Raw genomic sequence first — 134,238 nt, 5'->3', positions numbered from 1 at the left:
ATTTCCACTTCACGGATCTCGGACTTAAAGGATTTATGTGCTTAGATGAGGCCCTAGAAAATCCAGGACCATCGCCCCATTTATACTTCTTATACCTCGATCACCTCTGTTGAAGCCCCTTTGGTCCTGTGGCATGACAAACTCTAAGGTTCTGGGGGTGAGGGTGGGGCCATCATTTCATTCACTTCGTTTGTTGAGTGGATATTAGTGCCGAAAGAGAACCAAGCGCGTGATGGATTATCCCATTTAAATCTGTTCTTATCACTGACCCCCCTCACCCCACACTCCAGGCAGATAGTCTTCTTATCCTCACTGGGCAAAAGAGAAGTCAAGGCTGCTAGCCATCGTTTGGAAATCATAGCTAGCCTGGAAAACAGGAGTCAGCCCTATGAAGCCCTCTTACCTTACTTTCTTTCCCTAAAAGCGACGCTTAAAAATGGTGTAGAACAGCGTAGATCCGGAACCTTTGAGATCATTGCTATTTATAAATACGGAGTGGGCCAGCTTCCTTTTGAATCATCAGTGTATGCCATGTGGCCTGAAACCCTTAGGTGAGAAGCTGTCCTAGTGAGCCAGGCATAGTCATCCTTGGCTGCTGGAATGGGGCTCAGTGGCCATTTTGCCAAGACTGGCACACTTTTCATGGACCTAGATGTGGCTTTGTGTGACTTTCAAGTTCCAAATGGTGCTTAGGTCCTCTTCAAAGCCTATTCATAAAATAAATTTTAAGTGGCTGAAAGTGGTTTGCTCCAACTTGCTGGAGTGAACTATCAGGCGGTGTTCAGACCCACAGTTTCTCAGCAGCTCCCCTCAACGGATTTGAAAGTCTGGTGGGTGCATTGTCTAGCCACCGTGCGACAGGATGGTACCTCCAGAAAGGGCCGTACATTCTGAAGTTATCATCTGGCTGAGTTATCACCCAGAAGGTGACAAAGGAAATATAAAAATATCAAGTCCCAGAGTCCCCCTGCTATTACTGAGGCAGGTGGAAGGTCCTTCCTCAGAAACAATGTAGCATTATTGAAATGATGGATGACACATTACTGAAACAATGTGACATTAGAGTTTCCAAGGCGCAGGTCTGCTGGGGTTACATGGGAGAAACCAGGGTGGACAACTTGACTTAGGTTGTACTTCAGATCAACAATGAACAGTTTTTAGCATATGTTTCCCGAAAATGCGCAGTCTCAAACCCACATATAACATTATTTGTTGTTTGTCTGACGTTCAGATTTAACCAGGCATCCTGTATTTTCTCTGGCAGGCCTCCTCAATAGAGAAGAGGCCCCTTTCTAATTCAGGCACCCAATGTGAAGAGTTCCAGTCCTGTGGTTTAACCTCTGTGAGTCAAAGGAAACAGAGAGGTGTCCTCAGGGTCTCCCCTGCCTGAAGCTCCTTTGCTCCTTTGCTGCTGGTCTGAAATTCTTGAAGGCCACACACATCTTGTTACCTCCAGATTTCACTTCATCCATCACCTCAGGACAGAGGAAAGTCTCCAGTATCCCCAAGACCGAGCAACCATCATGGACTTACAGACTGACGAGGGATGAGGAGAGGAAAACAGAACCCTTCAAAGAATGTGGAAATGTTTAGAGATGCAGAGGAGATAGGAAGGGCAGGGTATGGTACTTTATTTACAGTTACACAGTATACACGTATACCATGTAATTCAAAACATTGCTTGGTAGCCTCTCAATACATTGCTAAGTTTCAAATCCAGGACAAAACTACTGAGGTGTCTGATTAACATATCAAAGCAGACCTGGCTTCCAGATACTCCCATCATCCCTCAGTCCCTACCTGTTATAGGGTGTGACTGGCATACCCTGCTCCTTACCCTGAACTCTCCAGCCCAGGAGGATGGGGTGTTCTTCCCTATAGAATCCCTATAGAACCCAACCATTTTGATTACCCACCCGTCTTTGTACTTTTGGCCTCCTGCCTGCTGCACCAGATTCCTCTCTCCCTTCCCCTCCCCATCTCTTCACATAGTTTAAGGTCATGCCCACTCTGGACTCTCCCAGATGTCTCTGACTCAGGCTACATCCTCCTTTTTATCTATAATAATCTTTCTTCTCCCTGTCTGTGTGTGGGTAATGTACATGTGAGTGCAGGTGCCATGGAAGCCTGGGCCATTGGATCTCCGGGGCTGGAATTAACATGCAGTTACAAGCTACTTGATGTGGGTGCTGGGAATTGAACTCAGATCCTCTAGAAAAACTGTACATGCTGTGAAGCACTAAGCCATTGTTTTGGCCCTGTGAGCATGATTTTAAAAAGATTGCTTCACCAATTCCCATGAAGAGTGTTGGCATGGGTGCATCAGCATGCACCTCCCAATGACTATGGTGGCTGGGGGAGAGGGGGAAACAAGATGGCCACTCCTTGCTCACCGTGTTCTGCATACAGAAGCAGCTTGGCGGCTCCCGGTAGTGAAACAGGTTTACATGGGAATTTTCAAACATATGAGTCTCGCACTCATTTTGAGGCCTCTCCTGCTCTCTAGCTGGGTAAGTGACACTGTTGGAGTGTCCTTATGGAAAATCCTTTATAAAACCTTGATATGTGACTTGCAGGGCAGGCCCCCTGACTCTAGCATCTATGTCTTGAGCAGTGACGCTTTGGGAGACATTGGTCCTTTAGGGGTCTGGCCTTTGGGGTTTATGACAATGAATTTCTTGAAACTATATCAGAGAAGGCATTAATATTGGGCAGAACTGGTGCGTGTGTGTGTGTGTGTGTGTGTGTGTGTGTGTATGTGTGTGTGTATGTATGTGTGTATGTGTGTCTGTGTGTGTATGTATGTGTGTATGTGTGTGTGTCTGTGTGTGTGTGTATGTATGTGTGTGTGTGTGTGTGTGTGTGTGTGTGTGTGTCACAGAGTCTTGGTTTTGGCAGGTTCTTTCTGCTCAGCAGTGTCTTTAACACGCAAATTACTGCTCTTCCCTGGCTGCACATTGAGACAGGAAAGCCTACTTCTCCAGATCACACTCTGGTGACACTCAAGAGAAATCTTCTGAGGGAATATCTTTCAACAGGTTCACCAAGGTCAGGCCACTGCCAACTGTCTTGGCTGAGCCCTTAACACCAAGGACAGGAGCAGCAGAACACATCCCACATCACTAAACAACACAAGGAACTAAAAGAACACAAGGAACTAGCTACAGGAAAGCCACTGTCAGGCTTGCGGACAAGTCTAAACTGGTTCTTGCAACCCCTAACCCAGTGAAACCAGCCAGTCAGCAGTAGAGGATGCTGAGAGGCCTGAGCTCACTGGAGAACAGTTAGAGGTCTGACCCAACCCCCACCCTCCTACTCCCTGAAGGGCTGAGAGTTGTGCCTAAAACCAAGTGTCCTGAGGATGTGAGGACATCATTAGACCTCCACTGCCTGCAGAAAGACAGAGGGGGACATGGGATTCCCTGAGATGTCTCCCTGCAGTGCATTGAATTAGTAGTTCCTGCTGAAAATTCTCAGCTGCAATTTGCCAGTGGAAATGGTTAGAACAGTGTGGTGTGGTGCCCACTTCTCCCTTAGAAACACCCCAGGAAGGGCCAGGAAGGAGACCAGCGACCAGATGGCCTACGTTCTAGTCATCCGGTGTGTGTGTGTGTGGGGGGGGTGGTGGGAGAGGCAGCTTGAAAGAACTCAAAGGTTCACTGTGCGATGCTTAATAATGTCAACGCGACACAGTCTAAAACCAGCTAGGAGACAAGCCCCTGGACGTGCCTGTGTGGGAGTTTCTAGATTAAGTTAATTGAGGTGGGAAGAGCTTGGTTGTAGCTGGCACCATTTTCTAGCCTGAGGTCTTAGATGTAAAAAGCAAGCTCCGAGCCAGCACTTTATTCTTTCAGCTTCCGGCCTGTGGAAGCAAAGTGAGCGGCTCCATGTCCCACACTTTGTCACCGTGACTCACCCGCCACTGTGGACCTGAACTACAAGGCAGAGCAAGCCCTTCCTAAAGCTGAGGCTGCCAGGCGTTTTGTTTCAGCAGTGCAGAAAGTGACTAATGCATCCTATCATGAGGGGCTTTGCTAGGATTGGGGTAGGGAGGGCGACTCCTGCAGAAGTCTCAGAGCAATGAGAGGAAGGTGTCAGTCAAGGTCCTAGAAATCTACCCTGGAGGAGATGCTTTTGAAGAGTTAATATATTGAGGTAAATATTGTATTAAGTGAAATCCATCCTTTTAGGTGTTGTGTTTAACGAGCCCCGAGATTTGCACAGCTCAGAGACACTCATGTGAGATGCCTTAGGGTTGGTTCCTGGGCACCAGGAGAACAAAAGGTATTTCCACTTAGTGAGTTTTGCACAGTCCTTTAACCGCTACCACAACCCAGATACAGAACACTGATGTCACCCGCCCCTAACTTGACCTATCCTCCTGCAGCTACGCCCTGTCCTCGGCTACCAAGATAACCTCTGTCCTTACAGTCTTGCCTTCTCTGGAGTCTTGTGTAAATGGAATCACGAGGAACATGGGCTTCGGTTCCGACATCTTCCAATCAGAGTAACCCTTTTCATGTTCTTCCTTGCTGCTGCCTGCCCCAGTGGCTTGCAGCTGAGCGCTCCGTGTTATGGCAGTGTTGTGCTGTAAGGATGTGCCGCTCACTGGCTGTCATCCATCCCCCGGTTGAAGGACATTCCGATGATCTTCCCTGGAGGGGGCAGTGATTAAATAAAGTAGCCACATGTATTCATACAGGTATCTGTGGATACACGTCTTTGTTTTTCTTTAAAGTGTCCATGCTGAATCACAGAGTAAGTAGGTATGTGTTCGACGTTGTGAAGTCTTCCCATAGAGCCTGAGCATTTTGCATTGCACCATGGGATTCTGATTCCTTTATGTTCTCGCTGACAACATAGCCCCAGATGTTAGCCACTCTCATACCTGAGTAGTGGCACCTCGTGAGGGTTTCATTTACAGTTCTCTAGTGTTGGCTCTCTTCTTGTCGATGTACAGATTCCATGTCATCTTCATCAAAATCACAAGGCAACTCTTCAGACAAACAGAAAAAAAAAGTTATTTTAAAATTCACAGCACAACACAAAGACCAAAGACAATGAAAACAAAACAAAACAAAAACAAAAACAAAATAAACAAAAAACCTGCCAGCGATGTCCCTGTCCCTAACATCCAGTGGTGCTACAGAGTTTGATAGTAGAAGATGGACATGGCACTGGCATAAAAATGAACACGTCAATCCATGGAGCAGAGGTGGTGGCCAACATACGAAAGGCACTCCTGCAGACACGGGGCTGCTGAGAAGAGGCCAACAGAACAGACTGGAGAAAAGAGCTCCCAGCCAGGCTTCACGCTCACAGCTTCAATCAGTGGCCTCTCGGGCCCTCTTGTCTTCTCAGAGCCTTCACAAAGTGACTCCCTGCCATACACTGCCTGGCTTCAGCAGCTTCCTGAAGCCACAAAGGAAGATTTCCCAACCTGATTACTCCCCTGTCCTCTGAAACTTTAAAACCAGCACTACATATACAGCACTGCCATGTGTGGCTTCTGCTTGATTGACATATACCCTGTTCCCCTGGAGTAGTATTTGATTGAATTGTTCTCAGGGGCAGGAAAAAAGGCCTTCTGCTCCCTTTGACAAGTTGGGAGATCAGCAAATGGGAGTCTTGCCTAGAGAGAACCCTCAGCTTTATCCTGTTGCTGAGCTGGAGGTCTCTCTTAATGACACTAATCTTCTTATCTCTTTCAGCACAGACCTTGGCTGCAACATTACGTTTGCCAGAGTGCTCTTCCTCTCCAAAGTGAGCGTTTTGTATTTCTTCCTGCCCTGTTTGCCCTTTTTATTGTAAACTTGCCTAACAGTGATGAGGAATTATGTGGCAGAGTCAGTATTAGTTTTCCTGTGTACCTCTGGCTGTCCTGGGACTTGTTCTGGAGATCAGGCTGGCCTTGAACTCACAGAGAACTACCTGCCTCTGTGTCCGTAGTACTGAGATTAAAGGTGTGCACCACCACCATGCATCTGGGTATCAAGTAATCTTGAAATTATCTGTGCCAAAGAAATGAATCGTTGCTTTTAAATTTAGCCTCAGGCAAGTTCTTAGGGCAAGGACAGAAGGCAGCTTTTTGTTTGTGTTTTTTTAACCCAAATATCACAGTCTCTAGCCTAGTTACTAATAATGTTCCCCTCTGAAATTTCTTAAGATGAGCCTCCCCAAACCAGATAGCTACTGTACTCCAAGCTCCCACTACGATGACAGGCCCACTAGGCTCCATTTGCAATGCTCAGTCACATTTCCAGTCCAGAGTCCCAATGTCTTCCACATTCCTACAAAAGCCGTCATGATCAGATCTGTTAATAGCCTACTCTTTGGTAACAACTTGCACATTAGTTACTTTTGTATTGTGTCAAAACAACATGACCAAGGGCTTATAGAATTAAAGGTTATTTGGCTTACAGTTCCAGGGACAAAGGAGTTCATCATGGCTGGTAGGTGTGGCAGCAGATGGCAGACATGGTGGCTAGAACAGAATCTGAGGGAGCACAGCTTGAACTGTTAGTAGGATGCAGAGAGAGAGAGAGAGAGAGAGAGAGAGAGAGAGAGAGAGAGAGAGAGAGAGAGAGAGAGAGAGAACTGGGAAATACACATGGCCTTAAAACCTCAAATCCACCGCCAATGACACATTCTCCAGAAAGGCCATACTCCTGAACTTTTCCAAAGGATGTGACCACTAAGGACTAAGTATTTACATATCTGAGTCTATGGGGTGCATTCCCGTGTAAATGACCACAATTATATAATGGGTAAAACTGGAACTATGGAAGCTGTGTTCCACATGGTTGTAGCCATCCAGAGAGAAACAAGAAACACAATGAAATAAAATATTATCTATCCCCTACACCTTGCAGCAGTATACAGTGAACCTGAGGCCATATTTATGCCGCTATAAAATTCTGAAGGCTCTAACCCAATGCTTCTCTTTCCCTATGGACAGATACCCTCACAATTCACCCAGATAACTTCTGCCCTAGAAGTGAGAGAATGGAAGGCTCAAGTGTGCATTCCCCAGACTCCCTTGACACAAAGGTCTTATTGGTGACCCAGACCTACCAGTGTGTGCGTGCATGCATGTGTGTGTGTGTGTGTGTGTGTGTGTGTGTGAGAGAGAGAGAGAGAGAGAGAGAGAGAGAGAGAGAGAGAGCATGTGTGTGTGTGTGAGTTTGTGAGCATGTATATATGAGTATGCATGTGGGCGAGAGAATGTGTGTGAATGTGCATATGTGTACGTGTGTGTGTGTGTGTGTGTGTGTGTGTGTGTGTGTGCTCGCGTATGTGTGTCTGCCCCCCTTGTGTGAGACTGTCTACAGAGTGGACTATGGACTTCGCTTTTGTAGTGGTGGACACTCCTGTGGTTGATGGTAAGCCATGAACAAGGAGTTTTAAGAAGAGCCCAGGGACTAGATAGGTGTTTTCCTGGCTGTCCAATCTCAGGTTGGGTCCATAAGAAGTTCAGAGATGTACAAACTGCCAATGTCTAGTAGATTTGCTTCTCCTAAGTAGATGAGATTTATGAAAGCCCATAATAAATAAGTCCCTCTTATTGACAGCTGTACTTGAGTAAACATCACTCACAATATAGTCCTAATCAATGTATGATGGCAGCCAAACTGTGTATTTAAAAATAAAACAACTTTGAAACAATATTCTACTCAGACAATAGCGGTCTTTCTTGTAGGCAGCTGTGGATTAAGATATCGAACCATCCAGAGTTTAATTTCTACGGAAAGGGAAATGTGTGAATGTTTCAAGTTAATAGACTCATAATGAATATGACACAGTCGGAGTTCCATCAGACAAGAGATTTAAAATAAAATGTCCTGTACATGCAGGGAACATTATATGGACCGAGCAGGTATACTTAGGAATCTATGTGTGTGTACACATATGCATACACTGACAATTAATGAAACCAGGATTTGGAAGACAGCAAGGAGGGATATATGAAAGGACTTAGAGCAGGAAAGAAAATGGAAAAAATTGTAATTATGTCATTGCTGTTGTCGTCATCATCATCATCATCATCATCATCATCATCATCATCATCATCATCGTCGTCGTCGCCATCATCATCTAAGCCAGGCATGGGGGTGTATGCCTTTAGTCCCAGCACTTGGGAAGGAGAGGCAGGTGGATTATTGAGTTTAAGAACAGACTGTTCTGTAAAGCAAGTTCAGGGCAACCAGGGCTACACAGAGAAGCCCTGTCTTAAAAAATCAAAACCAACCAAACAGATAATAAAAAGTAGTTCCATTTAAAAGGAAACTAAACCAAAGAAAATATTTAAAAAATTACTTTTCATGAGTCAGAAAAAAAATGTTCAAATGCCCTGACTTCCGTTCTAAAGACACTGAGGCTCAGAACACTGTCTCACAGGGAATTAGGAGCAAAATTAGAGCTAGAAGCCCCACCCTCAGCCCAGGCTCTCCCTGTTAGGTAGCAGTGTTTGCAGAGGCAAGGATTTTAGAGCTGTGAATTGGTCAGAAAGAGTGGAGGAAGAAGAGCAGACTGGAACCCATTGCGTGTATTGTGTTTATGGCCAAAATAGCAAAAGTAGAAACCAGAGGAGTGACACAGTGAAAGATGTATTTTGCAGAATCCGTGTTTGTTATTCCTCTCTACAGGGAGCCATCAATTGGGATGGGAGAGCCCTAGCTCACAGAACAGTGTACCTTCTCCCTACACCACACACACTGCGCCCTCCTCCTTCCACACACAGCTCTCCTCCACACAGTTCAGAGACCGCTCTGTCTAGGGGAGGTTTTATTTTTCCAAGGCCACTCACCCCATCACAGGGAAGCTGAAGAACTGGAGAGTGAGCAGCCTGTCTTTTTTTTTTTTTTTTATCCTGAACACTTTAGCCTTTAATTAAGCACATAAAACTGTACTACTTAATATATTTCTTCATGAACTTTTTGTGAAATTCAGATTGCAGTGCATCGTTTACAAATTTTTGTCTGTCTTTTGATCATCTATCTCCTTTGCACAGTTCTTAAAAATAACACCATCGTCCCACCTTCTTTTAACCTTGAAGTTGGCCTGAGGCTGGGATGGGCCAGTGAGATTCAGGAAGTTTCCACTCAGAATGTTTTCCATGCGAATTCTCTCTTCCTCTGCTTTTTGTTCTTGTTCCTTCCTGGCCTGCTCTTCAGCTCTCTCCTTCTTGATCTTTTCTAGCTCTGCTAGAAGAGCTGCAGTATCATCGTCATCACTCTCCGCTTCAAAATCCTCATCTTCCTCATCTGTGAGAGGATCGTCAGCGTCAAGGTTGGCAGCAGGGATCTGGTCTAAGCGGGGCTTCTTGGACACTGAGGAGGAAGTTGTGTGTTTTCGGGTTGGACGGTCCCTATTTTTCTCCCTTGCAGCAGCTCTCTCCCTCTCTTCCAACTCTCTCCTGAAGTCACAGTTGCAAACCTCTTCAGGGCCATCCTGTGTGGTTTGTCTGTACTTTATCTTTGTATGAGGTCTCTGCTTGAATACTGCTTGGAGAGCTGACTCAAATTGCCTTCTCCTTTTCCTCTCCCACCTCTTGCAGGTTCAAAAGTTGGCCTGGCTGCTGTTGTCATCTTTGTGGTGGGGGTTCGACGCAGTGCCTTCAGAAGCTCACTCACGAACCATTGCGCCCCTTAACTCCCCTGTAGTGCCTGTCTTAAATACAAGCATCCTCAATGGTGGAGAAGCTGGTCCTGGAAATGGGCTGACTGAAGACTATCCAGCATCAGCCTTTAGGGGTGTCTCTGAGAAGTAGTGCAGGCCTAGAAGAGAGAAGCTGGCTGTAGGGAATCTGCCAACAGCCTGACAGGAGCTTGTGTGTAAGTGAGGTCAATGGCCACCTTAGCATAAAGACCCCCTTGAGCCGAGGGGTTGACTGTCTAAGGGTTTGGGTCCTTTCTAAAGGTGAGCAAAGAACTGGATGTTCAGGAAAAGGCGGAGTGAAAGTTGGGAGAAAGTGTTTATTGAAGCAAGCAGAAATCATGGGTTGGGGCTCTAGGGTTCATAAACTTGTGAGTGATCTCTAGGCTGGTCTTTGTAGATGGTCCCTGGGATTTCCCTTCTCTTGGTCCCTTTTCTTCTTCCAATTCTCTCCTCCCATCTCTCATCCTGATGGTTCTTGGTCTGGGGAGGAAGCAGAGGTGAGCGAGGCAGCCTCCCAACTGCTCTACACATTCCAGTTGCTTCTGTGGGAATGTTATCTCCATTCCTCTCACCTCTGTCCTGGCAGCCTAGTCCCCGCTGCCTCCTCACCTTAGGAAACTAACTCATCATTTGTACAAATGCTTCGACAGCTCGCTAAGATGAGAGGGAACATTTTTATTACAAGAAAAAAAAAGTAAAAAATGATCATTCGATCATGGATGACTCATTGGAAATGTAAGTATCTGTTTCATAATCAATATGTCTTCTACAAATAGATGATATTTTATGGAGTCAATCAAACTGGACATGAATCAGTTTTGGATCAAACAGTAGCTACAAAACTGTATTCTTAATTCTCCCCAGACTGAGAACAGTAACAGTGTCAGCATCCAGGAGAAGACGCTCTCTACTGTGTATTGAAGAATAACACTGAGTCCAGTAGCCTACCAGAGAGTGCTCAGAACTGGATGCTTGAAAGCAACAGATCTCAAGTTCCAGTGTGTGCTGTAACCTATTTATCTCTGTCAGGAAGATCCAAGCCTTTGAAAAGTGAGAGCTCTGTTTTGAGTGTCCTTCTTGAATAGATGCTGATACCAGCATAGGGTCATTTTTCAACAATGAAAGAACAGGAAATCATAGTGCCTGGCTCACAGCTCTTTCTTTCAGAAGCACAGGGCTGGACCGTATCACTTAGGGCTCACATATCCAGCCAGGACAGGAGTCTGGGAGCATGAAGGAGAAACACTCAGAGGAAAAGCTACCAGACAGTAGTACTATGGTCTGGAAATGAAGCACACTTCCCTAAAGTTTCATGTACCAAACACTTGGTCTTCAATGCAAGCACTGTTTAGAGGTGAGGTCTTATGGGAAACTGTAGGAATTTTGGGAGGTGGGGCCTGAATAGAGAAGCATATTTGTGCAGTCATGCCTTGGAAGGATAGATACATCTTGTCCCTGTCCTCCCCTCTTCTCTCCCTCCCTTCTTCCCCCTTTTCCTCTGTCCTGGCTGCCAGGGAGTGGAAACGTTTGCTATGGCTCATGCTCCTGCCACCATAATATGTTGCTTCACTATGGGACCACAATAACAGGGTAGACAGTAACAGGAAAAGGTCTCATGGCAAAACTGCAAGCCGGCTGTATAAACACAGCACCAAAGGGGTCATAGTTTAATTAAGAGCCAGAAAATGGCAGCCAAGCCATACAACCAGTAGCATATTCATAGTTAGCATCCAAATGAAGCATATGGACAGAGGGGCTTCAGTATGTGACCACCATCCCAGTGGGTGTGTAGGGAATTATCACCTCTCTTGTTGAGTTAAGGGGATGTGTCAAGGGTGATAGACCTCCACTGACATATATACTGAAAGATTTAATCAGAACTAATAGAAATTACCCTAGTCTTTGGTACAAAGGAAGGATCTAGTCAAAGCTGGAATCTCAGTTCTACTAAAGCAAAACAAAAAACCAAAAAGTAATACAGTCACAGACACACACACACACACACACACACACACACACACACACACACACAGATACAGACAGATGCACACACACATACACACATTCACACACACTCACACACAGATACAGACAGATGCACACACATATACATACATCCACACACATTCACACACACACATACACACACACACATACACACACACACACACACACACACACACACACACACACACACACACACTCCCAGCACTTTGGAGATAGAGTTCAAGATTGGCCTAAGGTACAAAGCGAATTTGAGGTCAATCTGTTATGTAAAGCAAGACTGTACTCCCTCTCACCAAACAAACAAACATGAAACTATCAATATAATCACAGAAACAATATTTTGAGCTTTAAAGATTAAGTTGAACAATATCAAAAAGAAAGCATTGAAAGCTGCAAGAGAAACTATTGCAACCAATACACACCTTTCAATAATTATTCAATAACTCAATTTCATTCAATAATAAGAATGACTTCGATTCTCCAGTCAAAAGATACAGTCTAGTTGAGTAGATTAAGAATAAAGTAAACCCAGGTTGGGCATGGTGGCACATACCTTTAATGCCAGCATTTGAGAGGCAGAAGCAGGCGAACCTCTGAGTTTCAGGCCAGCTTGGTCTACACAGCAAGTTCCAGGACACAGAGAAATCCTGTCTCAGAAAAGAAGAATAAAAACATCCATCTTTCTGTTTTCTGTAAGAAACTCGGCTTTACAGATAAGCACATCCTTAAAGTGAAATCTGAAGAGAACTGCAACAAAGCCCCGAGGGCTGCTCTAGAGAACAGACAGAGGCTGACCAAAACAAGGAAGGAGAACCAGGATTTGAGAACTGAATTCAACAAAGGGATGGGAACATCGAAGAGAACAAATTGAAGATGGAATTGAAAAACAATAACCCAATTAGAAACACTCATCAGGGGAAGTCTTACAGGTAGAAAGGGTCAAGTAACAGAACATCAGAACAGGAAGATAAGTAAATGAATTACAACACAAAGAAATATGAAAAAAAACATGCAGGAAGTATGGGACACAGTGGAAAGATGAAGTCTTCTAATTGTAATAAAGAGAAAGAATTCCAAGTCACTGGTGTAGACCAGATCTTCAACAGGATCACAGAAGGAAAAATTATCATATTAATGAAATGTCCTACAGACACAGGCTACCTATACAAGGAGGACACAGAACAGAACAGCCAAAGGACAGGACCAGAATGTCAGCTCCTCATACACATATATGTACAGCATAGCTAACATGCTAAATATACAGAACAAAGAAAGATATTTAAAAATACAAGAGAAGAAAAAAACACCAAGTCATGTACAAAGAAAAGCCCATCAAAAGAGCAGTTGTTCTCTCAGTGGAAACTTGAAAAGTCAGAAGAGCCTGGAGGGAGGTACTCCAAGTTCTAAAGGATGACGGACGGCGACATGGATTACTATGTACAACGAAAGTATCTGCCATGTGTCTTATAGGATTTCATGGCTGTGAACGGACACCATAACCAAGGCAACTCTTATAAGGAACAACATTTAATTGGGGCTGGCTTACAGATTCTGAGGTTCAGTCCGTTATCCTCATGGCGGGAAGCATGGTGGCATCTAGGCAGGCATGGCACTGGAGGAGCTGAGAGTTCTACATCTTATTCCAAAGGCAAGCAGAAGACTCTCTTGCAAACAGCTAGGAGGAGGGTCTCAAAACCAGTCCCTTACAGTGACGCATTTCCTTCAACGAGGCCACACCTCCCAACTGTGCCACTCCCTATGGGTCAGACCTATTCAAACATCACACCACAGATGATAGAGAAAGAATTCCCATGATATAAACAAGCTAAAGGAATTCATGTCCTCCAAGCATCCATACGTAGATTGCTGCAAGCAATACTCTATACTGAAGAGATGAGAAGCATACCCAAAACCATAGAGCTATTTTTTCATAGAAGTAAAAACAGAACTTATAAAATTCATATGGAAATACAGAAAGCCCCCAGTAGCTGAAGCAATCCTTGGCAGAGAGCAGTGCTCAATACCTTGTCTCAAATTATATTACAGAGCCATAGTAGCAAACACACTGTGGTGGCACAAAAACAGGCAGGTAGGCTAATGAGGTAGACCAGAAAACCCAAAAGCAACCCCATAGTTACAGTCCCTTAGTTTTTGACAAACATTGGTGGAAAGACACCATCTTCAACCAATGGCACCAGGAAACTAGGTTTTTCACTTGGAGAATAATGAAACTCACAGTAGTTCATTCTGCACAAAAGCCCATTCAAAATGGTTGAAACTCTGAAAGTGATAGAGTAAAATAAAAGATCTGAGAATAGACGGGGAGTTTCTCAACAGACAAATTACATTAAACTACAAAGCTGCTGCACAAGAGAGAACAGCCAAGTGAAGAGACAGCCTATAGAATGGGGGAGAATCTTTGCCAGCTAAACATCAGACAAGGGGTTGCTATGGAGGCCATAGAGTGAGCTGCAAAAATTAAACAGGAGAAAGCCTGGAGAGATGGGGCTGGAGACGTGCTCAGCAGTGACGAGAGCACTTCCCGTTCTCTCAGGGGACTTGAGTTCAGTTCCTAACAGCAGGTGGAACTTGTTCCTGTGGCTTCCTGTAACTCCTGACACTCTCTTCTGGTCTCCACAGACACCTGCGCGCATGTGGCATGCTGTCACATGGACGTGCATGCCTATACATAAGTAGAAATAAATAATAAACATAATCATTTGGTAATAAACGAGCAAATAAACTAATAACACAGCTCTTAAAAGGAGAACACGAGGGACCGGTATGTACTTGGAATTATTAAACATCCTTAGCTATGGAGGAAATGCAAGTTGACCCTGCTTTGAGAAGCCCTCTCGCCCTTTCAGAGTAGCTTCTATAAGGAAACAATGACAAACGCTGCTGAGGCTCATGAAGGAAGGGGAGTCAGGATTCACTGCTGGGAGTGCAAATGCCGTGGCTCTGTGGAAATCGGGTGGTTTCTCAAAAAACTAAAAGTACCATACAACCCAGCGTACCAGTCCTAGATACATACCCAAAGGACTATTAGTCAAAATACAACAGAGATATTAAATGAAGCCATAACTTCTGCAGGAAAATGCCTGCAACCAGACAATCATTAAAATAAGCCGGATTCAGAAGAACAAATGCCATATCACTCATATTTGGAATCTAGGTTTAGAATCTATATGTTATGTATAAAAATATGGATAGTGCACCCCAATGGTCCATATATTAAAAGATTGGTCTCTAGGGTGGTTGTATTGGGAGATGCTGTGGCCCTTTATGGTAGGGCCTAGTAAGAGGTTCTTAGGTCACTGTATAGTCTGCCCTTAATGGATGGGAATGAGATTCTCTCTCTCTCTCTTTCTCTCTCTCTCTCTCTCTCTCTCTCTCTCCCCCTCCTTCCCTCCATCCCCCCCTCTGTTTTCTGGCTTGTGTTGTATGCACTTTCTCTATGAGCATGGTGTATCACTCTTGGCAAAGCCCCAAGCCAAGGCACCCCATAGAGTCTTAGACTTCAGCTGCCAGGGTCATGAGCCACAATAAGTCTCTCTCCATTCTGAGGTATCCAGTGTCAGGTATATCATTCTAGAAACACAAAGCTGAATTCTACAGTGCACATATCTAAAATGGAAAATTCAAGATCTGACAGTACAATCAAAGTATGTGGAGATATGGAAATAAGTGGAGAAAACCCTCTTTACAGAGCCCAGAAGTTCCTTTAGATGAGTGAAAATTAGCAATTTAATGGGAGAAGCACAAAAAGACTTTATCAAGGGTTTAAGTGATGTCTTAGACTTCAGAAATACAAACGTGATGTTATTAGTAATTTCAAAATGGTTCCTTGGTCACACAAAGGAATGTTTAACTGTTATTCAGAGTCGAAGGCCGTTTTCAATAAGGTTCATATGTCTAATTTTCAGAGCACACTGCAAGACAATATCCTCGAAGCAGAGCAGGGAAGGTTGAAAGGGAATATGGTGGAACAACTTCAAATCTCAGCTTAGCAAAACTTAAAGGCATAAAGGAATTGTTTTCTTCCTGCAGGTCCCCCACCATCCAACTTGTTCCAACTGAAGCATTTTACTGCAGGCGACAAAGAGAAGAAAGCTGCTCCTTTAACCTTAAGGTGTCTGCACTGCTGGGCTTTCTTTACCCCAGTCAGGGCGCCAGCAGGCATGGACATATTACCTGGGGATGGATCTCAGTTTGCCATTTCAGTTTTCAGCATCCCTCCTCCAGGGTACACTGTGAGAAGTCCTACCCCAGGGAGACTTAAACAACGTCTGTCCCCTCTGTATAAGGTTCCAGCGACAAACCAAAGTATAACTCCACCAGAAGTTCAGCAGTGAGCTTATGGCCCTTACTCACAGAGCAAGAGTGAAAGGCTATAGGAGTATGGGTGACTCCAACGCAGATACATTGGGAAGTCTTCACACAGTATGACTGAAGGCTTCTCCACAGCCCCACAGATGGAGCCCTTCCCCTAGCCGTCTCCAACAGATGTAATCAGTCACCTCCTGAGATTCCCATGTGCCATAAAAATGGAATTGCATCCAGGTGACTGGGAGGTGTGGTAAGGAGCAACCAGAATCTTGGTGACAGTGCAGTGACCCTCTCCACTCCCTCTTCTATGAGGCAGAGGTGACCAGATGAAAATGGAGGCTATTTTGATATTTATTCACTTTACATCCATATCACAGCCCCTCCTCCTCTCCTGCCAGTCTCACCCTTACAAGCCCCTCCCTTCATTGCCCTCTCCCCCTCTGCTCAGAGAAAGGGAGTCCCTCTTGGGTACCACTCCACCCTGGGGCATCTAGTCCCAACAGGACTTGGCACATCCTCTCCCACTGAGTCCAACAGGCAATCCAGTTAGGAGGAAGGGGATCCAATGGCAGGGATCAGAGACTGAGACAGCCCTCAACCTCCTCTCCCCGCTCCACTTGTTATGGGACCTATATGAAGACCAAGATGTGCAATGCTACAAATGGGTAGGGAGTCTAGGACCAGCTCCTGCATGCTCCCTGGTTAGTGGCCCAGACTCTGTGAGCCCCCATGGTCCCAGATTGGTTGACTCTGTGGGTCTTCTTGGCGTGACCTTGACCCATCTCAATTGCTCACCTCTGTCCCCCGCTCTTCCACAAGACTCCCCTGACCTGCCTGATGTTCGGCTGTGGGTTTCTGCCCCTGCTTCCATCTGCTGCCAGAGGAAGCCTCTCAGGAGACAGCTATGCTCGTGTCTGCAAGCACAGCAGAGCATCATTAACAATGTCAGGGGTTGGCTCTGACACGTGGCATGGGTCTCAAGTTGAGGCAGTCATTGGTTGGCTGTTCCCTCAATCTCAGCCCCATCTTTATCCCGCACATCTTTTGTAGGCAAGACAAGTTTTGGATTGAAGGTTTTGTGGGAGGACGGATGTCTTCCTTCCTCTTCTGGCTACAGGGGGCAGCCATTTCAGTCTCCATAACCACCTCTGGTAGGAATCTCAGCTAGGGTCACCCCCATAGACTGTTTCCTCTCAAGACTGTCCCAGGCCTCCAGCTAGTCACCGGAGATGTCCCCACAACTGATTTCCATTCCCTCTCCCAGGCCTCTTCCCCACCTCCCCACACCTGTTGCCTATCCCCGTTCCCCTCCTCACCCCTCTTCCATCCAATTTCCTCTCTCCACCCACCTCTGATAACCAGCTTCCCCTCTCGAGTGAGATTCACACTTCCTCCCTTGGGACCTTATTGCCCAGTGTCTTTAGGTGTGTGGTTGTCCTGCACTTTATGGCTAAAGTCCACTTATAAGTGACTACATACTATGCATGTCTCTCTGGCTCTGGGTTACCTCAGACTGCTATTCCATCCATCTGCCTAAAAAATTCACAAAGTCTTTGTTTTCAATAGCCGAGTCATACTCCATGTGTAGATGTACCACGTTTTCTTTATCCAATCTTCAGTCAAGGGACATCTAGGTTGTTCCCAGTTTTTCTGGCTATTGCAAATAAAGCTGCTGTGAACATGGGTGAGACATGTCCTTGTGGTATGGTGGGGCATCTTTTGGGAATATACTCAGGAGTGGTATACCTGGGTCTTCAGGTAGAACTAGTCCCAGTTTTCTGAGAAACCACTAAATTGATTTCCAAAGTGGTTGTACACATTTACATTCCCAGCAGCAATGAAGTGTTCCCCTTGCTGTCTCTTGAAGTTTTGGTCTTAGCCATTCTGACGGGTGTAAGAGGAAATCTCAGGGTCATTTTGATGTGCATTTCCCTGATGACTAAGGATGCTGAATATTTCTTTAAGTGCTTCTTGGCCATTCGCTATTCCTCTGTTGAGAAATCTCTGTTTAGCTCTGTACCCCATTTTTTAATTGGGTTATTTGAATTGTTGGTATCTAACTTCTTGTGGTCTTTATAAATTTTTAGATATTAGTCCTCTGCGGATGTTGGGTCAGTGAAGATCTCTCCCAATCTGTAGGCTGGATGGCAGGCTGTAAGCTGGATATTTTAATCAGGGGATGGCGCTCTCCAACCATCCTTAGGGAGGGAGGGTTAGAGTCTGAACAGAATGGAAGGAAATCCCTAGAAGCAAGCCTCGGTATTGTGATCATGTGTTTTTTTTTAAGACTTGTGGGTATGATGTAGACATTTATTTTCTGTGTGTTCTGAAAACAGAGAATTTTATTTAATGAGAAAACAACATTCTTTTCTAAATAAGAGAAGAGAGGTTGTCGGGAGATATTAAGATGGTTAGATGTAGTCATGAACTGGTTCCAATTTCTAATCAAATGTCTGTCTCTATATCCTTATCTCCAAGAGAGCCAAGTCTGTCGATCACACCATTGTTAAACTGAGTGAACTAAGAAGACATACTTCTAGACATTTAGAACTGTTTGGCACAGTCTTAAAATGATTTTGACTCTTTATGTTTGACAACATGAAAGAAACAAGGAAGCATTTAGACAGGAAGTAGACTCAACAGACATCTTCTCTCCTCCCTCGTCACAACCTTGACTTTACTTCACAATTGTCTGTGCAGCCCAAAGACGGGGTGGGGCCTGTGCTGATCTAATAACGCTGTGGCAAATCCGGCCACAAACATGGAAGAGGTGTGAGGGCCAATTCTAGATGACGAGATATCAGTCTTCCCAGGAGGACTCTAAAATGGATTTCTAAGTTCTTAAAACAAGACACAAGGAAAAGATCGCTTCCTCTTCTGCTCTGGACTTTAGAAGGCCCCAGTGTCTGGGGAGCAAGGGCCTGGAGCACTGAGGGATGGCTAGCTGAGGTTAGGAAAGGGTTGGCAGAGGAAAGGCTGCAGAGATGGTGGGGTTTGACTGCAAGGCTGAAGCAGCCTGTGTTGCACTGCTCTGGACCTTGGTAGTATATGAGCCGATCCATCTCCTTATCTTTTAAGTTGCCACATGGTGGGTGTTCAATTACTTGCAGCTGAAAGCATTCCGGATGACATGGTGATCCCCATCTCAACACACGATGGATGGATTTTCAGAATAGCCAGGATAAATCTCACAAAGAAAAGAAAATCCTAAAAAGCTGCCAGCAGGGAAAAAGACAGATAGCCCTCAAAGGAATGAGAGTCAGACAAGCAGAAGAGTTACGGCTTCACCAGGAGCTAGAAACTGTGGAGCAGAAACTTCAAAGACTGAAGGAAGATGGTGTCAACTAACGGCAAAGCCAAGGTGACAGCCAAGTGTGGGGATGCACTAAAGGAATGTTGGGATACCTCTGAATTAAAATATTAACCTAGACTTGGGAGGTGGCTCATCAGAAAAGGGCCTGCTGCAGAGGCGTGAGGATCTGAGGTTGGAGCCCTGGTATTTACAAATGTAGTGGTGCACATCTGTAATCCAGTACTGTGGAGGTAACAACAGATGCTTCCTAGGGGCTTACTGGCTAGACAGCAAGTCTAGCCTAATGGCTAAGTCATGTTCAGTGAGAGACCTTTCTTCAAAAACCAGGGTGTAAAGAGGAACACACATACACACACACACACACACACACACACACACATACATAAACATAACCATTAAACAATCATGCATTTTCCTCTTCATGAGAAAGAATATTCTAGTAAAGCAAGACAAAAAACCATGAAAGGGAAACCGATAACTCCAAATCCAGATGAGCAGACAGGAAGTCCCAGAACTACATCTGAACAGCAGCTATGAAGCACTTTATACTACAGCCAAGTCTTGGAGAACTTGAGGAGGGAGGACCCATAACAAAGATGAACCACATGCTGAAGACCTAGCTGAACAGGAAGCTGTGATGAAGGCATAGCATGTCAGAAGGCTGGGGAAAGGCTTAAGTGCTCCATGAACCACTGAAGGATGCAGGCTCGTGAGTTATGTGTGAAGCCCCTGGCCCAAACTGGTACAGTGTCTGGATAGGTATGGAGAATAAGAATGAAACGGGTGCTAAGCACTGGAATCCCAGAGAACTAGCAAGCTCAAGCCATTCATGTTATGAAGGCCTACATTTCTTCACTCTCCAGACAGAATAGACAAGATATGATTTACATACCAAGAAGCCCAAGAGGTGTCACAGGTTTGAGTACAGTAGAAGACCCAGAGAGTTCGAAACGATTTCTTAGAATGTGCCAAGAACACTGGCAGAAGACAGATAAAGGAGGTCACATTGGCTGGGTGGGATGGCACACACCTTTACTCCCAGCACTTTTGAGTTAGGAGCAGACAGGTCTCTCAGCTTGAAGCCAGCTAGATCTTCATAGCAAGTCCCAGGACAGCTAGAGATGCGCAATGAAACCCTGTATCACAACCAAACCAAACCAACGGGATAGGAGAAGAGGCAGAGGAGGAGGAGGACGAGAAGGAGGATGAGGAGGAGGAGGAGGAGGAGGAGGAGGAGGAGGAGGAGGAGGCCATATTGTCAATCTATGTGACAGATGAGAGTAAGACATCCTGGTGAGACACTGCACAGTAAGGTGGTGACAGACGGCAAGCATGCACTGTATTTTAAAAAGCCAAAGGAGTTTGGAAAGGTTTTATCAGAAATGTGTCACAGACATTTGAGGAGATGACTATGTTTATCCTGAACCAGACACAGCAGGACTTGTCTGTAATCCCAGTGCTCAGAAGGTGAAAGTGGGAGGATCAGAGGTTCAAGCTCAGACTCGGATACATAACAAATCTGAGCACATCCTGAGCTACATAAGACCCTGCTTGAAAACATAATGTCGATAATGATGACGGTGATGATGGTGGTGATGATGGTGGTAGTGGTGATGTTGGTTTTGGTGATGGTGATGGTGATGATGGTGGTAGTGGTGATGTTGGTTTTGGTGATGGTGGTGGTGATGATGGTGGTAGTGGTGATGTTGGTTTTGGTGATGATGGTGGTGATGATGGTGGTAGTGGTGATGTTGGTTTTGGTGATGATGGTGGTGATGATGGTGGTAGTGGTGATGTTGGTTTTGGTGATGATGGTGGTGATGATGGTGGTGATGATGGTGGTAGTGGTGATGTTGGTTTTGGTGATGGTGATGATGGTGGTAGTGGTGATGTTGGTTTTGGTGATGGTGATGGTGATGATGGTGGTAGTGGTGATGTTGGTTTTGGTGATGGTGATGATGGTGGTGATGATGGTGGTAGTGGTGATGTTGGTTTTGGTGATGGTGATGATGGTGGTGATGATGGTGGTAGTGGTGATGTTGGATTTGGTGGTGGTGATGGTGATAATGGTGGTGATGATGGTGATGATGATGACAGAACTAAGGCCAGGTTCCAGAACATGACTTGGCTCCTCAGAGAACAGGACTTATCTGGCCAAAAGGCAGTAACTTTATATAAGTTTATCTTTATCTATCTCATCTATCAGTTTTCTGTCTTGAGCCTCAGGCTCAGATCCAGTCCCAGGTACCCATCACAACAGTGGAGGGCAGAGTTGAGTGTCTGGGAAGCAAAAGGTAGGATGAATAGAGAATGAAGGCTCATTCTGGGCAGGGGCGGTAGATGTTGAAGACAGGCGAATATCTCCTTCTGACTTGAACGCACATGTGTGTGATGCTTCTTTGTTGATGCTGGTTTGCTGTGGCCCATTTGTTTATGTCTGTCCTTTGAAAAAGAACTAATCAAAAAGTTCCTACAAAGCCCTCACTTACCACCATTTTCCCATTTTTAACATTTTACATCAATGTGGAACATTTGTGACCGTGAATGGGACCTTGTTGACTCAGTGTCTTACTTATTTTGACTGAGAAAGTGTCTTTATATTTTTGTTCATTGAGTATTTGTTTAATCGGGCTGAATGGGAGGTTTTTTAATGTAAGCAGATGAGAACAAATATTTTTCCTCTTAATGTATTAGTAATACATTAAGTAACTTAAGACAATGATAAACATGATTTATGAAGTGTTAGGTGATTTGGGGGTAAAAAGAGAAAGCAGCACCTTAGATCCTTACCTCACAGACCACACACACAAAAGCAAATGCCAGGCATACTAAAGATCTCAATGTAAAACTCTGCCATGAAAGAATCAGGGGGAAATATGAGCATATATTACTATACCCCTGAAGTTGGGGAGGCCTTTCCAACCGAGAGCCAGAACCCAGTTTCTACCAAAGGAACCCATAGAATTGATTACACAGAAGTTAAAACCTATGTTCTACTCCCCTACTCCTTCCCATCAAATACCCTCCCCAGTGGAAAATTCCTACTCATAAAAAGCAACTGAGATAAGGAGATGACTGGGGGCCAGTGGTTAGGGGAGGGGTAGTAGACAGGCAGAGCACAGAAGCCAGTCAGGGCTGTGGTTCTGTTGCTATAAGGTCATGATGCTATAAGGTGGATATATAATATTACACATTCACTCAAGCCCACAGATGGTGCAATGCCACAAGTGTACACCATGTAAACGATGGATGTTGGAGGATAACAGTGTGTCAACATCATTGTAATGGTGTGTCCGTTCATCAACTGTTAGAAATGTCCCACTTGTGGGGATGTTGACCGTGCAACAAATGAGTGGGGGGGAGAGGGGCACGGGGTAGATCTCTGTACCACCTCATCGGGCCTTCCTAAACAGAACTACGTGCAACAGACAAACCAAGAAGAATGCTGAGAGACAATGCTTGCTTTGTACAGGGAGTGGATCAAGGGTTAATGTGCATCACGTGGAGAAAGGCTCTTTGTACCAGCAGGAGTGGGAACAGCTCAAACTCAGTCCTGGGGTGGATGAGGAAGGAGGGCGCTGAGGTTGAAGCCAGCCTGAACTGCAAAGCAAGACATCAAAACAAGACAGGGACAAAAAAGAGAAAAAGGAGAAAGGGCCTTCGAGAAAGTGGATGAAGGTTAGAAGCAGGCAATTTGCCAAAGAATTTCAAGTGCCTACGAACATGTGCAAGGACACTCACTATCAGGATGCGACTCTGAGCAAAGATTAAAGTGGGTAGTGGGTTTGGAGGCTGGTGGCAAGGTGACCAGGGAGATCTCCTAGGAAATGGAGAGAAGGCAAGGGCTATAGCCCTGGCTGAGAAGAGCTGGCTGCAGAGAGACAAAGACAGTCCTGTGGTTGAGACTTCCCAGCAAGGAAGACTGGGGAGGGCTGGTGAGGAAGTCCACAGCAGTGGGACCTGCCATGAGCCAAGTGTGGTAGCTCGTGATAGTCTGGTCTTGGTCATGGTTGGGTGGATCCGTCAACCTAAACCACAACCAGAGGCTTTGTGGAGAGAAGCAAATCTGTTCAGGAATGAGCACGATCTAAGAGACCCACACTAGGACGGATCACATCCTAGGGGGTTGAGGCAAGTGGAAACTTAAAGGAGAGAAAGAGAAGTCCATGTGAGCTGTTTTGAAATAAAGATCAATGGCATAGAAACATATCGTTTATTGGGGTCATGGCTATTACTAGTTCGGCCCAGCAACTCACTGTTGCCAGGGAGATATCGCCATAGGAAAAACCCTGGCTTCACAGTTGTGAAGGTTACAGTTCAGATGGGCTGTGATTAGACAGACATCCTCATAGGCATGGCCGTGATTGACAGGTTATATCCAGCAGTCTTTCTCAATAGTTCTCATCTGCAAACTATGCATAAGGTTCCCCACTGCATGGCCTCCCAGATTTATTGAGTCTGATTTTGGTATGACTCCATTTAAGCATTTTAGCAATGTCCACAGATAGCATCCATCCACCAGAGGGATGAGTAACAGGGTTGGTAATAATGATCCAGTCCTTCCAAACAGCCATTCTCACAGGCTGATCTTCCTGCCTTTCAGCCCTCCCCAAATGGCCCTTACCACTCCCTGTATTCCACTCATGACAGAATATTTCACTCTAGCTCTCTCCTAGTTTTCAGCCCCTGCCCCAAACCCATCCCTGTCAGAGAAGCAATAATTGAACACAAAGGATGAGACAGTCTGTTCTTTCCACACATTTTGTGCCATTTAGGAGTTTCTAAACACAAACAACCCAGCCAGTATCAATTTACCAGGAAAATAAAATAGTTTGGGGCAAGATGGTGTTTGTCTGAAACCCCAACCTTCAGGAGACTGAGGCAGGAGGATCATCAGTTTGAGGCTAACTTAGGCTACATAGCAAGATACTGGCTTTTAAAAAGAAAGAAAGAAGGAAAGGAAGGAAAAGAAATTCACAAACAAATTAAACGTAAATGCATCAATTTACAATATGTAATTAGCAAAGAAGCACTAAAGAAAAAGCACTCCAGCCCCTTGCTTTTGTGAGCCAATTTAACCCACAATTTAGCCCACGATTTACAGGTACTGGTATTTATTCTCAGCCCCAGAGCTAACTTGTTGCCCAGCAATGAGCACGGAGGTGTTGGGGTCTGGGAATTGCTGCACAAACCACTGAGACAGTGATCTTAGTCGAACAGGGCTGGTTTGTCGAAAGCAAACTGATCTATTAGGGCCACAGACTAGACTCAGGCTGACTGTGACCAGGAACGTTTCTCAGGGCCAGTTTAAAAAGGCAAAAACCGCAAAGAGCCCATGTGCAGGTACAGAAAGTATGAGCTGCTCGGTGATGGCCCTGACTCAGCTAGCTAGGCAGAACAGTTCTAACTAACTTTTATTCTGATTGGTTCTAAGTAGAGCTTATGATTGTCGAATTTCTTAGGATTAACAAACCTCGGAGTATACAGAAAATAACAGGGTGTGTGGTCAGAATGAGTCAAGCTATTATTCTGTGTCAGTAACATTATGAAATGACTGGCAAGGATGGGACAAAATGCCCACAGCTACACTCGGGGAGCAGACTTCAAGAGGAAGAATCTTTGGGATTCCAGACCCTCTCCTCTTCACTTCCATCTCCTGTCCAGGTCCTTCCACAAGCCCTTCCTGTTGGCCTAAAAATATCTCAATTGTTGTTAAGTCATCTCTCTCCCTCCCTCCCTCCCTCCTCCCCACCTTCCTTCCCTCCCTCCTACTCTCTATCCCTTCCCCTCATCTACCCCTCTTTCTTTTCCTCCCATCTCTTTCTTTCTTTTCCCCTTCCTTTTTTTTTTTTTTTGTATGTATACATGTACCATGAAGCTATTTCCCTTTTGTCTTTAATCTCTTTCCTAAGTCTTGGTGATTTCCAACACTGCAGACGTGTGATACAGGCCTGTGATTCCCAACACCCTGCCAGTGGAGACAGGAAGATCAAGAGCTCAAGGTCATCCACAGCAGCTACACATACAGCTTAGGGCCAGCCTGGGCTACAGGAAACCCTGTCTCAAGAAAATCCTCTCTAGCATGCACATGTGCACATGCCCTTCTCTGTACTTCTGCTTTCTGTCATGGGATGAGGCAGCACAGAGCTTCTCTACATGTGCACCCCATGGGCTTAGACTACACAGCACCCAAGACCTATAAGACATTTCTGTTCTTTGTTAATTATTCGGTTTCCAGTGTTATAGTACAGAGGTCGAAACAGATCAAGATCATGAGCTAATCATAGCACTGACTATGAGGTAAGTCATTTAGAGGTACAGGCTTTCCACATGGCCTTAGGACTGATTGACACTGTAGGAGTTGAGCTCCTGTCTCTAGCATGATCAGGAAGTGGGAAGGGCAGAGGTCAGCTATACACAGCCCTGACTGAGAAACCCACCCCCTCTCACCTCTAGGACATCCGTTCCTCTGTTACAGTCCATACCAGCCACACACTGCCTCTCTGGACTCTTGAAAACACAGGTCCATCAATTTCATTTCAAAACATCTCCATCATCCCCCATCCCCACCAGCGAACTGAGTGTAAGCAGCAGAAGGCTGGGGTTAATCAAGAGAAATGCTCATAGACATACCCACAGGCTAATGGGATGGAGGCAATTAATCAATTTATATTCCCTCTTTCTAGATATGTCTAGGTAATATCTGTAATATTATACCCCTTGAGGGTTGACCCCACCCCTCGACAGCTGCAGCACTCAGGGCAGTGGGGCTCTGCACCTCGACTGGGACAACAGGAGAGATGATTCTAGTGGCATGGACTAGGGTAAGCTGGACCTGAGTATGTGAGAGCCGCAGAGCTTGCCTTGGTGGCGCGGGTGTGGAGGTGCTTCTAGGCTACCAACTCAGCTCCACCCAGGCTCAGATCCAGGACTTTGAGTTGGCCCTTCCCAATCTGCTGGAGTGTGTGAAAAGGCTGGTCCTTGAGATCCAAAGCTGTAGGATCTCCATGACACAGGCCATAACCTGTGAAGATCCAGTATTGATGGTGTAGCAGAAGCCAGAGTCCTCAAACCAGACCACGGATTCATTGTAATGAACATTTATTTGCAAGTGAAGATGTGGGCCACACTATGACACTCTACAGCTTCCACAAAGAGATTTTTTTTGTGTGTTCTTTTTTTTAATACTTTTGTTTTCTTGGGGGAGAGGTTGCAAGGGCAGAGGGAAGGTACAGAGGGATGGGGAGATGAGTGGGATTGGGGTACATGATGAGAAATTCAAAAAGAGCCAATAAAAAGTTAAATAAAATATTTCACCCCTTGTCAGCTTTGACACGCAAATGCACACTCTTCAGTCATAACCTTCCCTTTCTTGTTTATTCCCTCCAAATCCCATACTAATATCACAATATAATACACAGTCCAATGTTAAAAATCCCAGTTTTATGTTTTCAAAGTCCAAGTTATCTTAAAAAATCTAAAGTCACTTAACTGTAGGATCTTGTAAAATTAAAAACAAGTTTATGCTTTTCTGGAGAAAAGAATAAAGATCTTTTGGACTTTGAGGGGCTTGGGAGGTCCGCTTCTCTGCTATGCTATCCACAACAGTATGCAAGTCCTTTTAGAGGGCAGCATACAGGCTGGGGTATGGAGGACAGTCCTTGGATGGTCTTGGCAGGTGTGTAGTACTAAGGGTGGAAGGCAGCAACTGTTCAAACTGTTCAAACACTCTTCCATGGAAGAACAGGGAGGACAGTGGTGATGCCCCAGACACACTGGGCGCACACCTAGTGGATTTGGAACTCCAAAGGACCCAAGTGTCATCCATAACTTTTGGTTGCAAATGATGAAACTCCAACTCAAAGTGCTTGTCAGTGGAGAAGATGGGAGCCTGGGGGACTTTCTGGCTAGTGTAACAGGAACTTCCAAGGGAATATTGGGCTTCAGGCATAGCGGGACCAGTGGGATGGACAGCCTATTGCCCAGTGGCTCTAGCATAGGCTATGATTGGCCCAGCTTCAGAGGTATCTTCTCACCCCAAAGAAAGCGAGTTCTCTAGTGGCTTCTTCTGGCTCAAAATGTCAAACCCTGCAGCTAGAGTAGAATGACATTGGATAGAGGGGATGAAGGAGGAGTCTTCTGAAGAAGGGGGACAGAATAGATATACGAACCTTCAACAGGACACCATACCATATACTGTCTGAACTCCAACGAGGCTCAAAGTCCTTAGAGATCAAGAGAGACTCTTTGTTGGGTTTAAATTCTTTCATGTGGCAGAGGATTCTTCTCTAGACCCATTATCTCCCCAGCTTGAGCATTGGGCTCAGCAAGTCTGCAGGGACATATTAAAGTATAAAAGGCACAGAAACAAAATTGAAAACAAAATTTATGACTCCCTTTTAGACCAATATCCTAAAGCTGACCAAGACAACCAATCAGACAGAGCTCCCTAAATTGCAGAGGAAATTTAACGGACACTTATATTAAACTGCACACATGCAGGGGAATCTGGTCATTTTCTAGTTCCCCAGGGAAGGGATGAAAAATGTCTCAAAGACTTCACTTGAGATAGAGAGATGAGATGTACTTGCCAACAGCCAGCTCATCTCTTCCTTATTTCTGCTAATATCACTGATGCTCATCTGTCATGGGGTCCTCAGGCCACCTTAACAGGCCAGTATTGCTGCAGAAAAAAAAATTTGATGAAGCCAAAGAACTTATGTTCCTCTAGTTTAGAGGTATAGATGGTAGGACATATAACTTGCCCACGGTGTCCCACTGTTGTGTGATATGACAATGTGTCTTCAGCTTATGAAATGGGGGCAGTTGTCAGGGCTGTCTCCTAATCCTGCAATATATGCACACACATACTCATGCACCCATATAAACGCATGTGTACATGATCACACCATGTAAATCCTCTCAAAGAGGGCTGGGGAAAGACTCCAAACTGTAGACCTTTCACCCAGAAAGCTCAAGACACTCTACAGGGCTGGTGCGACTCTCTTTGATGGCAAGTCCCATCCTTGCTTTACCCAATTTTCTGATTTCCCCTGCCGAGAGGACTCTGGTTGCCTCTGGATAATAATGTGTTCAGTGTGATGGTTCACCTTCATCATTGTCTTTCTTAGGGTTGCTATTGTTATGATGAAATGCTATATCCAAAAGCAAGTTGGGAAGGTATGGTGGTTTGAATAGGTATGGTCCCCATAGATTCATGTGTTTGAATGCTTGGCCCATAGGCAGTGGCAGTATTAGGAGGTGTGGCCTCATTGGACCAGTGGCTGTGGCCTTGTTGGAGGAAGTGTGTCACTATGGAGGCAGGCTTTGAGGTCTTATATATGCTCAAGCTATACCCAGTGTTGTATACGGTCTCCTTCTTGCTGCCTATAGGTCAAGATACAGAATTCTCTGTTCCTTCTCCAACACCAAATCTGCCTGGGTACTGTTGTGCTTCCCTCCATGATAATAATGGACTAAACCTCTGAAACTTTAAGCTAGATCCAATGAAATTTTTACTTTTATGAGTTGCTGTGGTCATGGTGCCTCTTCACAACAGTGAAACACAAACTAAGACAGGAGGAAAGCATTCATTTGGCTTACACTTCCACATAACTGTTCATCATTGAAGAAAATCAGAATCAGAAATGGAACTCAAATAGGGCAGGAATCTGGAGGCAGGAACTGATGTAAAAGCTGTGGAGGGGTGGGGTGCCTCTTACCAGTTTGCACCCCATGACTTGCTCAGTCTTCTTTCTTGTAGAACCCAGGACCACTAGCCCAGGAATGGCACCACCAACAGTGGGGGTGGGTGAAAATGTCTTACAGGCCTGCTTACTACTGCATCTATTGGAGGCATTTTCTTAATTGAGGTCCCCTCCTGTCGAGACGACTTTAACTTGTGTCAAACTGACACAAAAGGATCCAGCACACTCATCAACCTGACCAGATTTAGAGTCACCATTAAAGCACATCTGTATATGTTGTGTGGTGTTTTCAAGGAGGTTCAAGTCGGGGGAGAAGACAGTCCCTGAATGGGAGCATCAGCAGTCCATGGACCGGGCTCCCAGGGAGAGTAAAAAGTATGAAGAACAAGAACTTTATCTTGATTGCAGAGCCCATGTGACCGGTGACTTCATGCTCCAGCTTGTCAGCCTTCCTGCCATCATGGGCTGAGACCCGAACTCTGAGCCAAAAACAAGCTCCTCCTTCTTTAAGTTACTTTTGTCACAGCAAGAAGGAAACTAAATCATACAATTTAGCAGCCAGGAAAAAAAAATCACCAGTGATTGGGTTTAGAAATAAACATGTGGCCAGTTCCAGCCAATGAAATATAGGGGCATATCTTCTAGGAAACTGTCTTCATTTTCCTTTGTGATTGGAGAGAACGTGTTTGACCCTGTCCCCTTTCCTCCAGCTGTGTGTGCGTGCTGTGACGCAGGGCAGGAAACAAAACAAAGGAAGAGAACACAAGAATATGAACACGTACAATAAACATGTCACGATGAAATTAATTATTCTGTATACTAAAATTTTTAATGTAAGTTTCAAAAGTGCTGCAAGGCCCTGGTGGGCAGTACTCTCCACATGGTCTCTTCTTGCTACAAACTGAGCCCCTACGACCGAGGGTCCCACTCCGAGACTTGCCCTTCCTGGTAGAAATGGCTCCAGTCATTGGATGTCACTGGCAGGAGGGATGAGTAAGATATCCAGACAGACCCAGAAGTGGGTGGCCACACGATGGAACTCTTCTCTGCCTCCCCCTGCCTCTCCCCTGCAGTGAGAAGTCCTGTGGTAATCAGAGCACCTCCCAGAGCAGGCTCATAAATACTCATGCCCCGGGCCCAGCCTGGAGTTAAGACTCATAAATACAATGTCATCTTTCTTACCTCTAAGGTTCGATGATTGCAGTCTTCAGACCCAGTGTGTCTTCCTGAGATCTGGTAAGTGGACTTTAGGGACGAACTGACGAGAGTGATTGAAAAATCAGAATGGCTCAGAAACACTGAGCTCCATCATTTTCAAGCATCAGACGGGACACACCTAGCTCCTATCATAAATAAAAGATGCTATTTCCTCGAAACCTTTTGAAAGTAGGCATCAAATCACAGAGGCGAGCATTCCAAACGCCCGGCTGAGTTAACAGCGCCTGCCTACCTGCTTCTGCTATCTCTTTGCATTTGAAATCATCATTGTTATTGTCTGCTGCCAGGATACCTTCCAACCCCACACTACATTACAGAGTCAGTGTTTCTGACAAATGATCCACATGTTGTCTACTGAGGGCTACATTTTGAAATGTTACCTGTGCTTTCCTTTTTTTTTTTTTTTTTTTTTTTTGACATTGTAGATACATATAAATTTAGAAACCAAAAGAACACTTTCATTTATATTCTGTGACTTCTGTGGGGGAGGCAGGAAGAATCTTTTTGAAATATTTTGCGCTTTTGAGGTGCAGCCCCCCCCTTCTTCTTTGCAAATACGATGGAATGTAATATTTACTGGCTGCAACATATTCTTTAGGTTGGAGATACCTGTTCAGGGGCCAATAAGGCCAGCCCTCAGTTCTTTCCCTCCTCAAAAAGAGCCAATTAGAAATTATCAAAGCCAGTGGTCTTCCCTTCCAAGACTATCAGTCAAAATTGTTAAGGGTGCCTGTAGTGAGTCGGTTATGTCCTCCCGGGGTTCCGATGTCTGTCCCATGCTCCTGACGGTCCTGAAAATTAGAACCCAGCCTTATTTATCTGTGTGTACCCCCAAAACAGAAAATGTCTATATTTATATATTTTTATATAGTGTGGTAAGTGTGGTGGACAGCGGACAACCCCAAGTGTGATGGATATTCTGGAATGACGGCTTGATTGAACTGAAGGATGCCCAGGGAGCTGGAAAAGTACACTTCAGCATGTGACACAGAATGTTTCCAAGGAAGACTGGCCTGTGGATTTTGGTCTACAAGATCACAGGTCACACTGAGTGGAGAATATGCCTCCTGAATTTGGGTGGGGCACCATTCAGTTTGCAGGGTTGGGGAAGGGCTGGCTTGACAGACCAGAACAATGGAACAAGAGTCTCTGTCCCTTTCTTTACAGCCCCTTCCTTCCTTCCTTCCTCCTTCCTTCCCTGTCCCCTCCCTCTGTTCCTTCTTCACTTTGGCTCTTCCTTCAAGACCAGGCATGGTTCTCATGTGCTGCCTTTACACCAGGTTCCTGAGCCTTTGGCCTTGCTCTTGGGCCTCTGGCCTTACACTGGGGACCACATCTCTGTGGTTTTGAGGTCCTACTGCTTCAGAGAATTAGCAGCTGCCAAATGCCTTCGCCCTTCCGCCTGTAGAAGATGGCTCTGCATGGGCCTTCTCAGCATTTGCCAGGGGTCAAATCTAATACCCTCCCCCATATAATACACATATATCTTCTACTGGTTATGCTTCTCTGGAGAACCCTGACTCCTGCTGAGGGCTCTGCATATTTTTTTAAATACTCTCTATGCATTTTACCCAACTTCTACTTTCTGAATTTTGCCTTCTAAGCAATTACTTTCCCCGTTGTGGTTTGCCCTGAAGTTATCTGTATTTTGATGCTAATTCCACTATCCCAAGGACAGCTACCTAGCATGCTGGTGGTCTCCTGCCAGGTACTGCATGAGTTTGTGACAGGTCATGTAAGTCAAGTGTCTGAGTGGACAATGTCTGGATCTCTGCAGTACGACGACTCCGGAAACTCAACCTCCCAAGTCCCAGTCTTTAATAATTTTTTTTTTGTTTTGTTTTTTGTTTTTTCCGGAGCTGGGGACCGAACCCAGGGCCTTGCGCTTGCTAGGCAAATGCTCTACCACTGAGCTAAATCCCCAACCCCTATAATTTTTTATTTATTTATCTTTATTTTACGTGCATTGGTGTTTTGCCAGAATACATGTCTAGGTGAGAGAGTCAGATCCTGGAGTTATAGACAGCTGTGAGCTGCCGTGTAGGTGCTAAGATTTGAACTGGGGTCCTCTGGAAGAGCAGCCAGTGCTCTTAACTACTGAGCCATCTCTCCAGCCCTAAGCTCTTTCTTGGTAAAATTTCAAGGTTTTGGAGTGAATAAATTTGTGCTTTCCTTAGCGGGGTCCAAGAACGACTAGAAGTTCATCTTACGGCAATTGTGCATAAGTGAGTGCCTCCATTTTAAAGTAATCTCAAGAGCGTAAAAGTGGACTCTGAGCTCATCAGGGATGAGGAACGCATCCACAAAGAAATGATCTTCACTGACACAGTTTCCTCTTTCTCTGCGACCCTGGGGAACTCCAGGCGAGGCAGCCAGCAGCTTTTGCTTTATTGGCCAATGAATCTGACTTCTAACCTCACTGAAGGTCTTCTAGGGACTGTGGAAGGCGTAGGCCTGACCTCAGCAGGCAGCCACAGGAAAGCACCTGCTTCTCACCTATTACAGGAGCATGGTACGGCCAACTGCCAGATAAACCGGACCCAGCTAGAGTAGTTTTTGCATTTCAAGCTTCCAATTGTGTCCAAGAGTCAGGAAGAGAAAGCCTTTCACTAAATATGCCAAGGTAGTGGAGAGGAATTCTACATTAGCGGTATCCTCTCACTATCATATCAGACACGAGAACTTGGGGAGGATTTTGCATTTAATTTCTAGCTGAAGCTAATAAAATCATATACTTCTGCATGGTGGTAATGCTGTAAACACTCTAGAGATCCTGTAAAACACACAGAAGCATATGTGCACGCTATAGTGAATACTATGGCACTTTATAAGGAATTTGGGCATCCATGAGTTTTATTATTCATGTGGTCCTAGAAGGCAATCCCCCTCCTCTCTCTCTCTCTCTCTCTCTCTCTCTCTCTCTCTCTCTTTCTCTCTCTCTCTCTTTCACACACACACACACACACACACAATGCACACACACACACACACAATGCACACACACATGCATTCTCACACACACACCCACAGAGCTGGGACTTTTGTTAGCATAGTAGATAACATGTCAGTCCCCTAAAACACCATGGCGATAATTTGTACTCACAGATTGCCTTTGTTGAGGGTTTTTAATTTTCTTTTTAAAGACAAGGTCAGGTTCTGCAGCCTCAGACTGGTCTAGAACTCACAGTGTAACCCAGGCTGGACTGGAATTCTCCTCATCTTTAGACTTCTAGGTGCTGGGATTGTGAGTCACCATGCTTCCTGGGACTTTCGTTGAGTTTTGCCAACTCTTGGGCCCCAGCTAACCTGGGACTGAGTATGCTTCAGATATGAGAGCCCTGTGAGGCTTTCATTTATGTCAACGGGTGAGGCAAAGGTGAGACAAAGAAATGAATGCTGGGACTTCACTTACCCATCAATGATGTAATGACATCTATGCCAAATCAGATCAGGTACATGTTCTGGAGTTTTCTAAGCCAGCTGGCACTAGACATTATGCTCCCAGATTTTTCAGTGTGTTTGTTTTGTTCAAATATGTGGAGAGATAGTGTGTCCCAAGGATAGCTAGGTCCTAGCCCACAAACCCTGTGATTGTTGTATATTGTAAAGGGGACTTCACAAATGTCATCCGATTAAGCATCAGATACAAAGATTATTCCTAGTACCTTTAAATGAGATCAGAAATGTCCTACAAGGAGAGGGCACAGAGATATTTGACACAGAGAAGGTTAAAAATGCCAACCTGCTACTCAAAAACTATGTTATTATGTATAGAGAGATATACATTATATATATTATATACATATATAATGTACATTATTTACATATTTATTATACATATGACTATACACATATCATACATATATCATGTTCATATGCATATACATACACATGCACATACACACATACCATATATATATATATATATATATATATATGAGTGATATATATGAGTGTGCAGGGGAGAGGGCAGCTTTTGAACTCAGTTCCCATCCTCTCCCATGTGTGTCTCAGGCACGAGCTCTTGCTCTTAGTGGGCTTATCAAACAATTGCCTTTACCTACGCAGCCATCTTGGCTGCTCAAAGCTACAACTTTTGACAATGAAAGACAGAGCCAGGAGACATGCTACTCTAAGCTGCCCCAGGGAAAGGGAGGCAAGGAAGTGGTTTCCTTCCTGTAGCCTGAGGGAGTGGCCCTCCCCAAAACGTGACATTTCTGATGCCCAAACTTCAAGAGGAACCTATTTGTCTTATTTTAAGCCATCAAGTTCATGGTGGTTGAGGCTTCCTGGTGTTTCTGAACAGCTGAGGGAAGAGTCAGTTATGCAGATGTGAGGACATCTGGTGGAATCTGCTGGGGCATGAGGCTCAGAACACGATCCACCTGCAACCTTGCTCCTAAACACCCTCTCTGCTCTGACACTGGTCCCCAGCCCACCAGGAAGCCTGCCTGGTGTCTCAGGCCACACCAATGGCAGGCACCTTTGCCAACTCCCACTCAGCATCTGCAGACCCAGACGTCGATTGCCGATCACCTACTCCCAGCCTGCCCACTTTGGTGTCAGCCATGTTGATCTCCTCTCAACCCTTCTGTAGCTGTCTATCATTCTGTCTGTCCAACGAAGTCTGTATCCATGACAGCACGACAGTTCTTTTTATATGTGGGTAGCTCCCCCAAGTCTCACTAATAGATTGTACTTTTACTGTGGTTAATAATTCTATATTAAATTCCCCTGAGTGATGTCTGTCTCCTGATCAGATTTAGCCTTGTAAATCGAATCTGTGTTGTTTTCCTATCACCGTCTAGAAAATCAACAAAACAATATCTAAGCCCTTTGAGCTAATGCATAAATGATTTGGTAAAATTAACTAGGAAGTGTTTGTTTTCACATAGCATACTTAATTGCAAATACACATAATTAATTGTTAACATACCCGTGTTTAACAACTGGTTCACAACATTCCAGATCACTTAAAAGTTGGCTTTTCTTGAGCACTGCAAACCAGCTGCTGGCCAGCCCTGGGATAGAAGCCCTGGGCAACATGCCAAAGGTGCTAAGCAAGCTTCTAGTCAAGGCTGATCTCTTCAGGGAGCAAAGGAGCTCTTTTGATGGCTTGCTGGGGTGAACCTGGGTCAGGAGGAGCCTCCACTCACCACATTTGTCTCTCCTGTCTTCCACTGTGGCGTTATCTACCTCTCATCATGCCTGGTAACATCTGCACTCCTGGATAGTTATCATGCCCTACATATCATAGACCAACGAGTGTCTTGGTGGCCACTGTTTTGTTCCCAAGTGTGGTTGATGAGGTGACTGTGATTAGGCAACCATACATAGATGTGCTACCTTCAAAGCTCACCTCGATACTGGCTAGCAAGGGGACTCTGAGCCAATCATCCACCGCCCACGAATGCCCAGTGAATCATCTTTCCAGTGAGGGTGGTACAGGGTCATGGAAGCAAGGCCAGGGCCCTCTAACTGAAACAGCCTTGCTGGAGCCCAAGGCACACTCCCTGGGAAAGCCAATTCCTGGGAACCAGGAGCAGGTCCAGCTCACAGAATGCTATCAGATAGCCCAGCCTTTCCCCCCACAGAAAATAAAACCCAGGCAAGCTGCCTGATCTTATTCATGCATGTTTCCCAGGGATCAAAGAACCTCCAACACTAACCCCAGAGGAGCTATTCCCTCCTAGAGATAAAAGTATTCCCTGTGCCCACTCCTGTAATTTTCTAAGGTATACTAGGCAAGGGAGTGATCACTGCCACCAAGGGGCCAGCTGGCTGGAAATAGTGGGGAAGCCTGGGTTGAGGTTCCCAGTCTGCTGCCTGCCTGCCTGGAGCCCGTGCTGTTCAGGGAATGAAGCTGCACTGAGACTCACAAGCACCATCCAGGGTCCATCTTGGAAGGGTCAGTGAAGAGGTAGCTTTAACCTGGCTTTTCCTCGGCAAAGCACTCAGAAGAGGCTCCCCGAAAGTGACCCCCAAGTGATGTTAACTCAGAGAGATACGGATAGAGGCCTTAGAAATCTATGGTCACTGTCGCCCCTGGCCCCTGGTCACTGACAAGATGATCCCCATCTCCCATCTAAGACACTCCTTTCCTTTTCCCTCCAGCCTGTGGCTGGAGCCCATCCTAGGTCCAGTAGTCCAAGCCTTAGCAAGCGCCGTACTGTACAGACTTCTCAAAAGCTCAAGATCTTCCTCTGGTGAATCCAAAGGGGATGAACTCAGAAGAAATGACTCCACCCAGATGGAGGGGCCAACACTGGACCTGCCCTCCCCACCCTGCCTGTGGCCCCTGTCTCTTGGTTTCATCCGGAGTCTCAGACAGCAAGTCTGGCTCAGTCTGGGGCAGCCTCCAGCTGGCTTGTAGGAATGGCCAGACTTGGGATCTTGCTGGCCAGTCCGTTCTTCTTCTCCTCACCTCTTCCCTTATCCCAAGTGTGGCCAACTTTCCAGTCCACAGACTTGTAAGCCAATGTGCCTTTTCTTGGTCTCATTAGTGAAAGATAGATCACAGGATAAGGGCAAGGTTCAAGTCACCAGAAGGGATAGATAGCAAAACACCAGCAACACACTCTGGTATACAAACCTATAGGCCTGTGCAGGTGCACATGTGAGTATAGTTACCTGTAGTTACCCACCTACAGTTACAGACATCCATACATGTATGTGCATGTACATTCTATATGTATGCACTGATAGTTGTCCCTCAGTGCCCTCTGAGATTCTCAGTTCTAGGATCCCAAAGCCTGCAGTGTTCAAGTGTGGGACATAAACAGTGTAGTGTTTACATGTAACCTTTGCACACACCAATACACAGAGCGAATGTCATCTGAAGAGCTTGTCCTTCCCATGCTGATATTTAGAGAATAATGAAGTTAAAACAAACAAACAAACAAACAAACAAACCAAAAAACATCTGTACAAGACCTGGCAGTGGTGGTGCATGCCTTTAATCTCAGCACTTGGGAGGCAGGGACAGATGGACTTTTGTGAGTTCAGGACAGCCAGAGCTACATAACAGAGAGACCATGTCTCAAAACCAAACCAAGCCAAGCATCCATACACTCAGCATGTCTTCTCAATCTGTGATTGCTTGAATCCATGATCACAATCGGTGGGTGCAGGGGGATGTGAGGGAGAGAGAAGGGACACACACACACACACACACACACACACACACACACACATACACACACACGGGGGTGGGGAGGACTGCCATTAATGTACAAGGCTCAACAAGGCTCAACAGACACTTAAACAAGAACCAGGTATGACCTTCACAGAGAGAACATTCCTTCCAGACAAGAATCCCAGAGAGGTGCCTGGGCATATCACATTTGTCCAGACCAGGATGTGAGTGTCCCTGGCTTTCAGGTTCCTGGTGGCAGAGAGTAAAGTGGCCTCTGCTCTCTTACCTTGCCATTCTCTTCCTGCTATGATATTGATTGTGCCCATGGTTTTAGGTGAGAGATGTCAAGGACTCTTGTCTTGTTCCTTTAGCCTGACTGCCCCTGGGTTCCAGAACCCAGGGACACTGTCACCCTTTGACATCTTCCTCAGACTGCCTACAATGCCTCTGTCATCTTCCCAGTGCCCAGTCAGAGCCCTGAGTACTCCTGGCACCATCTTTTCCTATGTCCATCCCTCATCACATGTTCTCAAGTTTCATTCCCTAGTATCACTTGGGTCCCCATGACTTAGCATCACCATCACCACCCCAAATGGTAGCCATCTTCACTCTCCAACCAGTGTGGCCAGACTGATCTTTGCAGAACTCAACCCTCATCCCACCCCTGTCTTAGCTCTAAGCTTAGTAACAGCCCTTCCATGCTTTGAAGCTATTCTAGTTCCATTCTGTCGCTGTGATAAAAGTTAAAAAACAAAAAGAAAAACATTCTGACAAAGACCAATTTAGGTGAGGGTAGGATTTCTTTCTGCTCACAGGTTTACTGTCCATCATTGAGAGAATCAGGTCAGGAACTTGAAGCAGAAACCATGGAGGAAAGTTGCTTGCTAGCTAGATGGCTTACTCATGCTTAGCTAGTCTTCTCATACATCCCAGAAACATCACCTAGGTAATGGTACTACCCATAGTGGGCTGGGCCATTCTTCATCAATGAACAACGAACACCACACACACACACACACACACACACACACACACACACACACACACACAAACACGTGGGGGGGGTAACCCCTCAGTAGCCACTTTCTTCTCAGGTGACCCCTGGCTGTGTCAAGTTGACAGTGAAAGCAAACTGGGCACTTTCTCTGATGCTAGAGCCTCTCTGGGGATTCAGCTCAAGGCCTCAACCATGCTAGGCTGGTGCTCTCCCATTGAACTATATTCCCGGCCTTCTCTTGGCTTGCCTTGTATTCAGAGTGCATAGCACATTGGCCTGCATGATACAGGTGCTTGAAAAACATTTGATAAGGAGGGCACAAAGGAAGAAGAGGGAGAGAAAAAGAGAGGGGAAAAGGAAGGAAGGAAAGGGAAGCAGGCAGGGCCCTCTCTGCCTGACCCAGTCTCCAAGCTCCCATCTGATCCTGCCTGGAACTCTAATTTTTAAAAATTGAACACAAGTACTGGTCTCAGTATGGTCCCTAGGGTTCTCAGGTGTCTGAATCCCATAGGACATTTCCATGTGTTAGGCTGGGGCTAAGGATGTTTCCCAGGTGTGGTGGAGCCTCCCTGTGGACGTCAGTGCTACATGCATCTCTCTCCAAGAAGTTTCAGACTCCTTCAAGCTTTCCCCAGTGGTCAAGAAAAAGCTCGAGAATCAGTCCAGACAAGTGTGTCCAGAGCGAGTGCTGGCTTTCTGAGTGTGTGTAGATAGTGTGTGTGTTTGTGCTTGTGCATGCACGCATGCATATATGTGCTTTAGCGTTCATATGGGCACACAAATTTATCCAGCAGTTTCTAACTCCTTCCACCTTTCTCCACTGGCCAATAAATAGACTGAGAGCCCCGACAAACATGTTAAGTGCTGGTGATCTCTCTCTCTCTCTCTCTCTCTCTCTCTCTCTCTCTCTCTCTCTGTGTGTGTGTGTGTGTGTGTGTGTGTGTGTGTGTGTGTGTGTGTGTGTGCGCGCACACGTTGTAGTGCTTGCATGTATGTGGATGCCTGTTCATGTGTGTGAGTATAGGCATGCATGTGGACCATGGCATGCATGTGGAAATCAGAGGACAACCTCCAAGATTTACAATGTTTGATATAGAGTCTCTCTATTCATTTACCACTGTGAACAGGCTAGCTGGCCTAAGGCATCCTATCCTGTTTTACTTGAGTTCTGAGGATCTGAATTAGGGCCTTTTGCTTGCACGGCAAAATCCCCACCATCCTGTGTTGGCTTTATAGAGAAGCCAGCCTGATTCATCCCTACAGAGCCCTTGCTTGGCACATCCACTGGGACAGATACACGGCCGGAGTCTGCTGGCTGAACAGTCAAGCACAAGAGCTCCAGGCAGAAGGGTAGAGCAGGGCAGGAGTACAGCACTAACCAAACCTGTCACTCCCACACAAAGGAGCCACATGAACCGAATGATTCCACAGAGTATCGGAACCAGGCTCTGGCTTGACCCAGTGGCTCTAGAAGGGCATTCCTGGTCAGCAGGAAGAGAAAACGACAGCTACTAAAGACTCCAAAGAGACCTTGGGACTCGAGCATAGAACTTATGGACAACCAACAGAGCATGTGCAAGTGAGGCACCATCCACTGCCATTCAACTACACTGTAGAGTCTCACAGCAGTGCTTGGGGCATCGTGATCCTGCAGATCCTGCAGCATCTCCTATGATGGGGCAGGGGCATTGACCTATCCTTGAGTACTCCCACAGGGTCCCAGGAATCCCCATGTCTGGATGCCTGCTGCAGGAACCCCATATCTAGAGCACTCAGACCAATCACCACAGATACTTTGCTCCTGACAACCTGTTCCCCGCAGCTACCTCTGTCTACAACAGCACCAAGTCTATACCTGCCTCCTAGCACAGAACCTTCCCTAACTCCCGGGGCACTGCCTTCCCTTTTAGGCTCTTCAGTTGTTTAGGCCTGGTGAGGCTGTGTGTGTTTGACCAAGGCTGCAAAAGAAAAGGCTGAGAAGGATTGCTGTGTGGGGTAACACACATGCTAAACAGCCTTCCACTCCTCTTTTTACTTGGCGTAGGACTCCATCTGCTCCTGCTCAACAGGTCCTGTGCATCATTTCTGAAGTTTATTGTCATTAGTGTTTCTTTAAGCAGCTCATTCTGGCTACCTCAAGTACAGACTGGCCTTGCCCATCCCGATTAAGACCAAATTAGTAAAGAATATTTTTCTGTGTGGGGCTGGAGTGGAAGCCAGGCAGTAGGCTGTATCAATATGTCCAGACTGATTATTAACATGGTGCTAGCTCTCAGCAAGTGACATAGGGACCAAGGCTCTCTCTGTCTCATTGACAGGTCTGTCATACCCATGCCCAAGTGTGTAAGCACAGGATGAGTCCCAGCACAGCATGACAGCAATTCCATGCTGTTAGGATGACCCACACCCCCACGTCATGTGAAGATGTGTCCCAGCATTTTTAATTGTTGGTTGCTGTGCAGGCAGAATGTTCAGTAAGGTCCTCTCAATAGCCCATTACAAACCTTCCAAGTGTAAATGCTTGTCCTTTCTCATCTGCCCAGAGGATGATTCTCTGAGATTCTATTAAAATGCTGGCTGCCCAGGTGAAGGTCACACAGCCCTCAATGAATGCCAAAAGCAACCCAAAGTAATGGCTCAGAGCTGTCTTCCTGCTGAATGGGTCTGAGGAGATCGAGACTTTTTGCACAATAAAGAGCTGGCAGCTGGAGCAGAACAGGAAACACAGGTGGGGCTTGCAGATGCTGAAGAGAGAATCAAGAAGCAAGAGAAACCAACACACACATTAAAAAGAGCAACTTCCTAGTGAACTGGTGGAAATGGGTGCTGGGATTGATTACGTTCCTGATGTGAGCTCCAGCAAGTGATTCCGGTGCACAGCAGACAGAGGCCCATGGTCCTGCTGTGGCCACCACACATAACCAAGGACCTGCTATGGCTTGATTGTGGTTTGTGACCCCCTACCACTGAATGCTCTCCATTGATAAAAGGTTTAAATGCAAGATGCTTCCTACTATTGAGAGATGACTGGACTTTGCAGTAGAAGCCTCCACAGAAAGTTGAGTTACTGACTGTGTGCTCTCAGAAAGTCGTCCTCTTAGGAAAATCTGGAAATTCCAATGAAAGGATTATTATAAAAGACTGTGAGGGGTTGGGGATTTAGCTCAGTGGTAGAGCACTTGCCTAGCAAGCGCAAGGCCCTGGGTTCGGTCCCCAGCTCCGAAAAAAAGAAAAAAGAAAAAAAAAAAAAAAAGACTGAGTTTGGTGTCATTTATCTCTCTGCTCCTGGCTCAAGATGGTGAGTGTCCTGGTTTGCTTTTCATTGCTGTGATAAAACACTGGCCAAAAACAGCTTGGAGAAGTCAGGGCTCTCTAGAGTCGCAGAAGTTACAGAATGTCTCTATATACTAAAGGAATTTATTAGAATGGCTTAGAGTTTGCAGGCCAACTAGCCCAACAATGGGCAGCTGTGAGTAGGAAGTTCAAGAGTCTAGTAGTTGCTCAGTTACACAATGCTGGGTGTTTTAGCTGGTTTTTCATATAAGCTAGAATCCTGAAGAGGTGGGTTCCAACAGATGTGCTGGCATGTAAGTGCAAGCAGGCAAAGAAGTCTTTCTCCTTCTACTGTCCTTATGTTTGCCTCCAGCAGAAGGTATGGACCAGATCAAAGGTGTATATCACCACGCCTGGACTTGGAACTTGCTTTGTCCCAGGCTGGCCTTGAACTCAGAGATCTGCTTGCCTCTGTCTCCTGAGATAGATGTATACTACCTTGCCTGGGCTTCAGACTTCTCATGGCCACCATGCCTCAAGATCTAGATTAAAAGGTGTGTGTGTGTCATCCCATGTCAAGATCTGGTCCAGAAGCCTCAAGATCTAGATCACAAGTGTGCCGTCCATTTCTGGATTGTAGTTCATTCCAGATATAGTCAAGTTGACAACCAGGGATAGCCATCACAGGAAGAAAGGACTTATTCAACTCACAGTTGACAAGTCCATCATTGAGGGAATTCAAGGTAGAATTCTACAGTCAGGAACTAAAGCAGAGACCATGGAGGAACACAATTTACTGGCTTGCTCCAGCTGCCATGTTCAGCCTGTTTTCTTATATAACCCAGGACCACAGCTTGGCAGTGGTCCTGCCTACCATGTGCGTCTTCCCACACTAATAATTAATCAAGAAAATGACCCCGCAAACAGGTCCATGGGCCAATGTGGTAGCAGCAGTTCTTGAACCAGTGTTCCCAAATCTCAAGTGACTGTGAAAGACCCCAGGGAGGGGAGACCCTCACTCAAGCCTTAGGATAATGCGATCCCCCATGAACTCAAGAGAGACCATCCTTGCTGTAATTACATGAGGTTTATTGATAGGAATGACAGGAACCAGCATGCTGGGCCGAGACTTATATCCCATGCAAGGGTAGAGGAGTTCGACCCCGAGTAGATGGGAGAAGGGGTAATTAAAGGAAGAAACCACAACCCAAGGGGGTAGGGAGGGCGTCATTGGAAAATGTCACGAATACCAGTGAAAAATCACAAGGGGAAACTCCCTGTTTCTCAAGATTGTTCTCAAGATTTTAATCTAACTTTTATGGTCAGCCAGTTCCTGGAACAGAGTCACTGAACTGGCTAACCTACATTTTTGACTCTACTCTGTTTGCTAGGGTGGTCTGAATTTTTCCTGGTCTTTCAACTGAAGTTTGTAACAAGTTCATGTGTCTTTGTTACTGTCTAAATGAGCACCTCTGCCCAGAGACTACCTACATGGCCGACTGGGATCAGGCACAAACGAACAGCACAGTGAAGCTGTCCTTCACATTGGGCACAAGGTTCTTTCCAGCACAGAGCCAATGTAAGCACTACGCCCTGAACTTCCAGGACTGTGAACTAAATAAATCTTCCCCCCTTTTAAAGTCAGCCATTTTGTAATAGCAAAGAGTAGCCAGTTATTAGAGTCTTGCATGCCGTGAGAATATTGCACTATATAAGAGCAAAGCGGCTGAGGACCTACTCCATCTGTGTAGACTTGTTAGCAGGTCCCCAGACTACCTGGAACTCTTTGAGGAGAATGAGTGTGGCCAGGTTGCTGGGGAAAGATGGGGTTTTGTTCAGAAACTTTGGACGTCATGTGACAGGATCTAGGATATTTTTCCCCATGCTAGGGAATGGAAAAGAGGTGATCTGTCCACCTCTCTCCGCCCCTACACCATATCAAGTCCAGTACAGAAGCTTGGGAGAAGGGTCCTACTGCCTCCCAAGACAAGATGAAGAGCAGTGAGGAGGTCCAGGGAGCTCACAGTGTGGACCATGGGGGTGGTTGGTAATAGATGCAAAGGAGTAGCCTACTTGTCCTGGAGCAGGAGAGAGGAGATGCTGCAGAGAGGACCTGAGCTCAAGTCATCCTGAGTCTATAGATCTGCTCCAGAAGAGACCTGCAAACACGAAGGACACCAGCAAGTGGTTATGTGGGCTGACAATGCCACAGGATGCAGGAGAGAGGTGCCACATCCTCAGAGTCCACCATGGATGTACTAGTTCTGAGCATCTGATACAAAGACTGCAATGCCTGTGGGCCTTGGGGCAGGGCAAGAACAACTAATGAATAGGGTGGAAGAAGAAAAAAGGGGGAGGAAGGACAGGAAGAGGAGGTGCAGAGAAGCAAAGGAGGGATGTGAGAATAAGGGGAGTGCATGGGGATGAGGACGCAGGGATTGATGTGGGAAACTGGGTGAGCCTATGGAAGAGCCTTCCTTAGACTCAAAGCCACCAAACTCACCCTGAGCTGGTGGTGCAGGGAGGTTATCTTGTAATTTCTCGTGAAACATGAAATTCATGGACCTTGGAGGATGAGTTTTAGAGATAAACATATTATAGATTCATGGGTGAGAGTTAAGGGGAACCTACCTGTATAGCAGGGTGAAAATAGGGTACCATCCAGCCGTTCTTTAAAAGATTCATGATAGAATCCTTTAAAGGTATGGGCATGATCTGGTAGGCCCAGTTGGCCCAACCAGGAGGTGCCCAGGAGCCTGTTCCTAGTCCTGTGACCATGTGGATACAGCTTCTGGGCAGAAGTGCATGTGTGAGAGATAGCAAGGAATGGGGACTAGATTTCTCTGCTGGCGTTTCTCCAGCAAGGACACTCTTGAACTGATGGTCTGGGGTGTGTACAGTCCTTTCCTGTTGCTGTGATGAAACACCACAGCCAAGGCAATGAACTGACAGAAGGAAGGGTTTACTTGGGCTTATGACTCCATAGGGAGAAAACTCTTGTTATTAATATGCCAGGGAAGTGAGGCAGCAGCAGGCATGGGGCCTGGAGCAGCAAGCTGAGAACAGCAACAGGAAGCAAGCAGAGTGACCTCAAAGCCCACCCTCAGTGATGTCATTCGGCCTCCAAGGCCACACCTCCTAAGCTTCCCGGAACAGCAACTGGCAACTAAGTATTCAAATGTCAGAGCCTGTGGAGACATTCCCGATCAAGCTACCACAGGGCCCTTGCCTCCTCTGGCCAGGTTTATGCCCTGTTCTCCTCAGGATGAAGACACAGGGATACAGCAAGGAGGCAGGGGGAGGATGAAATGCAGCTGTAAGCTTGGGGGATGAAGTAAGGAGAGATACAGGATTCCGAGATGAGAGAAGCATGTCCGAAGGGTGTAACCATCAGGCAGAGGGAGTAGGGACGAGGAAGTGGCGGATGGTGACTGAGAAAATGATGGGTGCGGGGATGAGGGAGGGAAGAGGGACAGGGAGAGGCTCGGGGAAGAGAGACAAGGGTTAGAGGAGAGGTAGATGCAGAGATGAGGTCTTCGCTTAGAAGCCGTATGTTATCGGTTGACAATAGGTTTCAAATCTGAGAGAAGCACTCTGCCCTGTAAACAAAACCAGGTGTGTGGGTGCAGAGGTGGTTCTGGAGAGCCTCTCAGGGCTCTGCGGGCTGTGTATGGACGTGCTAATGGGCGTAGGAAGGTGAGCCCTCCTAGCCCTGCTGCAGTCTGCACTGGCAACATTGGTGACTGTGTTCTATTGCTAAGTTCTGGTTGTCACTTTAGAATCCAAGCAGCCATGCTGGGAAAGTATGCTAACCAGACACTATAAAAGAGGCTGCTTGCCCTCCCTTGCTCTCTTGTTCTCTTGCTTTTGCCTTCATACCCCTCCCTCCCTGCATTCCCTTCCCACCTCTCTCTCCAAGTGCTCATGGCCCCTACTACTCCTTTTCTCTTCTCTTCTCTTCTCTTCTCTTCTCTTCTCTTCTCTTCTCTTCTCTTCTCTTCTCTTCTCTCTCTCTGTCTCTCTCTGTCTCTCTCTTTTGCTTTCTCTCTCTGTCTGCCTTTCTCTGCCTCTACTACCCTTTTGACTCCCCTCCGCATGCCCTGAATAAACTCTATTCTACACTATACCATCATGTGGCTGGTCCCTCAGGGGGAAAGGCTGCCTCAGCATGGGCCCGCAGAGGCACCTCCTTCCCCCATACCTCACCACACCTCCATAGAACATATCCCCCTTCTCTTTATCTTTTTATAAACACATCAGTATGTGCTCACTGATAAGTGGATAATAGCCAAAAAGCTGAGAATACCCACAACACATCTCACTGTCTTTCTACCAAGAAAACGTCCTGACTCAGTACAGACTGCATAGGGCAGCTGTGTGGAAGCAGCTTGCTCTGTGGTTTGTTTGGTTTTAGTTTTTACTTTTCGTCTCAAAATGGAACTGTATTGTCCCAAATGCCAGCAAAGCCAGGTTTTAAACAGGCACTAACCAAACCTGGCACAGTCACATAATATTCTGAAGTCTACAGTATAGGGCAACCCATTAGGTCTCATGTGATGTCACTGGGATCCCGTGTCACATGTGTGACACTGGAGCAGCACCTAAAGGTGGTCAGGCCACTCAGGGAAAAACAATGGCACCTGACTGACATAGGAGCCTCCGATCCACCCACGTCCCCTCACCTTCCTGGTCCTCTTCCTGTTTCACACAGTTTTTAAAAGATTACTTTACTTTTAGTTATGTATGTGCATGTGTATGAGAGAAGGGATGTATGTACACGACTGCAGGTGCCCGCTGAGGCTAGAACAGGACATCACACCCCCTGGAGCAAATGTTATGGCTGGCTGTGAGTCACCTGATGTGGGAGTTAGGAACGAACACAGGTCCTCTGCAAAAGCCGTATGTGCTTTTAACCTCCGAGCCGTTTATCCGCCCACCTCCACCAACAAATTACAAACTAGATCTTGGAAGCCATGCTTATTGTGTGCGTGGTTCCCTGACTGGTCACTATGAGATGCCTAATATCTATCTCACTTGCCCCACAGGGGAGACACAGTATCTGGGTGGATGTATAAGTGTGGCTGAGTGTGAGCATGGGCATGCGGATGAGCCAAGGTTTGTGATGTCGATGACAGGAGAAGGTGTGTGATCAGCAGACACACAGCTGGATCTGTCAGCAGCAGGATGAACAGCTCTGGCTCTGGAGTCTGTCTCCTCAGATTAAGCATCTGAAGGGAGAGCTGGTGAAAGAGAGCAGTTACTGCCCTGGTGACTCATTAATCCAATCCTGCCAGCAATTGGCGATTGCCTCTGAAATCCTTCTAACTTTCGATTTAGAGTTTTATCAGAAACATTTTTAGCCTTACCTGAACTTTTCAGAACACAATATAACTCTCCTCCATGACCCTCGGCCCTCCCAGTGAACACTGGGCAGTTCCATGGGGTTTGGTGAAGATGACGTGTGCGAGCGTCTGGCTCTCACGGAAGGGCTCCACATGGCTACGTCTGTTGGCTTCCCGTGTGCTCATTTTAATGGTCACTTGGAACTGTGTGACCTCAGCAATCTAAGAACACCCAGGAGGGTCAGTTAGAAGAGAATGCCTGAGGTGAGTGAACGTCGTCATAACCAGTTGAGGTATTTGGTGTAGCTGACGGGCGATCTATCTTGTAATCCATTAGTTTCAGTTTGCAGGAGCAGGGGAAGTGGCTGGAGCTGGGACCGAGGAGACACTGGAGCTGCAGGGCTGCACTGGAAGACAGTATCTGCCAGCTCTGACTGGACTTACATGTCATGATGCCTCCCCCAATTCAATCTCTTGGGACTTCTGAGGGCCATACCACACTATATCCACAGAGGGTTCAAGGGCAGACACTTGTTGCCTTGTTTGGGGCATGTGACCACTGGCAGCTTTTGGGCTCACCTGATTGCCAGACCAGGAACACCTGAAGTGGGCAGCCATTCTTTTCCACGAAAACCCTGTTCTGTATTTAGAGCCATACCCAGGAGGTGGAGAGCTCTCTTAGCCCTTAGCCCCATTCTCCCTTAGAATGTAAAGAATCAGGGTACAGTGCTGAGGTGCTTGGGTGCCGTGAGTGTGCACAGAGACAGCCCTCACTAATAAGAACAGGCGATCCCTTAGTTTGTAAATTAGAGTGAATTATAGGGGTATTGGTGCCGTCTCACGCAGAGTCTTGAATGCCTGCAGAAACCCCTGAGCTAGCTCATCCCCAATCTGCAGAGGAAGAGACTGAGGCTGGAGTAATTAAAGACCACAGTCTTTGAGAGGTCGGGGCTTCATTGCTTTCCTCCACTGCTACCTGACTCGGGGTTAGCTTGACCCGCCCACTAAGTTTCTGACCTCACCTGCCTTCTGGTTCATGAGAGAGAAGGATAAGGCACACTTCCTGTGCAAGCCTTTACTCCCAGCACTGGAGAGGCAGAGGCAGGTGGATCTCTGTGAGTTTGAGGCCATCCTGGTTTATATAGTGAGTTCCAGAACAGCTGGGGCTACACGGAAAGATCCTGTCTTAAAAGCAAACAAGCAAAACCAAAGCCTGTAGCCCTCTCATCAGCGTTACAGACTGGCAAAGCTTTCTGAAGCATCCGCCCCCCTTGTGTACCCACAATATGCTCTCATCACCGGAACCTCATGCTAGCATAGCTACTTACCTAGGAGCGCCCTTTCATGCGCTGCACACCCAGCACCCCAGCACTGCTGCATGCTGCTGAGCCTGAGGGGCAGCTCAGTTAGAAACAGCTTTGAAGCACAAGAAGGGTCGTGTAGCTTAAACAAGAAAAAAGAATATTTCTTCTGTGAAAAAAGTGAAACTGGAGCTGGGGTGCGAGTTCCAGCGACTGCTCAAGGACTAGCCAGCCATCTTTCTGCTCTTGCTCTCTGATGTGGTCTTGGAGCAAAGGTCATTCCATCTTCACTGCAGCCTGAAAGAAACAGCAGGCAGGGTCCACTCCGTAAGACAAAACCAAACGAAGGCTGGAAACCGTACTGGGTGCATCAAACACGAAAGGGTTAACCCAGGTAGGCTGTGAGCCTCCCTTATCTGAACCGCTCAGGACCAGGAGTGCTTGGGAGTTTTCCGGAGTTAGACATAAATGCATAGCCTTTCCTGCTTGAGTGCTTGAAATGCTCCCAGACCTGACGCTGTGCCGACACTCAAAAGGCTTGGCATTTGGAGGCATTTTCGACCGTCAGCAGAAGGATGCTTACCCGTACATGAAAAATGGGATGAGGAAGAGGGCAAGCGTGGGTACCAAAAAACAAAACAAGATTCAAACGCTTAGGAAGCAGCTGTGAGCCCTGGGCTGAGGGGTAGGAAATAGAGATGCTATAGCTGTAGACAGTGCGTTCAGACCGGAGAGCAGAGCAGGAGACCATGGCCTTGCTGCTGGCATGATAGGGGCTCTCAGGGACTATTCTATCTATACCCACACTCCACAGTCCCCTGGAGGAAATGTATGTTTGGAGGCACCCAATAAGTGTACCACTCAGGATTCTGCTTCACCAAGAGTGAGGGTTTTCCTCTCTACAGCAGGCTGAGAAACTGCCCTCTTTCCAATGAAAGATGCTGTCTTCTCTCATTTCCTTTTACTGCGCCTGAACACCACAGGCTGAGTAAAGGAACAGGGCTGTGGTGGTTTGAATACGCTTGGCCCAGGGAGTGGCACTCTTAGGAGGTGTGGCCTTGTTGGAGGAAGTGTGATACTATGGGGGTCACCTTGACACATGGTGGTGTGTCACTTTGAGACCTTCGTCCTAGCTGCCTGGAAGTCAGTCTCTCCTGGTTGCCTTCCCATCGAGGTGTAGAACTCTCATCTCCTTCCCCAGCCCCCACATCTGCCTGTGTGCTGCCATGCTCCCTGCTGTGATGATAATGGACTGAACCCCTGAAACTGTAAGCCAGGCCCAATGAAACGTTTGGCTTTTTAAGAGTTGGCATGGTCATGGTGTCTCTTCATAGCAATGGGAACCCTAACTAAGACAAGAGGTTAATTAACTGAGTTCTTAGTTTTGGAGGCTGGAAAGCCTAAGAGTGGTACTCATACCTCTTACGAGTCTGGTGAGCATGTGAACCGTCACATGATGGAAGGCATCATATACTGAGACAGAGAAAGGGGGCTAGCACAGGTATCTCTTCCTCTTCTGGCAAAGCCACTGGTCCCATCCTGAGACCCCGACCCTCATAAAACACCAGAGTTATCCCCTAAGGGCTCCACGTATGGATACATCAACAAACGAACTTAAAAGGTTAAGTTTCCAATGCACAAACTTTGGAAACATTTCCAAACTTCAGCAGACGTGTTCTTAGCAGTCTTGAGTCGGCGGGCTGCAGCAGGTGACGGCTCCATTTGATACAGTTAAGACGCCCCAGTCACACATACTGGGGTCCTGACGTGGAAATCACAAGTATGGCTGATACCCAGGATTAGCAACTGTCCTCGCTCCGTGACAGAATACCTGATGAAAGTGACTCAAGGAAGAAAGAGTCTGTGTGGGCTCACGGTCTGCATGCACATCCCATCATGGCAGAGAAAGCACGGTGGTGGGAGCACGAGGCAGCTGCTCATATTGCCCCACCCCCTGCAAGAAGCAGAGAGATGCTGGAGCTTAACTCACTTTTCCTTTTATTCAATCTGGAACCCCAGCCCACTGCCTACCCACGGTTAGGGTAGATCTTCTCATCCCAAGCAGCCCAGCCTAGACACTTCCTCACATTCATGGCAAGAAGTCTATCTTCCAGGTGGTTCTACATCCTGTCAGGTCGATAATCAATATTAACTACCATGGGTCCCTTGAGGCACTGTCTATTGCTGATAAGTTTGGGTACAAGATCCAGGAATTTCAGCAAACCCATTAGTTTGCTTATCTAGACAGTGTTGGAGAGTCCTGCTATTAAGGTCGCAGTCCCCCATGACCAGATGGCTCTCCGAGCTTGGTGCAAAAATGGAGGACTCCCTTTCTCAGCATGGCCTACCTTTCTCTGCCTGACTTTGTCTGGAGAGTGTTCCTGAACACAGGTGCCTGGCCTTATCTGAAGAATGACCTGAGGCAGAGCTGCTCACAACAGCACACATCTGGCTTGCTGTCTGCATGATAATTAGGTACTGCATTAGGACCAACTAGCCCTTTCCACCCGCACCCACTGAAGTCCCTATAGACCCTAGTCCTGGAACAATAAAGTTGAGCTGTCTCACGGAAGCTGATCCCAGAAGTTAATCCATCGATACTCACAGCCATCTGAACCCACCCCAATGCCTCTGCCACCTTTGTCCTTGAGGGCCATGGCCGACAGTGGCTGAGGAGTAGGGAGACCTACATAGTGGGGCAGAGGAAACTATGGATTGCTTCTTAAACGTAACATCGCAATCAAGGAAAGCAGACAGAGAAGAGGAGAGAGCTCTTGTGTCTAAGTTTTAATAGGCATCCTGGGACAGTTTCTGAAGATGTGGGCTTCTGACACTCCTTTCTTAGCATCCACTCATGCTCTCTGGGATTTGCCTGGGTCCAAGCCAGGGATTCTTTCAGATAAAACACGAGCTTGCTCCACACTTTCACAAAACAATTCTAACTCAGACGACTGGAATCACAGTCAGTCTGGAGGGACGGACTCCAGGAATACGCCCCACACCCACAGAAGGTCAAGGCTCTTACATAAGCGATGTCACGTTTGCACGTAGTCCATCCAGCCCTCCTATATATGTGAACTCATTTCTAGATTGTTTATGAGACCAACATGATGTGAGTGTCATACTTCATTGCTTACGGTTGGCTTTTTCAGTGTTCCGGTTACGTTTGAGTCATCATCCTGTTCCTGTAAGAAATCCTCTTTCACATAAACTCACTGGTTCACTGGGGTAGATGTGGGGGGAATCATTACTTTGGTTTATTGCCAGTCCTTATCAGGAGTGAACAGACTCTTTTTTTTTTTCATGTCTCCCAGAAATCACAGTGGAAAAAAAAAAGAAAGAAAAAGAGAGAAAGGAAGGAAGGAAGGAAGAAAGAAAGAAAGAAAGAAAGAAAGAAAGGAAGAAAGAAAGAGGGAGGGAGGAAGAAAGAGAACATTCCAAGGGATTCTGAACAGGCTCCAAGGCAAACCATCTTCCCTCTCTCTTAAAGATTGATTATAACAAATTGTGTTTGCTGAAAATGGCCACTGTGCCAGCTCTAGGTTTGTAGTGATTTTTCTTAAATATTTTTATTTCCCTTATTAAGAGCTAGAGTTTGTATCTTTCCCCTAAACATGGTGGAGCTGTCATTGGATCAGTCGCTGTTGATAGCTCATATGTGACTCCTGGGGTAGAGTTGGGACAGGCAGCACAGCTGTCACCTAGCCCACAGCCTCAGCCTGCTTACTCTGTTGAACAGCATCTGAGATGAGTACTAAGAAAGAGGGGAGCTGACAAACATTTGGTTCATGTTTCTACAAGAGCATGCCCTGCTATTGGCTTGGTTCTGACGGGGACATAGTGGTAGACGGCACACTGGGCACATATGCAAATGGGAGGGATGATGGCGATAAAGTCGGAGAGTGGCTCAGCAGTGTGGCTTCTGTGTTTATAACAAGTCCCTGTGGCAAGGACTGATTCAAGATTCCACAGACGAGAAACTGCCTTAATCCCACCAAAGACAGAGCCCCTGTAACCTGAACAAATCCCACTGGTCTCCACCTCTTAAGAACCACCTCTTCGGGGCTGGAGAGATGACTCAGCGGTTAAGAGCACTGACTGCTCTTCCAGAGGTCCTGAGTTCAATTCCCAGCAACCACAGGTATGGCTCACGACTACAGCCCTTCCTTCCGGTGTGTCTGAGGACAGCGATACTGGGATCAATCTTCCCATACACAAACCTTTAGAAGGCCAGTGCACAATCACACGAGGGCTGAGACAAACCAGACCCATGTGAGGAGACCAACGCAGAGGAGCCTCAGGCACGGGACTAACAAATCTTCAAATGGCTGTGGTCCCAGCCTCTGAGTCTCCCTGCTCTGAGGGGTTACACAGCAGAGATAAACCATTCTGCTGGGCTTATTCAATGCCCAATCCACAGGAATCTTTGAAAATAAGAGACTGCTTTAAACCACTAAGATCTGAGGTAACGTTGCATACCCGTAGAAACTGGAACATTAGGTAATCGTAAAAGTGTCTGTATCTACATTTACACTCCAGCACTAACAACCTAAGATAAAAATTACACATGTGCATTAAAAAAAAAAAACAAATACAACACATTTCATGTTCTCTTATTTAAATGACATGATTTGAGAATTCTGAACAAACAGGAGTTTGTTCACGCACCATTCCTGAAATTGCTTTTAAGGGGAAATTAGCTCTGGCTGATGACCTTGGTTACTAGGTTGCAAAACAAAAAGAGAAGCAAGTCATCCACAGCCTAGAAACAAACAAACAAACAAACAGACAAAAAACCTTACAGGTCATCCATAGCCCCCTCCCTCCCAAAAAAAAAAAACCAAACTTAAAATAATTTCTCAATCTAGAAAAGTGGTTCTCAACCCATGGGTCATGGCCCTTTTGGGGTAGAATGACTCTTTCATGGGGATCACCTAAGACCATCAGAAAACACAGATGTTTACATTATGATTCATAACTAGCAAAAATACAGTTATGAAGTAGCAACAAAAATGATTTTATGATCAGGGTACAACACGAGGAACTCTGTTAAAGGCTCACAGCATTAGGAAGGTGAGAAGCGCTGCTTTAGAACAATATAATTGAACAATATAATTGAAGAGGGAAAAAGTCAGTGCAACGGTGTTCCTGGTGGATCTGCAGACACGTTTCAGTGGCAGCAACTTTGACTCCACCTTTCGTTCTTGCTCCCATCCATGCAGAACAGGGAACGCTACAGAGATCAGAGAAATGAGCAGAGAGCACCGGGATTACCACTTTTTTGTTTTGATCTAGTCGAGATCTGAGGGCGTAAGCTGTCAGGTAAGCTGAACTCCATGTGGATCTGACCCTACAGGGAGACAGGATTTCAACCATGTGTCATCCTTCTGTAGGGCACAGGAGACTTGCGTGGCTGCCATTAGGTGTGAGGGCGTTACCTAAATCTTAGCAGACAATCGGAGTCAGGTCTGGGCTGGGATGCGAGTGTGAGGCAGGACAGAGGGGGCCTGGAGGAGTCTGTATTCGTTGTGGGGTTACCGGCGGGAAGCGTCTACAGCAGAAGACTAAGGAGCTCCCAATTGCACAGGTTCTAAGCATGCATGTACACCAATGCCACCCCTTCCCGGCCCAACAGAGAAGGAGCCTCTAACCACGCGCACGCGTGGAAAGATCCAAGCAACAGAGGACTACAGTCAAATGCCCCTCACTTCAGAGGGAAAGAAAGACAGGAAACTCCACGGCAGGATCAATCGCGCAGAGGTTACTGCCAATGGGAGCGAGGGGGACGTCCCTGTCCAGGAGCTTCTACAGACGCAAGGCAGAAGCCAACTGCAATGGGAAGGAGAAGTGGCACAGCCAAAGAAGCCCCACACCGTGGTTTAGGATCTGAGATCAAGGCTGAACTAAAACAGCAAGGAAACCAGCCCAGCCACACGACTAGCACTCAGCCACTCGGAGAGGATCTGCCCCAAAGAAGAGGTAAGAATACAAAAAGAGCCCTCTGTGACACAAGATATGGAAGCTTTCTGAAAGACTATGTCTCCCTGTCTAGTCCCCAACTTAGAGCAGACCAGAAGCTTCCTCTGTTGGCATTCCTGCTATACTCTGCCAACGGTTACCTAGCAACAGCCCGGTGGGCCTGGCTTGCTGAAAAAGGGACTGTTTGGCCCCACCCTCTCTCTCTTACTCTCTCTTTCTCTTCTCTCCTTTACCTCTTTCTCCATCTCTCCCTCCCCCCTCCCCACTCCACATGCTCCCGGCTGGCCTTTCTCTCTCTCTCTCTCTCTCTCTCTCTCTCTCTCTCTCTCTCTCTCTCTCTCTCTCTCTCTCCCTCCCTCCCTCCCTCCCCCATCCCCTCTCTTCCTCTGCCTCTACTCCCTTCTCAACTCCCCTTCCCATGTCCCCAAATAAACTCTATTCTATACTAGAATATTCTATACTTAGCAGGTACCAAGGTGGCAGGGAGGGATGCTTCACCATAGGCCTGCCAAGGTACCCCTCCCACCTCACTATACCGTGTCCCATGAAACCTATCCTTGGCTTTTTATAAAACACATCACCCCCCAGTTAGGGGATTGTGAAGCTGTGCCTCTGTTGCATGTAGTCGTTAGCAACCGCAAGATCCTCAGCTCCTAGCTAGGCTAACTCACCCTTGTACTAAAAGCAGGTTAGAAACAGCATGGACATTTGCTGATCTATCAGTTTTCTGGGTTCATACAAATGAAGGTTTGGCCTTTGATGGAAGAATCCACTTTAAGGGAAAATGTAAGAGGAGGCCATGTTGAGGTGAAGTGAGTTATAGAAATCGACTCCATGGCCCAAGGAGAACAACCAGATAGGAATTATAAAACAATGTTGGCCAGTATGTTGATGCACTACTGAAAGAGGCCGCAGGGTAGGGGGGGTTATCAAGCATGAGGAGAGGGAGAATTGTGTATGAAAGGATGGAGTTCTAAGAGTGACGCAGAACACTAGAATACATACATATTCATATATTATATATAACTATATAATATGTATTGTATATAAAAATTAGACACATAAGTAGAATAAATACATCTTTGGGTAAATTTAAAGAACAAAAAAAATCCTTGAAGCTACAAAATTAGAAATCATCCAAATAGGAAAACATACAACAAAAACCAACATAGACTTATGGTAGTAGGCAAACATACATGCAATTGGAGTCGCAGAAGGATAAGAGAGAGAACAGAGCAGAATATAGACAGGAAGAGATAATAGCTTAGGCTGTTTCAAAGCAACAATCAATAAACCAAAAAAAGCCAAGCATCTCAGAGGATCCAAAGTCAAAATACCAAAAAGAATGGGAGTAAGGTACCACAGTATCACCACCACACTCCCCCCAAACGCGTGTCTATACGCATTGTAATCAAACAACTTAAAACCTAAGGTACGCACTGTTAGGTCCCAAATCCCAAAAATAACAGTCTGGCCTCGGCCCAGGTTGGGTGCTCACAGGACAGAAAGAAAGATTGCTGGCCAGACAGGTAAAAGCTGTCTCTCAGCTTCCTTAGGCAAATGTAATCTTTCCCTCAACCACAGGCAAATGGGGCATCTAGTTAAATCTCAAAGCCGCAGCTAACCTTTTAACATGTAGTGTGAATCAAAGCCACTGGGCTCTGTTGGGCAGAAAGTTGGATTCCAGGCTCTTCCTGGACAACTCTCCCTCTGAAGCTGCTCTCTACCAGTTCTTGGCAGCACCCCCTCTGATAGCCCCTGACCATGCCTTCACTCCTCTCTGCCTCCAAGAGGTAGCCATGCCACTTTGGACTCCCCCAAGTACCTATGACTATTCTTTTTCTACCACCCGAGAGATAGGTACACAGCCGTGCCATGCTTACAGTGAACCTTCCCACCCATGGAGCTGTTCTATCCTGCGGTCTCACGGGGCCATCGCTTACAAAGAATAAAGCTTGAAGGTTGTCAAAGAAAACCACACCTCACGCAGAACAGCAAAGGTAAATGCCCAAATAGGAACAGCTCATCACCCAGAATAACATGGCCAACAAGATCATCCTCCAGGCATGAGGTAAATAAAGGTGTTCCCAGGTATAGGGAAATTGAAGAAGATTTCTTGCTAGCAGACCTGCTCCAAAACAACAAAATTGCTAGCTAATTTTTTCAGACAGAAAGGATGTTGACGACAGGAGCCACAGACCAATAGGATTGAAGCACACTGCAAGCATATGTATTATTGAGGGTTCTCTAGAGAACCACTAGAAAATAGATGATAGGCAGGCAGGCAGGCAGGCAGGCAGGCAGGCAGATTAAATAGTCTGGCTTACATTAGCAGAGGCAACATACTCCTCCAGTGGCCTTGTGTGGGCTGGAAAGCAAGGAAAACCAAGGGGTGCTCGGTCCCTGGTGATGGAAGCCTCAGGAGAGAATTCAGTGATGACATCCACTCCAAGGCTGAAGGCCTGGAAGTCTTCTGGGAGCTCCTGGTGCAAAGGCTGAAGAGCCTGGAGTCTGATATCTGTAGATTAGGGTAGCAGAATGGTTCCCATGCAGGAAGGGTCGGGCACCCAGTGAGATACAGCCCTGCATCACTTTCCATTGTCTTTAGGCCTTCACTCTCTGGGATGCCACCGTCTACAATCAGAGCTGGTCTGCCTCTTAGCTAAGCCTCTCTGGGAACAGCTTCATAGACACACCCAGGGGAGCATTTAACTAACTACCTAGGGACTTCTCAATCCAATCAGATCATCAATCAAGACCAACCATCCTGTTAGTGTATAAACTGACAACATGACAGCTCTGTGATGTGCTTAAGGTGTTTATTGTAGATAAACAGAGAGAATAGCCAGAGGCGTCTGGAAGAGTCTAGAGCAGATGGGGAAAATCTAGACTGAACATGGTGAGCAGATGACTGGGCCATGAGAGAAGCAGGAGAGAGCAGAGAGATAGAGAGAGGGAGGGGGGTGAGACACAGAAAGAAAGGAACAGAGAGAGAATGAGGGAGAGCATGTGGAGAATAGCAGGGTCATAAGGAGAATGAGTAGCTGGGGTTGGGGGAGGGGGCAGCCCAGGAGCTGGAGGGTGTTTAGGGTGGGAGAGGAGGTGAGAAGGGCTAGGACACTAGAGCATGGACACTGGACTCTGGAACAGGGACTTAGGAAACTGGGAGAGCCCGTTCTAGGGAATGATGTGCTGGTTTCCACTATTTCCTGTTTGTCATTTTATTTTATTTTATTTTATTTTATTTTATTTATTTTATTTTATTTTATTTTATCAGAGAGATGTTATTATCCAGCTTTTCTCTACCACTATTTAAAATCTTAAAAAAAACAGATTTATTTAATACTAATCAAGTGTGTGTGTGTGTGTGTGTGTGTGTGTGTGTGTGTGTGTGCGTGCACGTGCATTTGTGTATGTGCATCTGCAGAGTCCAGAAGAAGACATCAGATCATCTGGAGCTAGACGTTCCAGGCCGCTCAGCATGGGTGCTGGGAACCTTGCTCAGGACGTCTGCAGCAGTGGTGTGCTAACTGCTGCGTCATCTCTCCAGCACCCGTATCACCTTTTCAAAACTGTTAGCAATACTTGCAGACGTCCCGTTTACTCCCAGACAGGCTCAAGTGTTCACGCGTCGTCACTTATCCATTGTGCACTTCACTAATGTTAGGCACCACTCTTCAAGCTTACTGCTCTCACAGAACATAAATTATGTTACATGTCAGCATATGCTCCCGTCTCACCTTATTATTTGTAGAAGGAAACAATGCGCTTATAGAGGTAATTTCAATACCCCGAATTCAAGAATGTGTAAGTGAACGTTTCTAGATTATCAAGTCAACGCACAAGGTCTTATGGACTGCCCTTCAGAGGACCATTCCCTAACTTGTAGCACCATTTTGAAGGCTGTGTAGAGTTTAGGCTGTGTAACCTAGCTGGCAAAAAGTAGGTGACCAGGGGTCTGTCTTTGAAGGACATACCTAGCTCTGGTTCTAGGCTATGCTCTCTGCTTCCTGTTTGTACCATGGGAAGAGTCACTGCCTCCTGCTTCTGCCTCTAAGCTCCTACTCCTGATGCTACATCTTCCTCACCATGGTGGCCTGAAACTTCTGTGGAACCTGGAGCCAAAGCAGGTCTTACCTTCCTGAAGTTGCTGCTTTTGGATGTTTGATAACTGTAAGAATAAAAGTAACTAATATAGAAACTGGTACAGAGGAAATGGGACCATGGTGGGATGACCTAACCATGTGGTTGACCTTTGGAGTTGGTTTACAGGAGAAACTTGGAAGGGTCTGGAGCTGTGGGATAGAGAGGCTTTCTAATGCTATAAGCCCCACGTAGTGGGTAATTATGGGTAGACCAGAAAGCTGATCAAAACGCAACTGGTGAAGAATGGGCTTATGATGTTTTAGATGGAAACAAAGGGCTCAACTAGGAAATGTGGTTACAGGCTAGCTGTGATTTGAATAGGTGCGGTCCCCATAGATCCATATGTCTGAATGCTTGGACCATTGGCACTATTAGGAGGTGTGGCCATATTGGAGGAAGTGTGTCATTGAAAGGGCAGGCTTTGAGCTCTCCTATGCTTAAGCTATGTCCAGTGATGCAGTCTCCTGCTGCTGCCTGTGAATCAAGATGTAGAACTCTCGGCTCCTCCTGCACCATGTCGACCTGTGTGCTGCCATGCTTCCTGCCATGATGATAATGGACTGAACCTCCAAACTGTAAGCCAGCCTCAATTAAATGTTTCCCTTTATAAGAGTTGTCTTGATTTTGTCATCTCTTCACAGCAATAAAACTCAAACCAAGACATCAGTTATGCTACATTCTAAAAACAACAAAGAACTATATCGCAATACCTTTGCCTGTGTTCTGAAAATTAGAGTGAGGTTGAATTTAAAAATAATGAGTACATTATTTGGAGATGAAAAGTGTAAGATAGAATAGCCTCCAGGCCGCAGAAGGGTTGATGCCGGCCACTTTTAGCTGGAAATACAGTGAGAATTCAGAGTAAAAATTCAGAGTAGAAAAATGTGAAAAAGATTAAGTTTAGTCAAAAGAGAAAAGAAAAAAGAAAGAGAAAAATGTAAAGGAATGTCTCTGAAGCCCTAGATGAAGCAAGTCTGGACAAAGCTTTGGTAATCAGTAAAAGGAAGGCAGGGCCCTTTACTCTGGGTAACAGAAAAGGTGCTCTGAAGAGGAAACTCCTCCCATGGAAGGCCCTATGGTATAAAAATGCAAATTCATTTGAAAGTTTCTGGGTATGCGACAGGAAGAGAGTCAGAGGGGGAAGTGTTTCTCCAGGGTCAGCTGCCCAGACACTCAGAGATCAATGCAGCTTTGATAAAGGGGGGCGTGGCTCCATTTCGACTTCACAGAAGATTTTCAGACATACAGACACACAGAGTGGTGGGTAGAGGAGGCTTGTGCTGAAGTTCTGGAGTAACACTGGTGATGTCTGGTTATGTGTGCAAGGGTCGGACCTCCTGCAAGAAGCCCCACTGGCCTCCGTGTGAAGTTGTAGAGGTGAACCCTACGTTAGAACGGACACCCCCTATCCTAGGATGTTGATGATACCAGAAACATGGGATGTATGCTAAGGAAATCTGTGGACAATGAGTAGATATAGTCCAAATGTATTACAGAAAGCAGGGCCACAGGGGGTGGGGCCACAGGGGCAGAGCCTCAGGGGCGGGGTCTCAGGGGCGGGGCCTCAGGGGCAGGGCCATAGGGGCGGGGCCACAGGGGCAGGCCACCCAACCCTGTTGGAACACAGGTGAGGCAACTCTACCCCAGATGCTGAACATGGAACCATAGGACTGTTTATCTTGACAAAGGTAAATATTGGTCTTGCTTTGGTCCATCTCTCCTATCTGTGCCCCAATTTCTCTCTTTTGGAATGGGAATGTTTAGTATCTGTCATTGTACAGTGGAAGATTATATATTTTTTTTTTGGTTCTTTTTTTTTTCGGAGCTGGGGACCGAACCCAGGGCCTTGCGCTTCCTAGGCAAGCGCTCTACCACTGAGCTAAATCCCCAACCTATAACTTGTTTTTTAATACAAAGGTCCACAGGTCAGTTTATCTGGGTTTCAGAAGATATTTTGGAGTCAAATTTTAGTTCTATTTATTATATATATGTATATATGTGTATATATCTATATATATATATTGTGTGTATGTGCATGTATGTATATGTGGGGTATGCATGTGCCAGAGTGCATGTGAAAGACAGATGACAACTTGAAAGAGTCTTCTCTCTCTTGTACCATGTGGGTCCCAGGGTCGTCAGGCTTGGATACAAGCAGCTTTACCTGCTAAGTCATTTTGGTGGTCCTACGATTCTGGACTCTTGAACAGTGCAAACAGAGTGACTCCTGAGGCTGGACTAAGTACATTTTGCATTTCAAAGTGACTACAGGCATCCAGGGGCCAGAGGTACAGGGCTTTATGTTGCATATGAAGTGTTCCCCACAGGTTTTGAAGGCTCGGTTGGACCGTAAGTTGTTATTTTGAAGTTGGGGGTACCTTGAGAAGGTGGCACCTGGTGGGTACAGATAGGTCATTAGGTGTGGTTGGTCATTTCGAGGTTAGACCCACACTTGGCTCCAACCTGCTTCTCCCTGGAGCATCATGCTCCCACTGCAAGGGGTGGGGCTGTGCCTGTATCCCTGCCCCCTCCACCTTGACAGGCTGAAACCTCTCTGAAACCAGGAGCTAAAATAAACCTCCCGTAAGTCATCTGTGTTAGATGTGTAAGATGTCTGGTCACACAGGCCAGGAGTATAATCCTGTGACAACATAATTTGTAGCACACACAAGGCACTGAGTTTGGCAACACCAGAAAGAAAGAAAAAACATACATGTACAATGCTCATGGGAACTAGTTACTATGTTCTCAACTGGAAACTTATGGAGTAGATTTAAAGTGGTCTTACCTCAAAAAATAAAGGTAACTATGTGTGCTGCTAGGTTTGCTAGCTTTCTTGGCTTCTCTGTATCAAAACACCGTGTGTGTATGTGTGTGTCTGTGTGTGTGTGTGTGTGTGTGTGTGTGTGTGTGTGTGTGTGTGTAAGCAAATGCAATTTAATAATTTTTAAGGACTGTGAATGTGGCCTAGTAGTTGAGTATATCCACATGGATATGATGAAAGAAAAAAAATAATTTAACTCATAAATTCCTTCTACATTTTAAAAGATTCATTTCTATTTTTAACATGAATATGATAAGAAGAAAAATTAATTTAATTTACCTTATGCATTTCAAAAGATTTATTTGGGGGCTGGAGAGATGGCTCAGTGGCTAAGAGCACTGCCTGCTCTTCCAGAGGTCCTGAGTTCAACTCCCGGTAACCGCATGGCGGTTCACAGCCATCTGTAATGGGATCCGATGCCCTCTTCTGGTGCGTCTGAAGACAGCGACAGTGTACTCACATAAATGAAATAAATAAATCTTTAAAAATAGAAAAAAATTATTTTTATTTTTAGTTTGTGCGTACACAGCATGTGGATACCCACGGAGTCCCGAAAAGGGCTTCAGGTCCCCTAGTGCTGAGGTTACACGTGGTTGTAACCATGTGCATGCTGGGAGCCGAAACTGCGCCCCTCCTGAGTTGCACAGAGAGCTCTTAACAGCTGAGCCACCTCGCCTACATTCTTGTGGTGCTTGACTTACTCCAGAGCTAACTGGACATGCCACGCCTGATCTGTAGTCACCGCGCTCTCCCCCCCCCCCCCCGATTTCAAGTGTCAGCACATATGGCTCATTTTCCACTTGTTGCTTCTGAGTTCAAATCATCTGCAGATTCCTTAGCGTCTGAGGTGCTGCTACGCCAACAGAAATGCAATTATGGCACAAGGTGGAGAAGTGGCCTACTCCAGCGAGGCAGCACAACACAGCGAAGATGGCTGTACATTTTGAGAATATTGAGGCAGAGGAACTTTAAAAAGAAATCTCTTTTACAAGCACCACGAACCAGAATTGTTTCTCAGCAATTTGCAGAAATAATATTAACATGGTGTCACCAACAGGCATCTACTCAAAGCCGGTCATTTGTTTTATCTCCCAGAAGGCACTTCAACTGCCATCCTTGAAATGCAGGACGATGCCTTCCCGGTACTCACAGCAGGAACTCCCTCAGCAGATATTCGGACAAGAGGCTGTGGGGGCGTGGGGAACAAAGTGCTACAAATAAATAGTGTGACACCCTGTAGGTTGATGTCATTATGCAGGTGAAGGCAGGTACAGGATAGAACGAGGCCTGTCACTGGACGAGAAGGGAAAGATGGGCAGGAGAAAAGTTTTAGAGAGGAGAGGAGACTGGAGCGATGGGGAGAGCAGCGGAGAGAAGCAACATGGAGGCAGACGTAAATGGTCCTCATCGTGCATCTCTACATAGTTACAGGTTGTTATGACTATTCTTAAGGGATGGGTGTGTATAGGGTTTTGTGTCTAGATGAGCAAAGCATATCTTATCCAGGTGGGCAGTTTATATCCTTATCAATTGGTTGTAAGCTAATGGCGTGGACGTATTATACAGTGAGTCATTAACATATAAACCTGGTTTTGGGTTTCTTGAGTTTGTTGAGTCATGTTTTCACTGAGTTGTTGGGAGTGTGAGCAGAGTCTGTGACAGCAAGCCACGCTAGGCTAAGGAACGTTTGGGGCTAGCACGGCCTGTGGAACATGATGTGGGTCTCAGGCATGATAACAACCCGCTAAGGGGTTGACACAGTGTGTCAGTGTGTCAAAGCAGCTGACAGAGAAACAGCAAGAGCACACGGGTCTGCTCGGAGTGGGAACTCGTGGGAACCGGTTGTACGCTTGTATAATTTTACTGCAACAACAACTTCCCAGGAGGAACTGTGGATAAAGGCACACGGGCTGACAGAGCGAGGCGGAGACATGTATGATGTGACAGACTTGCATGCTGCAAATCAGCCCTGTCTCAGGAGACATGGGCTGACTGATGTAGCTTCTTAATACACATGGCACATGTGCTTAGATGTAAACGCTGTGTCCCCCACTTCCACTGCTGTCAAAAATCTTAACACCCAAGGAAGCGGGCCTATACAAGTGATCAGTCATGGGGGCCAAACCGTCATGGATTACAGGAGCGCTGGAAGGACCCTGTTTATGAATATGATATGAAGACCCAGAAAGGCAATGCCAAGATGAATGGTTCCTCGGTGTCCCTAACTCCACTGGATATTAGACTTCCCAGACTGTACAAACTATGAGCAGGCCCCAGTCCAGTGAGCACAGAAGAACCTGAAAGTCACACCCAAACCTGGGCACCCTGTAGCTAGCAACAAGGGGTCTGTAACACATGGTGCCTTCTCTGGTAGCCTCTGCAAATATGATTCTTTCTGTAGATTCCTTTAGGGGTCATGCATGAGTTCACCACCGTGTTTTAAGACACATTCTTGGTGAATGTGTTTAAACTGTATTTGAAAGGTTCTCTCTCAGGGTCACTGTGTAAGCATCTGTGCATACCACTGGCTAATGCCCTACAGCCTCCAAAAGCTACCCCTTCCTGCAAACGGTTTAGTATTCTGTGCATAATCCACTCGGGACCCCTTCTGTGGACTGTGAGTGTTGACATTCTCACCGTTAAAAACTGCTGTTTGTCTGATATCTGGAGGCCACAAGGATGACCACCTGTCCAGCTAGTTGTTAATTATTTCTTTCACCATCATGTTTTTTTTTTTTTTTTTCTTTTTTTCGGAGCTGGGGACTGAACCCAGGGCCTTGCGCTCGCTAGGCAAGCGCTCTACCGCTGAGCTAAATCCCCAACCCCCCACCATCGTGTTTAAGTCGGCAACACCCCAGAGTCCCTTCCCTCACTCCACCTTGGCTATTCAAAATGGAAAGCTGACAGTCTTTTTCATAGAGCTAAGGAAGGGGAGGAAGAGAGAGCTGGCAAAACGGTTGCTTCTTGGGAAAGTATATAGAAAGTTACTTTCCACAAAAATGCCTGCTTAACCAAGTCTCACAGATAAGCAAGAAGACTCTTAGAAAAGCCCACATAGCTGGAAGTGTGCCTGTGCTCTGGACAGCTCTCTGCCCTCTACCGACTTTACCTGCCCACTGGAGGTTGGGGTGAGTTGGCTCGGAGTCAAGGACACAGACCCTGGGAGCAGGTGGGAGGTGCTGCGGCAAGCTCACCTGAGCGCTGCTGTGAACTCCTTAATCCCTCCACCTGCTCCCCATTGGTTCCAAGAAAGCGTCTCTTCTAAACAGCAGTTCCTGATTCGCTGGCATTGTTTGTAGTGGCAATTCTTGCTCTCTCAGGCAGTCCTCAATTAGGTCCTCCTGCAGGAATGCTGGTCTCATAGGCAGCCCTCAATTAGGTCCTCCTGAAGGAGTTGCTTTTGCAGCTGCACGCCCCAGTGTTTCCACAGAGGCAGTCCCGCCTTTCCTGATACACTGGAAACACTGCTGAAACTCAAACTCGGCGATTTCAGGAAACAGCATTGGAACATAAGGGGGTTGCGCCCTCTAGTGTCAAAAACTGGAACTGCTCCCGGCTCCCGCCACATCTCTAATCAGAGAAGATCCCGGAAGATTCTTAAGAATTCTTGAGTTGTAAAAATAATTCTTAACAATGAAAGAACTTCTAGGGGGAATCGCCATCCCTGCATCAAGCTGTATTACAGAGCAATAGTGATAAAACTGTAATGGTATTGGATCAGAGATAGACAGGGTGATCAATGGAATAGAATTGAAGATCCAGAAATAAACCTATGGAAAATAAACCTATACACCTATGGGAAAAGGTGACAAAGAAGCCAAACATATACAATGGAAAAAAAGAAAGCATCTTCAATAAATGGGGTTGGTCTAACTGGCAGTCAGTATGCAGAGAAATGAAAATAGATCTATATATCACCTTGCACAAAGCTCAAGTGGATCTCAACATAAAGCCAGATACTCTGAATCTAACAGAAGAGAAAGTGGGAAAGAGCCTCGAACTCATTGGCACTGGGGGAAATTTCCTAAACAGAACTCCAATGGCTCAGGCTCTAAGATCAAGAATTGATACATGGGACCTCATGAAACTGAAAAGCTTCTGTAAGGCAAAGGGCACTGTCATTAGAACAAACCAGCCACGTACAAAATGGGAACAAAATCTTTACTAAACCCACATCTGATAGAGGGCTAATATCCAAAGTATATAAAGAACTCAAGAGGCTAACCACCAAAAAACCAAACAACCCTATCAAAAAATGGGCTATAGAACTAATCAGAGAATTCACAACAGGAATCTTGAATGACTGGGAAGCACTTAAAGAAATGTTCAAAGTCCTTAGTGATCAGAGAAATGCAAAACGACCCTGAGATTCCACCTTATACCAATCAGAATAGCTAAGATCAAAAACTCAGGTGACAGCAGATGCTGGCGAGGATGTGGAGAAAGAGGAACACTCCTCCATTGTCGGTGGGATTGTAAACTGGTACAACCACTCTAGAAATCAGTCTGGAGGTTCCTCAGAAAATTGGAAATAGATCTACCTGAGGACCCAGCTATACCATTCTTGGGCATATACCCAATAGATGCCCCACCATACTATAGGGCACATGCTCTACTATGTTCATAGGGGCCCTATTTGTGATAGCCAGAAGCTGGAAACAACCCTGATGTCTCACAATGAAAGAACACACACAGAAAATCTTGTTTATTTACATAACAGAATGCTATTCAGCTATTAAGACTGAGGACATCATGAGTTTTGCAGGCAAATGGATGGAACTATAAATGATCATCCTGAGTGAGGTAACTCAGACCCAAAGGACATGCATGGTACGTACTCACTAATAAGTGGATGTTAGCCAAAAACGTACAGAATACAGAATACCTAGGATACACTCCACAGGAACTCAAGAAGGTTAACAAGCAGAAGGGCCCAAGTGAGGATGCTTCAATCCTACTTGGGAGGGAGAAGAAAGCAATCACAGAAGGCAGAGGGAGAGAGGGATCTGGGTGAAGGAGGAGATAGGGAGGGAAAAGGGGAACATGATCAGGTATGGAGGAGGGGGAGACAGGAGAGAAGTCCTGAGGTCCAGCAGAATGAATGGCAATATGCAACCTGGGGTGGGGGGGAGCCTCTAGAAATTACCAGAGACCTGGGAGGTGAGAAACTCTCAGGACTCAAAGGGAGGGACCTTAGATGAATTGCCCAACAGTTGGAAGAAGGAACTTGAAGAGCCCACCTCAAGTAGATACAAAGGGCATCTGGTGGAGGATTGGGGTCGACTGCAGAAACAAAAAATGGAGAAGAGACTGAGGGAAAGGCGGTCCAGGGGCCAGCCCAACTTGTGATCCATCTCAAGGGGAGGCTCTAAGGCATTACACTATTACTGAGGCTATGGTGTGCTTAAAGACAGGAGCCTAACATAGCTGTCCTCTGAGAGACCCAACATGCAGCTGCCTGAGACAGAGGCAGATACTTATACCCAACCAATGGACTGAAGTTGGGGACCCCTGTGGCTGAACTAGGGAAGGGCTGGAAGAAGTTGGGGAGGAGGGCAATCCCATAGGAAGACCAGCAGCCTCAACTAACCTGGACCCCTGAGATCTCTCAGACACTGAGCCACCAACCAGGCAGCATACATGAGCTGGTCAGAGGCCTCTGACATAGACAGCAGAGGTCTGGCCTCAGTGACAAGATGCACCTAATCTTCTAATCCTCAAGAGACTTAAGGCCCCAGGGAGTGGGGAGGCCTGGTTGGGTGGGGGACATCCTTTTAGAGAAGGGGGGATGGGATGAAAAACTGTGGGAGGGCAGACCAGGAGGGGAACAATGACTGAATCACAGTTTAAGGCAGCTCGCCCCAGGGATTTTTTTCCCCTTTTGTCTCTGCAGACAGTCTAGCCTGGAACATACCATGTGGTCCAGGTTATCTTCAAAATTGCTGCAGTGTAGTCCCTGCCTCAGCATGAGACACTGCAGCTGGCTACCCATGAGTTCAGTAACTAGTCCCCAGAGGTATGCTGTGACTTCTGGATCTAGATGTTGGCTAACCATCCTGCCCAGATATTAATGTGGAGCTCAGCTTCAAACCAACCCTTAGCAAAGCTCCTTCTGGACTAAATCGTTACTCTTTTCTCTTCCATGAAAGGCTACAACACGTCTGTGACCACTCCAATACACTTGTCACACAAGTAATTTTTTAACACTTCCCGTGTCAATGGTCCAGAGAGCTATTACCACCTACCCGCTGGAATGGAGGGATGTGTTGAAAATCACCTCTATTTGTATAAGCAATGATGAGTACTCCTGACAGACATGGACCGGAAGGCTGCTCTGGATTAATGTGGTCCTCCAAGCTCATTAAGTTTCTGTACTCCTGCAACTGCTTCAGTCACTCACAGAATCCAATGGCAAACGACAGAAAACTGCATCTCCCTTGACACAGATCATACTATGAAGGCGTTACACTCACAACTTACAGAGGGCGGAAGTCTGTGTGAGAAACATTAGCTGGGAGAATATGTGACCATCTCCCATGGCTGAAGCTGAAGAACTTGAAGGTGGAAGATAAAGTAACACAGTGAGACTCAGGCAGGCCTTTCTGCCATTTTGTTTTTCTGGCTTTAAGATTAACTTCTCTCTCTCTCTCTCTCTCTCTCTCTCTCTCTCTCTCTCACACACACACACACACACACACACACAATCTCTCTCTCACACACACACTCTCTCTCACACACCTCTCTCTCTCTCTCTCTCTCTCTCACACACACACACACACACACACACAATCTCTCTCTCACACACACTCTCTCTCATACACCTCTCTCTCTCTCTCTCTCTCTCTCTCTCTCTCTCTCTCTCTCTCTCACACACACACACACACACTAGGGGATTTCAGGTAAATAAAAGTTCTAGGCTATGTGGTTCAGTGTTCCATTTCTTTATTTTACCTTCATCAAGGCAAGCCAAGTACAGATGCTGTACATTAAAAACATAAATACCCCTCTTACACCATGTCCACCTCGCACAAAGGACTCTACGCACTGCTCTCTGAAGCACATAACCACACTAAATGTACAAAGAGCCATCCGCTGGCCCCACATAGCCAACTCCAATCAGCAAGACGTCGATTAGGGTCCATATTCCCAGACCACCAAAGCTGAAGAGCTTGCCGAGGCCTTCACGCCACTGGCCCAGGTAGAAGCGATCCGCTCCAAAGCCCCCAAGGGTGATGCTGCAAAAGAAAAGCAGAACGGCTCAACTCCGTAAGTGCAGGCGAGGAGGAAAGGGTCTGAGAGGATAGAACCCCCATGACCACACATTTACCCCACCAACAACCACGGGCAACAAGACTGCCAAAGATAAGCAAGCATGTGTGGGGCCTGGGTTTGACTCTTGGAAGCAGGGGTGAATTAGGAAACACAACTTTTTGGCTATGCTGAAACCCAACATTTTCTGTTTCAGAAATGACCCCCACTGAGGGACCTGGCATGCTGGTGTGGAGGCAGGAACTGAGTCTTGAGGCACCTGACATGTCTGGTGGACCCAGATCAAGTCACCTCATCTTATCACTGTGAGTGATTCTTGAAAGTTTAAGACCTAAAACTGCTGGGAAATAATGGAAAAGCGCAAAGCAAACATCACAGTGCACAGGGGAGGAGCCCTGGCTCCAACAGGTACCCACAACTCTGTTGGCGTCCTACACCCTCCCCAGAGCACAGCAGTTGGCCCTCAGTATCCAAATGAAGGTTCTGCATCTCAGCAGCCGCGGAACACAAACGCTTGAGAGAAGACCCATCTATACTGGACAGTATAACCTTTCCCTTGTCATTACACCTCAGCAAGTGACAAGCATTTACACGGAGTTCACACGGGATCGCATAGGCCACGCTGGGATAACGGAAGGTGAAGGGATGGGATGTCTGTCTGCTGTGTGCAAGCACTACACTATGTGATAAAAGGACTTGAGTGCCCAGGGGTTTTGGTATCTGAGGGGGCCATGGAACCAACAGCATTTTGGAGCAAACCCACAGACATCTCCTTAGAGTGAACATTCTGAAAAATCCACGTTGAGCGTCAACAAAAAAGCTTCCATAATTCTGGTAAGTTGTTCAGCGGTGTGTGATGTAAAATGTTGCCAATGTGAGGGTCCCTGAGAAGGGTGTCATGGGCCTCTCTCTCCTTTGCAATTTTTCTGTGAGACTAAAACTATATTAAATTTGGGTGAGATCTGGTTGGCTGGCTCAGGAGGCCTGGTGGCCCACACCTGTAATCCCAGCCCTGGGAGGCTGAGGTACGACTGTTGTGAGTTTGTGGCCAGTCAGACTACATAGTAAGATCCAGGCCAGCCAGAACTACATGGCAAGAGCCTACCTCAAGAAACAAGATGAACAGACAGAGGTGTTTGAAGGGCAGCTATTGGTTTCCATTTGAATCACTGCAGACAAAGCTGGTTTGTCACATCTGACTTTACCCTGACTTCCTCTTTATTTTCAATTATCCCCACTCCCAGGCAGGATTCTTCTCTTTCCTCAAGCCTAGATCCTCCTCAGAAGCCATGTTGCCACCAATGGGACTGGAGAGATTCCATCAAAACTGAGTGTCCTGACAATTAGTAGTAGGTCGGGTTGCCACCAGGCATTCCACACAGGACAGCCCAAGACAAAGAATGTGGCCCAAAAGTAAGCGAAGAGCAGCCCTGCCCCAGCGTCACCCACTGCAGGCTCAGGTCTCGGGCCAGAGCTAAGACTTCAGGTGTAAACAGCCAGCGTATCTTTCCATCACTCATCTGACTGCAGTCCCTCCTGGTTTTCCCTTTCATGGGAAGAGCGGGTTCAATTCTTTTAGACACGGCTGAACAGTTTAATAATCCGTAAGTGTATTTCCTTTCCTTTTGTGCATGCAGTATATGGTGTATGTGTGTGACAGTGGGGGCCAGAGGGTAACTTGGGGAGTCCGGCTCCATTATTAATCACCTACCCAGGCCCTGGCAATCACTGGGACTCAGCAGTCAATGCTGCAGCAAATGCTCACATGCTCAACATTCACTTGTATGTAAGAGTTACAGGTATTCAACCAGGCTGCATAATTAATAATTAGAGGTAATTAAAATGCTTGTCATGGGCCAGCGAAATGGCTCAGTAGGTGCAGGTGCTTGCTTGGTGACTGGGTCTCATCCCCAGAACCCAAGCAGAAGGGGAAGGAGAGAACTGACTCCACAAAATTGTCCTCTGGCCTCTTCATGTGTGCCACAGATTGGCAGATAAACAAACACACACACACACACACACACACACACACACACACACACACACACACACACAGCAAACAAAAATGTTTAAATTAAGTGCTTTTAATTTTCCCCAATTTTCAGTGAGCACATTACTACTCTTTGCAATAAATTACTTAAAATATTCATTATTAGACAGTATTTTAGTAATTCAGGTGTGTTCGGGTGTGAAACCCTGGCTGTTTCTAACAATTCGTAACAGTAATTCCAGCACGTCAGTCTCATCTCGGAGAAGCTAGCACAGCTCAGTTCCAGAGTTCCATGTCACCTCCCACGTCTGTCTCTCAGTACCTCCCTAATGTAGGCTCAGAGGGAGACAAGCCCAGCTGAGCGAAATGCTGGAAGGTCCCTCTGACACAGAGATAACCCAGGAGCAGTTAACGCAGCAGGACCAAAGCGTTACCTCAGAGCCAGAGCCGTCGACCACTTGTAGCCTCCAGTCCAGTTGCAGTACAGCAGTTTAGGGAAAGTCCGGTTACCTTCAAAAAAAAAGAGGAAACGCTTTACACCGAAACACGGGCAACATAAAATATTCTCACAGAAACTCACTTATCAACAATGGTCTTGGAATTTGGAATAAGTTACCTCTTTTTACAAAAACATTCACCACTGTAAGAGCATAAAACAAACTCTTTGCCATTTATAAGCACAGTAGATGTAGTGCTTATATTGTTAACTTAGGGCTAGCCACATGGAGAGAAATAAAGTCATCATCTACCAGAAATGAACTCCAGAGGATTATACACCTAAATATGAAAAGCCAAATTTGGTTTTAAAAAAAGATGCCTTTTATCTTTATGATCCCAGAATAAGAAAACAATAAAAACACATGATAGCTGGGCTGAAAGTAACTTAAGCTTCTTGACTCTAACTGTTCTGATTGGAGCAAAGGCTCCACTGATAAGCACTTTGCATGCACACATAGGAACCAGAGTTTGGATCTCCAGATCTCACAGACAAGCTGGGCAGAAATGCAATCTAAGTACTGAGGAGGCAGGGACTTTCAGGAAAGCCTTCCTGGCCAGCTGACTGCTAGAGCTGGAATGGGTGAGCTCTGGGCTCGCTGAGAGACCAAGGAAGGCACCCAACACTAATTTCAGGCCTCCACAAGTGCCAGCCACATCTCCATCCCCCCTTCCTCCCTCGCCCCCTCACTACACACACACACACACACCACACACACACACACACACACACACACACACACAGACACACACACATACATACACACACACACACAGACACCCACACCCACCACACACACACACACACCCACACACCCACACCACACCCACACCACACACACACACATACACACACCCACCACACACACACACCCACACATACCCCCACACACACACCACACACACACACACACCCACACCACACACACACCACACCCACACCACACACCCACACCCACACACACCCACCACACACACACCCACACATACCCACACACACACCCACCACACACACACACACATACCCCCACACACCCACCACCACACACACACACACAGACACCCACACATACATACACACACACACACACACAGACACCCACACCCACCACACACACATACACCCACCTACCCACACACACCCCCCCCACACACCACACACACCACACACACACACACCACACCCCCCACACACCCACCACACACACACACCCACACATACCCACACACACACAACCACCACACACACACACCCACACCACACACCCACACACACCCACCACACCCACACACCCACACATACCCACACACACACACACCACACACACCCACACATACCCACCACACACGCACTCACACACCACACACACACACACACACACACACAGAGCTCATCATCAAAGATCTTCTAAAGAAAGTAGAGTTCACAGCTTGGGAAAGGGCCTGAGGGCTACTGAAGGTTGCTATATGCAACAAAAATAAACCCTGTCAATAAAAAGACAGTAAGTGCCAGAGAAGAGCTAGGTTGTCAAGAGCAGTTAAGAAAGTAAAAGAAGACAGCCATTACAGAAGACAAAGCTATGGGGCTGGTAAGCTCCTGAAAGGAAGCAGAGAATGAAAGTCAGATCATGAGTCACCCCTGGGCAGGAGGAGGACAAAGCAAGGCCCTCAGGGGTTGGGTGCCATCAGTACTGGCTGGATGCTAATCTGTTGCAGACCTGAGGCAGTTTTCCTGTGTTATCCCAGATTACGATGAAGGTAAGAGAGCAGAGGATTTCCTGCTGCTTCTTCAGTTTGTGAACCTTGTTCTGAGAAGTGATGTACTTGAGGGACTCTGACTACAATTCAATACATTTACTTCTCAAGTTCCTGGTTACGGGCTCTTGAGTAAGCTCAGAAAAGACAATTTTCCTCCCAGCTCCCGCAAACTCTGCTCCTTACCCAAGCAATGAATGTGGTCGCGCACAGTGCAGTTGGCAAAGTAGCGCTGCCGAGGGCAGGCCACGGTCATGCAGGTGGTGGAATTTGAACACTCATAGTCTGTCTCAGGAAGCTGCCAGCAAAACCTGCAAGTCATGTTGATGACGAAGTTCCTCTGGGGCCTGAGGTCTTGATCCTAAGGAGCAAAGCACAAAGTCAACCCGGTTGGTACAGCATGGCAGCTTGTTATGACATCAACAGACAACCATTTCTAAACACTCATATTTAGGGCCTAGCAGTACATAAAGGAAGCAGGTTCATAGGTAGCATCAAGGGAAAAGATCTATACAGTTTACCTAAAGAAAGGGCTCTGGATTTGGGCGTGGTGATGCACACCTTTAATCCTAACACCCGGGAGGCAGAGGCAGGTAGAACTCTGAGTTTGAGGCCAGCCCGGTCCATGTAGTGAGTTTCAGGACAGCCAAAGCTGTACAGAGAAATCCTGTGTCAACAAAACCAAAGGGGTGTTTCAGAGTGTCATTTCACCAGGACTTTTGTTAGCTTTTTAATAATGAGTATTCATATCTCTGCAATATATAAAAGGGGGCTGGAGAACCCGCTCAGTGATTAAGAACTAACTGCAGATAGGGTCCCAGTGCTGAGAGTGGGGAGTGGACAAAGGCTCCCATCCCTAACCACAAAGCTATCTGCACTTGGTACCCATCTGCCAAGGAAAAACTGGTCTTCTCTGTTGGAGTCTCCTTGGGGACGGTAACTACCCTTCAGGATAGGTTGCATGCCCAGGAGCTGATGGCCAGCACAGAATGAACTCTAGAGTATTTCTGTAGACTTTTGTCTCAAAGAGGTTTGGGCATTTTTTTCTTGTCTTTTTGGTTCTTGTCTTTTTGGTCTTTTGCTTATAGTCTAGTTTCTAATTGTGTATGTGTGTTTCTTGGGTTTTTTGCATTTTTTTTTTTTTGTTGTTGTTGTTTTTAAGAGAGAAAAAGGATATGAGCTGGGTGGGTAGAGAGGTGAGGAGGATCTGCGAGAGGGGACAGCATGATCAGAGTATATTGTAAGAAGACCATTTTTTTCTTTCACTTAAAAAAAGGACCTCCCCCACTAAGCGCCAAAGAAGGAACCCAGGTTTGACTGCCAGTACCCACGCGGTGGCTCTGGAGACACACAACTACTTCTAGCTCCAGTTTCAGAGAGATCTAGTTAGATGCCCTCTCCTGGTCACCAGGGTCACCACATGTATGTGGCAAATGCATGTGGCAGATACACGTAGGTGAAACACCCATACGCTTAAAAAAATGAAGAAAAAGGAGGAGGAGGAGGGGGAGGAGGAGGGGGATGAATGCTTTCTACCTCATTCTAGCACCTCACGGCTCAGAAGAATCACAAGTATGTAGAGTTCTGAGACCTGCCACCAGGTGGTTCTCAGTTGGACTGCATTCTGGTTGATGTGTTAAGTGCTCATAGAGTAGAAGTAACCCCTGAGAGACTGAGTCAGGAAAGAGTGAAACAATTTAGAACTGAGGTAAGGCTGTGCGCTTTGCTTACAGAAGGGCCAGAGCTTAGTGTCTCTCAACAAAGTTATCACCTGACCTTTCCATCTACCTGGAAGGTTCACACCCTTATTTTTCCAGAGCTACCAGGTATCCCACACATCTATTAAACCCATCTTCCTACCATGGAGAATGGAACTGAATAGAAAGAAGAAGAACCTGTGGGAATATGGGAAGGAAATTAAATCCCTTTCCCTGGGAGCTAGTTTATAGTTCCTGCTAGTTGACGGTTAAAAATCTCAAGTCCACTCATAAAGCCAAAACTGCCCATAGAAGCAATGCTTCCTTCCGTAAAGACAAGACACCGTGCTCAGGGTCAAAACGTTTGGAGCCCTGACTGCTCCTGTATTAGGATTCCTTTCAACCACAGCTCTAAATAGCATATTCCATGAAACAACTGCACAATTTCATTTTGAAGGCTATATTTAAGAAAACTGAGTAAACCAGATCATACTTTCTATTAGAATTTAAATCTGAAGAATCTTTAAATCTTGCTGTACATTACAGCCTTTGTGGCCTGTTAACTTAGAAAGTTACAGGATCATACACAATGACCACTGTGAAGGTCCCTACGTGCAACTCTTAAGAAACAAGCAGCCTTGTCTTGGGAGTGTGTACTGTCCTTTCCTACGTCTTTCTCTCTCGACACCCATTCTTCAGTCTCGAGTGCGTATCACACACCTCTACTTTAATCAACTTTGCCTCAGTCTGACCCCTGGGACTCCTCTCTGGCTAAGCATGGATCCAGCTTTACCTAAGTGGGCGGTCCCCTGTGGGACACTGGTCACAGTGCTGTGTGCTATGCTGTCTCTCCCACCACTGACAAACCCAATCCCTTTGCAAGTTCATCTGTGGTAAAAAAGTATTACCATCCCCTCTGTACCCCAATCTCACTACTGAGAACCCAGAAGGTCATGAGGGACATAGGCTAGCAAACTGACATCTTTAAACCCAGAGAGCAGCACTGCCATCCAACCACAAGCAGCCTGTCTAGTAACTGTATAACATGATATGGAAGAAATGGAAGGTTTTACCTAGTCATGCTTTGTTTCAGTGTGTATGTGGTGTGTGTTGTCTGTATCTTCACTTGAGTACCTCCATGTGGAGGACAGAGGCTGACATCTGGGATCTTCCCTGTAGTTGGACCTGGAGTTCTAAATTCAGATCCCGAGTCAGTGAATCACATGACTGAGCCATCGCTAGCCAGCAAGCCCTTAAGGCCCTCCGGTATCAGCCTCTCCAGCACCGGGATTGCAGATGCATGCAGACATGCCTGGGGTTTACACAAGTGCTAGGGGTCCAAACACTGGACTTCATCCTTGCACACAATGTTCTCACCCCAGGATTTTCACTTTTGGAAAAAAATTAGCAGTGGGTCAGCGGTTTTTGAGGGCAGAACCATATATATATATATATATATATATATATATATATATATATATATATATATATATGTGTGTGTGTGTGTGTATGTATATATATGTATAGATGTATGTATATATACACATACATACACACATACATACATATACTAAGCATATATGTTCTACCACTGAGATATACTCCTAGAACCAAATGCAAGATTTAAAAATACTTTCCAGTGTGGTTGTAAAAGACCACAATAAAATCATTACATCATATATCTGACCAGTACAAGCTACACTTTAACGTCATAATGCATGCAGTTGGAAAAAGTAGACTACAATACTCACGACACAGGTAACAGAGGGTTTCACCGTGCAGTCAAACGTGACAGGCTTCCCATAAGTACAGGAGGCATTGGTCGCACACTCTATGCAGTCTGCAGGAAGTCTGCTACATAAGCCATTGCTTGGACACTTCATCATGTAAGGAGGGATCTCAGTACTTTCTGTGAGGTGAGAGAACAGCTGATTCTCTACGGACAGTGATCAGAAGAACAGTGAAAGCCAATTTTCAAAAGCAGAGAGATCAATCATTAGCAATGACACATGTGCTGGGATGTGAACAGCTTGGAGTTGGGGTCAGTGACACCTGCAATCTAAGAGGGTTCCTGTCACCAGCTGGCAGTGACCTGGTAACTGGTGTGACATTGGTCTTCATTCCTGCCTCCCATGTGGCTATGAAAACTGTTAGTGCTCACTGGTAGACCACGCAGGGAAAGTGCTGGGCCCAACCCAGACCCAATGGCAATCAGCACAGATGGACAAACTAAAGCTTGGATAAGGCAGAGTCTATGCAAAATCCCAGAGGAAATATGTGACAGAACTGGAACCAGAACATACAGCTCTTCAAATCCAATCGAATGTCCTTTCCATCAAAATTTATTGATGGAATAATAAATAGCAAAATGAAGCTACTGACACCCTCAGGACGCCAATTCTAGAGCATACTGGTATTAGTATATATGTCCAGACAAGAATCTGTGAGAGACCTCTGACAGTTTCAAGTCCAAGTCCCTGAAACAATGGAACTACAAAGAGATGAACAAAAGGAGCCAGCATGCATTTAGCAAAACAGGGATACTTGAAACTGACACGAAGTGGCCAGCTCTGTAAATACTATTTCCCACTATTGTTCCTGTCTCCATGTGGGCCAGGGTTGGAAGGTTCTAATCACAAAGCTGAAAAGGCCTTCAATCAGGATAACTTCAGTGGCCGGAATGATGAGGAAACAAGGTCCTAAAAGGGTAATTTCCTCAAGCCCCCATCAATCCGACCCCACCCGGATTATACTCCAGTATCTACCCAGCCCTTCTCCCAGCGCATCACATAGCATTAAGGGAGCACTGGAGACTTGATTTTTTTTTTTTTTTTAAATCAAGAGGAAACAGCATTGGTTAAGGAGCTGGGAGAGGGTAGAAATTAGAAAATAAACGGAAATGAAAAGCCCTGTGGGGCTGGATGAGGGAAGTAAGTCCTAGATTTCAAAAAGGAATCAAACACCAATACAGTCTACTGAAGGCTGCTGCCCGCCCTTAATTTACATATCTAAACAACAACACATCAAACAGCGGAAGCCAAAAGGCGACTTCGTATACTAAAGAATTATTTATCGAAAACAGAAATGGGGGAGGAACTACTCGATATAGTTTACTAGAATAGAAAACATCTAGTACCTGCTGCCCTGGGAACTACTATGAATATACGTGTTGGGCCCGGATCCTTTATTGACTGAGCCAGCGGCTGCGAATGGTCTAAATTTAAGGATCCTATAATTAGAGAAACATGTTATCCTGGGATAGGATACCCTTGGTTTGTGTGTTTAACAGGTAGGGGCTCACTGGGCAGATATGGCTCATGAAACGGAAACGACGGGGTCGATCGGGTTCTGGACTACTGCCGCAGGGAAACGGGCTTTCCGGGCGGGCTGGAGCGCAGTGCGGCCTCCGCCGGGAGGGCTGCGGCGCCCAGGCGTCGGTGGCCAGCCTCACGCGGCTCCGGGGACCCTCTTGTCACCAGCTCGCTCGGTGCGGCCCCCAGCCTTGAACTCACCATCGCCCGACAGAATGTAGCACTGGGACAGGAAGAGCAGCACGCGGGACAGGTGGCGGACAGACCGCAGCGGCTCGGCCGCAGCCTCCATCTTGCCGGTGCGCGTGCGCACTTCCGGGCCAGGAGGCGGGACTATGGGGGGCGCGCCGAAGAGGGCGTGTCCGGGCGCCCGCAGGCGCACTGTTGCTGGGCTCCGCCAGCAGACGACCGTGCTTCCCGGCTAGGAGGTAGGGTGGTTTCTCTGTCGCTGCATTTAGAGTGCTGTTGGCCAGGGAAAGTGAGTGGAGCTGGGGCTCCGCAGCAGCAGGAGGTAGCTCGGACCAGAATAGCCCTTACTGCCTTTGAAGAGATACCCCTCTCTTTCCAATGGGAGTCTGGGGGACGGTTATGATCCGATGTCGTTAGCCCATTTTAGTTCCGCTGATCCAGGCAGCAAGGGAAGTAGCTCCAAGAGCACGGAGTCCCACGCACCAGGACCCAGGACTCCTGCCTTAGGTTTCACCACAGCCTGTTTGGGGACACGCGGATTTTAAATATTTGTTTATTTTATTTATGTGAGTACACTGTAGCTATCTTCAGACACACCAGAAGAGAGCATCGGATCCCATCACAGATGGTTGTGAGCCACCATGTGGTTGCTGGGAATTGAACTCAGGACCTCTGGAAGAGCAGTCAGTGCCCTTAACCACTGAGCCATCTCTCCAGCCCGACACGCGGATTTTAGAGTTCCCCTGAGACTAGGAAAAAACCCGGTTAGGTCTCAGGACCTGGGGCAAGAGCCAAGTGTGTGGAATTTTCATATAGGAGCAGAGTCCAACCCCAGCCTGGCCAAGAGACCAACCTCGAGGAGGGGGAGCTGCTCTCTGGAACCTACCTTGTTTCTGTTCAGTATATTTCAGGAAGCATGCGGTAGATATGCCTCTCCCTGTATTTTGTTCCCGGTCCCCCTACTTGCACATCTGATAAGTGAAAGAGTACACGAAATGGTGTTTGGCGCACAACAATCCAGAAAATGTTAGCTTGAAAAATGGCCACAATTTGCATCCTACACCATCACTCGGGTTTCATCTACGATACTAACGAATGCTTTTCTCTTCATGTTCCCCAAAAAACAAGCAATCAATATATCAAAGACAGTTGCTTTTCTGCATCTAATTTGAATTCTGTAGCACCTAGTGAAATCTAAATTCTCCTTGGCATAAAGCTATTTTAATTAGGTTCCAATACAGTAAGGTATTCCTTTCGATTAAAATCCAGGGGCTGGAGAGATGGCTCAGCAGTTAAGAGCACAGACTGTTCTTCCAGAGGTCCTGAGTTCAATTCCCAGCAACCACATGGTGGCTCACAACCATCTGTAATGAGATCCAATGTATCTGAAGAGAGTGGTAGCATAGTCACATACACAAAATACATAAATCTTTAAAATCAGAAATCCAGAAAGGAGTCATCAGTTAAGAACATTTGGCTGCTCTTACAGAGGACCTAGATTCAATTACCTGCACTGACTTGCAGATCACAACCATCTATAACTACAGTTCCAGGGATCTGTTACCCTCTTCTGGCCTCTGTAAGCACTAGACACTCTTGCAGTGTAAAACAACAGATAGGCAGACAAAATAAGAAAAATAATGTTGAAAATATCAGAAATGCAGTCCAGAGGCACAAACAAGCAAATCTCTGTACCAGGTCAGCCAGAACTACATAGTAAAGCCCAGGAGAGCGAGAGTGAGACCGAGAGCGAGAGAGACTTGATTCACCGGGAAAGCGGTGATTAAACTCTAGATAAGCATGGCACATACATTGCAGAGGTTCTAGAAACAGCAAGTGATGCATTTTATTTAAGAATTTAGTGTTTAAAGATAAATAAGGAATTATTAATTATAAGCATTAAAACTGCCACTCTCAACCCACAGCGCAAATAACCGATTCCACAAATTTTCTTTGAAGTTTCATAGTCCTTTGCCGCTAGCACAATATTAGTACTTCTCTTATGATTGCTGACTAAATGAAGTATCAATTCCAACTTTGGGCATGACATTTCCATGTGAACTTTAGTAAAACAGCCATAAAAACACCTGAGATGTGTGTATTAGAAAATAAGACACCTCCCTTCCATGTTCAGAAAGGACCATGGGCTTTTATTGAAAGTCGTTTCTGTCGTTGTTGGGTGAGGGGCAGTGGCCGTTGGGGACGGAGTTCAGGACTCACACATGCAACGTGGATGCTCTAGTCAGGAAGCTACAGCCCACAGGCTGGAAGCACATCTTCTGAGAAAGAAACAAAGCTTAATTTCTGATAATTCTCACTGGTGTTCCTTCCTTTGAATGAACACCATTTTACCACTTAGGTCTCTGGAGTCTTCTTATCTTGCAAATTTCTCCATCTTTTATTTAGTCTCAGAACACAGTGAATTAAAATTTTGTTTATATCAAATAATCACTTTTGCTTCTAAGGTTGAACTCATTGGAGCCCTACAAGTGGCCCTAGGGTTCTTAAAAGAACTAGTATCTTAAGTGACAGGGAAAGTGCATTTTCAGAGGTCAAAACAAAGTTATAGAGAAGCACAAGGGGAAGACTTCAGAATTCTTCCTCGGCATTTAGCGTACGTGATTTTTTGAGGTTCTTCAATTTTTCAATGACTGAAGTTATTGATATTTCTCCATGAATTTTGTTGTCTCTTGTTCGCACATTTACTGAATTGTTTAGCTTTTCCTTTTCACCAACCACTGTAGAAATGAAAGAGAAATAAACATTAAAATGAATGATTTACCTGCCATAAGTTAACTGTCATTCGACATATACCAGAGTTTCTCCTCAATATTGGTTACTAAATTTCAGTCTAATAGGCATGATGTTCTCCCTCAATAGTTCAGTGGCTTGAGGAGAGAAGTGGTGTCTATGCCCCTCTACTGTCTACTTCAGAGCACACTATTGTGGTCCTGGAACAGAAATTGGAAGGGAACTTTTTCTTTTTAATAACAGATATCTGATTCTTCCTCTCCTATTTGATGACTAAGGAAAGATCATGTGACTGGATCCAAGCAAGCCAACCAGAATTTTCCAGAATGTGGGGGAAGCCTGTTCTCTCTTATAACTCATAGTGTAAGAAGATGTGGGAGCGTGTATCTGTGTTTCTTTCCATACAGAAAGGAGAAACAAGCGGGGTTAAAGATATTCAAAAGGATCAGAGCAAAACAGGAGACAGAAAGAGAGCCGAGGTCCTGGTGAGGCTTTCAATAGCTTAGCTATTAATCTGATCTCTCAGATCACCAGTCACCCTGGTACCTTCCAGTAAGCTAATCTGAGGTTACTACCACAATAAAAACCCTGAGACACCTCACCTCCTTTCACAAGCCAGACCTTGCCAGCGATCAACTGGTGACAGAATGGCCCTGGCCATGCTTCCTTTGTCTTCCCACTGCAGACCCTTTCTCCATGTGGGGTGCGTCCAGACCAGACCTCCCGGCATGTTGATATCAGTGTCTTCTGCTCTTATTGTTAACTTTCACTTAATTTTTTTTTGAGCCAAATTTTTGGACTTTGTACCTAATTATTCATGATTCACAAAATTATAGGGGAGCCTCTAGGTTTTTGCATCAGGCTGAGGCAAAAGCAGTGCAGGTCCGCTGAAGTGATAATCCTGGTGTTTGTCTCCATTCAGACTTGAATATTAAGTGTTGCCAGTGATGATACATCACAGACTCTATGTGGAGCTGTGAGATCTGCCCTGTGTGCCACAATCCAACAGTCAACTTGTGATATTCCTCTTCTTCATTTTCTTTATATAAGTCCCCAAGCCAAGCATTGAAAAATAAATAAACACACGGGGCTGGAGAGATGGCTCAGCGGTTAAGAGCACTGACTGCCCTTCCAGAGGTCCTAAGTTCAATTCTCAGCAACCACATGGTGGCTCACAACCTTTTGTCATAGGATCTGATGCCCTCTTCTGACATGCAGGTGTACATAGAGCATTCCTATACATAAAATAAATAAAGCTTTAAAAAGTTAAAAAAGAAAAACTTACCCAAAATAAAATTATACTGAGCCAGCTGTGCATTCCGTATTTTCTTATTTAGTGTACAACTGTCATCTAAGTCCACGTCGGCCATGAAGCCTTCTTCGAAGCATTCCTTTGACACCTAGAAGAAAGTGGGATGTTTCTGTCATTACACTGTGTATGGAAGCCAGACTCCACAGCAGCCCCGTTCCCATCTCCTGGTACTGACAGCTTGGTACAGCTCCTGCCACTTTGTTCAGAGTTGGTCAGAAAAGCATGGAAGAGGAGGGCTTATCACTACTAGCTCTAGGTTGCCAACGCCCGTCACTTCACTCTCTCCAGATCCCTTGCTCTCGCAGGCATTCCAACAGCACGAGAAGCAACCAGCACAGTGAAGATCTCAGGAATGGCGCCTGTGCCCAAAGGCTGCATCCGCATCTGATGCCATGCTGGGACCAAACAGCTAGGGGCTGGCGAGATGCTCTTGCAAAGGACCTGGGTTGGTTCCTAGCACACACATGGTAGCTCAAAACAGACCCTGACTCTAGTTCCAGGAGATCTGGTACCCTCTTCTAAACTCCTCAGACACCAGGCATACAGACAAGGAAGGCAAAACACTCATGCACAGAAAATAAGCCAGGTGTGGTGTACGGAGGCAGAGGCAGGGGGACCTCTGTGAATTCCAGGCCAGCCAGGGTTACATAGTGAGGCCCTGTCTTTAAAAAAATAGCCCAAATAAATACATAAATATTTAAAACGTTTAAAAATGGAACCAGCTAAGCTGCTCCCAGACTGCTACCCTCTCCCCCTGAAAGTAAAGTAATAAGCATTTGTTATCAGATGCCACAGCTAATAAGGTATTCTTTCCCAATAAAAACAAGTGGGAACGAGTAAGTGTGAGGGCTCGAAAGCACCTGTTTCTCAGAAATGTTAAGAACACAGTTCTAACCCTGCCCCAGAGACATGACTCACTCATTGCTCCCAACAGCTGGAGGAAAAGGTGGCTATCAACATGCTAACAGGGCACTATCCTAGAGCACAAATGACATTTCCAGTCAATGACTACACAGAATACATGGCAGTTATTATGTCCTTCGGATGTCTGTGACCTTACCTGTAGAGCGTAGTTTTCACAAGCTGGGCCTACAGGGATGATCATTACCTGGCGAGGAGACAGCCAGAGAGGCCTGAAAAATGTATACAATACGTATGTTTAAAGTCATTTCAAAACGACCACCTATGTGATTAAAAGTAATCAAAGCTTTCTTAAGGTGACAGTTATGAGACAGTGGTACCAGTAAAATGGCATGGAAGCAAATGAAACTTTATCCAATCAGAAGGCACCAGAATAGGGAGGAAAGGAAACTTGGAATTTTGGTAGGAATAGAGGGCAGGCACATCCCTGCACTCCTGAGCATTGATCCCAGAGATCGATTGTGTCCACATGCAACACCTCCACATTGACATCCACGCTGGCTTTATTTAGAACAGGTGCAAACTGGAAACACCCCAATTTGCTTCATCAAGTGAACAGTCAAACATGGTCGACCACACTCTAGATGCCAAGAGTAGTCAGTGAACCAACTACTGACCAAATAAAAATGGCTCTCAAGAGAAGCCTAGTTAGGGGGAGAGAAAGCCAATCTCAGAAAGCTGCACACTGCACGACCCCATTTATGGAACACTCTTGAAATGACAGAATTGTGGTTGCTGGATTAGTGGATGGTGGAGACCGAATAGAGCATGTGCTTCCGTAAGAGGAAGCACGAGTGGCTTTTACAGAGGACAGCACTCCAGGACCACGCCTGTGGAGATGATGCTTCCATGTGCTGCAATCTTAGGAACTAAATACTCCATGGACAGGAGCACATGTAACATGGGAACATCCAAACAGGGTTGGCCGCATCAATGCTTATGTCCTGGTCATGATGTACTGTACCGGTACAAGATACAGGTACAGGTACACAGGTAAGATATTACCACTGGTAGAAGGTGGGTGTGCTGGCTAGTCTGAGGTCAACTTGACACAAGCTAGAGTTATCTGAAAGGAGGGAACCTCAATGGAGACCTAATCCAGGCGAGCAGCAAGCTAGCTTGGAGCAGTTGATTGCTTTGGGTCCCTTTCAATATGCAAGGCTGATTCCAGAGGACAGCGATTTCCCTAGAAATATGGTATCTCTGGATGTCGGTTTCCTCTGTTCTGCCAGCAGCACCGTGGAACAGTTCCTCGGCAGAGAAGTGAGGGAGTGAGCCAGCATCGCCAGAGTCACTAACATCTGTGTTTAGAGACAAGTGCCTCACCTGCTACCATGGCACCGCTGGCACTATATAGCACACCCTGGGACAGGGATGTGTAGACCACCAGCCACTAGTGAAACAATAGCTTCCCCATCAATTGCAAACTAAGAAAATGCCCGACAGCAAGATCTTATGGAAGCATTTTATTAATTGAGGTTCCCTCCTTTAGGAGCCTGGTTAAGCTGATATAAAACTAGCCAGCACAATGGCCCACCGGTGTTATCAGTCTTCCCCAAGCCTGTCTCTATTTTTCAATCTGATGACTTCTCCATATCTGGCCTTGTGATCAGAATGGTACTTGTTCAGCACACTTGTGGCCAGCCTGCCTTCCAGAAGAGCGAACTCCAAGCTATAGCAGTGGGAGCATTTCCTTTCCTGGCTGGGCCTGCACACTGGGGCAGCTTGTCACCCTAGTGCTGGTGTGCTGTGAGGGCCCTGTGTGGATCAGGTGGATGTGCTTTTCTCTGTAGTCAGGGAGTCACCCAGGGTAACAATCAGAGCTGAAGGGGACAGCAGTGATGTAAGACAGGGAACAGTGGAGACGGACGTGTCTTCAGACAACACTGAAACTCTGGAGGGCTTGGAAAGGGTGAAAAGATAACTTGGCCAACCTGCGAGCTTGTGCTCCTCAGAGGGCAACGGTACAGCTTTATGTCACCTGCCTGCCATCTTGTTTCCTGATCTGGCAAACGTAACAAGATCCCTCCCTTTGCTAATTATGAGGCAGGGACTTAGTCTGTCCAGACTGGGGTTTAGAGGGGTCCTCTAGCGCTCCCCCCATGACTTACCATTTCCCCCCGTAGTTCTCTGAGAGAATGGCTATCATCCTTTCCACAGATCCCAGGATGGCTCGGTGAATGATCACAGGCCTGTTCTTGTCATCCCCATCCTTACTGAAGAAATGAAAAAACATGTATCAGGGACCTCCTGACTGTCCAGTGTTGTTTGTCGTTCGTGTTTTGGGGCATCTTTATTAGAAAGTTGTTTTTATTGGCAGCTTTCCCCTAGACTTCCCTTACTAATGCTTTTTCATCTACTTTTAAGTCACATTATCAGAGAACATTCACATATATAAAAGCAGAATGCTGTAGTGAGGACCACAGCCCGCCTCTGAGATTCACAGAGTGTCCACTCACAGCCAGTCTTAATAATCCAGTTCTCCCTCATCCACTGCCCCACTGTAAGCCTTGTTTTTCCAAAATATGTCTGCTATTTACTTTAAATATCCATCAGTTAAATTTACCCACAGACTGTAAACCATCATGGCACGGGCTTCATAGTTCATCATTCTCTCCTCCCCTATGGGAAAACCCAATGAAGCCAGTTGTGACTGCCAGCTTCAATGAAGTGAGGCACGCCAAAATCCGTGCACACACTCAGAAGGTACAGCTCAGTTTATTCAGCATGTAATCCATAACACAGACCTCAAAAGCTGTATCAGTTAACTACTTCTAAAACACACTCAAAACAAATACAGAGAGGTCCTCTCTTAATCCAGTTTGCACATGTTGAAACTGGGCACCGTCGCCGATAAATGGTCCTGTGGATGAACACTGCATTCAGGCAGAAGTCTGTGCAGATCCCAGAGATCCTGGCAGTGGCAGTAGGAGGGGACACCCGGAAGCATCCTGAACTCATTCCTCTGTGAACTTATGCACACGTCACCTACTCCACGGGAGGAGCAGTATAAAATATTCCTAAATGCTGTTTTACGTGAGAAATGAAAGAGAAATACGATGCCATCTTCTCAGGCCTCTATGCATTCAGAATTTTGTCTCGTCTTTCATTTTAATCAACTAGTGACATAAAATTTCGCTTACACACCCATGCTATCCAACAAACCTTAGAATGTCCACCAAATTTTCCTTCAAATAACCCCAGCAGATTGACTTCATAGGTGGGGTGGAAGAGAGTAGCTTTGCCATGTTGATTCTTCCCGTCCCAAGACTGGACTGAAGCTTCCCTTAAGTAACTTCTGGTAAAATCTCATGATGTAAACACCACACTCATCTCTCAAGTTCATCCCTTGGATACCTGCGCTACACCATTACTTCTGGAGTGTTTCTGCCTTGTCTTTCCCAGCTGACGCGAGGGAGGCACACTGGGCATTCCACGCTCCCGTCACTGCCAGCGCCCTGACTTTCTTCCTAGCTCTGAGTTCTATCCACTTGATTTTCGACATGAGAGCTTCCATTAGGCCTTTAACTATCAGCACTCCTGAGATAATTCTGGGCAGCAGTAACACAGGAGACATTTCCACCTTCTTCCTGCTTCTGTCGAGTGCGGCTGTCATTTGCTGGCAAACGCTCCTTGTCACAACTAGGACATTTATCTCCATCACGCCACAGGAATGGGTTTCGGCTGAGCTTTGTCTGATGCCCTTCCTCCAGGGAGGGTGCAATGGGTCCCCACAGTAAGTCTCTCTTGCTCCCTTAAGATGCACGTTCTGGTGATGCCTCACTCTCTTGCTCTCTAGGCCTCAAAATCACATCAGCTCCTTCTCTAGCACCCTCCCCCAACACTCCCCTGAGTTTGTCTCCCTGGCACCGCCTGGTTCTAACCATCACCATCTCTGAGCCGCCTGTGGACCCGCTCTCCTCCCTCCAGCCTCCACTCCACGCACTCCTAGGATGGACAGCTTGTCCGGATGATCTAGTTCCCGTTCACTCCCACTGAGTGAGAAGTGGTTATCTGTTTATTATCATAACCCTGATAGGAAATATCCTATGAAAATTACTGGATTTGAAACATGACAGTAACTTTCTCCCACAAAAGGGAAACTTATAGGTGTTTGTGGATTCAGTGGAAATTGTACCAGTTATCTGAAAGAGAACCAACACCAAGTTTATCTCATCCTGCCCGGGGAACAGAAGATAAGGAACACTCCCCACTTGCTTTATAATACTAACATCCTTAGGTACCGCGACCTGGTAAAGCTGCACAAGAAAGCAAAGCTACAGGCCAATTTCCTATGTGAAAATGTATTAAAGACTAAACAGACTAATGGCAGATCAAGGCCCTTTAGCTTAGCAGTACAAGGCTAGTTCAATATTCTAAATAAATGCCATCTACCATATTAATAAGCTAAAGAAAAACGATAATTCTTTTTTATTTATTTATTTTATGTATGTGAGTACACACTCACTGTCTTCAGACACACCAGAAGAGGGCAGCAGATCCCACTACAGATGGTTGTGAGCCACCATGTGGTTGCTGGGATTTGAACTCAGGACCTCTGGAAGAGCAGTCAGTGATCTTAACTGCTGAGCCTTCTCTCTATAATTCTTGATAAAACAGTTTGGACACTAGAAATATTGGGAAACATTTTCCCCTTTTGTAGAAGTAGGAGGGGGTTGAATCCAAGGCCTGGTAAAGGGCAAGCAAACACTCTACCCTAAGCTCTGCCCACAGCTGGAGAAGTGGCAGAAAGGGAGTTCTAGGGAGTAGAAGGTGATCAGGCCCAGAGGGATACCCCGGGAGAGACTGCTGTAGTTCTCACACAGTTAGGCTAGTTCTCAAGAGAACAGGTTACTATGGAGCCCGGCTGCCTCCTGCACTGGCTGTTTCATTTCATCTCTGCCCTGTTGTGAGGCAGCAGGAGACCTGTGCCAGCTGCCACGCCATGATATTTGGACTTTAGAGCTGCTGTAACTATGGTCAAATAAATGCCATTTGTTCATTAAGCACTGAGCCTTAACCTAAGGCTTAACTTAAGCCTTTTGATCTAGCAGCATAAATGGATGAAGAAAATCCCCAGATTACAAATATGTATTGTGCACAACATAGACACCAGAACTCACTAGTGCTTACTTCTGTGTTGCCCGAGATCTCATGACAAATTAAGAGAAGATCAGAATCACTCACCTAACATATGTGAGGTTAAACCTAATAGGCAGTTGGAAGTCCAGCTGGATTGTCGCACACTGATGGTATCTGCCGATAGCATCCTTAATTTTTATATCAATCTGTAAAGTAGGTAATGCTTGCTTAGAGACAGTTTTCATTTATAAATACCCCCTTTCCTGAACCCCCTATCTCCCTGTTCCCCTCCCTCCTTGTCCCCCCTCCCCCTCCCCTCTCTCCCTTCCTCCCCCCTTCCCTGTCCCTCCCCCCTCCCAGCATATGCCCTACTTACTTTAGGGCCATAGAATGCTCCATCTCCTGGGTTTATTTTCCAAGGTTTTCCAAATCCCGTCAAGCTATTCTGCAGTTGCTGTTTTAAAAGAGAGATCATTAAACACTTTCTACGGATCACACATCCATCCATCATACTTTCTATGGACACACAGCTCATACGTATTCATACATCTTAGGTACATTCTACTTTCCTTCAGCACACGCCTTTCAACAGCGCAGTGGGGGAAATGTACCATTTTCTCAACTGTTGCAGGGGATTGCAGAAAAGGCCTTTCTTCCAGGCAGGCCCTCTCAGTCCTACACGCCGACGGCAGTTGTCTCTTAGTTTGTTTCTCTGTTGCTGTGGTCAAACCATGACCAAGACCAGCTCAGGGAAGGAAAGAATTCATTTCCTCTGACAACTCCCCAGCCACAGTCTATCACTGAGTGAAGTCAGGGCAGGAAGCAAAGAGGCAGGAGCTGAAGCAGAGGCCCCTGAAGAGCCCTGCTCTGCTCCCTGGCTCACCTTCCAGGACCTCTGGCCCAGGGGTGGCACCCCTCTGTGACATCAGTCAGCAATCAAGAAAAGTCCCACAGAGGGTCAATCTGACGGAGGTAATTCCTCAATAGAGATGCTCTCTTCCAAAATATGTCTAGGTTTGTAATAACCTGGCAAAATCAAACCAGAGCAATGTCTCCTGGTGATGTATCTGAGACCTGGTGATGTATCCTGTAGGTGGGGCTTCCACACATAAAGAGGTGTGAGAGCCTTGGTCCTGCTTTGCCATTTTCACTGTGTGACACTAGTTTCCTTTGTGTGTCTTTGACCTCTGCTGCAACTGGGGTTGGGGGTGGGGATGCAGGGTAACTCTCATGGGTTGCTGGGGAATAGGGAAAGGAACCTCACTTTGGTTTTCAGCCTAAGCCAGGTCAGACTTTAGATGTAGCCTACGGTGGAAATGCTTCGCACTTACTTACAGTGAGTGGGTGTGCAGATAAGTACTGACAGAAGAAGCCCAGGGTCCCAGTTAGGGCATGCTCTTGACAGAGAGAACTTCTCTCCTGAGATGCCAGCAGCGTCCCTAGTGGACCTAACTCTGCTGGAGCAGCCTCCCTCTCTTAGGACCAAGAAAGGCCACCTGCATGGAGGTGCAGCACAGGTGTGGGAGGTCCTTCCTCGCCATATTGTTTCTGAAGAGAAAGGGTTACTAAGTAGAGAAACTGAGACCCTGTGACAGCAATCGGAGGTCCTGGAGCACCCAAGGCATTAAAGTGCCAAAGATAGGCCAAGGTTCGGCGAAGAATATGAAGCATAAGTGAGCACATTTTTGTCAGGTCTCTGGGGACCCAGGATGAGGCAGTGCAATAGGAGCAGAGGTGGCTATAGAGATGGCTTAAGAAAGCTTTGGGTTTTCCAAGCCATCTCAGAGACTTGTAAAAAAAACAATGACAACAATGACAGCAGCACCCTCAAATGTTCACTGACTTCCAGAGGATCGCAGCTGCTCGCTGTGGGAGAAAGGTCCCCAAAGTAGAGGAAGGTCCACCCTGTGCCACATTCCTAGGAGACCGGCTGCTAAACTTTAGCCACATCAATCAAAAGAGCAAAAATGTCAAGACTTCCAGCCCATTATCCCCATGCCGAGTCCATCCCTCCTTTAGTCCCTGTTGGGGGTTGGTCTGGAGTTGCTTTGTGTCAAATTCTCAACAGTGGTCCCAAAGATCTGGTGCAGACAAGCACATTCTCACGTATATCAGATGATGTGTTAATTTTGCTCACTGACCTTCTATGACTGGTAAAATAAGACTGGCTACAGCCAATTCCTGGGGAGAATAGAGGTAGGCGGGGTTTCAGTTACTGTGCTGGGGGTCCCAGGTAGGGACCAGTAGAGAGAGAGAGGGAGAGAGAGAGAAGTGTGTGTGTGTGTATATGTGTGTGTGTGTGTGTGTGTGTGAGAGAGAGAGAGAGAGAGAGAGAGAGAGAGAGAGAGAGAGAGAGAGATGGGAGAACAGGAGGTCTCCATTAGGAGGAAAGGACCAGAAGCACATGGCCAAGAGAAGTACACTAAGGACAGACAGATGGAGACTCAAACAGCAAGTAACTGGGGAGCACAGCTGGGAACTAGCCAGTTTAGTGTATAGAAAAATAGAGAGGGATAATTGGCCAGCAAGTGTGCTAAAACTGATTAAATAAATCAATAGGATTCAGTCTCCATTATTGGTGGGCTGGTTGTATGAAGAACTAATAGATTATATGTATATATGTATATATACACATGTATAATTATATTTATATAAACATTTTATAATTTATAAATATAAATAATATAAAATATGTATGGTATATTAAATAAATACATTTATTTGATATACATATGTAAAATAATAAAATATATAATAAAATATGTAATATAATTATATTATGTATATTATTTCACATACATACACACACATATATATAAAATTAATGACAAGTCCCCATAGCCCACCCAGTTTTAAGTGACTGAGAGAGATGACTGTGACATTGACACAGACATGAAAACGACTGCATATGTGCACTAGCCGGCACTATGCCACCATTATCTCATATACATGTTCATCTACATTCCCCACAGCCTTCTGTAGAAGGTGTTATCCCCTGGGCACAGGCGCCACGGTCACATCTCATGCCCAGTCCTGATCCTGAGAGAGCGGACATGCCTGAGCAGGGAGAACAGCTAAGCCAGTCTCGGCACCCTCTTTTCCCCTCTCTACTCCCATGTGGTTCTTAGGTAAACTGAGTCAGCACCCTTCCTGGGAGAGGAGGCCTCATTTAACTTTGATCCCCCATTCAGTAGACAGGGAAGAAGAGTGTAGTCAGTGCACAGGGCAGGGCATGTGGGAGGAGGAGACCCTATGACACTCAAGCCTGGCCTGTGTCTGTGCGCCTCTGCCTGGCATCCATCTTCTGACAGCACGAGGAGATGCTCTTTGTACGGTGCCCCGCCCCGTTCTCCTGCCTCCTGTGTGGCACAGACGGTCACCATTGTGATGAGAACTGGCTAGCCACATTCCATGGTCTTCATTCATCCCGACTCCCCAGTTTAAACCCTCAGAAGTGTGGTTTCTTGTCTCCTGCTTACCCTTTCAGCTTCGTCCCATATCTCAGTCTCTCCTAGGAAGTGCTCAGGCCTTGTCGACAGGTTTAATTGAAAGGAGAAGCCGAATGTTGAGTAAACAGACTGTAAAAAGTGCAAGCACCCCTTTATTTCTTCTTCAATCTGAAATTGAAGGCAAGACAGTCAATGGAACAGCAATTTAAATTCATCTGTGGCATTTATAACTATAAATCATTTATGCCAAGTAGTTCTTAAAACTAATTTTAAAAGCACTTTTTAAATTTTTTATGTGCACATGAGTGTTTGCCCGTATGTATCTGCACTACATGATACCAGTGTTGCCGAGGCCAGAAGAGGGTAACAGGTTCCCAAGAAATGGAATTACAGAGAGTCCTGAGTTATGATGTAAGGGCCGGGAACTGAACCTGCATCCTTTGCAAGAACACAAGAACAGCAGTGTTCTTAGCCAATGAGCCATCTCTCCGGCCCTAGGAAGCCTGGTTCTAACACTGGGTGGTTGGCACCTTCCATTGCTAACACTGACTATGATTACTTTTAGACCTAGACATGGGTATGCCAGTGTATCCATGTGTATATGCTTTTAGTAGTTCCTGTAGGTACTATACAACATTTTCAAATGACTGTAGAAACTCCACATCTTTGCCAAAAGATGTCGTGCCTTTTTTGTCACTTTTGAAGGATATTTCTCTAGACTGGGAATTCTTCATTGACAGTGTTTTCTTTTAGTCCTTGAAAAAGGTTGGACTGCATTTTTTCTCCTCTGAAGTAACTCTTATTTCTTTCTCTCTGCCTTCCATTTTCTGTCCTTTTCCCCATAACATTAAACTCACATCTTAGCATAGACTTCTCTGGGTGTGGCCTGTCTGCACCTCACTTGACTTCCTGATTGGTGGTTTGTGTTTTTTGATGGATTTGACAAGTTCTTGGCCACCAGCTAACACCTCCTTCCATGTCCCTGCAAGGGATAAGCATATGGAGGTTAGTCATGGCTAGTCCCTTCCCCAGGTTCATTTCCTGCCTTTCAGATTCAATATCTATTTTTGTATCTATATATTCTTCCTGTCTCCTCTGTTCTACTCATAAATCCAGTTACTGGGCTTTTATTTTGGTTTTTAGTTACATATTTCAAAAAAAATTTTCTACTTAGTTTTTCACTATAATCTTTATTTCTTCCTTGAGATTCTCCCTTTTCTGAGTCTTGGAATGGTTTCCATTGGTTTGAAATGGTTTTGTAACTGTTCCCAAAAGCCTTCTTATGGTGGCTGCCTTTTAACATCTTTGTCATGGAGCTGGAGAGATGACTCAAAACGGATTCCCAGAACCCACATCAGGGAAGCTCACAACTGCTTATAACTCAGATTCCTTATACTGCCGCCTCTCTCTCTCTCTGTCTCTGTCTCTCTCTGTCTCTCTCTCTGTCTCTCTCTGTCTCTGTATCTGTCTCTCTCTCACACACACACATGCACACATACATGCACACACACACACAAACACACACAACACTAGAAATAAGAATAAATCTTGAAGATCATTGTCAGACAATGCTAAAATGGCGGTCTTCTTAATGTTGCTGTTCAAGGGTTATCCTTTTCTCTCTAGATGAGATTCTCCTGGTTGCTGGAACAATGAATGGTTTTTAGTTTTTGAGTCCTGGACATTTAGGGTAAGATCTGGGGTCAGAAAATCACTAACACTGCTCCAGCTTGGTCAGTCCCAGGTGGGGGTAGGGTTTCTTCTTCAGGACCCCAAGGACGAATGGGTTCATCTTCGCTGCTCACCGGTTTGGTAGCGCTAGCTCTTCTCACGGCACTGGGCAAGGCCATGCCATCTGCAAGTAAGACCTTTCCGCTTTCCTTTCTAAGCTGGGTGTCTGCTTATTTCTCTCCGGCTTATTTCATCAAGAGACTTTCCAGGATGATTACTGATTGGAGCGGTGAGAGGCGGCATCCCTACCGTGCTCCTGTGTAGGGTTTTCAGAAGTGCCTGCATTCCTACATTAAGTTGAGGAAATGCTCTGCCTTCTTTCTTAGAGTTTTCAACAAGAAATAAAAATTGGGGTTTTCAAGATGCTTTTCTAGCCTCTGCCAATACAGTAACTATCAAGACATGTCTTCTTTCTTTTTTAAGAAGGGTATTTTGTTTTTATGTATCTGAGTGTTTTGCCTGCATGAATGTCTGTACATTGTGTGCATGCAGTCTCTATGGAAGCCATAAGATAGCGTTGGGTCCTCTAGAACTGAAGTGACAGATGGTCGTGAGGCTCCGTGTGGATGCTGAGGACCAAACCTGCATTCTCAGTTTGACCAAGAACAGCAAGTGCTCCTGACCACCAAGCCATCTCTTCAGCACCAAGACAGGTTTTTCTTCTTCCACTGGATAATATGGTACATTAAAATGGCCCATTTTGCAATATTAAACCTCTATCTAGTATTATATATCTACCCTTGGAGGAACACTGCTGACCTGGTTAGGGTGCATTGTCCTTTGTGTGCTGTATCTGGATCAATCTCTTCTAGACACGTTCTGTTTCAGAGCCCCGAGAGCCCCTAGGGGGAGTTGGTAATGACTTCTTCCTCTTCGGTCTTCTTTAAGGTCCTGTCTAGAATCTCTTTTGGTGTTTGCAGAATTCATCAGTTAAATCAGCATTGGACTGAAACTTTCTTTGTAGGGAGGTTTTAGTTATCAGTTTAACTTCCGAGAAGTTAAATATCAAGTTTAACTTCTACTTGAATAAAGACTGGTAGTTTGCATTTTTCAAAGACTTGTCTACTATACTTGACACATCCATTGCCATGTTATTCATAAATATCCCGGAAGTGTGTGACTTTGGACTTCAGATGCGTCAAAAGGCCTTGTAGCTTCCTAACTAAATCTTTAGATGTGGTCTATTTATTTGCTGGTTTGATAAAGTCTTTTGTAGTGACAAAAATATGTGCCTTATCCCCGAGCGCCTTCAGAATTTGTCCCAATGACACTTCTCATTCCCACTGCTGGAAACTGTTGTTCCCTCAGTTTGACTAAAAGCTTACCCACTTGGTCGATCCTCTCAGAGAACCGGCTTTGGGTTTAGTTGGCACTCTTTTACTTTTCTGTTTCAGTGAGTTTTGTCTTAAAGATTTCCATGTTAACTCTATTCCTGTGGCAACTTAAAGGGAGAGCAGGCTTCTTGGGGTCATTGTTTCTGACTCTAATCGGTTGGCTCTGCTGCTTCTGGAACTGTGCCAGTCAGAGCATCCTGGTGAGGAGCCCACAGTAGAACAAGGCTGCTTCACCACTTGACTTCTGGAACAGGGTTATGATTCCAAGAGCTCTTTCTAGGGTATATCCCGTGACCTAACCTCTTCCAAAAAGGCTCCATTTCCCAAGGTTTACACCACCTCCCGGGGCAAGCCTTCAGTAACAAATTTGAGGAGGGGTCTAAGAATCAGTCAGTAAGGCTTACACTTCCACATCATAGTTCATCAATGAGGGAAGTCATGGCAGGGACCTGGAGGCAGGAACTGAAACAGGGCATGGAGGGTGCTGTTTCCTGGCTTGCTCCTCACACAGCCTGCTTTCTGACAGCCTCAGGACCATCATCCCACAGATTGCTCTGTCCACCAGTGAAGCAGGCCTTCCTACACCAATCATCAATCAGGAAAACTGGCTTGCCTACAGGCCAGTCTGGTATGGTCATTTTCTCAGGTAAGGCCCCCTCATCCAAACTGACTCAGGCTTGTGACAAGGTGACATAAAAGCTAGACAACACACTCCTTGTCACTTCATTTTCTCTCTTCGGCTTGCACCAGATATAGTTGGCTCCTTCCCCTTTTCTAGTTTCCTAAGTAGAAGTTGGGATGCTGTGATTATCCACGTAGACATCATTTTATGTAATTTGTAGTGCATATGTTTTCAATTGTATTGTATATTTTCTAATTTTATTTTGGATTTCCCCTTTAATCTATGGGTCATTTACAAGTGTGTTGTTTAGTTCCCAAATAGATTTCTGATACCGGCTTTGACAGTAATTTCAGCAGTCAAGAAGCATTGTATTTTATCAAATCCTTAAAATTTCCCAAGGCTTGTACAGGGCAGCATGTCTTGACATACATCGCATGGGCTGCTGTTCCACAATGGCAGTCAAGTCAAACAGTCTGTAGTGTTTGACAGTCACCTCTGCATGGCAACTTTAACTTTAAACGGAAAGATAACAATGTAAGTTCCAGGCAACACATTGAAAACAAACGGCACAAGCTCCCATAAAATACCTCACACATGGAACTTGAGTCTATAAAATAAGTGAGGGAGAACAATAGACCTTGTGCCAGGAAATGACCAATGTCTTAACCAGAGAATCAGCAAAGGTTTCGCTCCACCGGTGTGCAGAGATACTCGCACACCTCCCATGTCATAGCCGCGGGAAGGGACTGAGGTCTGAGTGTGCAGACTCTCCCTGTCCTTACTTACCTGCTCCACCATGCAGAAGATGTGGGCGTCATCCTGCTGGAAGCGCCTCACTCGGGTTAAGCCGGTTAAAGTCCCCGACAGTTCGTTTCTGTGAAGAACGCCAAAGTCGGCAAATCTAACAGGCATTTCCCTCCAGGATCGTGGGCGGTGTGCAAACATTAAACTAGAAAAGACACGGGAACAAACAGACTTTACAGGATGAACAGAAAGCTGATCATCTAAACACTATGAATCTGTTTCAAGATGTGGGTCTTAGGCCCAGGATACATACATACATACATACATACATACATACATACATACATACATCTTTTTGCCGTTAGGGATCAAACCTTTTGTACCCCACAGTGAGGATGTGCCACATATAACTGGCAACCCTAGCCTCCTTCTGTTTCTGAGATGGTGACCCGGACAGCATAATACATGGTTCTGTTGTTATAAATGATCTCCACCTATATGTCCTTGTGCTCCTCTGAGCTCCACAAGGAAACAGGCTTTGTCCTAATGACTTCTAGCACCAGGCATGAAAAATGCTCTACTAAGGATCTCGGCAGAATGAGAGATTAGTTTTCCACAGAAAACACTCTGGCTCTCTTGTCTCACCGCCGTCGAGCACTGTGTGGCCAGCTGCTTATTCTGAGGCAGGAAGATACACAACTGCTTTCTCTGCTCTCACACAGCCTTCCTTAGGGTTGAAACCACATGCTACAGCTTGAAGGGTCCTTACTGGGAAAGGATCCTGAGAGATTAATACTGCTTCTGAGGATGTGGTCACAAGCTGGGCCCCATTTTGTTTGAAAAGGATGGAGATTATCCACAGCCTGCTTTGACAACATTAGAGTTACAAACAATTCTAATTTTTTCATCTTTCCTTAAAAAGGAAGAAGGCTTCCTTGAATGTCCAGAGATTTGTTTTAATAGCTGACTTCTAATGCCAATTTACTAGAAATTGTATATATTACTAAGAGAAAAACACTGTAAGTTTGGGAGTGTGTGTGTGTGTGTGTGTGTGTGTGTGTGTGTGTGATTGAGTCTGTTCACTTCTATGTGTAAAACACATTTACCTTAGAAGGTTAAATTTGCACACCAACTTTATAATAATTACAACCTCTCTTAGACTTCAGAACAGCATTAATGTTGTAGGACATATCCTTATTTTAGGTGCCACTAAGAAAGAAAATGTTGTGTATGGTGTGTGTGTGTGTGTGTGTGTGTGTGTGTGTGTGTGTGTGTGTACACATGTGTGGGTGAATATGCCCAAGAGTTACATGTGGAGCCAGAGGTTGATAATGTCGGGTGTCTTCTTTTATCAGCCCAGCTTATTTGATGTTTATTAGTTTTTAAGAACAGAGATCTCAAGGAGACTGTAGCTCAATGATTGACCAGACTGCACTGCCCACAACTACCCCCTCCTTGTCCCAGAGCACTGAGATCATTACAGGTATGTGTCACTATGCATTAATTTTTATGTTGATACTAGGAACACAAGCCCAGGTCCTCGTGCTTGCACAGCAAGCACTTTACCCACTGGGCCATCTCCCCAGTCCCAGACAATAACTTTTGATTTATGTTGTGCTCTAATACTAATGTACCACCAATTCTCAGTTATATCACAATTAAGAGGCATTGAAATGTGTAGGAAAAGATACTCCCAGAATCATCCATCAGTTGGGGAGTCTTATTATAATCATCCAAACAGTGCCATAAGAATTAAATATCTTATGAATACGTATATTTGAAGTATAATTAGGAAGACAAATATAATGATCTGTAAAGTCGACGCACACTATTACCCTTTTGAGAAGCATGGCTAACATTCCATGCTTGCCCAAGACCAGGCACATTTGAAAAAGGAGCTCTATTCTCTAGAACTAAGTAACACGCTCACATTCTCTAGACTTAAAAGACACAGTAAGATGATTAGCAGCTTCCACTCTGCTCATTACAGAAAACCACTTGTCAAAAGCTAAGCAGCAACATGACCAGCGGATTCCGATGAGGCGCTGTGTGCATGGGCAGGGTCCCTTCATGTTCAATACTCACCAGTGCCCTGGACAGTTCATGGGTTTGAGGGCGAAAGTGTCCTTTTCAATGTCAAAGGTGAACATGTTGTTACTGTAATGCTGCCAATGGCCTGAAGTTTCCCAGAGCTTACTGTTGTACATGTTAGGAGAGAGCACTTCTGTGAAGTTACGTTTGTGATATTCCTCCTTGAAGAAAAACAGGGTTGGTGTTTGTTAGGGTGAGAGCATAATTCCGGGCAGACTGATACTATATTAAAATTTAAGGTCATGTCTTCTATTAATTCATGTTTCCTCAGGTTCGGGTGACAGGTTTACGAGTGGCAATCCTGTGGATTATGAACAAAAAGGGTGCATATTCGTAGTAAAAATATATTAGTATATTTATTTCACAGCACACCAGAGGACTGCCCTTTGGATACAAAGTATCCCCTATAAGGCTTATGTGCTGCACGTTTGGTCCACAGCTGGTGTGTGGGAGCACTGAGGGATGATGGGGCTGTGAGCGCTCGGACGTCAGCAGCGGATTAATTCACTCCTGCATTCCATTTGATGGTACTGGAAGGAGGTGAAGGAAATGTTCAGAGGTGGGACCTATCTGGAAGTGGATCCCTGGGATGTCTCCTTGGGTCTGGGTCTTCTGAATCTGGCCCCCTGCATCTCTCTTTCTTCTGTTCCTGACTGTTTGGAGGTGAGTGGCTTTGATGCCCTCCTTCCATGATGCCCTGCCTCAGCCCAGCCCTCAAACAGCAGAGCAAGCCAACAGTGGATGACACCTCTGACGCTGTGAGCCTTCGTGAATCCTTCCTCTTTTAAACTGTTTCAGTTTCTTACAGAAGAAAATATCAAACTGATCCGAGTAGTATAGAAACAAATGTTTCAATGTTTTCTAACTTAGGGACTGAAATTCGATACATAGTATCGCATTTCACCATAACTAAAAATTTGAAAAATATTCTATGTTCTTAACAAAGGATAGCACTTTTTCTCCTATGATTTAGAAGACCTAAAAGTTTTATAATTTGTAAGTCCAAATGCCATGCTTCGTGTTATACTACTGATCCATTTAATTTTAAGTGGAAACAATACTGAGAACTTTAATTTGTGGCACATTAATTGGTATCTACTAAGTCAGAGGAGTTTCTCTCACTTACTAGCAGCTTCCTTCATTAAATCCATGGGGATAGGAGAGGAGATCTCCCCAAGTATTTTTAAAGTTTTTACTTCAATTTTCAAATTTCAACGTATCAATCTGGTTATTACTTAGATACTCTTAAATTACTTGTAAATAATTTAATGAATACATGGCACAAGTCTAGACCACCATACTTCAAACAAGCTAAGCATATTTCTCCCAAATTACCAAACCATACCAAACCAATTAAAAACCCCACTTTAATGGTAGAAAGAGCGGTCCCTGCTGCTTTTCAGGAGAGCACCTTTCCCAGTGTGATGGCCAATATCCTGTACCTTAGCTACCCAGCAGAGCACGTACTCCTCCTTCATGCGTCTAAATCAGAAATTCTTGACGAAGTTAGACAGCATATGAATGGTGGTGATTATTTGATGGTTATGACAGATGGTTCTATACATTCAGATCAAGAATGATCTTGGAATTGAAGGGTCTGTGTGTACATGCACATGTGAGTGTGTACTATGTTTATTAGAGAGCTTTTCTAAAACTGAACTAAGGAGCTGTTAAAACACATGTCCATTCATCGTGTTAGGTATTAAATGTTTTTAAGGCATTTAGAAATCATGTCAAACTGTTCCTGAATAAACTTTCATGTTCTCTCCTCAAATTCACAAGCTGAAACCTTAATTCTAAAAGATGGCATTAGGAAGTGAGGTCTGAGGCAGTTGATTGGACCATCAAGGTATTAAAAAAAATCAGCATCCCTATCTAAGGGACCCCTGGCATCCTTCTGTCTTGTGACCTGAAGAAAGTAGCAGTCCGTAGACCAGAAGCAGACCCTTAACAGGCCTGAGTGTGTTGGGACGCTGAGTCTTCTAATCCTTGGTCTGTGAGACTCTAAATCTCTAGGATATTATTATTACCAAGCAAGACAAACTAAGATTTTTCCTAAGAGGCGAAGCATTAGTAGATACCACATTTATTTAGGGATGAAGCTTTTATTGTCGTTTAGACAGGGTTTCACTAAGAAGCCCAGAATAGTCCTCAAATTCCTAATCTTCCTTGCCTTGGCCTCCCAGATTTGCCCCATTATGCCTGAAAGTCAACAGATACTACATTTTTAATACAACACATATACATATGTAACACACACACATTGTAACACACTAATATCTAATCACATATAAGTAGAACAAATTAGAAATGATACCAACTAATACATCCCAATGAAAGCAATATGACCGTTGACTGCATCTTTTCCTATAGGTTTGAACTTTCAAAAGGAAAAGTTGAGGGAAAAGATGTCAGAGAATATGCTATCAATTTCTCAAAAGCAAAGAAAGGCAATCACTGGGGAGGAGCAAGCAGTGCTCATGACTCAGATGTCTTAGGCTTTCTATGGCTGTGATGGAACACCATTATCAAAAGCAAGTTGGGGAGGAAAGGGTTTACTTGGCTCACACTTCCACACCACAATCCATCACTGAGGAAGTCAGGACAGGAACTCAAACACAGCAGGAACCTGGAGGCAGGAGCTGAGGTAGAAGCAGCGGAGGGGTGCTGCTTCCTGGCTTGCTCCTCATGCCTTGTTCACCCTGCTTTCTTATAAACCCAGGACCACCAAGCCCAGGGATGGCCCCATCAACAATGGACTGGGTCCTCCCCTATCAATAATTAATTAAGAAAATTAATTACTACAGTCTTTCCTACAGCCCTATCTTTTGGAGGCATTTTCTTAATTGAGAGGTTCCCGCCTCTCAGATGACTTAGCCTGTGCCAAGATAACAGAAAACTATCCAGCATACCAGCACTGCCTATGATCCAGCAGAGTGCACCGCCATCTTGTCTCCTGAGGAATCTGAGGAATATTGATAGCTGACTGAGTGTTGTGGCCCACATTTGCCCCCTGGAGTATCTGTCATATCTCTCTACCTGTGCCTAGTGACCTGTCTCTGGAAAACATCTCAGTGATCCCTAGGTATCAGTACCATTGAAAAGGTCTTCACATATCCTCTTATTACCAAAGCTAAAGAAATTCTATGCCAATAACTCCTTCACAAAGTCCCAGTAAAATAGCCATAAAAGCTGTGTGTGTGTGTGTGTGTGTGTGTGTGTGTGTGTGTGTGTGTGTGTGTTGCAAATGCCCACTTGTGTGTGCATCCCCACACCAGTAGTGGCTGAAACCACAATTTAGATGTGGAATAAACCTGCACTTAGACGACCACGGGATGACACAAGGGTTGATGAGTCTGAAGATGCAAACACTGCCAATTGAGCAAAGGAAAAAGAGGATGCTGAAGGCAGGAGGGATGCTGGTGTGGGTCATGCTCATGGACACCTCCTCCCGACCCAGATCCATCCGCTGTGGTGGCTAATTCTTTGTCAGCCTGACTCCGCTAGGAGGGGCGCAGATGAAATGCTACTTTGGGGTGCATCAGAGAAAGTGTCTGTGGATGAGATAGATGAATTGGTAGACTGATTACGCAGACCAGGATGTGAATGGCCATCATACAACCCACTGGGTATGTGAAAAGGACAAAACGGTGAAGGAAAGAGATGTGCGTCTGTTGGTCCTGACTGTCTGTGAAACTGGTATAGGCCAGCCATCTGCCCTTGGACTTGGGTTTACAACTTTACCCCTCTCAGCAACAACTCCACACAGTGAGCTTCCTCCTCTGCGTATCCCATTGTTTGGTTTCTCTGGTGAACCCTGACTAATACTTCTCTCCTGACTTCTGGCTGAGTCTGAACACTGAGAAACTGAAGATTCTGAGGACAGCAGAGGGAAGGAAGCTGGAGCACTTGGCCTCCTTCCCTGCTCCTTCTCTGCCTTGAGTTTCTGCTGGTCCTGATGTTGTTCTCTACTTAAGTTCTATCCCATGGCTTTCAGCTCTCTGGGTCTCACAACCTCCTCCAACCTAACAGTGAGGACAAAGCTACCCCCTCGGTCATCCTTTTGTGCTCCGCCATCCCTCTTCAATCCCTGCTGACTAGACAGTCCCCTGTATCGGTATTCCTTTCACTAGACTCTTTAGCTGAACCATTGAGTGCATTCCTCAGGACCCTCTCTGCATGGAAACAAAGTATCCTGAGACTTTACACACCTAAAAAGAAATCTGGCTGACTCTGTAAGGAAAGAGGAGGCCAGCAGTCTCTAGGTGAGTTAGTCTGATTACAAGAGCTTCTCCTCCTCTCCTATAAGGTCCCTAGTCATGCTTTGATGAGTCAGGTGTATCTGGAAACTCAAAACACATGACTAACAAGATTCACAAAGGGTTCCTCCTCCGTAACTGGAAGGAATGGGAAAATAATAATCACTAAGAATGGAAAATGGTGGGGTTGGGGAATTAGCTAAGTGGTAAAGTGCTTGCCTGGGTTCGGTCCCCAGCTCCAAAAAAAAAAAAAAAAAAAAAAAAAAAAAAAAGAATGGAAAATGGTGTTTTCTTTTAAACTTTAACCTAATTTGCCATGAGAACCTGAAATGACTCTTTCTAGATACTTGCCAAAGTAAACAAGAAATGCTCATTCAGAAACTTGTACATAAATATTTATAGCAAATTATTTAGTTGCCCAAAACCTGAAAACAAATGTCCAATTGACCTTCAACTGGGAAGAAGATAAATAGGGTGTGGTGTGTCTGAACAGTGGAATGCCACTGGGCAGTGAAGGAGCAGACCTGAAAAACCTAGGCAGATACATTAAGCAAAATATGTCACTTTCAAAAGGTCATACAGAGGCCTTTATTCACTGAGAGTTTACGGACAGAGAATGAATCCACTGAGTTTGACTAAAATGGAGGGCGGGTGGGCAAGTGCAACTCAGATGGGTAGCAAGAAGAGATCACTGGAGATGATGAAACTGTTCTATATCCTGATGCTGTGGGGGTAAGACAGTTCTGCACAGTATCAAAACTGCACACTTCACTGCGTGAAACTGTAAAACAAAAAGGTAAGGAGGGTAAGGGAAGAGGCAGTGGATGGATGCAAGGGAGAATTGTACAGAAGGGACATTGCATCACTGCCTATGCATGATCCATTGTCTTCACCGCTGGCAGTCAACATAAACAAACCCGAGTCATCTTACTTCCCAGTGCTGGAGTTTCCCCTGTGTCTGGAAGCATCTGCCCACCAACCCACCTGGCTGCCTACATGATCTTCTTCCACAGAAGTGCAGCTCTGGCTCGGACTGAACAGGCCCTGCCCACACGGCTTCCGCAGAGGCTCTCTGTAAGTCCCACCACATGTCCCTAGCTCCCTGCCCTCACCTGGGCAGACAAGAACCAAAGGCTGTTGCTACTGGACTGGCAGTTGGTCCGAGAGGCATCTTTCATCTCCCAAATAGTGACTCACAAAAATAGAGGCCCACAAAGGAGAGCGCAGAAAAATGAAGGCAGAAGCAGGCATACGCAGGACAGTGAACTGCATGGTACTCCTCTGACTAAAGGTACAGGGTAAGTAAAGAAACAGACAGGAAGAAGACAAAAGAGATACTATGTAAATGACAGCATATGGGAGCTGCTTTGCTTAATAATAATAATAATAATGCACACTTTCAGAAAGTCTATAAAAGGTCAAATATCCTTTGATTTCACGTCTGAGCAATGTCTGAAAGTAGAGTGGCGGTGCTAGCCACTGGGGAGGGAAGAGGAAGGTCAATTTTTAGTGAGTATGTAATTTCAATTTGGGATCATGACAAAACCCTGAGGAGTGTGAGTTTTATAAGAGGAAAGGAAGTCTGTTGTTGGCTGGTGATGGTCGTACACCAATATAAGCTCAGTGAGAAGCCATAAGCTTAGAGCATCTTAATTGTCAATATCAATGCTGTGTATATTTTACCACAAAACAGCCTTACATACAAGGAAGTTCACCAGTTCTAAGTATATAATTCAATAACGCTTGGATGTTACTTTCTCACCCAGGACCTTATTCCTTTTAGACAAAGTGTGGTCTATTGGACAAACGTGATGTCCAGGCTCTTACAAGCTGGTACTTTCTGTCGCTAATTAGAAGGCTGAGAACACCCCATTGCAGGTTACTGGGTAGAAATACCTTTCCATTTCTCTTTGATACACAGCTAGGGGAAGAATTGACTGGCTATATTATGTTACACAATCCAAAGAGATGATTGGTTTCACTGTGTTAACTACTTGCTTAGTTTTTAGGGACATTGCCAAACTGGGCTAGCAAGATGGCTCAGTGAGTAAAAGCTCTTGTCAGGCAAGTCTGCTGACCTCGGTTTGACTGCTAATGACCATTCAAAAAAAAGCTAGAGGCAGTGGTGAACTTCTGTAATCCCAGCATACCTACAATAAGGTGCAGGCTGGAGAACTGGCCCAGGGCTTGGGGACCAGATAACCTGGAGTCCAGAGTACAGCTGGAAAAGAGTGTGGGGGTTTTAATAGGTATGGCTCCCACAGTCTCGTGCGTTTGAATGCTTGGCCCACAGGTCGTGGCACTATTAGGTGGACTGGCCTTGTTGGAGTAGACGTGGCCTTGGGAGGAAGTGTGTTACTGCAGGGGCAGGCTTTGAGGTCTCCTATGATCGAACCATGCCCAGTGTGGCACACGGTCTCCTTCTGCTGCCTGCGAATCAAGACATAGAACTCTCAGCTCCTCCTTCTCTAGCACCACGTCTGCCTGTGTGCTGCCATGTTTCCCACCATGATGATAATGGACTAAACCTCTGAACCTGTAAGCCAGCCCCAATTATATATTTTCTGTTTTAAGAGTTGCCGCGGTCACGGTGTCTCTCCGCAGCAATAAAACCCCAGGACAGTAGCCAGCAGAAGTTCTGTCATCCTGTCAGATGCCTTCATTTGCTGGGCTGTTTTCTTCACTATGCAGAAGCTTTTCAGTTTCCTGAGGCCCCACCTGCCAGTCGTTGGGAATTCCTTGCCTATGCCTACCTACATGCATCCTGTAGCATATGCCCTAGTTTCCTGTCTCTCAGTTTCAGTTGCAGGCTTTATGCTGGGGTCATTTGGAGTTGAGTTCTATGAGGCCGAGTCAGGCGTCTAGCTTCATTCTTCTACATGTCTTACCGTCAACATCTCTGTTGCTGATGTTATCTTTTCTCCACTGTGCATCAGTGGCATCGCTGCATGGACTTAAATCTAGGGTTTTGTTCTATTGCATTGATTTACGTATCTATTTTTTGTGCCAGTACCACGGCAAGCTTTTTGTTTTGTTTGGCTGAAACAAGATCTCATTATGTAGACCAGACTGGCCTCAAATCCACAGGGATCCATGCCTCTGCCTCCAAAGTGGCATGCGCCTTCATGCCTAGCCTTCGTGTTTTTATTAGTATTATTACTGCGGCATGGTAGCATAAATTGAAATCAGGTATGGTAATGCCTTAGACCACTATTCTTTCGGCTCAAGATTATTCTGGCTATCTGGTGTCTTTTGTGCTTTCATGTGAACTTTAAAATTATTTCTTCTAGGAGCTGAAGAGGTTTGCAACCCCATGAGAAGAACCAAAATATCAACCAACCAGACCCCCCCCCCCAGAACTCCCAGGGATTAAACCACCATCCAAGAGTATATATGGCTCCAGCTGCACATGTAGTAAAGGATGGCCTTGTTGGGCATCAATGGGAGGAAGGCCCTTGGTCCTGTCAAGGCTCAACCTCACCCCCCAGTGTAGGGGAATGCCAGGGCAGGGAGGTGAGAGTGAGTGGGTGGGTGAGTGGGGGAACAGCCACATAGAAGCAGAGGGGGCAGAGATGGGACAGGGGGTTTCTGGAGGGAAAACCGGGAAAGGGGATAACATTTGAAATGTAAATTAAAATAATCCAATAAACAAAGAAGAAATTGTTTTTTCTATTTCTATGAAGAATGAGGATTTTAATTAGGATTAAACTAAATGCATAGACTTCTTTTGGTAGGATAGTCATTTTTACAATAGCAAATCTGACAACACATGAATATGGAAGATCTTTCATTACAAAACCAAGGGTCTTGTCTCAAAATAAAATTAAGTAATGCATTCAATTTCTATGACTCACCTCAGGCCCCAAAAGAGGAAAGTATGAAAAAAAACCAAGTTTTACCTTGTATGGTGATCTGCATCTTTAATATTCAGAAAAGGGAAAGTGAGGCAGGAGGACTGTAAGTCTGAGGCTATGCTGGGTGTAACAAGACTGTGACTCATGATCAGGCTAAAATAAATAAAGTACCCTTGACCTAGAAATTCTACTTTTAGAAAATATCAAAGGACAAAATTTACAATTATTTAGTTATCTTAAATGGTTTTACTTTCTACTCCAGAACTGAGCCACGCTTCATTCCCTAAAGAAGGGCACATACGCTCACAACTCAAGCCAAGGACAGAGGAAGACTGATGAGAGAAACGAAAGCCAAAGAGAAGGTCATATCAAAGCTATTTTCCTCACCAGGAGGGAACAGGAGACAGGAACAACTGACCAGGTAAACTTGGCTATTTACTTCACTCAAGAGTAAACACAGAGGGAATTGCCACTCTTAGCCCAACAGAAAATGGCCTCTTTAAGGAATTTGGCTCCTCTCTCTCTGACCCCAGTCTCTCTGAAGGTGGGGTAAATAGCAAGCCATCAATTTAGTGGTGAACTTCGGCATGGCTGACTCTATTTGACTTAGAGGCATAGCCCAAACTACTGTCTTGTGATTTATATTTACCAGAAGTGAGCAGTTATGTACACTAAAGAACGCTCATGGTAGACAGTGTATAGCATCTCTAAACTAGATGTGATCTAAATACCTACAGGAAAATGGACTATCATGTATTGGACTTAGAAAATGGAGCATCTGAAGTAATGCATCAACCCCTATCATACCACCATGGCTTGATTAACTCTCAGAGACAATGTTGGAAAAAACAGCAAAACAAACAAGTGCTTTCTACTTGCATGAAGCTTACAGCAGGCAAAGCTAATATGTGTTGATAGATATTAGCATAGGGAAAACCAGGTTGGGGCAGGGACAATAGGGAGACATCAGAATCTCTACAGCTGGTCTCCATCAAGTATCTCCTACCCTCCCCAGCCCTTTCTGAAAGAAACTGTCTACCATATCCTTTTCCTCCACCATCTTTTCATAATGTGGAGTAAGAGCAGGTGTCCAGGATGTGTATCTTCTGTTCACAGATCTGAAGACAGAGAGGGAATATACTCACTACCAAGGACCCTCATCTGCACTTGGACCAGACCTTATGGGACACTCATTGGTGTGTCATCCAAATGAGATTTGCAATAGTTTGCTCCCCAATGGCAGAACAGAGGAGAGAGGCAGAGCAAATTCTTTTGGAGCTCATGAGTGACACAGACTCATCAGCCTGTATAATGGAGACACAGACCATATCTTTCCAACAGAATGATTAGACCATGACCAAAAGTAGCTTGGAGAGAAAAGAGTTAATCTGATCTTATAACTCTCAGGCCATATAGTCCATCACCAAGGGAAGTCAGGGCAGGAACTTAGAGGTAGGAACTGAAGCAGAGGCCATGAAGGAGTGCTGCTTCCTGGCTTGCTCAGCCTGCTGTCTTACAGAACCTAAGACCTGCCCAGGGATGGCACCATTCACTGCAGGCTGGGCCCTCCCTCCCACATCAATCATCAACCAAGAAAATGCCCACAACAGGCTAATCTGAAGGAGGCATTTTCCCTGTTGAGGTTCCCTCTTCCCAGGTGACTCCAGCTTGGTCAAGTTGATAGAGAGACAGACAGACAAACAGATGATAGATAGATGACTGATTGATTGATAGATAGATAGATAGATAGATAGATAGATGATAGATATAGATAGATGATAGATAGAAGATAGATAGATAGATAGATAGATAGATAGATAGATAGATAGATCAGGACACCAAATAATAATCATTGTCCATCGTGGCAGAGGGTGAACACCCACTGGAAGTCAGCATCATTCTCTACAGTTATTCTATACATTGTATATGGCACACAACTGAAAAATTATTAGGGGAGAAAAGAATTAAAATGACATGACTGAAAATTGGGATTAAAACTAGCTGGGGTTTCTGGGCATCCTGGCACTTGCTGTAACCTCAGCACTGGGGCCCTGGAGTAGGAAAATCAGGAATCCAGAGGTCCTTGGACACATAACAAGTTCAAGGTTGACCTGGGCTACTTGAGCCCCGTTTAAAAAAAAAAAAGCAAGGAGAAAACACACATAAGAAAGTAGCTGAGGTCATTGGAAGTTCTTTTATGCATCATAAAGCCAATTACTTCATACAAGGGTATCTGGGAATTTAAGGGGTTCAGCCCTTACCTGAGCATCAGAGACCACTGGGGTTGTATATTTAAATGCTTTCCAATGCACCAACCCATACAATCAGGCTCTGACCTGATCATCAGCCATGACTCTCTCGTATCTATAAAAGATAAAAGAGCCCTTTAAGGCCACCATAAAGGCTTTCTGTTTACTCTCCACCGTCCATACCTAACCTGGAGTTTCAGGTTCCAGAGTGTGCTGACGCCAGCAAATAGCTCAAGACAACAGCAGTGAGCACCCACCATCACCCACTTGTGTTCTTCAGTGACTCTTCAGGCCTCACTCCCCTGCCACTGTTCTACTGCCTCACAGCGGCTGCCATTAATGGAAGGAAGGCAGGCTGGGAGCTACTCCAACAGAGATCTACCTCCACCTCCAGAGGAGGCGCAAGGAGAGAAGGAAGAGAAGGAAGAGCTGCAGCCACAGGGATGACCCAGAACATTTGATGGATGCCCCTTTTCTCAGGAAGTTCCTGAAGAAATCCATCCCTTGGATAAGAGTTAGGGAGAAATGAGCACAAGGAAGATGAGCTCAGAAAAGAAGGATTGCAGCATCTGAGACACTAAGAGAGTAACCAGGGTGAAGAAAAGCAGCAGGGGGAGGAGCTAAGGAAGACATCACAAGAATCTAAACATGGAGATGGGTCTGCAGAGAGGGGACAGATGGGAAGAATAAGTTTACTGTGCCAACTGGAGCCTCTGCAAATAAGCTATAGGGAACACAGCAGCCTCTGGACAGGGTCTGAGAACATCAGTACACAGAAACCAGGCAGCAAAACACCTCACCCGCTGCTGGGAATGTCCTGAGAAGTGCACTGAAGAGCATTTCATTGTGGAACATGAGAGTCCCCACACAGACTAAGAAAGCCACAGGAACCGAATCCTATGGGACGATGAGGCTGCCCACTACAGCCTGTACAACACACTGTTAAAGGATCACTCCTGTTTATTGAAGAACAGCAACCATGGGAAGCCCAGGAGGAAGAGGCCTGACATGGGGAGGTTTCTGTCATCTCCTGGTCAGGGCCAGGTTCTGGTTAACCCTCAGGGACCTGGAAGAGTGTCAGCAGAACGGCAAAGGTGATGAGGATGATGGCCACATCTGGGCCCAGAAGGCCTGCATTGAGGCTAAGCCTGTGACGGTGTCCCTAGTCCACATGTGGGTCATTGTGCGTGTGTTTGTGTGTTGCATGAGAAGCGCCCCAGCATGAGAAATGGATCTGTTGGCCCACGCATGACATAAGTACCCTGGTGGACATTGTGCGTGCGTGCGTGCGTGCATGCGTGCGTGCGTGTGTGTGTGTGTGTGTGTGTGTGTGTGTGTGTGTGTGTGTGTAGGAGATTTGAGTTGCCCACACATGGTACTCAACTCTACAGGATGAATACATGACAGATATAGATGAGCTTTTCTTGATGGAAACACCACACAATTACAGTTACACCCTACAAAGCTGTAACTGTCTTGGGAAAGCCTAAACAGTTCCAGCAGTTCCAGTGGCACACCTCTGAACAGTATCTCCATGGTCCTAACCCTGCAACACTAACCCACATTCAACCATGGGGCATCAGTCACAGCTACATTCCACTCCTGGAGATGTCGGATATCCAGTCACTTGTAGTGAGCACAAGGCAGCAGAGCAGTTAGCCATCTTTGAGAAGCAGTGCCTCTCAGAGCAGCATTCTCTGTGACGGAAGATCTGCAGCCGGCAGATCATTAAGGTTCCACATCCTTAGAGACTTTAAGACAAGGCCCGTGTTTTATGAAATTCAAGAAAGTAAACCAACTCCATGTCATTAGCATTTTGCTTTTGGTTCCAAAATTCTTATATTACCAAAATTTAAGGGAAACGCTACTGTTGATGAGCAAAGATAGTAAGAAGTAGAAGGCGGGCGAATAAGAACAAAATGTTTTTAGGACAGAACTTACTCGTATGAAATCCATAAGTGTATTGTAAATGAACGCTCCTCTTGGGAGGAAAAAACAGCTTCCTGGGCTCAGATCATGGAAGAAGAAAAGCTCTTGTTCCTAGGCGGAAAGAGTAATTAATTGTATTTCAAATTCCATCTCTTGCTTAATGTGTGTCATACCCGAAGTGGCCGTCATAAAAAGCCATATCACTTCATCCCTCTCTGATCCATTGCCAGGCCTCCCAGGTCCCTCAGTGTCTGTTTAGATCTATAGTGTGTGCAAAATGATGGCACATGTAAAGCGATGAATCATATTTATGACTTAGCCTTGAACTTGGCTTTTCTGTTATCTTTTGTTATTCACTACTAATTTTTTTAGTATAAATCTATAGCTTATTGGTTAAGTGTTCTTCATACATTTAGAATCTAGGTCTCACATGGGGGCAACACGACAAGGTGAGAAAGAAAAGTCCATTGCAGAAGGCAGGCCTCAAGGGATGTGAGCCTTCTGTGGTGTCACCCCTAAGAGTGCCCTGTGTACAGGGTATCTCCTAGCAACCCTGCCACCTACTCCTCAAGACAGATGCGGACAGCTTTGTAAATGAACGCTTTGTCCACCATGTGGTACGGCTGGATCCTGGCAGGATGGAGAACAGGTCTTAGGGCCACCTACTTTCAAATCTTACTCTTGTTGTCCACAGACCGCTGCCTCTTAGATAAGGAGCACATCATCGAGTAAGAACGAAGTCTAATAATAACTTATACCATGATAAAAATAACCTCTCACAAAAAGATTTCTAGATTCTGGCCAAAGATGGAGAACGGAAACTGGTTAGACGTCGACTCAAGCATGTGGGCATGGAAGACATCAGTAGCCAGCAGTGAGCATCTGTGTGGTGCGGCTGCAGCAGACAACGGCTGTCTGTGGGATGAGGGCGGGGCGTACCTTCCCGATTTTCCTGTGGTCCCGGCTCCTGGCCTCCTCTTGGAATTTTTCCCAGTCTCTCATCATTTTGCTGTCAGGAAAGGATATGCCGTAGACCCTCTGCAATGTTTCCATCTCAGGGTTCCCTTCCCAATATGTTGAGGAGTTCTAAACATCAAAAAGAGACTGATTTAAAAATAAAAATCAAACGTTTAGCAGTAACACCACTCTTCAACATGTTCGCAGGCTTTCTATTATAATACCCACAATGCTTAGCTACAGACGTCTGTGTAGTGTTTGGAAGAGTCTTAAAAGGAGTCTAGTGAAAACTTCCCATCCAAATTATAACACTGACCACCAAATTCGGTAAAGTCTGCTGTGGATTCTAGGAGTGAAAGTGGCAGGAGGAGTGGGGAGGAGAGAAGGTTGAGGAGCAGCTGTGATCACCAAGCTGGAACCAGAGAAGGCAAGAGGTTCATGCTGTGCCTCTGACCTATGGCTTGTGATGAGGAGCATCAGTAGGAGATGTGTAACTAAGATCTCCAGAGACAAAGGTCCAGAAAGGTCAGGCCTCAGAGTCAGCCCCATTCCCTGTCACTGTCAGCACGGTGCTCACACTCAGTCAGCCCCATTCCCTGTCACTGTCAGCACGGTGCTCACACTCAGTCAGCCCCATTCCCTGTCACTGTCAGCACAGTGCTCACACTCAGTCAGCCCCATTCCCTGTCACTGTCAGCACGGTGCTCACACTCAGTCAGCCCCATTCCCTGTCACTGTCAGCACGGTGCTCACACTCAGTCAGCCCCATTCCCTGTCACTGTCAGCACGGTGCTCACACTCAGTCAGCCCCATTCCCTGTCACTGTCAGCACGGTGCTCACACTCAGCCCCATTCCCTGTCACTGTCAGCACGGTGCTCACACTCAGTCAGCCCCATTCCCTGTCACTGTCAGCACGGTGCTCACACTCAGAGACAGCCCCATTCCCTGTCACTGTCAGCACGGTGCTCACACTCAGAGACAGCCCCATTCCCTGTCACTGTTAGCACGGTGCTCACACTCAGTCAGCCCCATTCCCTGTCACTGTCAGCACGGTGCTCACACTCAGAGACAGCCCCATTCCCTGTCACTGTCAGCACAGTGCTCACACTCAGTCAGCCCCATTCCCCATGACTGCTGGTACAGTGCTCACACTCAGGCTGCCTTTCTGTTTGCCTGCAGTTGATTATTCTTACAGGCAGAAAGATTTCTTGTTCTCATTGGCAATACAAGAAATCCACAGTCCAGCTGTCCTTGGTGTCTGCTGAGGATTAGTTAGAGCTCTTCAGCACACACCTAAATCCACAGACACTGGAGTCTCTTAAAATTTTAAGATGGGGGGCTGGAGAGATGGCTCAGTGGTTAAGAGCACTGATTGCTCTTCCAGAGGTCCTGAGTTCAATTCCCAGCAACCACATAATGGCTCACAACCATCTGTAATGGGATCTGTTGTCCTCTTCTGGTGTGTCTGAAGACAGCTACAATGTACTTATAATTAAGAAAGAAAGAAAGAAGAAAGAAAGAAACTAACTTTTGGCTACAACCAAGCCTGTACGGCATTTAAAAAATTTAAAGATGGTGCATTATTATAAGATGGTGCGTCAGTATAAGATGGTGCGTTATTATAAGATGTGCATTATTATAAGATGTGCATTATAAGATGTGCATTATTATAAGATGTGCATTATAAGATGTGCATTATTATAAGATGGTGTATTTGCACACAATCTATACAAGTTTCCTGCACACCTTAAGCCACCTCTAGAGTACCTTGTGCAAAACAGATGCTATGTATATGTTTGCTGCAGTGTACTATTTAGGAAATAATGCCCCACCAACTGCCACCATTCCCGACCCCCACATGTGCAGTCTATGTATTCTCAGCATAGGCACTGTTTGTTTTTTAGATATTTTTACTGGGGAGTTAATTAAATCCATGTATGTAAAACTGTGAATATGGGAGAACATCTAAATAAGGGGCAGTACTTAAAAACCAAATGCAGGGTTAGAGGGATGGCTTCGTAGTTAAGAGCACTTGCTGTTCTCAAATAGGTTCTGAGTTCAGTTCCTAGCACCCACATCAGGCAATAACTTCAGGGGATTTGACACTTCTGGCCTCCCCAAGGACACATACACACACACACACACACACACACACACTCACACTTCACACTCACTCACACACACACTCACACACATACAAATACAAAATAAAGACAAATCTTTAAGAAATGGCCATATAAAAAGATATGCATTATAGTATTTAGAATAAGAATAAATGATAATCAAAAGTTATATAGGTTTTAATTATCAAGATTCTAAAACATATTACTTTTAGTGAAATAAAAGAAGAATATAGAAGACATGAATAAAATCTTTTATCTAGTTTACCTTGTTATATTTATAAATTTACAAAAATCCTTACCTTGAATATTTTTATGGCTTTAATTTTTCCAGTGTGTCTTACATGGGGGCCTTTACAAAGGTCAATCAGTGGACCACACCTACAATGAAAGATTTAAGACACGCCCAAACACGGTTACAGCTTTTTGGACTGTTCATTATAAACTCCATTAGCATACTGTCCCATTTAGCAATTACTGACAACTTGACAGCCTAGAATCACCTGTAAGAGGGTCCCACTTGAGTAATTGTCTTTATCGGATTGGTCAGTGGGCACATCTGTGAAGGTTTGTCTTGATTGTGCCAATTAAGACAGGAGTGCCCAGCAGAGCACAACAAGCACTTCTGTGGGCAGGTGGTTGTGGGCTGTGTAAGAAGCTAGCGGAGAACAAGTCGGAATGAGGGTTGCTTGCCTGCCTGCCTTCCTTCCTTCCTTCCTCCCTCCCTCCCTCCCTCTCTTCCTTCCTTCCTTCATTCCTTCCTTCCTTCCTTCTTTGTTTCCTTTTGTGTTTGTTTATTTGTTTGTTTGTTTGTTTGACTCAAAGTCTCTGTATGTAGTCCTTGGACCTGATGCAGACCAGGCTGGCCTTGAGACCACAGAGATCTGCCTCCCTTGGGCTCCTGTCCTAACTTTCCTCAATGACTGACTGACTCACAGATGTAAGCCAAATAAACCACTCCCTCCACTAACTTGCTGGTGCTCAGAGTGTTTTATCACAGGAACAGAAAAATGACCAGGACACATATTTTTAAGTGAAAGGTTGCACTTTTCTATACATATGGGACAAGCTTTAATTTAGGGTCAAGGAGGGAAGCAACTCGTCTAGCCACAGGTCACAGATAGCTCTTTCTATGTATACTCAAGCGCCACAAAAGATCTGAAGACACTATGTATATAAAGACACCCCTTTTAAACTGTCCCATCACCGTGATAAACCAGAAAGCCAATCCCTGTCCACACCAGGATTAAGGGCGGCTGCTCTTGAGTCCAAGGCCCCATCGAGCCCTGCATTAAAACTGGAACACACTAACCTGTAAACAGTGGTTGTCGGAGTGTCAACTTTCTCCTTCAGAATCCGGCACTTAAATTTATTGTACTATAAAGAAAATGTTTACATATTATTACAAAAACATTTTTATTGATTATTTTATGTATATAAACACACTGTAGCTGCCTTCAGACATGCAAGAAGGGGGCATCAGATTCCCTTATAGATGGTTGTGAGCCATCATGTGGTTGCTGGGATTTGAACTCAGGACCTCTGGAAGAGCAGTCAGTGCTCTTACCACTGAGCCATCTCTCCAGCCCCACAAAGAACCTTTTCATAGGAAAGCTACTCTCTTTAAGAAGCTCTGATAGGTTGTCTAATCTGTTCAAGGTATTGGGAACTGTGGATATGCTGTGCTCACAGCCAAGAGCTACACTGATCCAGTACGAGACCCCAGAGTCACATGGTTAGTGAACTCTCGCATATGACCACGCGCTGTGAATAAAAGACCCGGGCCACAGAGGTGGAAGGCCCGACCTCTATACTGCTTATGTGTTCAACACTAATTTCATCTTGGCTTTACTCTTAAAATGTAGCAGCCATGCGGTCAAGGTACACACTTGGCTCACATTTCACTGGATAGCACTCTTCTAGAAGATCCCATTTTAATACATAACATAAATACAGCTCTTGAGGAACATTGCCACTATTTTTATAAAAACAAACCTTACATGACATCGTTACATTTGCTAAAAAGTCACGGTATCATTACACTTAACCAGTTAAGGTAATTCACCAGAGTCTCTGCTTTTACTGCATTAATCACAGGATCGAGGGGTCCATGTTAAACAACGACTTAAGACAGCTGTTGGGTTTGTGCAGAGTATCTGTTTCATCCCAATATGTTCAAGTCAAATCACGAAAGTTGGTGCTTAGTTCTTTAGAGTAGTGAGAAGCAGAAGCAGCCCACAGCATGGAAGAAAACATCTGTGGCTGTTAGTTAGAGACTGATACTGGGAAGATGTAAGTTGTTAAAATGCAAACCAAACAAAAAAATATACCCTCATTCAAAAACTGCTAAGAGACCAGAGCAGACGATTCTACAAGGAAGATGTCCAAATGGTCAATAAATGCACTGAGAGGTTCAGCATCACTGAGCCCTCAGAAAAAAGCAAATTGAGACACAACCATACCCCACTCCACACCCATGGATGGCTCTTATAAAATAAACAGAATTCAGAAAATTATATCTATATCATATCACATATATAATAGCCAAAAGAAGTAAAATAAGCATTTAAAACAGAAATCTGTATGTTCACATTTATATTAGTATATACACAACAGTCAGAATATAAGCAATTCCAGTACTCAGGGGCAAATGAACTGATAAACACGGACACACACACACACACACACACACACACACACAGAGACACAAACATACACACACGCACACGCACACACATGCATGCACACACACAGAGACACAAACACACACACATGTACACACATAGAGACACAAACACACACATGCATATACACACACACACACACACATGCATGCACACGCGCACACACACACACACACACACACACACACACACACACACTCATGCAGCAGGAGTTCTTAGGTGGTATTTTGCTAAGAAGGCAATTCTGACAGGGTCTGCAGCACCAGTGCCCCTTGAGAGCAGTTCATGAGTGAGACAGCCCAGTCCCAAAGGTAAAATAGTGTGTGAGACACTGAACAGAGGTTCCTGTTCCATTCATACAGCAGTAAACAGGGCTGATGGCCAGGGCCGGGTGGAGGCAATGGCTGTTGGTCCTTAGTGCTAGAGGTTTCACTCTGGAAGATGTGAGTGGATGGTGGAGATGTCTTCATCACCCTCACAACAGCTCTCCAGACTGTGCGTGACCCCTGACCCCTCATAACAGCTCTCCAGACTGTGCATGTGACCCCTGACCCCTCACAGCTCTCCAGACTGTGCGTGTGACCCTTGACCCCTCACAACAGCTCTCCAGACTGTGCGTGGGACCCCTGACCCCTCACAACAGCTCTCCAGACTGTGCATGTGACCCCTGACCCCTCATAACAGCTCTCCAGACTGTGCATGTGACCCCTGACCCCTCATAACAGCTCTCCAGACTGTGCATGTGACCCCTGACCCCTCACAGCAGCTCTCCAGACTGTGCGTGTGACCCCTGACCCCGCACAGCAGCTCTCCAGACTGTGCGTGTGACCCCTGACCCCTCACAGCAGCTCTCCAGACTGTGCGTGACCCCTGACCCCTCACAGCAACTCTCCAGACTGTGCGTGTGACCCCTGACCCCTCACAGCAGCTCTCCAGACTGTGCATGTGACCCCTGACCCCTCACAGCAGCTCTCCAGACTGTGCGTGTGACCCCTGACCCCTCACAGCAGCTCTCCAGACTGTGCATGTGACCCCTGACCCCTCACAGCAGCTCTCCAGACTGTGCATGTGACCCCTGACCCCTCACAGCAGCTCCCAGACTGTGCTGCTGAACAATAGTCAATCATTTTCAGGGAGGGAAGAAAACCGCGTTACGTTAATAGCCTCTAATATTCCTGGTGAAAAGATTTTATGCTAAATTTTCCCAGTTACCTTAAACATTTCCAGGAGACTGTCCTTGCTGACTTCCAGTCTTTCAAACGGTTGCTTTTCTTTGATGATAGTTTTACATATGTTCTCCAGGGCAGACAGCTCCGTGCTGGACACCACTCTGAAGAGACAAGAGACTATGAGCCTCAGTACACAATTCCAGACGCCATCTACCCCTTCTTCCTCAGTTCCAGGGCCTTCAGCACCAGTTGATATGCTTTCTAAACCGCGTTGGTGCTTCAGGCACATATACACTATTGTTCGGAGAGCTATATGAGGGCTCCCCATACCCCTGCCCTCCATGGCTTGTCAGAGCCAGCCTTGAAGGAAGGTTTGTGCACACTGCAGTCACACACACTCACTCTGCATAAAGGCTGCACTTGCTGCTGCTCCTGCTTGGGGCTCACTCCCTCTCACTCCCTCTCACTCCCTCTCACTCCCTTCCTGGCGCATCGACTTCTTTGCTGCTCCTGAAATAGTCATACACAATCCTGGAAAGGACTGGAATGTTCTCTCCTAACTCACTCCTCCATTCTGGCCTCTGCTTCAGCGACACACATGCCTCTTGCATCACCTATGTCCCCACTCACGTGTGTGTGCATGTGTGTGTGTACATGTGCATGTGAATGTGCATATGCATGTGCATATGTATGTGTGTGTGTGTGTGTAGGTCCCTACGGGTAGCACAGCCAGAAGCACAATAATCCTCAAAGAAGTGAGAATGAAAACTTGGTTCATCCCAACTTAATCTGGATCTAACTTTGGTAGTCCGATCCCAAGCAGTTAACTGACCAGCATATTTAAACACAGTACAATTTGGGGTCAAGTTTCCTGGTGTAATACAATCCCCAGTGCATAAAGAGGCATAGTTACATTGAGACTCAACTCATTTCTTCCAAGAGGATGAGTTTAGAGGTAGGCTTCCTGTCTTAGCTCAGGGGCCTTAGGGAGGACCTGGTGTGGTCTCAGCTATACAGATAGCATAGAGGTCATTTGGGCTATTAGACACTCTGGTCTTAGTTGTGGGCACTTGATATGACCTGGCCCTACAGATGATGTAAGCCACCAGGCTGTCAATCACTTCCAATCCTCACCCTTCTGGATGAGAACACAGGTTATACACCCTTTCCTTTGAGACGCCAGTCCTGCATGCTGTTTTCCCTGGTGATCTGTGGGCACGAGAGCCTTCTGCTGGCAACACTCCTGGATTCTTTTCCTTCAATCACTAATCAGCATCTGATGGCAGCTGGCTATTTGTGTGTTGTCTGTCTCACCCCGGCTAACTTTCAGCTCCATGAGGATAGACTGACCATCCACAGCTGAGCCCACAGTACCACACATAAGGTTAAATAATCAAAAAGCTCATGTCGCCTGCACGAAGCTGGGAGGCTGGTAACAAGAGAGGGCACTGGATACAATGCTGTGATCAGAGAGAGTCTCAACCAGTAGCTGTGCCTTCACTGTGCCAATGACATGAAGGCGCCCTCCAGAGACCACGGCATCACTGGAAGCCTGGAGCTTTACTGGAAGCCTGGGGCATTACTGGAAGCCTGGGACTTTACTGGAAGCCTGGGACTTTACTGGAAGCCTGGGACTTTAGCCCCAAACCCCACTCCAGACAGGGAGAGGAGATAGTGAATCTATCATCAACGGCCAACGATTTTATCAAATGTGTGCGTCACGAAACATCCATTGAGGCCTGGGGAGATGGCTCAGTGGTTAAGAGCACTGACTCTTCTTCCAAAGGATCAAGGTTCAATTCCCAGCACTTCGTGGCAGCTCACAACTGTCTATAATTCCAGCTCCAGGGGATCAGACACCTCACGCAGACATACGAGCAGGCAGAACACCAATGTACATAAAATAAAAGTAAAAAACAAATTATAAAAACAAACCGTCTATTGAAAAGCACTGAACAAGGCTTCAAAAGGCTTACTAAGCCAGTGGTACAGCCCAAGGGACCACACCCCTCCTGCCTGCTCATCCGTATCCTTTGAAACAGCCTTTATAATAGATCAATAGTCTTCTATGAGTCGGTACCAACCACTGAACCCAGAGAGTGGGCTGTGGGTCAGACATGTGGAAGGCTTCAACTGTGACTGGCATCTCTAAGGTGGATCACAGCCTTACAGGAGTGAGACTTGAGCTGTAGGTCTGGGATAATGCTTAGATGGTATCCAGCGGGCTGGAGAATCAGTTGATTCTTGAGGGGGAAAAAGAACAAACAAAATACCCACACACTCACAGTCATAGGTATCATCTACTCTAACTTATACGTCAAAACAGCTCAACCTGGGAAAGCCTGGAAGATGTGATGACAAATGTCTTTAATGCCAGCATGTGGGAGGCAGAGGTAGGAGACGCCCTGTGCGTTCAAGAACGGCCTGGTCTACACAGCAAATTCCAGGTCAAGCAGGGATTTGGAGTGAGACGGTGTCTCAAAAACAAACAAACAAACAAAAAAAAAACCCCAAACAAATTCAAAATAAAAAACAAACGAAACCTCCAGCTATGTAATGCCAGATACCCTGTTAGGGAGTCATTATGCAACCCATATTGCCCATGGGGTTGATGGGCAAATATGTTCTATGCTCACCCAAACAAGAGACTGTGAGTCTGAGCAAACCACAAGTGAAAGGAGACAAATGTTTAGGAGATAAAATTGGGAAACTAAGCAGGGGTGGTGAGGAGTCTGGGGGGGGGTTAGGGCTGGACTGGGCTGCCAGATGGGGAGTATATAAGAATTAGAGGGACCCAAAGTTTCAATCTGGACACTGTAGTGTCCCTAGGAACCATGAAGGCTACAGAGCTGGGGTAGGTGAAGCAGGGGGAGAGGGCCATGACTCCATGTACAGAGCGTGACACCACTGTGAACCACCACCTGGAACTCAGTGTGTGAGACATTCAGTGCCACTGACAGTGCCTCAATCATCGTGAGCAGAAGCAGACAACTCCCCAGGATGGAGCATGTAATTCTGGCTCGAATCAGCGCCATGTCTAGCAAGTTCTACATTAAGTAAACAGCATATGATATCCTTCGAGGCAGAAGAAAGACTAGGTTGAAAGTCACTCTCCAACCTGAGCTCATTTGAAAAACATTTTCCACAAACGGCAAACTGGCTTGACAATGATACAATACACAGCGACTTAGCTAATATGTAACCATTGTAAAACAATGGCATACCCACGTGCAATCACTCAGCAGCCTTACCTGTCTCCAATGAACATATCATAATAGAATCCATTTTCAATGGGTGGGCCGTAGCACAGGTGGCCTCCATAGTACAGCTCCATGGCCTCCCCCAGGACGTGAGCGCTGGAGTGCCAGTACACCTGCAAGATGTGGGCAGGAAGGCTGTTGGCTACCAAAACCATCACGGGCCATCGGCAGTAAAATACCATGGTAATCAAGCGAATGGACACTGGGGCGGGGGACTGCCAAAAGTAGAGACTCCTCAATGCCTACTTGGAAAGGAATGTCCCCTGCATCCTCCCCTGCGTGACCTGCAAACTTAGGTCTAGCTCAGAGTAGCTCTGCCAGGAGCTGCAGCTACAGTGTAGCTGCTCCCTAACCTTCCTTCTGTGCCTTAGACTGTGCAGAACCAGGCCATCCACTCAGAATACTGAGCTGAGTGACCACATGAGAACAGGGATGGAGGGGTACCAGTTCCCTGTGTTTTTCCAAGACAGCCTCCCTGGGCTCAATGCAGACAGGGAAGTGGCTACTTAGAGATATTGCCAAAGTCAGTGAGATTTCATATCTGTATATCTATCTTGTGCTGGCTGGTCTTGTGTCATCTCAACACGCAAACTAGAATTATGTGGAAGGAGAGAACCTAGATCAAACTATAAGGCATTTTCTTAATTAGTGATGGATGGGGAGGGCCCAGCCCATTGTGGGTGGTACATTTCCTGGGCTGGTGGCCCTGTGTTCTATAAGAAAGCAGGCTGAGCAAGCCATGGGGAGCAAGCCAGTAAGCAGCACTCCCCCAGGGCCTCTGCATCAGCTCCTGCCTCCAGGTCCCTGCCCCGTTTGAGTTCCTGTGCTGAGGATGGACAGTATTATGGAAGAATCAGCCAAATAAACCCTTTCCTCCCCTCTTGCTTTTGATCATGGTGTTTCATCGTAGCCATAGTAACCCTAAGTCTTCCTATGCTAGATAGCACATGACTGTGAAAGTTTGAAAGAGTTTGAAAGGCTCACGAAGGAAAAGGTGATTCCAGGGGGAATTGCTGGCCGCCAGAGACCCCCGAGGAGTATATGTCTGGGCTAATTTACCATAGTCCAAGGGCAGGTTAACAGCCCTACAGATTCAGAGACCTGATTTGGTTTCAAATTTCCAAGGAATCAGTATTATTTCAGGGGTAACTAAAACAAACAACATTAGCTTAGTTTATAAGGAATTAATTTTTGTTTACCTATGAGTTAAAATTAACCAAGTCTCTCTCCCACACACACACAAACCAAATACAAAAAGTGAATGATAATGGAGTCCTAGAACAGAATGTTCTTCTCTTTTGTTAAGCAAACAGCAGACAGTACAATTAATGGTAACATTTGGTAAATCAGAGCAGATGGAGGTAGATGCAGATGCAGAGAAGCCATGTATAATCCTGGCCTACTGCTCAGGAAACAGACCGAGCCGGCCATCTTTCCCCAGAGCACCTGACTCAAGGTGCTGCTAAAATAGCTGGCTGACTGCCTGTGTCTTCTTTGGGATATTGCCCTTATCTACATATGTGCCAAACCAAACAATGTCTTAGATACAGGAATATAACGGATAGTAGGAAAAACAGAGACCATGTCCTTGTGGCAGTGTGCCCACTGGGAGGAGTGACATGCAATCGTATGTCTACCTAGACACGCCTCAGCTCTTGATGTGTCATACCTGTGCGTGGTAGCCATGAGCATGGCTCAGTACTGAATAAAAAAGCCTGCATTTGCAGTGGAGGAAGGTCTGCGTGGCTGGACGTGGAAAGAGGGAAACTTACCAAGGTCTGACGGGTAGAAAAGGACCAGCGTCAGGCTGACCATGGCAAGAGCTTGAGATTTAGGAGTTTAAAGCAGACACCAGTGAAGTCATGTTATAAAACAGCAGGTGAGGGATGGATTTCAGAGAAAAGCCATTACCTAGGCAGATCGGATGGTGATGGTGTAAGAGGCCCAGTGTAGATTCGTAGCCCGTGGTCACAGAGATGGAGAGAAATGTAGACATATTTGGGAAAGTATAGACTATGGGCTTGCCCATCACACTGGGAGAGGAGCTAAGCATGCTTATCTGCCAAGGTCTGGACGGAAAGAGCTGGGCATGTGGCGGGGTACACAGAGGTGGGCAGACAGCAAAGGAGCAAGCTTGGTGGTTAGTCAAGAATTTCTAACACAACACGTACATGGAGACCTTGCTGAGGTGTGACACACATGGTACTGAAGTGCATGTGCCTGGAGATTGCAGGGAGTGGGCAGGTTACAGACTTGAGTTTTCAGAATCACGCTTGAACACGGCTTTATTAATATTACCTTGCTTAACAATTTGATGGTTATACTTGGTGTAGCGGTTTGAATGAGAACCATCCCTCCTACAGTCAAGTATTCCAACACTTGCTCCCCAGCTCACAGTGCTGTTTGAGGGGGTTGGAACCTTTAGGAGATGCAGCCTTGCTGGAAGAAGTGTGTCACTGGGGCAGGCTTTGAGAGTTTATAGCCTCTCCCAATTCTTAGTTTGCTCCCTCTGCTTCCTGCATGTGGGTGGCAATGTGATTGCCAGCTTCGTGTCCCAGCCCCCTGCTGCCAAGCCTCTAGGTCATAATGGACTGCCCCTCTGGACCCTAAACCAAAATAAACCCTTTCTCCATAAACTGCTTTTGGTCATGGTGTTTTAACTCAGTAACAAAAAAACAGCCAACAGCCTTGGCTACTTTAATCAGGAATTATACTGTTCTTACCATCCAGGAAGTGCAACATTGTAGCCTCCTCAGACTAGAGCTGGATTTTACAGAGGCAATAAGCCTGCTGAAAGGAGGTTCCAAGCCATGCTGATGAGCATATAGGAGACATACACAACAATGTGGCACTTACCACAAAAATACTGCATTCACCAGTATTTAAGGGATTTTTCCAAATTCTCCGACAGATACTGAATTACAGGTATACAACTTAAGAGTTGACAAATCAATTTTGAATAGACACTAACTTAATAGGTAAAACATTTAACTTAAGGAAATAACTTTAAGAAATAATAAACATGGCCTTTTTATTTGAGCATACGTTCTACAAATATTTGTTAGCTATCATTAAATACCATGTTGGAATTTTAAATGTTGAAAGGCCAAGAGTTTCATCACGTTGATTCCAATGTATGGTGCTTCCCATAATTCCGGTATCATTAAGACCCAACTCTGGAAACTTGGTTGTTTTTTTTTTTTTTTTTTTTTTTTGGTTCTTTTTTTTGGAGCTGGGGACCGAACCCAGGGCCTTGCGCTTCCTAGGCAAGCGCTCTACCACTGAGCTAAATCCCCAACCCCGGAAACTTGGTTCTTAAATACTTACAGCCTGGGCTTCCTCATTGTCAAACATCAGAAGCTCTACAGTGGAGTCCCCTTCCAACGGGCGGTCCAGGTCCCATAAAACACCATTCACCTTGGCAATTACTGTATTTTCAGCCAGTTCTTTACTTGTAGGAGGGAAAAAAACACTTGGAGTTAACATTTATAATATTATACTTCATTATAAGAAAAGCTTAAAATAACTTCAGGATTTAAAAGAAGTCAGATTGGAAGTACAGGTATGAACTAATAGAATAGACACATTTTACTTGGTAACCATTATTTCATATAAAAATTCATATACACTTGCTATTTTTAAAACCTGAAAAGAAAGCACAAAGAATAAAATTACAATTTCATATAAATCTTCCCTTTAGTTCTAGAAAGAACTGTTTTTAACATTTTGGTACATCACTCTCTGGTCATTTCTTACACTGGCATCTTGTCCATGTTATAAAGAACATCTAGTATGAACATAATTTCATAGCCTGCTCTTTAGTGCCATGAGTCCCCAGGCAGGCTAGAAGTGTTCCATTTACTGAGGAAGCCCTGGCTTTTAGACACTTTGGTCTCCTTCGGTTTGGCTCTCCCAGAAGATATTTGCAGCCATCAAAACCTGTGCCTCTATATGCCCCTGTCAGTCCAAAGAAATAAAAATGAAATGAAATAAAATTTAGAAAGTCCACAGGATGAGGGCAAGCACCTTCACAAGACTCTGATAATTAGAGTCTCATAACGCCTACTCACCCTAAATGACCTGACAGATCTTTGCCAGTGTGATCTCAAACACTGCCACTTTGATTTTGTTGATGATTAATTTTACTTTTAATGAATTATCTGCTTCATTTTCCTATTATCTATAGAGACCTTCCTCCTCCCTCTGTCCCTCCCCTGTCCCTTCCTTCATATTTCAAAGATGACAGTTATGGCTTGAAAACTGTTGAGAAACGAAGTGATAAGAAGAAAGCTAAGAAACCATGGGATGGGGCAGGCACACTTCTATCTCCCAAAAATGACTGTTAACATTTTGATCTATATCCTCCATCGTCTTTTATACATATACTACTATAAAAATGTTGACTATCCTTCTGTGTAAGTTACTTTGTAACCTACTTCTTAAAGCTAAAAATAAAGTGTAGCCCTGTCTCTCTCTGTAGATGGACTTCCAACATGTACTATTTAAGCATTAGAGAGGACCAAATGTTGGGAATTTTGGTTATACTTTTGTGGTGTTTGATTTATTGTTGCTGTAATGAACGTTCTCGAACACATACTTTCATAGCCAATTCTTTTCTCCGGATAAAAAAATGAAAGTAAAACCATGATGTCACAGACAATGCATGCTATTGGTTTATGTTGGAGTACAATGCCAAGCTCTTCCAACAGCAGACACACCAGTGTCCCTTGCAGTGGCTCTCAAGCTAGACGCTAGGAATCATATTGGCCCTCATCAGAGTTAGAAGAAATGGGGAAACACCCCTCTAAAAAGAGGAAAATCACATTATAAGAGGATTGTGTTCCAACCTCTAAAGCTGTGGTTCTCAACCTGTGAGTCTCGACCCCTTGGGGGGGAATCGAATGACACTTTTACAGGGGTCACCGAAGGTCATTGGAAAACACAGATATTTAAATTACGATTTGTAACAGGAGCAAAATTACAGTTATGACACACAGGGGTAGCCCAAGGTCATTGGAAAACACAGATATTTATATTACAATTCATAACAGTAGCAAAATTACACTTATGAAGTAACAATGAAAATAACTTTAAGTTGGGGATACAGCATGAGGAACTGTAGTTGAGGGTTGCAACATTAGAAAGGTTGAGAGCCACGAAAGGAAGGACGGGCCTTCATCTCCAGTGAGCATGGCCCTGGAAGACTGGTATTTTTCCAATATTCCCTGGTAAAAAGCCCCCCAAACAACTGCAGACAACCTTCATGATGTCCTACTGAATGAACTTGCCCAGTGTACAGTTGCAGATGTAAACGTCCAAAAGCCAAAGGACCTGTTTCTGTCGCTAGGGTCTTGGGAATCCCTCTATATGTGACCTGATAGCACAGCACGGAAGGAGCATGGTCAGTCGTCACTAAAAGTCAGGGGATCTCTCTGAAGCTATGGCTAGGGTCTCTAGCTACTCTGTAACACGGGACAATCTGGGATGCTTACTCAAAGCAACACAGGTAGATGAACCTTCTTAAAGATGTAAATAGCTTCTGACATGTGCTGGCACCTTCTCTGGGTGAACAAAAGCCTACTCCATGCAGACAAAGCAAAAGTATTCTCTAAGCTGGGTGTGGTGGCACACGGCTTTGATCCCAGCACTTGGGAGGCAGAGACGGGCAGATCTCTTGAGTTCGAGACCAGCCTGGTCTACAAAGTGATGTTCCAGGACAGCCAGGGCTACCCAGAGAAACCCTGTCTTGAAAAACCAAAAATAAATTAATAATAATAATAATATCATTCTCTCAAATAAAATGTCTGAGTTTCCACAGCCTCAAGAACACAAAACTCTTCTTCTGTTTGATGGCTTGATTTTTGGTTTTTGTTGTTTTGTTTTGTTTTGTTTTGTTTTGAGACAGAGTTTCTCTGTGTAGCCAGGTTTGCCTCAAACTCAGACTCAAACTCAAACTCTGTTTCCCCATCATATCTTAACTCCTCAAATACAAAGATCAGTGCCAAATCCAGCTTGGCCATGTAAGGAACAGTATGACATGGTTTCCTGCCCCTGGAACAGAGTCAGCAGGATATGTTGATGGTTGCTGTGGGTCTGAGGCTTCTTTGTATAACAGTGTGCACATTTTCACATTCCTCCTCCAAGGGATGTCCTCTCTGCCAAGCTTATTGATTCCAGGATAATCAGAGATAACAGGAGTCCAGGAGGCTAGGGCGTGTCTATGTCTCAGCAAAATGGTAGAATGCTGTGACCTTCAGGACAGCCTTTAAGGCTGTGGGAAAGAATGTTGAAAACATGAGTCTAAAAATTTATAATTTTCTCAACTATGCAAAGTATAAGGATACAATATTAATTGTATAAAGAGCTTCTCATATCTAAAGAAACAGAGGCAATGCAGTATGAGCCAGCTTGTCAGAAAGATACAAAGACAGGCAGATGCAAAGGTAGGCAGATTCCTTAGTTCACGGTCAGCCTGGGACAGAGGGAGTTTAGATCTAGGCCGAGGCTTGGTAGGAATGGTAATTTCAGGGTGGGGTTTTCTACCCAACTATTGTATCTGTGCTTGTGCTTGTGCTTGTGCTTGTGCTTGTGCTTGCTGTCTCTTTCTAAGAATAAAAGGGTCTTGGGATGCTGATTCATGGGATAATCAAAAGGGAAGCTTGGGTATTGATTGAATTGATATTTAAATAAAAATCTGAGGTGCAAGAGATGAGACATCCAGAGAATTTTTAGAATAGCAAGAGAAAGCAGAGAGCTGTCTAGAGATCACCAGAGAGAGTAGGACACAGAGAGCAATCTGAAAAACTGTCTCGAGCAGAACACAGGGACACAACAATCCATAAAGTTGTCTCCAGCAGAACATAGGCAGTCAGCTTAGATCCACAATTTGACTTTGTTTTGCAGCTCCCAGATACCCCTTCTCTCAGAACTCCTCTCCAAGCCAAGGCTTATCAGTAGTTACAACCTGACTTTATGCGTGGGTTTTCATTTTTTTCTTTTGGCACTGTTAGTATATAATATATACTCAATGCTTACATCCTCGTGTCATTTGCCTTTTACTCTATTTTACCACTGGATCCCTTCCTAAATTTGTTCTTTTGTGCTTCACCACATTGTTGATGTGTACCCAAGGGATCTCACCCCTAGGCAAAAGCTTTATAAAGATTGCTCTCTGGGGCCCATTGTAGCCATGGTTTTCTTGATTCTTGCCCTTTGGGGACCACTGTTTGGCATAATCATGTAATTCTTGTTTGGAACAATGTTTGTAGCCCCCTTATAAAATGTGAGTCTTCTGGGTTCCAGACTAGACTCCTTGTGATGCAAGGATTCCAATAAATCCTTGCTACACCCCGTACTCTCCACATAATTAGATGAGGGTGAGAGTTTGCTGGTCTTTCTAGGCGAGGGCCATCTTCTAGTCACTGTGTAAGCAGTTATGGGAAGTGGGTCATGTCCTTCAGCTTCCCAACAGGATCTTTGACCACAGTTCTTAGTGGGTAGTGTGCAGAGTGAGCTGTGTGAGGGCTATAAATTAGCACATGAAAACCCGTTGACCAGAAAAAGTCTCAACCCTGACAACCTACCACCACCACCAAGGACAGCTCCTTACAAAGGAGATTCTTGCCTATGTGTGATTCTCGGGTTTAAAAGTCCCAGTTTTCACACTGTTTGACACCGAGCGTCTAACCTCCCTACCATCTGTGTCCACGTCTCCCTCCTTGGAAGTGTAGTATCTGCTAATACACATATGTGTCACGGGTCCGTTTCTTTGTTCCTAGATACAAGAATCTGGAAATCAGTCAGGGGTCCTCCCAGACTCCAGTACCCACCAATAACAACAGTGTGGTGGGGTTTCTTCATTGTCAACTTGACACACCTAGGAAGAGGGAACCTCCTTTATGGTACTGCCTCTGTCAGATTGACTAGGGCATGTCTGTGAAGTACTTTCTTACTGATGTAGGAGGGCCCACACCACTATAGGCACTGCCACTCCTGGGTAAGTGAGCCTAGGCTATATAAAAGGTGGCCAGCAAGCCAAGGTGGTCTGGGCTGTGTGACAGAGGTGGCCAGTAAGACAAGGATAAACAGAACTCCCCCATGGCTTCCGCTTCAGTTCCTGCCTCCAGTTTCATGCCTTGAGCTCCTGCCTGGGCTTCCCTTCACTATGGACCCCAACCTGTAAGCCAAACACACCCTTCTGCCTCAGATTGCTTTTGGTAACTGCGTTTACGACAGCAACAGAAAGCAAATAAGACAAGAAGAAATTACCTCTAAGTAAGACTTCACGAATGACTATTTCCAAGAAAAGACGATAACAGCCCCATGACAGATAACAGTGTCAACTTACAGTTTAAATTTACCATTTGAAAAACTGCATGAAGATTTCTTGGTGTATGAATAAAGTCAGCATGGATGTACTGTTAAGGATACAGGGTTTTTTTTTCTCTCTCTCTAGTACGTATTTTTATTAGAACTTTAAAATTTGGACTTTTCAACTAGGAAGAGATCATGATCTTATATTCAATCATGTGGTTTTCTTTGGAGTCAGAGGGAAATCGTCATTATATTTAATTCAGTTAGCTGAATAGGGAAAATATTTTAGTGGTATCTAATAAAACCTTTTGACGGACTCTGGCACAATTACTTAATACTGAAGTATATGTGCTCCAACAAACAGGAAGGGAGGGAGATAGATGCACAAGGAGTGTGTGAGCTCGTGTGTGTGTGTGTGTGTGTGTGTGTGTGTGTGTGTGTGTGTGCGCTATCGCACATGTGTCTGGTGTGGGGCGGGGGGAGGAGGTCTTACCTAATCCCAGCAGCCACTTGATAAGGTGTTGTTTTCCATTCTTCTCCTTGCACAGTCTTCCCACCAGCCACCCTCACTGAAATCACATTGTTTGTGTTCTTCTTTTCCTGAGTAGCAGGTAACAGCTGATGATCTGTCTTCAACGTTTCAAAAAGCTGCAATCTCTCTTTTATAAAATTCGGTTGCTTCACCTGAGAGTCAATAGCTTACCGTAAGGTTAAGGACTCAGCCCACTGAGCTATCTGCCCCACTTCTCCTCATGCTCACCCTCTCTCCACATCCCCTCCAGCAGACCCACCCCTCTTACCTAGCATCTTTGACTGCTACACCCATGGACAGCTCCCTCTCCCACCACTGACTGTATGTTTATGCAATGCTATACCGTATAGCACTTCTTAGTAGACAACCCTTGGTATCCCGAGAATCGAATTCCTAGAGCCCCATAGATGCTCAAGTCCTTAATAAAGTCACACAGAATTAGCGTGTCTTCTCACATCCTCCCATATGCTTTAAGTCATCTGTAGATGACTAAAAAGCAAAATGCAATGCTCAGGAAATAGCTGTTACACTGTACTGCTTGGGGGAATAATGACCAAAAAAGTCAATCAGTACAGAGCATTTTCTCTCCAAGTATTTCCAGATTTTAAAATCCACAAAGGAGGAACAGGTACGTGCTCATCGGGCGCCGGCTTTGCCATATTTCAGTCTACCTCTAGTTGTTTGTTCTTAGTCTGTCTGACCTCCATAGCCAGACTAGTATCTTTGAGGCTAGTACTCCTCCTTTGTGCCTAACAAGTGCTGAGTCTCTATAAACCCTTGCTGGTTGTTTTTAATACTTTCTTTAAAGAAGGAAGAGGAGGAGGAGAAAGAAGAGGAGGAGGGGGAGAGGGAGACAGAAAGGGAAAGGAAGAAGAAGCAGCAGCAACAGGAAATATGAAATCAGAACTCTATTATTTCACCTTGAAAAGAGTGGAGAAGGTGGGCGGTGGTGGCACACCCTTTAATCCCAGCACTCAGGAGGCAAAGGCAGGTAGGTCTCTGTGACTTTGAGGCCAGCGTGGTTTACAGAGACTGTCAGGACGGCCAAAGTCTTGCTACACCGTATAACATTACGTAAATACTGTAAATAGTGGGGTAGGGAAATGTCCATGGGTATAGTATTCAAAAACATTAGGTAAGAGGGACAGAGAAAGCCTGTTTCAAGAAACAAAACAAAAACAAGAGAGAAAGAAGGAAGGAAGGAAGGAAGGAAGGAAGGAAGGAAAAGGGTAGAGAGCACTTTAGCCAGTGCTAGCTTGACTCTAAGAGGTTATTGATGTGGTCCAAACAATAATTTCACTAGTAATTATGTCTTTATCCTAAGTCCTACTGACCCATGTTTAATAGTGAACATTTCTGTTGTTTCTACAACAGCGACTTACCTCCCTGTTGGGCTCAGAATCCTTCAACCTCTTCCTCTTCGTGTCCTTCTCTTGGTTTTGAGTAGGAGGCTGAAAGATTAGTGAGAGGCAAGATCAAAATATGAGAAACCTAGGGAAGGAGGGAACCCAGGGAGCTCATGGCAGGGCCCACGGTTTGAGAGTCCCTGCAGGGCCATGGGAACCAAGATTTACTTATAACCCTCAAGGACCTGGCTTCAGAGTTCAGACCTATCTGTCTAAGCACATTAAAACTGGAGGCGTAGCTCAGTAGTAGAGCACTTACCCAGCACTCACAAAGCCATAGGCCCTGAATCCTACAATACACACTGCCTCTGTGTCTCTCTTTCTCTCCTCCCTAAACTTTAAACATATAATGTCACTGGACATTATTTGAAAGTGTGGCTGCCACCAGACTTTCATTGCGCTCTTTCATTAGATGTTGCCAGAGCAACATCTTTTTAGGAGAAAAAAAGAATCTGTTTTAGAAAGTCTTCAGAACTTAGAAAAATTATCTTATATTTGTTATTTAATAATCTTCTAAAACAAGGAAATACTGTAATCAAATACTTCTGCTAAATATACAGAACACATAGAGGCCTCAAAGTAAACCACCAAAACAAGACAGTAAAAATAACATGTCTTAGGATAGCAAAGAACTAGCCAGCAGAGACTAGAAACTGTTGGTCCTCTTCTCCAAGGACACTGTGACTCTTACTTTAGCGGCCTTTTAAAAAGTTTTATTTGAGACATCATCTTGTTACATAGCCCTGGCCAGCTTAGCCTCAAACTCTCAGCCATACTCCTGCCTCAGCTTCCAGAGTTCTGGATTTGAGGCATGTACCTCAGTCCTTGCAGTCTATCCAATGAAGAGCTGAGAAATTATACTAGCTGATCAGTTAGGAGGTTGGTGGAAACCTAGCGGTTCCCCGGGCCGTGGGCAGTGGGCAGTGCGAGGGCGGGGACACACCCTGCAGCCCTGCCGGCACCCGGGTACAGAGTTGGAACCCGCTGAGTGCGTGCTCCTGGGCCGCCCGGTTACCTCGTGCGCCGCCGCTCGCCGGGCCCCGGGGCCTCCCTGCTCCGCCAGGCGCAGCCGCAGGTCACACAGGCGCTGGTGCAGGTCGCGGTTCTCCGCCTGGAGCTGTGCCACCTCGCGCGTCAGGCGCGGGCCCTCGGCTTGGCCCCGCTCCGGCCCGCGCAGCTGCTCGTCCCTCAGGCGCTGCACCTCCGCGCACAGCCAGCGAATGTCCTCCTCCTGCCGCTGCAGGCGCGAGGCCACCGCCTGAGCGGCCAGGGCCTGGGCCGCCATGGCAGCCTCCTTGTGCCACCTGAGCCCGCCGGCCCAGTCAGAGTGACAAGGAGACGGGGCGGGGCGGAGCTGAAGGGACTCGGGAGGCGGAGTGAAGTGGGGGGTGCATCACTATACGGGGCGGGGCTGGGGCCGGGTATCCCTGCATGGGGCGGAGCGATGCACGGGCAAGAGGCGGGGCCATATCGCGGCAACTGGGCAGGGGCGAGGCGATGGGCAATGAAGAGGGCCAGGCTGTAGGATAATGAGGGTCGGGACAAGAGCGATGGGAGGGGCAAGGGTAGGCAACGTTGCAGAGTAGAAGCGATGAGACCGGGCTGGAGCTAGGCATCACTGCTGGGGACTATGGGATGGCTGAGCAATACTTCATAAAGCAAGGAAAAGGGGCAGGGGGATGTGGCAGGGAGCACGGGCAGGGACATGACCAATGTTGGGTGCACTGCAGGATTAAGAACTATGCTCTGGACCTAGGCAGTAGGAGCGGAAACACTGGATGGACATCTTTACTGTTTGGAGGCGTGTCCGGGTGCCCGATCTATTGTAACTGGAGTTGGGAGATACTGAAGCCCAGAGGAAGTAGTCTCTTGACCGGATTGCCCAAACCGTTAGCAGAGCCTGATGAATTTCTCTCATTCCCCTCTTGAATTCTTGCAGTCACCACACTGTGCAAACCGGGTCTGAAAAGCGGCCATTGAAAATAGACCTTTATGCCAAGGCTATGCAAATACAGTGACACTTGGCAAGGACACACAGAAGAGCACTACAAAAACTTCAGCCCGGCCAGCACAGCATTGCTCACTATTTGGGTCTCCAGCAAATACTGTTCGTAACTGTCCTGACAGGAGAGAAGATTATTTGAAGTAGAAACATTTGTGCTATCGGGCTTTGGAAACAGTGGTCCGCAAAGAATTACGCTCTCATCCTGGAGCAGGAAAAGGCTGAAGCCCTGCTGCCCCCTAGGGGAGGAATTGCCCTAGGGCGAGAGTTCACAGAGCGCTGTGACTTACCAATCTTGTTGGACAGACTGGAACTGAGCCAATGATGGAGACACACCTCCGCCATCGGTACCACTTAATTACGTATACCTCTACCCCTCTACTTAAACCTAAACCTCATATTAGCACCCCAAAGATGAGCTTGTTATGGTTCGCTGAACCCCTGTAGCTGCTCATCTTCCCACTGTAACCAGGACGAATAAATCTCCTTTCTCTGCTTTTCTCTGTTAACTGTCATTTTTATCGGCATACTGCAGAGGGGTAGCTGAGCCTATCTCAATGGGACTCCCAGGAGTCAGGCTTTGACTCTAAAGACTCCAGTAATAATTTCATATATGACTTCGTATCTCTATAACCATGAGCAAGAAGCTTTCTGCACATAGAACACGAGTTGGCTTTTACTGTCCTTAAGTTCCTAGAATGTGCCAAGACATGTGCCCCGACCTGCAGGGGTTCAGCAGAGACGTGGGAGGGGCCGAAAGAATAGAGGACAGGAGACTCAAAGAAAGAGAGCAAGTCGATTGTCTCATCAAGCTCTCAAATTTTATTTCAGAACAGCAACTTAAAAAGACAAGCAGGTGGGAAGGCCACACAGGGCCCAAGACCAATTCATCACCGTCACCACCCTCCCATTGTTCTTTCAGTTCCTATAATCCTTAACCAAAACCGTAAATTGCAGGTGTACTGGTAAGAACAGATAACTGGCTAGGTTTCCCAGAAACAGAGGGTGTAAGGGGGTCTGAAACATTCCTGAGAACATTCCTGAAACAGAGGGTGTAAAAGGAGGCGTGGCTCTGGGCAGACTTGTAAATAGTCACCCCTTAAATCTTCATCACAAGAGATGATGCCATTATATCCATGTATAATGTAGAAATCAAGGCACAGAGAGTAGCATTTAGTCTCATGAGGTGAAATGGGTAATGAATGCCACAGGAGTTCCAAAATGGGTTTTATCTTGGGATGGAGTAGTTCAAGGGTGAGAGATTACTCTGAGAAATGAAGTCTGGGGGATGCCAGCAAGATGGACAGGTAGATAAATGTGACTCTGGAGACCTGGGTGGAAGGAGCCGAGGAGTTAAGTCAGAATCAGAAGCCACGCCTCGCAAGAGATGCCATTGTCTTCCTCGTGGAAATTGAAGACCACCTAGTAAATGCCTGTGGGGAGAAGAGGCACACACACACACACATCCACCAAAGGGCAGCAAGAGGGAGGAGAGGTACAGAATTTTAAATGAGGATAGTAAATATTACAAA

The 134,238-nt window shown here is 45.8% G+C and overlaps 2 protein-coding genes, 2 long non-coding RNA genes and 1 pseudogene across 11 annotated transcripts; 1 reads left to right on the top strand and 4 right to left on the bottom strand.

Moving 5' to 3' along the window:
* Positions 1-8,908: 8,908 nt before the first annotated feature.
* Positions 8,909-9,705, bottom strand: Cwc15-ps1 (CWC15 spliceosome-associated protein, pseudogene 1; annotated as a pseudogene).
* A 20,115-nt stretch (positions 9,706-29,820) lies between these two features.
* Positions 29,821-47,127, bottom strand: LOC120099842 (uncharacterized). The gene is made up of 3 exons (XR_005499182.2): positions 47,003-47,127; positions 30,196-30,271; positions 29,821-30,080 (listed from the first exon to the last, which is right to left on the bottom strand). It is a non-coding gene; the product is annotated as an uncharacterized LOC120099842 (long non-coding RNA).
* LOC108349586 (uncharacterized) lies at positions 47,103-56,233 on the top strand. The gene is made up of 2 exons (XR_010063026.1): positions 47,103-54,258; positions 56,115-56,233. It is a non-coding gene; the product is annotated as an uncharacterized LOC108349586 (long non-coding RNA).
* An 11,920-nt stretch (positions 56,234-68,153) lies between these two features.
* Tm2d3 (TM2 domain containing 3) lies at positions 68,154-78,054 on the bottom strand. Of its 5 annotated transcripts, none has more exons than NM_001106267.2 (6): positions 77,947-78,054; positions 77,571-77,663; positions 76,186-76,370; positions 72,924-73,098; positions 70,922-70,997; positions 68,154-68,463 (listed from the first exon to the last, which is right to left on the bottom strand). In NM_001106267.2, exons 1-6 carry the CDS (start codon positions 78,035-78,037, stop codon positions 68,298-68,300), a joined length of 786 nt encoding a protein of 261 aa, NP_001099737.1. In that variant the 5' UTR covers positions 78,038-78,054; the 3' UTR covers positions 68,154-68,297. The 5 variants fall into 5 exon arrangements, with proteins under 5 accessions (NP_001099737.1, NP_001406384.1, NP_001406385.1 ...); NM_001419455.1 differs by having other exon boundaries at positions 76,186-76,343; NM_001419456.1 differs by having other exon boundaries at positions 76,186-76,343; positions 77,571-77,648.
* A 1,701-nt stretch (positions 78,055-79,755) lies between these two features.
* Tars3 (threonyl-tRNA synthetase 3) lies at positions 79,756-132,056 on the bottom strand. Of its 4 annotated transcripts, NM_001401535.1 has the most exons (19): positions 131,720-132,033; positions 130,681-130,749; positions 129,260-129,450; positions 123,781-123,904; positions 120,445-120,566; positions 117,237-117,354; positions 114,653-114,717; positions 113,643-113,721; positions 111,202-111,348; positions 110,275-110,373; positions 97,966-98,132; positions 95,923-96,085; positions 91,480-91,617; positions 88,377-88,454; positions 88,106-88,206; positions 85,030-85,134; positions 83,058-83,130; positions 81,971-82,085; positions 79,756-80,672 (listed from the first exon to the last, which is right to left on the bottom strand). In NM_001401535.1, exons 1-19 carry the CDS (start codon positions 131,987-131,989, stop codon positions 80,524-80,526), a joined length of 2,373 nt encoding a protein of 790 aa, NP_001388464.1. In that variant the 5' UTR covers positions 131,990-132,033; the 3' UTR covers positions 79,756-80,523. The 4 variants fall into 4 exon arrangements, 2 of the variants coding, with proteins under 2 accessions (NP_001388464.1, XP_063118538.1); XM_063262468.1 differs by lacking the exons at positions 130,681-130,749; positions 131,720-132,033 and having other exon boundaries at positions 123,781-123,899; positions 129,260-129,395; XR_005505557.2 differs by lacking the exons at positions 79,756-80,672; positions 81,971-82,085; positions 83,058-83,130; ... (1 more) ...; positions 88,106-88,206; positions 88,377-88,454 and adding an exon at positions 92,307-92,431 and having other exon boundaries at positions 131,720-132,054.
* Between the last annotated feature and the right edge of the window lie 2,182 nt (positions 132,057-134,238).

The sequence above is a fragment of the Rattus norvegicus genome, chromosome 1, assembly GCF_036323735.1.
Source record: "Rattus norvegicus strain BN/NHsdMcwi chromosome 1, GRCr8, whole genome shotgun sequence".
NCBI classification, from domain to species: domain Eukaryota; kingdom Metazoa; phylum Chordata; class Mammalia; order Rodentia; family Muridae; genus Rattus; species Rattus norvegicus.
The sequence above is the reverse complement of the archived record's forward strand: the minus strand, read 5'-3'. Positions and strand labels throughout refer to the sequence as shown.

Excerpts from the sequence above, each read along its gene's own strand:
- Tm2d3 (NM_001106267.2), bottom strand. The coding sequence starts at position 78,037 with ATGGAGGCTGCGGCCGAGCCGCTGCGGTCTGTCCGCCACCTGTCCCGC. Across the intron at positions 76,371-77,570 it reads AGTAGTTCCCAGGGCAGCAG|AGAATCAGCTGTTCTCTCAC; the intron begins GTACTAGATGTT and ends CACTGTCCGTAG. Across the intron at positions 68,464-70,921 it reads TCGACGGCTCTGGCTCTGAG|CATCACCCTTGGGGGCTTTG; the intron begins GTAACGCTTTGG and ends TTTCTTTTGCAG.
- Tars3 (NM_001401535.1), bottom strand. The coding sequence starts at position 131,989 with ATGGCGGCCCAGGCCCTGGCCGCTCAGGCGGTGGCCTCGCGCCTGCAG. Across the intron at positions 117,355-120,444 it reads GATATGTTCATTGGAGACAG|AGTGGTGTCCAGCACGGAGC; the intron begins GTAAGGCTGCTG and ends TTGTCTCTTCAG. Across the intron at positions 96,086-97,965 it reads ATGAACTGTCCAGGGCACTG|TTTAATGTTTGCACACCGCC; the intron begins GTGAGTATTGAA and ends TGTCTTTTCTAG.